The sequence below is a fragment of the Centroberyx gerrardi genome, chromosome 4, assembly GCF_048128805.1.
Source record: "Centroberyx gerrardi isolate f3 chromosome 4, fCenGer3.hap1.cur.20231027, whole genome shotgun sequence".
Classification (NCBI taxonomy): domain Eukaryota; kingdom Metazoa; phylum Chordata; class Actinopteri; order Beryciformes; family Berycidae; genus Centroberyx; species Centroberyx gerrardi.
In genome coordinates, this window is record NC_136000.1 from 28,568,446 (window position 1) to 28,699,978 (window position 131,533).

The 131,533-nt window shown below is 41.4% G+C and overlaps 5 protein-coding genes across 6 annotated transcripts; 2 read left to right on the top strand and 3 right to left on the bottom strand.

The window, feature by feature from the left end:
• The first annotated feature begins 17,884 nt into the window (after nt 1-17,884).
• On the top strand, nt 17,885-23,758 carry LOC139927310 (homeobox protein DBX1-B-like). Its single transcript, XM_071919375.2, has 4 exons — nt 17,885-18,266; nt 19,498-19,581; nt 22,258-22,460; nt 23,453-23,758. The coding sequence occupies exons 1-4, from the start codon at nt 17,885-17,887 to the stop codon at nt 23,756-23,758; spliced, it is 975 nt and encodes a 324-aa protein (XP_071775476.2).
• Nucleotides 23,759-24,509: 751 nt separating this feature from the next.
• ckap5 (cytoskeleton associated protein 5) lies at nt 24,510-61,597 on the bottom strand. 2 transcript variants are annotated; one of them, XM_078282904.1, is made up of 44 exons: nt 61,520-61,597; nt 58,642-58,738; nt 57,081-57,274; nt 55,760-55,966; nt 55,481-55,652; nt 55,239-55,371; nt 54,462-54,562; nt 54,135-54,248; nt 53,460-53,564; nt 52,306-52,395; nt 51,332-51,496; nt 50,707-50,835; nt 50,218-50,376; nt 49,938-50,039; nt 49,125-49,235; nt 48,283-48,375; nt 47,989-48,174; nt 47,666-47,760; nt 46,524-46,707; nt 45,495-45,637; nt 44,605-44,779; nt 44,350-44,463; nt 43,572-43,700; nt 43,133-43,327; nt 42,403-42,529; nt 41,964-42,049; nt 41,451-41,561; nt 39,538-39,660; nt 39,062-39,211; nt 38,660-38,863; nt 38,426-38,561; nt 38,014-38,207; nt 37,051-37,223; nt 32,352-32,525; nt 32,014-32,134; nt 31,691-31,870; nt 31,282-31,469; nt 31,049-31,124; nt 29,880-30,068; nt 29,554-29,691; nt 29,349-29,432; nt 28,437-28,596; nt 28,092-28,216; nt 24,510-27,910 (listed from the first exon to the last, which is right to left on the bottom strand). In XM_078282904.1, the coding sequence occupies exons 2-44, from the start codon at nt 58,696-58,698 to the stop codon at nt 27,644-27,646; spliced, it is 6,159 nt and encodes a 2,052-aa protein (XP_078139030.1). In that variant the 5' UTR covers nt 58,699-58,738; nt 61,520-61,597; the 3' UTR covers nt 24,510-27,643. The 2 variants fall into 2 exon arrangements, with proteins under 2 accessions (XP_078139030.1, XP_071775459.1); XM_071919358.2 differs by lacking the exon at nt 41,451-41,561.
• Nucleotides 61,598-62,909: 1,312 nt separating this feature from the next.
• Nucleotides 62,910-68,977, top strand: cstpp1 (centriolar satellite-associated tubulin polyglutamylase complex regulator 1). Its single transcript, XM_071919370.2, has 9 exons — nt 62,910-63,114; nt 63,640-63,742; nt 64,002-64,132; nt 65,230-65,314; nt 66,262-66,347; nt 66,565-66,772; nt 67,106-67,215; nt 67,806-67,869; nt 68,018-68,977. Exons 1-9 carry the CDS (start codon nt 63,060-63,062, stop codon nt 68,184-68,186), a joined length of 1,011 nt encoding a protein of 336 aa, XP_071775471.1. The 5' UTR covers nt 62,910-63,059; the 3' UTR covers nt 68,187-68,977.
• Nucleotides 68,978-73,490: 4,513 nt separating this feature from the next.
• LOC139927284 (C-Jun-amino-terminal kinase-interacting protein 1-like) lies at nt 73,491-93,582 on the bottom strand. The gene is made up of 12 exons (XM_071919347.2): nt 93,511-93,582; nt 84,115-84,190; nt 81,680-82,291; nt 79,741-80,307; nt 77,301-77,510; nt 76,989-77,064; nt 76,731-76,897; nt 76,513-76,616; nt 75,650-75,760; nt 74,777-74,847; nt 74,104-74,202; nt 73,491-73,563 (listed from the first exon to the last, which is right to left on the bottom strand). Exons 1-12 carry the CDS (start codon nt 93,580-93,582, stop codon nt 73,491-73,493), a joined length of 2,238 nt encoding a protein of 745 aa, XP_071775448.2.
• Nucleotides 93,583-100,792: 7,210 nt separating this feature from the next.
• LOC139927311 (cryptochrome-2-like) lies at nt 100,793-121,280 on the bottom strand. The gene is made up of 13 exons (XM_071919376.2): nt 121,004-121,280; nt 118,180-118,288; nt 114,173-114,315; nt 111,346-111,530; nt 111,067-111,155; nt 110,493-110,633; nt 110,125-110,250; nt 109,036-109,221; nt 108,276-108,427; nt 107,594-107,796; nt 106,026-106,106; nt 105,175-105,812; nt 100,793-104,322 (listed from the first exon to the last, which is right to left on the bottom strand). Exons 1-12 carry the CDS (start codon nt 121,159-121,161, stop codon nt 105,181-105,183), a joined length of 2,205 nt encoding a protein of 734 aa, XP_071775477.2. The 5' UTR covers nt 121,162-121,280; the 3' UTR covers nt 100,793-104,322; nt 105,175-105,180.
• Nucleotides 121,281-131,533: the final 10,253 nt, after the last annotated feature.

Sequence of the window (131,533 nt, forward strand, 5' to 3'; positions counted from 1 at the left end):
TCATTGCTCCACTTTATCCACAGGGATCTAGTTGATATAAGTTGTTTTGGACGTTTTGGTGGTAAATGATATTAGATGCAGGGACTTTGCCATAGTTTAGAGTTTAGGGAACTGACAGACAGATGCAGGAAGGGGGACTTCTACTATTCCACTACTGTACAGTTAAACTCGAGTGGACAAAAACACCTTGCATCTTACCTAAAAAAAAGGCCTATTTAACCAACAAGCATTAGACCATACAACCACCTGGACAGCCAGGCAGGGATTTAAACATTAGCTTTCCTTTCCTTTCTGACGACAGTCCTCCATGAAATCACCCTTTAACTAGCCTTTAGTCAGGGATCACTCACTGTGTGTGAGTGTGTATGTGAGTGTGTGTGTGTGTGTGTGTGTTGTGTGTTCATGGTGGTAATGCCCATGGTAAATTGATACCATTACTGTCTGGTTGTGAAAAAGGCAGAACTAAAGACCATTCCCTGTGTCAAACCAGTCGCTGGTGACTTCCTAACAGCTGTGTGTGTGTGTGTGTGTGTGTGTGTGTGTGTGCGTGTGTGTGTGTGTGTGAGAGAGAGAGAGAGAGAAAGAGAGAGAGTGGCACGTGAATGTACCTCCAAAATAGGACCCCATGTTGATTTAGCACAAAGAGAGGACACACATCTATCTGTTTTATTCTTTCTTTCTTGCTTGCTTTCTTTCTTGCTTGCTTTCCTTCTTCCTCCCTGCCTCCCTCCCTCTCTCTCTTTCTTTCCCTGGGTCTCAGACCTAGCCATGTATGACAGATATGGTCGATTGTGAGTAGATCAGAGCAGATCATTGAGGTGAATGGCTTCAGTGAAACCTCTCATTCAGCACAGAGTCAAAGCTTTCAAAGGAGCTCTGATATGGAAGAAATGGGGATATCCTCCTAGCTGGGCTTTTATTCCGGGGTGTGTGTACGTGTGTGTGTGTGTGTGTGTGTGTGTGTGTGTGTGTGTGTGTGCACACGTGCGGGGTGTTTGCGTGGGCTGCTGACTTTAGTCCATGTGAAATTATCAAACAAAGCTGAAATAGGAAGTTGAATGAATAGCATTCACGCTGAGGGCATGACCATAATCTGGTGTGTGTGCATGTGTGTGTGTGTGTGCGTGCTGTCGTAGAAGAATAGCACAACACAGTTTTCAAACAGGAAATGAAAATGTTTTTTATCTTTTTGTGGAGTTTTGAATTAGTCATTGAGCCTTTTGAATGTTTCCACCATGATAATTGACACGATGCTCTGCTTGTCATATCAAAAGTGTTTTTGTGTTAGACTGTCATGACTGTCACGTTTGTAGTATGAAAAGTATTTGTTTTTCTTGGTTATTAATCGTTTGAGCCATTTGAATATTGCCACTGTGAAAATGCACATTATGCTCTGCCTGTAACAAGACTCTATGGCGGCATATTTTTTTTTCAAGGGTGCTCACGTGCGCCTGAATAAAAAAAACCAATAATGGATACATGAAAATTTCAATCTCTTGATGGATTCTCAAGTTGCACATCAATGGTCACTGCATATCATCTATTTCATCTATTTATGTTAAACGGATGACATGCAGATGATAAAGCTGCACTAACCAAGGTTTCAACCTCCATTTTAAAAACTATGACTGAAAAGGTAGAACTGTTTTGAAGAATAACACAATAGTTCACATCGCAAATACATGATACAGTAGTAAATGATATACAAACATACTAATACATGTCAGTTAGGGATGTCTGTACTCATCTGCTCAGTGACAAAACATATGTATCCATATCTATATTTGGATAAAACAGGTATATGCATGCTCTAAATTAGACGTGACCAGAAATGTATTGCTGCATCTCAACAACAATAACTTTTATGAACTTTTCTTACCATCTTATGCATAGTGTCAATTCTTATTGACTGACTGACTGATAGGGTCCCCCTTACCTTTATGGTTTTGTACCACCATGGTGTATGTTAACAGTTTTTTTCATTGTTGTACATACTTTACATTGTTTTCTGGTTATGCAACTTGTTGACCTACATCGCCCCCCTGGATTTGGAGACAGTAAACAGACAGTTATAAATTGAAATGGTGACAGTTACTGAACTTGAACAATTCAAAGGCTTTGTACACACTTGCATATTTTAAGGCCGCTATTTTGGAAACGTTTTAGTCTGCACACGTTCACAAGGTGTGAAAACCAAAATGCTCATCATCAGACTGAGTACAGTTATGGACATCGGTGACACAAATGTAGCAACGTTGTCAAAGAGGCTGACATGACCCGAGAGTTGCTATAGACATTAATATTTCCTCACTTAATCTTGTTAAAAACTTTGCATTCTTCCCAAATTGTAATAGTGATTGACTCCCGAATGATGTCATTACTTCATTTGTCATCAATGATGTCACCGTCTGCATGATGTCAGAAAAATTATGTTTTGAAAGTGTTTTGTGTGCACTACTGCAACTCAAACTCTTCAGCGGTTTCCAAAAGCAGTTCCAGGGTAGTAAAGTGCTGGCACAATCTCTAGAAGTGTGGATTTGACACATGATGACAGAGTCAAAAGAAATAAGTTATATATTATATATGGAAATATGTATGTGATGGCATAAGTATTTCATAAAGAACTTGTGAATGTCATAATATAAACCAGGTTGTCATCCAAATAGGGAATACACATTTTGTCCCATAAACCACCCAAACTTTTCTTCATGCTGTGTTCAAGAACCAAAGGTCTGTGGGTCAAGCCAAAAGTAATCCTGTTCCATTCATATTGCTCCCATGGGGTTGTGAAGGCTGTGAAGTGCTTGGATTCCTCACTGATGCTACCTTGATGGATAGACATCTCAGTGCACATCATTTCAATTTTACTTAAGTGTTTCTCACAGACAGTCACTTAGCAGGATGAGTTGGAAATATTCACAAGCTGACATTTTATATGAAAACAGAAAATTAAATCAGTGGTTTGGCTTGGAATCAAATTTCTAACAGGGTGATCTGTGAGCAGAACGGGGTATGAGCGCATACCCCGTTTGAATATACAATACAACATACATCAGTTGCATGTTTGTAGGTATCTGCACATTTGCAGTTTGGTTCAAAAACATGTTCCTGCTTTTCCATCCTCCCCAAATGGTGGTTGGATAAATGAGTGCTTAAAATTGGATTCTCTAGAGCGAGGTCTGGTATCTACAATATATGGTACAATCCAAGAAGTAGCGTCTCCCCTCTGGAACACCTTAGGGAGCTGTGGGAAGACTTTGGGTTTGAGCTCTCAGACGCTACTTGGCAATTCGTAATCAAACAAATACATTCAACTTCCATTTGCATTAGACACGGGCTACTTCAATTCAAAGTTTCCATAGACTACATTATTGTAAGAGCAGGCTTGCTTAGTTGTTTCCAGGAACAGACCCAGCTTGTTCTCGCTGCCATCAGACTGAAGCCGTCCTTTACATGTTTTGGTCATGTGCAGCCTTAGCCCCATCCTGGTCTGCCATCTTTGAAAGATTTTTGTACATAAGCAGCATATGAAGATATGAGATCTGCCCTACTGTCAGCTGAGTACTTTTTATCTTCAACAATTAAGAAAATAATCCCTATTTTCAGGGTGAATGTTGTGCATTCTGTGTAACTATTGCAGTGGATTACATGGGCCATGAAACTTGCTCAGCATGTAAAGGAGCATGTAAACCTTCAGTTCAAGAGAAAAGATGACCTTAATTGGAATTTCCATGCAAAACAAGGGGGCCCAAGTTGAATGGTGCGATGGCACTGGGAATTAAAGAGAGAGAGAAAGGTCTTTTCATAGACAGACAGGCAGAAAAATGGACACCCAGTCTAGTTCACATCACCCAGTCTGACTCTTCACCCATGGGTGGGTTTGAAAACAGAAAACTCTCTAATTCAATTTATTGCCTCCGCCAAGGAGGTTGTATTTTAATTTGTTTGTCTGTCTGTCTGTCAGCAGGGTATCTCAAATTAAATTGTTAGATGTTGTTATTAGTTGTTGATGGTGCATTCTGATATTAGACGATTATCATTTTTTAGCCATACTTATGAAACTAACGGAGATAGTGACGTGATTCCAAATCCTAAGAGTCTTTATGAGGTCAAGAAATCAACTTAAACTTTAAGTGACAAGAATGATATCTTTGGGTTTAACAGTAAGTTGGAGAATTGTTCAGCGTTGGTGGAAGTTTGTGCTCTCTGTGAACCTTCTAGTTATTGATTGAAACAAAGCTAATCAATTGGAGAGTGTTAATTCTAACGGCAGCTATTTGTTCTATATTTTCTATTTTAATCCAAATGTCATGATTTCGTAATTTGATTACAGAATGAGAATTAAATTACAGAATGAGAATTTTTAAAAAAAATTAATTGGCCCTGAACATGTTTGCCTAGATAGATAGATAGATAGATAGATAGATAGATGGATAGACAGATTTGATTCGTTTAGATTCCAAACCAATGCTCCTGGCAGTGTGATTATATGAGCAGCAGGTCCCTGACTGAGTTGGATCTGACTGGATTAGCTGTTTCCTGCCCTGACACAATAGAGTCCACCAGGAAACCAGATCAAACCGCACACACACGCACACACACACGTTATGATATGCCCATTCTACATTCTGTGTGTGTGTGTGTGTGTGTGTGTGTGTGTGTGTGTGCCCACAGGCAGGGAGCAGAGAGCCAGGCTAAAGGGCTGAAAGCCAACAAAGAACAAGAAGAGAGAACCAGCAGGAAACTGACTAGTCACTTTATCCCTGCTCTCTCTCTCGCCCTCTCTCTCTCTCTCTCTGCTTGGGCAGACGGAGGGAGAAAGTTGAAGTTAAAATCAAAGGTTGAACCAGGGATTAGTCCTGGGTGGAGGGGGGAGGGCGGGATGGAGGGATAGGTGGAGGGAGGTTCAGGTTTAAAGAGAGCCACAGAGGCCGAGAGGATGGTTTTCAATGCTGACCAGATTAGACTGTCTGTCTGCTTGCCGGTCTGTCTGCCTATGCGCTAAGGAAGTAACAAATTACAATTACTCTTGGTATTGTAATGGAAACCTCAAGATGGCAATCGTCCGCTCAAGTCATTGTTGCGCTCCTTCTTTTCACTGTTAGGTGCTTTACGATCAGACAATACCTGCCTTCTTCTGAATGACTTGGAGGAGCAAACGTAACAAACCGTTTAACTGATATTGAAAATTGTATTGCAGCCCAATAAGCCATGTTTGTTGCTGCATTGACACACTTCCGTGTTTTTTATTGTCAGGTCGGAGATATCAGAGCCTTCAGAGATTTCCCATATTTTCTACTCGGAATTACCACACAGAGGTTGAGATGAACTTTTTTTCCCATTCGGAAGCTATAGTAATTATGGTAATTATCTCCCATATGATGTGAACGCGGCATTAGCTCTAGTCTCTACTCCAAAACACTCTGAGTTGTAGCTTGAGCAGAGTCAGCTCAGGTAACCTGAACTAACTGTTAGATAGCTAACTAACCAGCAGGCTCATTTAGCAAAGCAGCCAATGTAGGCTAAATGTTACCGTTCGACTACTAGCCACTTCTAACACTATCTTCGTTACATACGTTAGCTAGTGTGCAAATCATGTTAACAACAGGAGGGTGATTTTGACAGCTATACCAGATAGTGACAGTTAACCAGATACTATGGTTAGCTAGCTAAAAAGCTGGCATTATTTAAACAAAAAATAAATCAGATGTATCAGTGATGAAATGAACAGTTCTAAATCAAAAGCAGCACAGAAATTAACCAATTCTGTTCTATTCAATTCTGCTGAGATGTCCGGGTCATATGTTTTAGAAACACAATCAGCAATTCACAGTTATTGTTGCCCAAGAGCTGTGCGGGCCTCCAACATGGACGCCAAAGGATGTGTTACGCCACCTGAAAGCCCTCTATTGAACTTCACTATATTTCTAAACACATCCAAGTATAAATTGTGTCAGCTCTCTATTAGCACCACATCAGAAACTGGAAAATTTACATGAAACGAGCGAAGGAAACAAGACAAGGAAGAGTCAGTGATGTCTGTACAGAAACCACCACTAACACTTCTCTAAACTCTAAATTGCTGTGTGGATTCGTGGTTATACACTTTATTTTGTTAAGTTTTTTGTTTTTTTATTAAAATAACTATGAACTATGAACTCTATTCTTACATTGAATGGGAATCCTGTGAAAAATGTTTTTTTAAGTTAGTATCTTTAACTGAATTAGCAACTTTTTACTTTTATTCAAGTAGACTTTAACACCAGTAATTTTACTTACTTGAGTAAGATATTTTACTACTACTACGATTTCTCCACCCCTGCTATCTACTTGCCTCTCTCTCTCTCTCTCTCTCCCTCTCTCTCTCTCTCTCTCTCTCTCTGTCTGTCTGCCTGAGGGATTGGGGTTTAGGGTTTTACCAGCCAGACGCTCCTGACTATGATCTACGACCGACAGAGATTTGACTTATTTTGTTACTCGTTTGATGCTAAGCGGAGAGGTTTTTAGGGTTACACTTTTTTTTAGAGGCTTTGATATGACTCTGTCGGGGATTTGAACCTCCAACCTCTCCCCAACCTAATCCCCCTCCTCCTCCCCTCAATGAAAGTCTATGGACATTGATCCATTAGTCTGTCTGTAAGACAAACTATTTCTGTTGTTAGGTATTACAATTTTTCATTCATTTTCATATTGCATATTTTGTACTTTTTGTATACTTTCAAATTGTACATATTTTTCATTCTTTTTTTTTCTCATTATGTTCTACAGCTGTTGTGACAAGCCTCTTCATATATAAGTTCATATATTTCATACTTTTTATTCGCACATTCCTACTCAGTACATTCTAGTGTTGTAATTGTCAGTTGTGTTTAATACACTTCATTTGCTTTATTCTTATTATGTCTTATTTTTCTTTGCTCTATCCTATTACTATTTGCTGCTGCAATGACCCAATTTTCCCACAGGGATCCATAAAGTTTCATCTTATCTTGTGTATTTGTTTCTTTCCTGATCCCCATTCTAAATTAACGCACTACCAAAATGGAAGTGCTCCATGCATCTGTCAGCTGATGCACTTGGCATTAAAGGCTGTTTGAACTTGCACGGCTGTCGCTAAATTAGCAAACGTAAAAAGGTTGAGTGAATATCACATTTATAACACATTTACTGTATTTATTCAGTTTGGGATAACCACAAAATTTTCAGCTAGTAAAAAACAGTCAAACACAGGTGGTTGGTAAGCAGTTGCAAGTTACAGAGGGACAATCTTGCTGGTCAAAGCATAAATCATATTATTTACAGCAGTTTTAGCAGCAGAATTAACACCATATTTGATTTCTATTATGTGGTATAAGCAAGATAACAGATTCTAAGGTGTGCAGTTATCAAAAAATAATGTGCATCATGTGATTGGTAGAGAAATAGCAGGGATATCATGCAACAAAGGCCATGAATCTGTTGGGTTTCCCACACTGCTATGCTTTGAGATTTTCTCAAATGTAAAGAAAAACGTTAGCAAAAAAGAAAAGTGATATTAGCTTCATTCATCCCGTAATTCACTCCAGTCTGCAAAAAATGTCCATCTTAGTGGTCACGTAATAGCACCGATACAACAAAACGTATGTGAGATTTAAATATATATCACTCTATATTGACATGCCATCACTCAAATGAAGTGTTTGAATCTGTAGATAAACAATGATGTGCATGAGTATACTGCAACAGAATCTCTCTCTCTCTCTCTCTCTTTCTCTCTCTCTCTCTCTCTCTGTTGATCCGTGTGAGAACGCTTGTCCCTGAGCATATGCATATATAAGCCTACTATACACTTTCAATTACAACACTGTTCCTGTTCTCTCTCTCTCTCTCTCTCACACACACACACACACACACAGGGTACACTGAAAAGGCAGAGTCCCTTTTTCCCTGTTATGCAAATAACATCAGTCCTTAAAACGGTTTGAGTGAGAATTAAACGTGAATTAAATGAGGCTTGGCTCTTTTCTCTCCATTCTATCTGAATGAGGCAAGCCCCGTCACCATGGGAGATCCCCACGCCGTTGCCATGCCTGTTATGGGATTGACAAGACGAGAAGTGACATAAATACCGTGGCCGGCGCTCAATCCAATTATGTGGCGTGGCCCGCCTCAATACCTGCTAGCCAAGCAGCGCTGCGCTGGCGTCCTTGTATTCAGCCAGCCCCAGAAATAAGACTGGCCGTATTCAGATCCGGGCCTAGCCCTGGCCTCGGTCTCTACGCCTCAGCTACCTCTCTGTCTCTGCCCTCAACCCCACGCTCAACCCGTCAGCCTGGCTTAATACCGGCCTTTGGACAAGGTGCTTTCCTAGGCCCTCTGAAACTAAAACAAAGCCCCCTCTGAACTACCTAAAGGGCCCAAGCTAGCACTGAATGTAGCTACTGATACAACAATAATGTACACAGTCAGCAGTGACACAGCACTAAGAACGGAAGAGTCTCTCTGACTGAGGTTTACAGAGCGGAGGATCCTCCTCTGTCAGCTGTCTGGGCTGCTGAAGGGTTAACACACACATTCATACAGACTCTCGGTCTGTCTAATCCAGGGGGTCTCAAGCATTTTCATGTCATGGACCCCCTATTAGACCCACATGAGACCCCATTTATTTAGATTTTGTCCCAGGGACCCATATGGGAAGATTTTAGTTGTTGATTTAGTAGTGAACTGGACTGTCTACACTGGACGAGGGGAGATAACAGTGGTGAGAGTGAAACCTAGGATTACGGTTATAGTTTTTATACATTTTCTAAATGGGATAATTTCTTGTGAATTAAATTATAGTTACTGCTCATTTTCCTCTGGACCCCCTGGAACCCCTTCAAGAAGTCCTGGGACCCCACTTTGGGAACCACTGGTCTAAGGAAATACTCAAGACTTTGTTTCTTCAGCAAGGGAAGAACAACGTCAGCACCTCTCTCTCTCTTTCTCTTTCTCTCTCTCTTTTTAAACCCATGCAGTACATTTGTGAGTGAAAGAGTTGCTGAGCTGAGCTGCTTCAGTGTTATTGAATTGAGGTTTTTCTGTGTTATGTAGATAGAACTGGGTTTCCCAAGCTCATCTCAGCTTGATTTGTGAGAACACATGATCTTTTTCAGCATCATCCTGTGCAGTGCAACCATAGTTTTCTACTCTTGGCCCCTGAGCAGCTCAATGGAAGCCATATTAGGGGGTAAATGCCTTGCTCAGGGGCACCTCAACAGTATTTGTTGCTTGGGGGAGAATACACACTATGAATTTACCTCATCAAGACTGATGATGAAGTTGGGTTTACCCTCCTTACATTCGTACGTATCTGCCGAGATGCTGTACTCACAAAAAGCTGCGTCATTTTCAACATATCCATACGTGAGTTCTGCGACAACATACATCTTGTGTCATGGATGTGTAAACAGCAACATGTGACAAGAAATACTGGAGATATTAGCCAATGGGAACCAACCACTGGAGGAACCAGTGCCACATGCTTCATCATTCTTGGCCAAATCACCATAAATCAGTTTAAATGAACAATACTTTTTTAAGCTAAATTTGGATGGTTTAGCCCAAAATTTTGAAACAAGTTGTGGCTGGCTACTCTTGAAATATGTTGTGGTTGAATCATTTAGCATAGGGGTGGCTACATTTGATTATGTTTGTGCAGTGGGTTACCGGCGGTCCAAACCACACACTGGTTTTCTGTGGTTCTGAGGCGACACTCAGTCCAAAGAACCGCCTGAATACCTCAAGAAAAACAGGAATCTACTAAGAATGGCTGAACTGTGAGAGCGAAGGAAGCAACAGGTTGGTGTGAGCGCTGGGTCACTTTCTCTTTCCCCATTCCCCTGACAGACCACAATATAAACTCGACTTGACAACCAGATCGGTTCCCCCTCCTTTTTTCCCCGGCGGTGCTTGGCTTGTGTTTGGGCCCCGGAGCCCATTTTAACCACAGGCATTTACAAGCTCTCCTCTAAACAACCTGCCAGGTGCTTTAAGCCTCCCGCTGAAGGCCCGCAGAACGTTATGAGACTCCAATGAGATTAGAGCAGAATGGCCGGTGAATGGAAGAATGGAAGCGCTTATAATGGGAAAGATTGTTAGCACAGCGATGTGTTGCTCTGAGCTCCCATGACCAATCTACAACTAATGAGCATTCAATGAGCGTGCTCTATGTCACAAGTGTCCTGAGGCTATGATGGGGACACGGAGGCCAGAGATTTCTCATATTTGTCAGCAACACGGGCTAATCGCTTCGGTCAAGTTTTACTTTTATTGTATGAATTCAGTAGGCCGAGGACGTTCTCACACAACCTCTCGCATGGCTTGATGAAAATTCATGGGCTTCCTCATGGGGAACTGAGCACTTTATAGTGAGAGGTTTGCAATTTATTTATGCCAGTTTTACTTCCTGGGACTCTTACTTACTTGTGCTTGCTGAGTTTGTTACCTGGAAATATTTGCAACAAAATGTCCTTCCTGGAAATAAAATTTGAAAAACGTGACATTCTAAAAACAATTTCAAGACCATGCAAACTCACAGTACTGGACACACTGTTTGAATGTTCTCTGTGCTACAAAAACACCACAGCAGTGAGCATTTAGTACCAAAGATGGAGACAAAATAAAAACTTGAACTTGAAGATTACCTCCTTAATTTAAGCAGAAGAAGAAGAAGAAAAAACAGGAGGAGGGGAGGAAGAGAAAAGCTGAAGTACAAGAAGGTAAACCAGACCAGAAGGTAATCTATACTGTAGATGTCCAAACCATTTTCTAACTGCCTATAACAGTGTCTGCCATGCAACATGGTGGCTGTCTTTAGGGCAGTGTGCCATTTGCTTCAATTCAAGAAGCAGGATAGTAGGCATGTTGACCATCAACTTGTTTCCCTACAAGTAGCCTACCAATGAGGAGGAAAAGGCTGGTAACTTTAGGTCCTGGTCATCTCATCTCATTTCCTCTCCTCTCCTCTCCTTTAATCTCCTCTCATCTCTCACCTCCTCTCACCTCATCTCATATCTTCACTAAGCGTGTAACATTTTATACTACAAAAATGCCAGACTTAATGAGTGATGTTATATTTTTCTGATCTTATTTCAAGACATTTGAAGTCATCTTACCTTACTGCACTGGCTGATAAGTTTGCTGGGTTCAAGGAACAACAACCTTAAAACAAGAAATTCAAGTCAATTTATCTTAAATATCTTGAAACAAATCATGTAACAAGTGAAATTCTTGAAACTAACAAAATCTTGTTCCAAAGCAGTAAGATAATTCAACTTAATTTTACCTTACTTCCCCATGGAGATCATTACAATTTCATTTAATCTAATCTAATGTCTTGAAATAACCTTGATAAGTCTGAATGCAAGATAATAAACCAGTGTAATCATGTCTAATGAATCATGTTATTTTGGGATTGGAGGCATTCTTTTTCACTTCGAAGTTTGTTTTACATCTCTAATATCCATAAACATTAGGATATAAAGTTTTGTATTATAGTTGTGCTGGGTTAAGAAAGTTGCAGAAAGCTAATTTTCCTTCTACAAACCAAACTCTAAGCAGCAGAAGATGCAGGCTGATCACCAAGTACAGTGAGTGATGTTTCGACATTCATAGACACTGACAAAAACCACCCATTCCTTCAAAAATTACTTGAATAATCATGGTTTGATTATGTGTCTGAAATGTAATAAAAATAAGAAAAGTAAGTCTTACCATAAACTAGTATTCAAAAGTATTGAAAATGGATGTTTCATTTAAAACTGTAAATCCTACTCAAATTCACTGTATGCACTTTCTGATCGTATGTATTTTTGTACGTTTTTGCTTTTTCAGTGGAAAAAAAAAGTACACTGAGGGAACAGGTGCAAGGGGGCGACACACACACACTCTCTCTCTCTCTCTCTCTAAGGAGCTTTATCCCAGGGCTTGTGTCTCTCTCTCTCCCTCAACAGAGCGAGGTGATGTTTAATGGAAAGTTAATATGGTTTTAATGCTTGTCGCCGCACTTCGACACCCAGGGCCCCGCTAATCCACTCTGTTCCACACTGTCTGAAAACAGATGCTCTGGCCGAGAGACACTGACAGACAGAGAGGGAGAGAAACAGAAAGAGAGAGAGGGAGAGAGAGAGAGAGAGAGAGGGAAACGGAAAGAGAGAGAGAGAGAGAGAGAAAAACAGAGAGAGAAAAGAAATTGTTAATCATGTAGAATAGTATTTTGTGTTTTAAAGTACATTTAAAGGTGCAATAAATACGTTTTTTACTGTCTTATAACAACACACAAAAAGACCATCATATACTTCACCAAGTGCTGAGATTTCTGCCTTTCAAAACTCACTTTCTGGCTGGTACTGTCCATCCATTGGAGTTTCAAGACACTACCTTTAATTGATTGAATATTGAAATAGATTAGCCTTGTTTTGGACCTGTTTTTTCCCCTGTTTTTTACATTTTAATCCTGTATTTGCTAATAATTAGAAAGAAGGGCAAGGTGCATGTTCCCTGTGGAAGACCCCTTCCTAGTAACAGCTTTAAAATAAATGGCGTTTAAATCAATATACGTACAGCTTCCTCTAAACTTCCGTCAACGTAATTTCAGAATAACATATTTTCAGTTTCCTCCAGGTGATTTCATACCCAGTGACTCTATCTCTTCAACCAAAACAAGTTGTGCAACACTACTTATTGTTTGAGGTTATGTATGTAATTTAAAAGTATAAAAGTAAAGTATAAAGTAAATCAGCTCTTGTTTTTGGGGGGTGAAGTTCCCCTTTAATTGGTGTTAAATTTACTATATTGCTTGTTTCCATATTTTACATGTTTTATCACCTCAGCAGGTGAGGATGAGTAAGGTTTATGCTGGATGAGTAAAGACTTAAAGAGGCTAATATCTAGTTTAATTCACCAGTGATATGGTTTCATTTAAATCTATGTTTTGCAGTTTACATGTATGTATTGGTTGGGGAGGGTCCATGTTCGTTAAGAGGTTTAAAATGAGTGTTAACGTGTTTAACTCACCGTAGATGTGGCCTCTGTTTTGGTCCCTATTAACATGTCTTATCAATTCAGGGAGTTAGGTGGGGAGGGTTCATGTTGTAAGACTTCTAGGGGCTAATAGCTTTAAAATGAGTCTTAACTGGTGTTTAATTCACCGACAGCTGTTGTGTTGGTTAAGAATCGAGCAGCAGGCCGGTCTGTCTGTCGGACCAGGAGGAGAAATTAGTTCTGCTGATGCCCATATTCCCTCACAGAGAACCATCTGCTCCACTTCAATACAATAGAGGGATTTTCTGAAGGAATAAAATGCTTTGAACGTAACAATTTCTCTCTCTCGCTCTTTGAGAGGGGTTTTGGTTAAGGTGTCGCATTTCCCGGCAGGGCTGCCGCTCAGCAAGTCTGCGGCAGATTTAATGATCGGTTCCTTTTGTTTGGGGAAGGGATCATTTCTCCGTAGTGCGTTCGTGATGAGTAGTTTAAGATAATGTTGAGGCTACAGTGTGATGCATGTAGATGCAGAGATAGATTTGGGCCAGTAAAAAATAAAAACAGTGGTTCAGTTATCAAGTGAAATTTATCCAAAATGACCACAGTTGCTGCTTATTCAATACTGAGCCAGGCTGGAGGCCTTGAGGTTCATTTTGTTGTTTTTTACATATAGGCTACTAACTCACTGATTACTTGGCCATTCCATATATGGTCCAAAAATGTAAATACTATGCCTATACTTATTGTTATACTATGTTTTACTCATTGCTCTAGCTCAATAAGAGGTACATTTCTTACTTATGTCACTAAATTACATTATATAGGTCCCATAATTTCAATGGTCCAATATGTAGGCTACTTTTTACATGTATTGACAGGTGCTGGAGTGTGGTCATTGAAATATATAGGCTCAATAAAAACTTGCTAAACAAAAGATAAAAATCAGTAAGCTTGATGTTTTTTTTTATTTTAATGTGCTATGATAGTAATGTTTTATAACGTATAGAATGTTAATCTGTTGAGCTGATATGACAGCCTAGCTCCTCTGATAAGGGCTAACCTGTAGCCTAGAGCTTGTAGAAGTGGGCTTGTGACCGAAAAGTCACAGGTTCAAACACTGCTGAGGTGCCCTTGAGCAAGTAAACTGCTCCAGTGGAGCTGCTCAGTGTTCAACAGAAGACTGTGGTTGGATAAATGTATAAATGTGTACTATATGAATGTGAGGCAGTACAGTTGCTGGAAAAGAGCATGGTGCTCAGTCGACTTTACCTGGATAAATAAAGGTAAATAAAAGGTAACCCAGGCTTTGCAGTGGGTTTATCTGTGCGATATTAGCTTATTAAAAAAATATTCTCACATGCCTCTGTTTCTTAGCACTGTTCACTGTTCCCTAAATTTAATTTAACTGATGTCAGAGAGAGAGAAAGAGTGTGAGAGAAATAAGGAGAAGGAAGGGAGAGGGGTGAGAGAGGGAGAGAGAGAGAGAGAGAGAGAGAGAGAGAGAGAGAGAGAGAGAGAGAGAGAGAGAGAGAGAGAGGGAGAGAAAGCGAGCGAGCGCGCGCGTGGTCAAACGCCATTAGTCACAGGTCTTATCGCGCGCCCTCAGGGATTCACCTCTCGCGCCCCTTCGGTCCCAAACCAAATCTTCTTCAAAAACCTCTTTTGTTCCTGTTTTTCTCCTCTATCTTCCTTTAGTCCGTCTATTGGAATTCACCATTGTCTCTTGCGGTCAGAAAGCCACACCGAGAGCCTGTTTTATTTAAACTGACACAATCTCGTGAAACACCGCGCGTAGAAACAGCAAGGGGGTAACCTAGCCCGAATAGGTGCTGTTAAGGCCAAACTCCATGCCAAAAACTAGCAGTTTAATACTGCTTTGCGTATCGGCAAAGGTGCATATCTCGTAGAATGTGACTTTAGATATTTTGAATCATTAGGTTCTTCTGGTAAATTCGGCACATAGACAATCCTCCAAGCAACACTTTGTTTCAATAAAAGCTCAACTTTTAGAATTGCTCCACATCGCTCACTACCGCCAACCGGGGTGTATTTTGGTGGCTATAACAGGTGCACCAAATGTAAAAGTTGAGATTTAAATGATTGCTACTTGGTATATCCAGTGTATGCCGAATTGAAGAGTGGACCCTTACGATTCGTAAAAGGCCATAAGGTATATTCTACCAGGTGTGGGCGTTTGCACATTAGCAAGGCATCATAGACTGCCAGACTTTTGAATGGAATTCCTGATTGTTTCTCCATGCAAGAGAGAGGGGTGACTCTTGACTGTCACTTTCTGTGTTCCCGAACTTACACTCATTCTAGTCAATAGGGGACATTTATAGGATCACCGTGATCAAAGACGATCATAACAAAGCTGACTTTAAGTCTCTCTCTCTTAAATCGTTTTAAGTGGAAAGGCCACCTTATGTCTCCCTAACTTGTAGGCTGTGTAGCCTGAATGAGAAATAATTGGTGACACTTTAACAAGAAGAGGGAATTCCCGGCTAACAAGGTTGGTTAGAATTTAATAATTAATGTGGAAAAACAGACACTGTTACTTTTAGACCTCAACTTGTTTTGAAGAGAAATTAGGCTGAGCGACAATTAAATACCAAAAGGTCTAGGCTATAGGTTCGATTCAAATAGTTTGCTGAAGTGAATTAAAAAAAGCAATGAATAAATAGGTCTAAATTAATGAACAGCCTAAATAAAAATAAAAAATATGCTGTCTGGCCTATTTCCCGCTTCACTTCAATTAGGCCTACACATGAGGGAAAAATTACTGTAGCATGTTGCCAGTTTATAGGCTTCCAGGGCCAGGAATTAGTCAGACACAAATGATAAGCTTTTTCCATTTCAAATGTTTGCGTTACAACTCTGACAATGTGGAAATCTGACAAAAGATCATAATTGATTGATGATTTTGATTGATGATTATAATATTTACAAATATCAAACATAGGCTACCTTTTCTGTTTGCTTCTCATCTGGGTCTGAGAGCCAGATGAGTGCCTATAAAAGCCTACAGCCTACATTTTATTGACAAGTCAATATTCAATACAGCCTTTTATACAAGACAATATGAGCCTTCTATATGCAGGAATACACCTTCATTAAATTCCTTCCAGTGGCCTAAATCCCGACATTAAATTCATCACCACATCCAACAAGTCAAATACTTTCATTATGGACCCGCAGCCCCAAAGCTCCTTTCAACACGGACTGAATGCTGTGATTCTCCGACAGAAAGAAAGGAACGGATGAAAGCACGGACAGCGGGCGCGCGGCCGACGGTCGCTTCATGCTTAACGGGATCAGAAGCGCGGGGCCAAGGTCAGAGCTTAACGAGGAGGGAGGGGGGGCATTTGAACAGGTCCGAATATGAACATTATGATGGTTATTATTATTATTATTATTACTATTGTTCTTATGATAACATCGCCTATACATAAGAAAGTTACAGTGTAGGTAGGCCTGTATATTAATGAAATATAGGCTATGGAAACAATACAGCAAAATGATGGTGTGCAAAACAGCAGTATACTGGGATAAAGAAAAATGCTGGAAAAATATGAAAGATATGAAAATATGAACATATGAAATATAGCCTTGGCCTAGGCTATGCAGTCTGAAATAAGTGCAAAAATATTTTTTAGAAAATATGAAAATATATGCTAGCAGTAACAAATTATATTATAATGTGAAGAAAACCAACATTAGCCTATACAACAAGCCTACGAATTATTATTATTATTATTATAATTAGGCTATTATTATTATTATTATTATTATTAGGCTATTATTATGAGACAATTCAGGATCAAACAATTCTAATATAAATCCTACATGCCCATAATGCTGTATAGGCTACTTGTTAGGGTTGTTGGGTTTGTTTAGTCCTTATCACTGTTATTGAAATTTTGGGGCCAAACAGTGTTTCTGAGAAATTCAAAGTGGATTTTAACAACGAAATTGAACTTTTGTTTGTGTCTTTTCCACATCTATGTTTGATGTAGGCTATCAGAAGCTGTTTTTGACCAGCGGAATGTGGTCAAGATGCAAGTAGATGCAGGTGAATGGCAGCGACCTCTTGAGGTTATTTGGGCTAGGGGTTGATTTGCAATGCTTTCATATAATTTTATTTATGTTGCTGTACAATCTGCTTTTGTTATGAGCTAAATATCTCACACCAGTAAATTTTCTAATCGAAAACCCAAATTCGTTGTAGCTATTTAGATTAGGTCTAAGAAACTATTTATGCACCTTGGGAAATTACACTCATCCCAAAGCTATTGAAAGCTTTTTTTTTGTTTTTTTTATTTGTTTATTTTGTTGTTGTTTTTTGCTCTCTTGTTTCATTGTGTAGCCTACATGCATGTCATTTTCAGCAATAAAAAAGGATGAGATGTCCATTCTGGATAGCCTACATTGTTTCACAAAACAACCAACCAATCAAACAAACAAACAAATAAATTCTTTCTTTCTTTTTTTTTCTCCAAAAAGGTCCACTTCTTCTTGACTTCAATCCAATCAGAAATGAACCAATGAACCATCGGCCAATCCGCTGGCCCTGAACTTTCTGTTCAAACAGCCTCTTGCGGAGAGCTGGGTTGAAGGTTGAACTTGTGTGTGTGTGTGTGTGTGTGTGTGTGTGTGTGTGTGTGTGTGTCTGAAGGAGAGACTCCCATGTATAAAACCTCCCCAAGAGGACAGAGAGACACAGAACAGGGAGTGAGTGAGTGAGTGTGTGAGAGAGAGTGTGTGTGATGAGAAAAAAATCCAATAAGTTGATTTTTCATTTCCAGAGAAAAAAAAAAATCCTCCCATAGAAAAGTAGAAAAGAGACAAGAGTAGGATCTTTACTTCTCCGGTCGGACCAACCATGATGTTTCCCTGCAGCGCCCTGCCGCCTCCTCTCTACCCGGGGCTCCTGCGTCCCCCGGCGGCTCTCTCCTCGCCCTTGCCCCGGTCACTCCCCTCCGGCTTCCTAGTCGAGGACCTCCTCAGAATAAGCCAGCCTGTCAGCTACATACACCGGACTTTCTCCCCCAGAACCCCCGGGGACATCCTCCCGCTCAGCGCAGGAGCCGGCGCCTCTCCCCGGGCCACAGGCTCCGGCCCGGACCGGTCGGTCCTGCAGAGCTCTGTCCCGCAGAGCCGCTCCAGCTCCAGCCCCGGCCCGCTGCACACAGCCTGCCCGGACTCCGGCTGCCTCAAGTTCGGCGTCAGTGCCATACTGGCACCGTCCACACGGAGCGGTGAGTGTCCTGAAAAATATAGTGGTGAATTATTATCATGATGATGATGATGATGCTTGTTATTGTTATTATTTGTAATTAACACTACTAGCCTACTAATAATAATAATAACCGATAATACAAAACTTATACAATAGTTAAAATAAAAAGTACAACAAACAAAACAAAACTGTAGCCTAAAAGCAAATAATCGAAATTCGTTATCCATGGTTCTATTATTTTTAATTGATGATGATGATGATTATTACTATCATTATTATTATTATGAATATGATTATGATTATTATTATTATTAAATAAGCTACTAGACCTACAGCTACTACCTAATAATAAAGTAGGCTAATAGGTAGCCTATAGAAAATAATTGAAATAAAAAGTAAAAAAAAAGTTAAAAGTAAAAGAAATACAATTAAAAACATATATTTATTTATTTTCCAATTATTATATCATTTTCGAATAATAATAATATATAATAAATATTTATTATTATTATTATTAGTAGTAGTAGTAGTAGTAGTAGGCCTAGTTGTATATTGTACTGGTTGTTGTGTATAATGTTTGTGCATAATTTATGTATTTTAAATGTTGTTTATGGTGCCAACTACTTGCTAATATAACTCTTATAACTCTACTATAACTCTTGTAGTATAGTTTAGTTAGTATAGAGCAAGGAACTAATACTGCCAGTGTTAGGGGTTCGATTTCCAATGGGGCCACCCATCCTGAAAATGTAGACTACACATTAATGGCACTGCAAAGCACTTTGAATTAGTTGTCCACAACTTGGCATATAGGCCTATATCTGGATATCATTAAACACCAATTAAAGATTCACATAAAGATGTATATATTTAAGTGGTATGGTAACTGGTCAGACTTACTTGCATCAGCCTTAAAATAATATATTTCACTGTTTTTGAGAGGCACTTAAAATGAAGCTTATGCTGAAAAGTTTGTTTATGTTTATAATCAATGCTTCCTCTCCGGGTACAGTTAATATTATATCTTGTTATAAAAAGATGTAATAATTTATTTATATGTTCATTTTCAAGTTTTATTGCTGGATCCTATCCTGATGTAATAGTATTATTATATAGCCTTAATTAATATTATGATAATACTATTAGGCCTACATATTATGCAATATGGTCTGTTTGTGTTATAATGGAATAAATTCTTTTATTCATGTTATTTCTTATTATATCTGATGTTATTTCAGCCTCCTGCTCTCCTCCAGTCCAGAGTTTGCAGACTAAATCCTTCCCACTGCCTTTCTTTGATGGAACCCTCCATCCTTTCATCAGAGCTTCCTATTTCACAGGTAGGTGGACTTACCAGTTCCATATATTTGCATTTACTTTTTAGGCACTGTATTTCCAGGTAGGACACAACAAAGTCACTTTCAATTATTTTTTAGCTCATTTAGGTGTATTTTAGATAGCTTCCATCCCTTCTTCAGTCTTTCTGCAGTTGGTCTATGTTCATTCACATTTACTTGGTCATTGCATTTACATTCAGGCATCACTTTTTGGTTGGAAGCTGATGATGTAGACATTTAGGGCCTGTCTTATTTACACTTTGGCATTCATATCCACATCGATTTACAATACAACTTACAAACAGTAAATCAGCATCCTTCTGTCACCATAAGAAGCTTGTGCAAGGGAGGTTTGAGGTGAGTTGTACCTCCACTGTAGGCCTATGGATCTAAATAGGATTCAACCATGGGTATCATTTATATTTGAATGCAGGACTCCAAATAGCCTACAGGAACCTATATTGGAGGAGCCTTAAGGAGCTGCTTACCCACCTCAAACTATTTAATTAGTCTGGCTTCAATGGAGAGTTTTAGTGTCCCATGATGGTCTAAATGCTGCTTCAGAGGCTTTTACACAAGACAAGAAATTTCTAAAATTCTGGAGGAAACACTCAAAAGCCAACTTGCCATTTTTTGGAATTGTTTTTGCCATAAAAATAGTCAAGTTTTAAGATAGCCTAATGAATAGGCACTACAGGCACAAAATAGCAGCTAACGGCAGCTTCCATCCAAAAATGGCGGTAAACTATCATCCTTAAAAATCCCATATTTTATTTAAAAACATGTTACCAGGTGATAGCGAACACGAGGTCTCGGTAGGCCGTTTAGAGGCCGTGTTCTCGGCCTTTTAGCCTGGGAACACCCGGGACAGCCTGGAGCAGCTCGGAATCAGTTTCGCCAATTTGAAGGCCTATTTAGCCGACCCACTGACTGCTGACATTAGCACCGGTCGTCCTAATCTACAAATTAGCCCAGTTTGTCACGCTCTAAATATATTAGCGCCGTTTGTCATGCTCTAAATGCGAGGCGGGTATCTTCCCAGCTCGAGACCCCGGTGCCTCTTCACGCGCCGTCGTTTTCCCACCGAGCCCCTCCGCCCAACGACAAAGCTTCCAGCACCGTGACCAATAGGAGCCAAAACCACACACACACACACACACACACACAAGCACGCACGTGCACCCGCGCGCACGCACCTACACGAAGTTTGGCTCGGCCTTGCTGCTCACAGGTCTTTACCAGTCATGCACTAATTCTGCATTAGACCACACTTTGAAAGATATGAGTCTTTGATGCTGATATTTTTTGAATCAGTATCTTTCAATTTGACCATTTTAATGCAAAAAAGTTTTCTTGTCAGGGTGAAAAAGCATCTGAAACGGTATTAAGACCATATGGAACACTAAAACTCTCCACTGAAACCCAGGATAATAATAATAATATAACAATATAATAATCATAATCATAATCCTATTAATTCATACTTGGGTGTATTCTAGTAGAAGTGTCATGTCATTTGTATCAATTCAGGTTAAGGTCTTCCCATAGACAACCAATGTAATATTGATAAATTCTACAATAAATATGTAATCAAGCATATCCATCATACCAGAGGTGGATGAGACTGTCTGATTAAAAATGGCTAATAGCCCCACATATTTTTCTCATCCTAGTTTGAATATTCTCATGACTTCAATGTGTGTTCCCCTTCCTGCCAGAAAGTTTTGTTGCTACAAAATTGCACAATCATATCATTTAATAACATTTTCAGGCATCGTTTTTTGTTGAAGTGAAATCTAAACCCTAGTCATGACCTTTGATCTTTAAAGCACACCACAAGTAGTTACTGCATTTGTAGCGCAGTAACCTTTATATGGTTTATTTTTTGTATTTTTAGGAAAGAAACAACCGCAATGAGACTGCAATTGCATTAGCTAAAGTTGGCTAGTTTTCAACACCAAAAACATCCAAGCAGCCTTCACCTCTGTGCCTCCCCCAAAGCTTCTCACCATGCGTGGAGGTTTCAAAGTGGAGAAGTCTCCACAGACTCTAACAGGACTATAATATAGTTGCCTGTCTTTAATAGGCCTATAATATACTGGCCTGTCTGCGGCCTTTTCCACTCACTTCATTACAACACAATTAGCTTTTTCTATGCAGTTGCAACCTATACAATTCCCCTTCATGCTTCATTAGAGGCAGTGTGAGCGAAGCTTTGGAGAGCCAGGCTCATTACCATAGGCTCTGTTTCCACTGGGAGACAAATGGGCCTTTTTTTTTTCCCCCTACATCAGGCTTCACCCAGAACAAGCAACTATTCTGTGCAGGCCTCAGGGTGCCTTCGCGGCGATGACGTAAACAAGCAGGAGTCGTGTTCCACGACGGAGATTTCCGCCAAATTTAATGTATTGATGATGAAGAAATGTGTTTGGGGCTGCGAGCAAACGTTCTCCCAAAGATCAGGGTTCTTTCGGTTTGCGTATACCAGTGTAAACAGGCTGACACTCTTCACAAACTCTTCATAAAGTTACAGATTTTATTTTCCAGTGTAAAAGCAGCCTGAGATATCCGTGGTTCTAACATGTGTCTATTTAAGGGTCTGTGGCATGGAAATGTTTGAGAACCCCTGATCTACTGGCTATTAAAGTAAACATGCGTTGCTGTGTTGTGTCCCTCCAGCCTCCTCCTCCGTGGTTCCCGTCCCGGGGACGTTTTCGTGGCCCCTGGCCCCCAGAGGGAAGCCCAGGAGGGGCATGCTGCGGCGGGCCGTGTTCTCCGACCTGCAGCGCAAGGCCCTGGAGAGGACCTTCCAGAAGCAGAAATACATCAGCAAGCCAGACAGGAAGAAGCTGGCCAGCAAGCTGGGACTCAAGGACTCCCAGGTAGACACCGAGAAATAATACCCATCACCATCCCTTCATATAATCACCAAATACAAGACATGTCTTGTCTTGGTCAACATATCAATAGCTTATATTATGTAACATGAGAACATATTGGCACTCATAGTAGGACAACAGGATCCAAATACAGTAGCTAGTAACTATACAAATGAGTCTTCATATAGACAGTAGACTATAGACATTCAGCATTCCATCACTATGCCAGCTCAATAACCACTATTGGCCATTTCGAAAACAATATATATATACATATACTGTATATATTTTGGAAAAATCATTACCTGAAGTTCAGCATTCAATATACCCTATAATATAGAGGATCTAGCCTGTAAAAGTCTAGGTATTTTAAGTTAACTACAGCAGTAGTAAAGTAACACATTTTTGCGCAAATTTTCTTCCAAATGGTGGATGTTTGATTTTGGAACAAAGCTTCTTTTGCTGTTGTAAGATACAGTATATTATAGTTTTATCAACTCATGTTAAGTTGGACAAACATTGTTGAACATTGCTCTATTGGCTGGCCATTTGTAAGATTCAGCCCATTTCCTTTACGTAGAATAATGCTGCATAATGAGGGAAATGCAATCGTTTGGCTACAAAACACTTGGATCATGCTGCAGGAGTTGTTTAGAGAAATCTGATGGATATTTTATGCAATAGCCATCTGCTATTGGCTGGTCTTTGTGCCAGGTGATGTCACCACCTGTATAAGGGTGACATTACCTGGCACCAAAGACCAGCCAATAGCAGATGGCCAGTTCAGTACCCTACTTTTCACCAGTAGGTGTCAGGCTTCACCACAGATTTGGATTTGGGGTTTAGTTACTCCTTAACTCTAAAAAAAAACAACGGACCCCATTCGTTTCAACTGTTTAGAAAGCTGAGATGGAACTGTGGCAGGAAACTCTCTGTGTATTTGGTGGTCATACGAACTTCAACTGATCCTCTACTGTCCTCCTCTACCTGTGAAGGTGAAGATCTGGTTCCAGAACCGGAGGATGAAGTGGAGGAACTCCAAGGAGAGGGAGCTCCTGTCGACGGGCGGCTGCCGCCAGCAGACCCTGCCCACCAAGACCAACCCTCACCCGGACCTCACCGACGTCGGGGGCCCCTACTGCCACGCGCTGGACGGGACGGCGCACGACGCTCAGGCCCTGCTGGACGGCGAGGAGTCGCACCTTCACCGCCACCGGCGTCACGATCCGTCCTCTCCCTCGGAGTCCAGCAAACAGTCGGAGCTCTCGGAGTCGGAGGGCGAAGAAATCACAGTTTCGTAAAGTCGTAGATAAGAGGATTTAGAGATTATTATGCGTGTGCCAGTGTGAGCATGAGTGAGATTTGTGTGTGCTTTAATGTCGACGTCCCACAGAAACCTCTGTATCTTCAGTTCGGCTTGTTACACTGAAGCTGACAGTGTTTTAAATGTCCAAAATGTTACATGACCCCGCATGGGACCAATTCAAACTGTAAATAATGCATTTTAAAATGACAAAGATACATGGGTTTTGATAGCAAAATCAACCAGTTTTTGCTGAATTCCTGAAAATTCCTGAATGGTCCAGTATGGCTGAGATACTGTTGGTCATGAAGGATGAAAAGACTAAAAATGAACCTTCAGTTTTTGCCGCTGGTATTTGTCAAATGAACTTTTGAATGGTGACAAGTGCTCCAGTACTTTGCTGTATTTTCTCAGCCTTTTCCCCTCAGTGCCATATCTTTTTGTACAGTGTTGTTTAAATGACATTTTTTTATACCAAGGATATTATACTGAACTGACTACAAGTAGATTGAATATTTTTAATGTAGATTTAAATGTCTAAACTCTTAAATACACTTATTTTGTGCTTTCCATACATATTTGTATTCCTGAGTATATTTTCTCAAATAAATCTTGAAAATGTCTCATTATGTATTGATCTCTAATGTCCTATTGATACAAAACTAACAATAGTGATGCTTTGGAATATAATAGAATGTAATAGAATAGAAAAACCAACACATACAAAAAATAGTCAAGAAGACAGATGATGGATTGTTAAAAAAAACAAGACTTTATTGCCATTTTCCACTATGGATTATACACGGAAAACTGGAGAGCAACAATGTAGGACTACTGGCATTTCAATTAAATACAAAACAATGTTTTTTTTGTTTTTTTTTAAACTCATCAACATTCGGCTACAGCACAGATGACTGACAGGGCCATCATCATCGTCTTAGTCAGAAAAACAATGACTTAATTAAGCAGCTTTTTTTAGTAATGCAAACTTTATTTACATCAAAAAATAAAAACAATTACTTCATGCCATGCTCTTTAACCTTAAGAACAGAATGTAGTGAAATTCCTTCAGTCGGATAAAGAGCCATACATAAATAAGAGTTTGGTCAATGCGGTTGTCAGTGGCGGCCATGTTGGCGCCACAGTCCTGTTCCATGGCTGCTGTTAAATAAATGGTGATGTTATGGAGGGAATTAGTACATATTTACAGCCAAGACTTCCTTGGTTCTAGAGAAGGGTCAGTCCAAAGCACAGCCCATAACACAACATGAAACCTATCTATGGCTCTGCTTGGTCTGAACTTCCCGAACGGATCAAGCTCGGCTCGCCAACAGAGGGGAGACAAGAAACGCACCCTCGCTTCTGATTGGCTGAAATGAGTAAAACCACCAGTGGGCTGTGGTAACTCCTGCCATTTCTTCTCCCCTATTGAATTAAACCAGTGGTTTTCAATAATGAGCCGTGAAGACCAAAGAGTCCACAGGTTTTCATTCCAATCAAACACTACACCAGATGATTTGGAATGAAAACCTGCAGACTTTTACCTCCACAGAACTGGATTGAAAACCACTGGATTAAACCAAGTGCTTCCTGGGAGGCACACAAAATGGCCACCTTCATATTAGACACAAAGTGGAAGGCTAAATGAGACAGATTAGCCAGGTAACTTTGACCAAACACCTGGGTACAACACACAGATTCCTACAGTCAGTGAAACGCCACTTCCTTCATGAACACAGAGCTCTAGCTAGGTGAGCCTGTTCAGTTTAAACCCCGTCAGGGTCGGGCCTTCCACTGCACTGCCATCTACAACAGTACTACATCAGCAGGTACACACTAACAGACAATAGGACTTTCAGCCCCAGACCTGATGTTCTCCTGACTGTCTAAACAAAGAGAAATGACATGGAATCGGGTTTCATTTGGCTTAGACAGTCAGGAGAAGATCAGAAGAGAAGATCATCTGTGCCAGAAATAAAAAGGGCTTCATGTTGTTGTGTAAATGAAGTTCAGTTGTACATCTTTTCTGGCACTCAACAGCAGAAATCTCTAAACCGCTAAATTCCACTGTAATCCGTCTGAATGGAAATCGGTTAAGCCTGACTGAGACACCTTGTTGATTAAAGGTGCAATGACTTTAAGCCCTATTCACATGGGACTAGTATTACATGGGGGGCCTCATGCAATTAAAGATTTTGTGTAATACACTCACACAAGATTCTAGAATTTGCTGAAATCACAGGTGCTGCAGGTACAATTGTGTACAGTCAAGAATTTACAATTTGTCACTTTATGATTTAGTAACGTAAAACTTGATAGTTAGATTAGATTGATGTTAGATTAGAATTATCAATGGCTCTCCGTTTTCACTGAAGTACGGAAGGTAATTCGTGCCAAAATGCTTACTTTCAAACAGGATTAAAATCACCGACGATCTTCGCAATGATTACAAATCACTTGATGTCCCCAGGTAATATTAGTGCGTATAGGGCTTGAGTGAGAAAGCAGCTCACTGGCCTGTCGACACCAGGAGGTCTAAATGCTCTAGACAACGGCGAGCTGTGAAAAGTGTGGATCTAAAAGTGAACGAGGAGCAGAGAAGGTAGTAGAGAGATGTGTCTATGACAGTGTTCAGCCACAAGGGGGGGGGTCAAAGTTAACCCAAGCCCTCTATTGGCAGGGACGACGACCGCAACGGGTTCAATTTGTGATCTCTTCGTCACCTGCAACCGTGTGAGAAGCGCTTTGTTAACGTTAAGTGGTTAGCAACCTCAAGTATATACAAACATATTGTGCCATGATACTAAAACAGAGAAAAAAAAAAAAGGGTAGTCCACTTATTTTATTATTATTATAATACAGTTAGAGACAAGGTTTCTTGTTTTCTTTTACTGAAAGTGTATGCAGGAGTGTTTACAGATGTGTCTGGGAGGAGGGTGGCCACCCTAGAGGGGAAGGCCGGGAGAGGATGGGTGGGTGGGGGTGATGGGAGGCTATGATAGGACCAGCTAACACCATGGCTATCCCAGGGTTTGGGACACACTGCAGATTTGGTTGGTGTTCACCAACATGAAACTGTACAGACACTGGGGAAAATCCATAGAGCTGTGGTTGACTATGTGATCCTGTACACATAACTGACTGTGTCTGACATTAAAATACCAAGTTTTACTCCTAGATTCAGGATTAAACTCTTATTCATCTTATTTTTTTGCTCTACAAAAGTGAATAACTATCTGATAATTGGGTAAGTTACTTCGACACTTCAAAAACAACTTGAAGTCTACATACAACACCATTTTAGAGATGGAGATTTTTTTCAGTTAAAATGAAAACAATCTGCTTGTGGGGTGAGATACTTTCACTCAGTTCAAATCAAAGTAAGTTTGTTTCAAAGTCTGAATACAAGCTAAAGACAATTGTTAGGTTTGACATTTTCTGCAGTGTGTAAAGCCTAAAAATCCCGGGCGTATGTGTGTGTACAAAGGTGCGTTCAGGTGCATTCAGACACAGCATTAGCTTTACAGTTCAATCTGAATATACTGGACTATATGTTTTCTAATAGAGCTGAACCTAACATACAGGCACAGTGGGTGGAGTCAGACTCGGGTTGTGGTTTTAGGGTACGCTTCTTTGATGCTACCTGAAATGTGAATACAGAGGGTGGGGGGCGGGGTTAGGGTGGGGTGGTGAGTGGGGTTAGGATCCCGAGTGCAATTTATTTCAGACTACCGGAACAATGATTACGAACACGGACTAAATAAAACGAGGCTATTAGGTTTTTTCTACTACCGGTTGAAATGACGGAATCCACAGATTAGGGGGGGGAATTCGAAGTGGTCGATTTTGGGGCCGGGGATTTCGGGACGCCCCGCTCCTCCTCTTACTGCCTGTTGCTCTTTATCCGCTCCAGGCGCTTCTTCAGGTCGTCCAGGTTGGCCGACGGCGAGGCCGAGCGGGTGTGCGCGTGCGTCGGCGAGTGCGTGTTATGCTCCTGCTGGTACAGCTCCCGGGACTCCTTGAGCTGCGACAGCTTGCTGTGGAGCATGTCCGTGGACGAGGCCACCGACGGCTTGGACGACAGCAGCGAGGAGATGGGGGCCCGCTGCTGCTGCTGCTCCTCCTCGCCGCCCCCCACGCCCTGCTGCATCTGGAGGGAGGGGATAAGATAGGTTAGTATATGGCGTCTTGTTGATATAAGTAACGATAGAGAAAACGGAGGGGTATTTAAACATAACTGGGGTCTAATTGTACAATTCAACACTCGGAGGATTAACCAGGCTAAACTAACAGTAGTAATAGCAGTAAGCAGTATATATCTGTATACCCACCCTGGAGTTGTTTTCCAGGCCTTGTCTCTGTCGGAGGATCTTGAGTCTCTCGTAGTAAACTGCTGGTTTCAGCTCTTCTCCATTACTGCTGAGAGAACCGGAGTCCACGCCGTGTTGGGGGATCACTACAGAGTCAGACAGAAGAACAAACACTTACATACATCCAACGAGTGTTATTCCACATTCTTGATCAAGACACTCAAGTTTTCCATTTTAAAATGAACTAGAGAAGCTTTTATCCTGATGATGGGAAACCAATAAAAGACATTATTCTGCTTTTTTTCAAACTAGTGCGAGTCATGAAACAGCCTCAGCTTGTTTACGGAGGCGTGGCTCTGGGTGTACCTGCTGAAGTCTGGATGCGTCCTTTGCCCTCCCTCTCGGACTCGATCATGCGAAGGCCTCGCTCCACGTAGCTCTGGAAGAACTGGGAGGTGTTTCTGAGGAAGGGCTCCAGGTCGGCGTCAGAGTACTTCTGTTTGTATTCGTATAACTCTGTCAGACCCTGGGGATGATATAGGATATTCGTACATTAGCACAATGAGACACTGTAATCTATGACTTCTATCAACCTCCATCGGTGACCAATAGAAACTGCAACAACATAGATAGAACTTCTCCTACAGAAGTCTCTTGTACTTTGTAACCTCTGCTATTAGATAAGTGCTATATAAATAAAGATTAGTAATATTACTACTACTGTGTCTACTATTGATAATAATAATGAAAGTTCATTAGATTAGATTCCAGTTCCATTTTATATTTTGCTATATGCACCTACTATCATATAGTAGGTGCATATAGCACCTACTATCATATAGTCAGTCCTTATATACTCAGCTCTCTGTATTGTTACATATTTATACCTATGTATGCTCTGTTTATATCATTCCTGCTCATGTGTAGTTTTTTATTTTTTTTCCTTCCTTGCAGTGTTTAAACACTCAGAAACCAGTGCAATATCCTCTACATATGTATATATTTCTGTTTTTTCTTTCTCTTTTATTCCTGAATTCCATAGCTTCCCCTCAGTGAAGCCAATCATGTGGATACTATATAGAAAAGAGACCTATTTTTTTATACAACTTTTATATTTAATGTGACAATAATGTAATACCTTGTATATGCAAACCGACTTAGCCAATAAAACCAAGTCTGATTTCAGTCTCCAACTCCAAAAAATAGGACATTTGATAAAGCGACTCATGCATTTCTGTTAACTTTATCCAAATATCACCAGACTGGATATGAGCAGACCTCTTTAGTGTTCTCCTTGGAGCCGATCTTCTTGAAGATCTCCGACAGGATGTCACTGACTTTAGCCTTCGACATCCGATCCTCCTGTAACGCAGACAAATTCACTTTACGTGTATCACCACATCTACACAGCAGAACTTAATTTTGTGTGTGTGCGTGTGTGTGTGTGTCTGTGTGTTTTGTGTGTGATGTGTGTGTCGCTCACCGTGCGCAAGCCGCTCTTCTCGTTGCCTCGGTCGGTCTTGAGTCCGGACAGGTTTCCAGAGTGTTTCACCACCCGTCTGAGATGAGCCTCCAACTCTGACTCGTTACGATTCTCTATCATCGACAGGTGGTCCAGGATCTACATATTAATAAATAAATACAATAAAAATAAAACAATAAATACATCAATAACTATGGCCAATAACAGGAAATAAAAGCATTTAACAAATCAAAGGGGTGGTCAAAATATTAATGTAAATATCTGTGAGTGAGTGAGTGTGTGTGTGTGTGTGTGTGTGTGTGTGTGTGTGTATGTGTGTGTATTACCTTAGCCCCGGTCAGCTTGCAGAGTGTGTGCAACAGTGTTTTCAGGGTCCTGTGTGGCACGTCGCTCTTGAGCTGCTTGAGTTTCTCTTTGGGGAAAACCTTCATGAAGTTGTGGACGTCCAGTAAGATCCGATCCAGATTGATGCTGTTAATGGTTTCTGGAAGGAACCTGATCATCCTCCACAGACACTGAACACACACACACACACACACACACACACACACACACACACACACACACACACACACACACACACACACACAGGAGGAGAGAGAGAGAGAGAGGTGGTTGTCACTTGTTGTCTGTAAGCACGTTCATATGATTTTACATGCCAGGGTGAAATATTGTTACACAAAATATACGTTGTTTGTATGACCTGTATTGTTTAATACGCAGTCTAACTGGACAGCTCTGATGCAGCCATTTGTTTGCTGTTCAAATGTGCCAGCAAGATTTGAGCTTTCCATTTAAGTCAGAAACTGACATGAAAATCAATAGGTCGGTAAAGAATGTAAAGAATACACCGGAGATAGGCGATTGGCTGAAACAATCGCTGGAGGAAATTCCCTGCCAATCTTTTGCCGATTTAAATGACCTTTACCTATTTGGTAATTCAAAATGTAGCCTAGTGCAAGACATTCAGGGTTTCTCACTGCGTCTGATAAGCTTAGATATCTGCCTTGACAAAGGAACACCTCGCATTGACTGTAAAACCTTAAAAAAAAACATCCCCAAACTCCAAGTTTATTTTCACTGAGACCAAAGTCATGTTGAACACTGCGACATCTGCTGGACAAAAGCAGCATTGCGATGAATGTGGAGCATATTATTGTGGGAGCGAGCATCAAATGGAGTGAGTGAAGTTAACTAATTGTTACAACTTAAGGTTTTTCTTGAATGGGAGGACTATAATTAAAAACTCTAATTTCAAATGCGATTTAAACGCTACATCTCAATTTTTCTTATGTATATGCACAAGACACTATGACTAGATACAGAGATCTGGCTACTGGAGGCTGGGCCAATATTGTTGACTATACTGTCTTTTTGACGTCTATGTTAAACCGTTTCAATGGATGACAAAGAAGCTGAGAACCACCTGAAGTGAATACTAGTAGGATGTGTGTGTATATGTGTTAATCTTGTCCATAAGTGTTAAAACCCCTACCTTCATGACCAGTTCAGAGAACATGGGAGAACCGGCTGTAGTGATCAAACTGTCCTGGAGCAAAACCAGCAGAGCACTAGAGCGAGGAAGGAAAAGGAGACAGAAAGAGAGAGAGAGATAAATAGGTTAAAACCATCAGTATATCTTATCTACATCATGAATATTCTCTACCAGTCTTGACTCAACTAACTGCTGTCTCTCACACACACACACACACACACACACACACTCACCTGAGTATGTTGGTCTGGTCAGATCTCTCCAGTACTCTGACGACCAGCAGGTTGACCGATCTGATGAGCTGCTGTCCGTCTTCTATGTCCTCCACTCTACCGTCCAGCATCAGGGTTATCAGGCCGTGCATCAGGTCCTTCAGCACGCCCATAGACGCCTCTCTGGCCAGGGACTCCATGGAGAACAACTGGTGACAGAAAGGGAAAGAGGGGAAGAGACACAAGTTAGCCTATTTAGATTCAAAATGACAGCAGTCTAACTTACTGAAACAAGACATTAATGGAAAATATGAAAATAAATAAAATATGAGAATATATTCAGTATGAAATATGAAAATATAGATATATGTAAAGGGGATGACTTGTGAAGATGTGAAGCTGGGTAGACCAGTCAGTAAGAGTGACTTACAGACAGCATGTTTCCGATGATGCAGCTGTACAGTTTGAAGATGTCCTTCTTGTCCAGCCGGTCGTCAGCCATGTGTGTGTTGTAGATGAGCCTCAGCTGCATGAAGGTGGCGATGAGGAACTGGTCTATGTGACCCGACATGACCTCCGCCTTGTCCTCCTGCCGCAACACCTCGTCTATCTGTGGGGACAAACACGCTGATGGCTCAGAAAACTACAGAGAACTACAAACATGGCCTCCGCCTTAACCATCTGATGAAGTCAGTATGTGTGTCTGTTGTCAGTGTGTGTGTGTGTGTGTGTGTGTGTGTGTGTGTGTAATACCTGTGCCAGTGCCTGTATACTGGTGTTAATGTCACCGCTAGCCACCTGGGAGATGACAAAGTTGATGGTGGAGGCTGTGCTGTTGTGGAGCTCATCGAAGTGGGGAGAGACAGAACGCATCCTGGTGAACACACACACACACACACACACACACACACACACACACACACACACACACACACTCCATTAATCACAGAAAATAATTTACAATCTCACTAAAACATTTTGTGCTTTTCTGTGTTTATGTTTAGATGCTTTCATGTCCTTTTATATCTGAACTGTCTGCTTGCTTCAATGCATCTGTTTGTGTGCTTTTGTCTGAGTGCCTCCACACTAACTTGGGTTCGGGGATCATGATGGGCTCCAGCAGTTCGTCCAGTTTGTGCTGGACGAGGTCCGGCAGCTCGCTGACTCGGCTCTGGTCCGTCTCGATCATGTCCAGGTCCAGTTGGAACTCCTTGGGGATGGACGGGTGGGACGACTCGCTGTGCTGCGCGTTCTGACGAGCTTGGCTGGACGGACGGAGGGAGGGATTGAAGGAGAGAGGGGGAAGAGAGTATATTTAGTCCAGTGTTTTATAGATCAGTGCCTGTTAGCTCCAGTCCTGGCTGACACGGGCTCCTGAATATTCTCAGTTTGGGGGTAAACTGGCTTAATGTGGATCTACAGTATTTGGTGGTCCTCAGTAATGTATGTGAATGCATCTGGGGGATCCTGGAATGAAGGAGTGGGAGAAAAGCCTGATCTCGTCTACAATCTCCTTGGACTCTCAGGACTGGAGCTGATCAGCACTGATCTAAAACCAACATCGAGCGTCTGGCTCCTTCGGACAAAAACACTTCAAAGAGCTACCTTGACATTTGGAAATTTGGTCTAATTTTGTTTCCAAGACACTTGACACACTATGTCACTATGTACGTTTCTGGATTTGGCATTTCTCACTGGAAATAATAGCCAACGGTACCGATTGGTTCCAATGAAGAAGAGCCTCATGGTGGAAAAGTAACAATCTAGAATACGAAATATCAAGGTATTTCTTTAATAATAGCACTTAGAAAATGTAGACCAGTGAGTATGCCTGTATTCACATCAACAATACAATCTAACCAGGTATTGGAACACACATAATATACTATACAGTCTGAGTGGTGAACGTGTTGGGATCTCACACATACAGTTTACGCAGTAGACTTGACTGGAGCATACAGTACCGCTCCAGTAACGCTCCATACATCCATAAAGAGAGGCTGAAATTTCAGTGAGGGAAAAGGAAGTCCGGCACCCTCACACCTGCTCAGAAACCCAGCAAAACTTTGTAGACTGTTGGTGCATCTAAACATTGATTTTGAGTTTTTACTGGTGTGTCAGTGTCTCTTTGGTAGGGTGAAACCAGCTGTCACTGCTGAATACAGACAAGAAGAGGCCATAAACTGTTTACATGTATTATCAAGGTTTTTGCCCGTCTCCAGTGGCTAGTTATGACATTCCCCATACCTCGAATACTATTTTCATAGTATAGTATAATTAATCTATCAATCAATAATTTTTTCCATTAATCGACTAATCATTTAGTCTATAAAATGTCCAAAATAATGACAAATGTCCATCATAAGTTACCAGAGCCCAAAGTGACTGTTAAAATGTCTTACTTAGTCTGACCAGCAGCTAAAACAACCCAAAGTATTTATTTTATGATGAAGTATGAAATTAAGAAAAGCAGCAAATCTCAGCATTTGTGTAGCTGTAACATTTTTGGTATTTTTACTTGATAAATGACTAAAACGATTAATTGACTGTTCTGTTGATCAGCTAATTGTTTCAGCACTAGGTTATATCCTTTTCCACTGCAGAAGCTTTGAAAATGAAAGAAATGTAACTTTTGGTTTTGTAACTGTATAAGTATTACCAAGCTGTCACCTGTTTGTAGAACGCTCTTGTAATATTGTTCAGGAAAAAGTGCTTAGAGCTGCCCCAAAGATATTTACATTAGGTCTGTTTTTCCATTTCTGGCTAGGCAATACATATGAGAAAAAGCCGGTCCTTAGTCAGCCTTAACAACGGGATCCACGAGATAGGCCCACACACAATAACACTTAACTCCTCTAACAAACACTGGTAGCATTACTAGCCTCTTCAAAATGTGTCCATTAGTACTCAGCGGTGACAGCCAGTGACAGTATAATCTGCATTGTCTCTGCATTTTAAACCTACTGACAAGCGAACAGAAGATTTTATCAGCTCAGTACAAGGGTGTATCAAACTTCCACCTTTTCCCCCACTTGCCCCACTGTGGATTATGTGGTTGCTGCATGGGGAAGTAGCCAACAGTGGGTATATAAGACTTTCTTATTCCATGTGACTGAGAAGCTTATTTCCAGTGTCCTGCAAACACCTTGTACTCATGTTGTCCTTTTTCAATTGCAACTGACAAAGTGAAGAAAATGTTTTGTGACCCTAGGACCAAGGCAAACCACTGATAATTAATTGTAAAATGTCAAAAATACATGGGCATCAGTGGGAAAAACAAAATCAGAATGTTTTCTCAATTCCCAAAAAGCTGACTTGCTGAAGATACAAAGTGTGTGTAGGCCACTGACAATATTATATTTGTTGTAGCTGGTAGGATTGCGTAGGACTATGCATTGGACATGTCCATCTAGTGTTTATGTATAGACTATATAAATATATATATGTATAAGGAAGACGAAGGGGGTGGTGGAGACAACAAGAATGAACTACATTCAAAAGTGACAGCAGCACATTTTGAACATTAGTCTGCTGCTTTACCTCACCAGGTAATTGTCCCATAGTGGGGAAAAGGTTTTACAGTGACTGCTAATGTAAACCAAAATAGAACCTTTTTCCCAGCAATGCGAAGTAGCACGACTAAAATTCAAACGTCACAACAACCTTTCAAGTTCATTAGATTACGAGCGATGAGTATTAGATTGCATTCAGGACAGAGTTCTTCCAATGGAGAAAAGAGGGAGGGAAGAGGTACTCACATCCTATATGTGCGATACATTATTCTGATCCGGAAAGGAAGGCAGGCAGAGTAGAGAGAGAGGAAATCACACGGGAAGAGAGATGAAGGGTTAAGAGACAGGCAGGCAGACAGAAAGACAGGCGGCCGGCCGACTAGCCGGCCAGAAAGACATACAGACGTAGAGGTTGGTTTCACAGACCGGATTTCACAGGATTTTATATCTCCAAATGGGATTTTCCTTTGAAGGCTTAAAGTTAAAGTCTGTATTCAGGTCTGTGAAAGCAACCCGACATGCAATGACTCAGTAAAATAGAACAGGAGAGGACGACAGATTAGTTGTGAGCAGAAAACAGACACAAAGTCCAAAAAGTCGATGGTGTGAATCTCACTGCCGTCAACTCACAACAGTTAATCCACAGCGTGTAGAAATCTGTTATGGCTCTGACAGTCAGATTAAAGAGGCGGTTGGTTGACAGAATGGCAAACATGCTTATGAATAGTAGTAGTTGGGAATGTTGGGGTCTTTTTGTACTGTAGGGAAAAACCTGATTTCATTGCACTGCACAAACCCGGGGCTGAGGCATGTTAGTAGAAGAATTAGCCGTTTCACATCTGGCTTGCAGGACAGTTTGCTTCGACTGTCGCTCTCTGTTGAGTCAGATGTGAAAGGACGCATCCAAAACAGTTTAGAACAGGGGTGGTACAATGCTAATGTGAGTTGTGTTTATTATATCGCCTACATTCCTGTCTCTAAGATCGGTTTTGTGCACCCCTCTCATTCCCTACCTGTCCAATTTACCACTACCCTTCTCCTGTTTGTAAAATCTCATCATCACCTGGTTGAAATACATTATACTGTAGGTTCATTTCCCTGTTTGTAACCTCGTTTACTCTTCCTGTTTATAATATCTGCTATATTTACCCTATCCAACCCTGTTTGTAACATCTATTACCTTTAACCCACAATATCCTGTTTATTCTTGCTGTGAACAGTTAATTCTGGCTTCAAATCTAGCTTCTACCTGTTAACGATACAAAAATGAGAAAACACAAAGCAAAACAAAGAGTGAAGTCAGTAAGGAGTCTGTCTTTAGTCTTTCAGGTTTGCTCACTCTCTCCTGAGGCAATTATCAATACCAAGTCAATACTTGTATCCTTGGGGAGAACAAACTCGAGAACTTGAGAACAAACAAAGAACTCTCTGAAGTTTGAAATGGATGAAGTACTTGAAGTCGCGGGATTGGACAATTACGGTTGATACTTACTACTATTGGCTGCTTAAGTCTACTGTAAATGCCTAAGTATAAATGTTTCATGGTACTTCAGTAGCCTATATTGATTTATTTTTACATTTGCAAGGAGGTAAATGTTAACTTTTCTTGCATTAAAACACTGGCACAACATTGACACAAAACATTAGGACTTGTGCATTAGTCATCCCAACTCCTACAAAGCTCAAGTGAAGGGAGCAGCTAACTGGACTGGAGCATACAAATCAGAGGGTTGTTAGCTCTCCTTCATTAGCTACGAAATCTGACGTTAACATAGGCTAATCGATTGACATTAACTTGTGAGGTGATTCATTGTTTGGAAAAGTAACCACGGTATTCTTTTTTATTGTTAGGATGTTTTAAACGATTTAGCCACTTGAAATGTAGCTGAATGTGTTGATAGAAAACATATCTTTTGTTATGTTTTATATGTATGTAATATATCTTCTCAGTAATTTGGTAGTCAGTGAGTATTTATCCACTATGCTTTCAAAACAACCTTTTGGCGCGAATGTTTCGTTCATGCAATGAATCTTTGTTTTCATCAGGCAAAATTCAGTGCATCTTCGATCTTTTGTGCTTGCCGATCTTTTGCTTCCAGGACCTTCATCAGTTGAACGGTCACATGAACGGTCAAAAACGCAGATTGAGAAAGACTTATGTACAATTCCAGTAGGTCCTAAAGTGTGGTACAGCTTGCTTTCTACAGGCATCACTACTGTTTCCTATTCATCTAAGGTTATCTTTCCCCCCACTAGCCCTGAGCCACAGGTGACCTACTTGAGTTTGTTGGGGTCCTCCTGGGCAGGCTTGCGGAGGAAGGTGGCGTTGGGGTTAGTCGGATGTTCCCTCTGGGACCTCTCTGGGGCACTCTGCTTAGCCGGGGCGGCGGGAGTCTTCTTGGCTGAACGCTTGATCCTCTCCTCCAGCATGCTCATGTCTTTCTCTGATAACTGGAGAGTTCAAAAAGAGAAGGAAGAGAGGGGGGAGGCAAAGACAGGAAATTAACTTTTTGACTAATCAGCATTGCTAGACCATTTCATGTATGTTAGGCTGAATTAACCAATGCAGCCTCGTGGTTTAGTAGTCCAAACACAGGGTAAGTTTGCTTGAGTAGCCTTCATAAAAGCCTACAAAATAAGTTCTGGTTTGAGAGAAGAACTATGAAGTTTGGTCCCCAAAACCACTAATATATAAACTAACTGATAATGTGAGGAACTTACATTTCCTTCGCACTTCTGTGTGCATCCCAATTCACATAAGGTATCACAGCAATATATGATGCTAGTTTACTGCTTTTAGGTTTTGTACAAGGTTGTACAACTTATATTTCATATACTTCATGTATTACGTTATACATATGACCATTTCTTCCTATGAACTGGCATCTGACATCTTGTATTCTTCTATTTTTAATCTCTACTTGCTTTAAAATCCAGTGTTTATGTTACCAAATCACACGACTGGTTAGTTATAGACTCCACACATAAAATTTGTTTTCTGGTAGTATGCAGCTTACAAATGGACTTTGAAAGCACTTTGAAATTAGGAGCAATGACATCACACATTATGATGTTTGCAATGGCTATGTATATATTTGTTTTATTCTCCGGTCTCTCTTGATAAAGGAGATCTCGATCTCAATGAGACTACCTGATTAAATAATTGAAAATGGAAAAAAAAAAACCACACTGATTTAACTTAAGATAGCGTACAGTACTACGATAATGGCATCAATCTTACGTTTCCTATAAGTTTGTAAACTTGCTCCCCGCAGACGTTGTAGACGGCCACCACGGTGTTGAGGGCAGCGTTGCGCACGGACGTGTCTCTGTCTCCGATGTGAACGGCGATCTCCTTCAGACACTTGGCGGGAGTCGGCTGGCATACATTCATCCCATAGCCCTCTATCAAGCAGCCTAACTCCTCAAGACATTCTGGGGAGAGGGGGAGGGAAGAAGAGATACAGAGACAGAGAGAGAGACAAAGAGGAAGATAGAAACCATCAATAAGCTCTGGATGACCAGTGTTAAAAAAAAACAAAGGAGAAAAATTATATCCTCTGTCCCAATGTTATGTAGCCTACTTTCTTTGTTGGTCAGTGCAAGCCAATACTAGGTGGCATTACAACAGTTTGGTGTCTACTGAGACTTACCAGCTCTTTGTTTGGAGTTCTTGGACTTTGTTCCATCCATGAGGAAAGGAAAGATCTTGGACGCCGGGTAGACTTTACACAGCATGGTCAGTATAGCCCGCACGTCTTTACGAACCACATCCTTGGACTCCCCGACCTGGAGAAGAGAGGAGCAGCGAAACATTTTGAGCACAAAATAGCATGAGGACAGCTTGGTTTATCGTTTTTGCGTGTGTTTGAAGGCCATTTGCTAACCTTGAGGATGAGGTAGGGGACGAAGGAGTTGGCCTCGTACTCGCTGAGGTGGTAGCCCTCTCTGCTCAGCATGGCGAACAGCAGCTTCAGATACTCCAGAACCTTCATGAGCACTGTGGTGTTGGTGTCGAAGAACCTCAGGGTGAACCACTTCAGCACCAGGTCCAGGCAGCTGATGGTGGCGTCGCTCTCGCCCTCCAACCTCTGTCAAACACACACACAGAGTGGATTACTTTACTAATCGAATTCTAACTCTAAACTAGCGCTTTGTAGAAGCGAGGACCGGCCAACCTCACTTTCCATCATCTGTTTCTATCCATGTGAGGACATTTGGACCTCATAAGAGACACAAGCACAAGAACACACACACACACACACGTACACACACACAGTAGTCCTTACCTCTATCATGACTCCTATAGCCTTGACGTGTCTCTGGAAGTCGAAGTGGAAGAGCTCGTCCAGAAGCCACTTGGCAAAACAGGTGGTCATCTGGGTCTTAAGCTGCTCCACATACTCATCACGCGGAGTGAGGAAATTCCACTTCAAGATCTAGACAAGGCACATTGGACAGAGAGAGGACAATTGATTTGTAGTCAACAGTATTTCCGGTCAGTTTTGGAATGTGGACAACTGGTCCTGGTTCTGCTCCACATACTCGCAGGAACCTCAGGAAATTCACTTTCACTATTTCAAAAGGATAATACCAGTTTTATTTTTTAAGTTTGTGCCAATCGTCTATGTTGCCCCTCTCCTTTACATTCTCCCTGCTGGTGTCTGCACACAGTCGGCATAGTTGGAGATATCAGGGCTTGTTTTCCTCCCTTCAGAAGACGCCATTTGCTGCAATGACCCAGTTTCTTCAGCCAGTCCAGTACCTTTAGTTGCTTCTCCTCTTTGATCCTCTGCTCCTTGGCGTTGGGGATGAGGACGAAGATGGGTCCAGACCTGTCCTCTTCATCCTTGGCGCCTTTGGCCGGGGGTTTCTTACCTGCGGCACCCTGGGAGGGGAGGCAATACCGCAATTACTAGATATAGAGAATGTGTGTGTGCGTGTGTGTTGATGTGATGTTTTTCTGTGGTTGCTGTGCGTGTGTACTTATGTTTTCTCATGGGCTTTTATGTTTGTGTGAATATGTGTGTTTTTTATATCACATGTGCATTGTGTGAGTGTTTGCGTACATTAATAGTAAAAGCATGTGTCTGTGATGGTATACAAAGGTCTGTAAGGGTGACGGACAGCGACGGTAGAAACAGGAGACATGGAGCTGTTATGACAAAGAGGCCTTGGTGCAAGTTAACATGTAAAAACAGAGTGCAGAAACGTTGATGTGATGTTGTTCCAAAACATGCGACACACACATTTAGAGACACAATCATGCAGTGATGTGATCTCCCCTGGTTTCTGCGTGCTTTTTGTAGGCGTGCATGTACTGCGCTCTCATATCAGTGTGTTGTCATCGTCACAGTAATGCTGCAAAGTGGATATAGATGTGTGGCTCTACCTTCGCATCTCCCTCGCATTTAGGTTTATTTTCTTCTGTGCATTCTGTGCACACATGTTAAAAGCTTAAAACGGATGTCTAAGTATGTCGATTTCATTTAATCCAACAGCTGTGTGACAATATGGATTTGAATGATTCCGTGGTATATTGGTCCCCGGTGCCAGTATTAGTGATTAGATAGACACAGGGTTAGACCCGGCCGAGGCGAGGCCGAGTCAAGCTGGAAAGAAGCCAGGAAGGGGTTAACGAGTGTCGGGCCAACAAGTGTCCGCTGTGAAACTCTGTCCAGGTCTGGTGCTCCTCTCCTCAACGGCTCACAGTGGTTTACAGTGGGTTTAAAGGCACATAGCAGCGTGTAGGTGAAGTGTGAAGACCTTTGTGATGCTCTGTTATTTACTCTTGTATCGGGGAGTGGGGATGTGACAGTACAAAAAGTAGGAATACTCCATTTGCGGTTTACCACGATGTCATGGTGAAGAGCCAAATTCAGGTCAGTCAGGGTGAGGCGCTTCACCCAGACTTCACCATGGTGGGATTTTCCACAAATCATGTCTCATCTCATCATTAATAAAAAGAAGTAAAAGTTGAATCAATGTGAACATTTTAACCATTCAACTATTGATATTCATATTGTAGGTGTGATTTTGCACATAAATCCCATAATCCTCTATTGTTATGTAAATCAATTTAGATGACGTTTCACAACGGGGGAATCTATTTCTGGGTTCTTTGTCTATTAGTTTGCATGGACTGCTGCCATACAATGAAGTCTATTTTACCATGTAAACAAAACACTGCATGTCATTACCAGCAGAATGGAGCGTCTGACATTGACTTTTTTTTTTTTTTTTTTTTTTTTAATCAGCACAAAATGCATTCATTTCTGATTAATCTAATTTTGTGTTTAGATTTCATCTTGTTAGCTAGCTATACTACTATCTGGTCAACAAAGTATTACTGTCTTGTTTATTTGTTTTGCACAATAGCTCATGTTATGTAGCTAGCAGCAAGTAGTGGCTAGTATTAACATTAACATTAACATGAATTGCTTTGCTACAAGAGCTTGCTGGCGTCTGTCCTGGTACAAAACGACCTAGCCAACTCTCCAATTAGTCCTGCAAGATGGTGCCAGCTGTGGTTGCTGGGAGATTTGTGAGTGTTGTGTCAAAACACAACAACACAAAAAAAATTCTAGGTATGGGACATGGAAATCAGCTGTTCAGAGCTAGTAATTTAGAGCATACCCAAACAGAGTTTCACCATGAAGACACTTGTTACACATCTACCTGCTGACCGCCAGCAGCAGCCTTCCCTTTGCCGGGGGGCTTTTTACTAGCATTACTGTCCTTGTCCACGAAGGGAGGGGGAGGGGCAGGTTCCTCGGAAGGGGAGGGGAGCTGGGCGAGTAGAAAGAACCACATCACATTGACACTTCATGGTAATGAAATGATTGATAAAAACAAAATGGTGTATACAGAAATTAAAAAAACTGTCACATTTATGTCTGATATGCACAACAATAAATAAAGGAGGACTAGGACTGACAGCAACTGAAATACAAATGGTGTACGTATAGATATTTACACAGGGACAGATCTTCTACACAGGGAAAACTAAATCAAATCTGATTCCACTCAATGTAGACAGCCATGAAACAGATTTGATCAATCTATCTTCCCTTATAAAGGGTTAGAAAAATATCTGTTCCTGTGTGCACATAGCAAATGTCACAAAGTCAAATAGTGCACTAAAATGAACTAAAAAGTGAAGCTGAAGGGTGTTCGTCCAGACAGACGTACCTTCTTAGCAGCCGCTCCTCCTCGGACCTTCTTGGTTTCAGGTTTGGAATCTACAAAGTCCTCACTGGCTGGCTGAGACCTGGAGCCTGGAGAGGACAGTCAGTGGTGCAATTTCAGCTTGCTGGGCAATAAAAATATTCTCAGATTTGTTCTTCCTATCTTCTTAACTCTAATTGGCTAGTTCTAGTCTCCAGATTTCAGTGGTTGCCCAGCCCGGCCCCAGACGTCAAGATTTGTCCAGATTTGAGACGTAAAAATCAAACATATTTGAAATAATATCTTGACTGGATCGGGAGGCAAGAGATTAAAATCCTGAAACCCTCACACACGACAAGATTATCTGTACAACCCCCACAAGCTAGCACTGACTCGCTCAGTCAGAATGACAAATCTTGGTTATAATCGGCCTAAAAGTTGTATAGTGTGTCCTCAGACTGACCTGCTGCAGCCTTGCCTGTCCCTGCAGAGCTCTTTCCTCCCCCGGCCTTGGCAGGGGCGGCGGGTTTAGCGGGCATCACCGCCCGGGCCTTGTCCAACATGACTACCACTTGGTCCTTAGAGGCAGGCTGGAGGGAGACAAGGAGAGGCAGACACAGAGAGGCAGACATCAATTGTAGCAGACAGGACAGCAATGCATCACTGTTAATCATTTTCATGTTTATATAAAACACCTAAAAAAGTAGTTTCAACTGCACATTAATGAAATGTCATGTGAGATGAATGATAACTTGAAATATAGTTAAAATGGTCAGAATTAGGGTTTGACCAGTATGGGGTTTTGATGGGCAAGACCAATATTTTTGGGATTGAAGCTGACAATATCTGATAGATATTCAACATCTTTAAATTTGACCATTTTCATAGCCGAAAAGTATTGTGTCCATAAACTTTCCACTGAAACCCAGGAAGATAATAATAATGAAATACAACAAGCATTAGAATTAATTAAGGATAAGAACTTCCCACTTCCCAAATCAAACAAACTGCATCGAATTCATCATATCAGAGATGGACAACATTGATTGGCTGATAGCTGATTTTTAATATATAACCAATATTGGCCAAATAAATCAGCAAAACGATAAATCAATCTAGCCCTACTGAGAATGTCTTGTAGTATATTTCTTGTGTTAAATTGTAATTCACAGTCCCAACGATCAGTTCAGTACCTTGAGTTTTCCGGTGGCCTTGTTCATCTTGTCGAAGCCCAGGTGCATCATGAAGGTGGGCAGGGCGTCTTGGGCCTTCTTCCTCACGTCTCCGTTTCTGTCCTCCAGACAGCCGTAGAGCTGGGGGATGCACAACATCAGATCCCCCGGGACCGTCCTCAGAGTGGGCAGCTTCTCTGCTAACCAGCCTAGCAACTGGGGAGGTGAGGGGAGGAGAGCTATGTTATCAATCAATGCCTGAAATGATCACATTATGAGGTCTCATAGCTATAAAAAATACCCGAGTCATATCAGATATGCGAGAAAAAAAAGAAAATCAAATTTGAGCAGCCTGCCTGAACACTAGATAGCTGAATACTGAATTCTGTTCCTCCTTCACACTGCTTGAGAAGTGTGTGTGTGTGTGTGTGTGTGTGTGTGTGTGTGTGTGTGTGCGTACCTCCTGTCGTAGGAAGGGGTTCTCTCTCTTCAGCTCGTCGGCCAGGTCTTCTCCCTCCAGCCACTCCTTCATCCCAGTCTGCTCCACCCAGGCCTGCAGTGTGGCCAAGGCAGCCGCTCTGACGTTGGCCTACAACACAACATCAGATCTATTATCAGACAATATTATTTGCCTTAACTTTTGTAACAGCCTAACATCAGCATTGGTTCATGTCCACATACTATATATGCCAATATCCCCACGAAGACCATTAAAGACCGTGTCTGTTCCTCTTATCATTCTGTATTTATGCTATAAATTCACATTTTTTCATATTCTCATTTGGTTTATGGATATTTTCATTTATTTTCATGCAACATATAATGTATTTTTCAGACTGAATGCTTTTTTCCCCCATATATTCTTTTTGTCTTAGTATGTCCTACTGCGGTCATTTTGCACATTTTGCATATATCCTGTGAATTCATATATTTTTTCTTTCATATACTTTTTACTTAAAGTGTTCCAGCATCGAAATTGTTGGTTGTTACATTTAGTAGCCACTCCCTTATTTGCTTTATTGCTATTGAAATCCTATTTATCTAATATAACCTAAAGCTGAATCCATGAAGCTAAGTATTAATGGTGACATAATAGTTTGTGTTCAGATAGAAAGAAATGAGCCATTACACATATAAGGTCAGCGATACTTGGCCACTGCAGTTGAATGCATACAGGCGAAACACTGGTGTGTATGCTTCTGGTGTGTTTGAGAATGTGAGTGTGTGAGTGTGTGTACCTTGCTGTCTCCCAGTACAGTGATAATAGGGATTCCCAGTGATTTGATATGCTGTTTGAGTCCAGGTCCCATGGCTGTAGCTAGCTGCTGCAGGATGGACAGGGTCTGCTGGACCTGGGAGAGGACACATGCACAGCACTGACGACCAACAGTAAACGGAGGAACCCATCGTCTATCACAGTGTTAAACAGCACATTGCAAAGAGTGATAGCTCTCCTGTATTAGCCTTTAGCTTAGTTCAGCCGTCTTACTGACCAGAATCTTATTGGAGTCAGTGAGCCGTCCTTTCAGCGCCAGAGGCAGCTCTCCTATATTAGCTGTGATGAACTTGGCCTCTGAGATGATGGCTGTAACCTCGTCCAAACCCTCCTTCCGGATCTTCCAGTTCTTGTCCTCGATTTTAGACACCAGGTCTGATGTGATCTTATCACTGAGAGAGAGGACAGGGGGATAAAAAAACAGAGAGAGAGAGAGGGAGAAGAGAGAGTTAAAGGAATCATTGGCGTTCAGTGTGAGAGTGGGACATACTGTATACCTTTTCTGCTCTCAATCATTTTTGATTCAAGGATTTACAATATGCAACAGCTAAAGATGATTTTTCTTTCATATTTCTTGAGAATAGTAAGTAAGCTTGTTTACATTTGTAATCTGGAGCAAAACAGAATTACATTTCAAGTTAAAGCACTAAAAATACCAAAAAGCTTGTTTTCCATCTACAGTCAAACTCTTATGAACACAATAACACACCTAAAATGTAGATGGACAAATACATTTTTAGGTATACTATTATGGAAACATTTATTTTAGTGTGGAAAAAGACTGGGCAGGTGGTTGAAAATTCTCACAGAGCACATGTGGTGATAATAACAATAATATTTACTTTATCATCATTGTTATTATTATATTGGCAATATAACAAGCAGGGCTATAAAAAGTTGATTTTACTTTAAGAACTTACAGCTATACAGTCTACTGACAGGGATTTTTCATAGGGAATTGAGCCTGACAACTAACAACAAAGTGGACCAAATGAAAGCACAATACAGACTATCGTAGCTGTTGTTTGTAATGGTAACAGCAGATTTTAGTATACACAGCATGTTGAATCGAATTGCTATGTCCTAGACAGTGTTAGGTTAGGTTACCTGATGTCCGATCTAGGCAGGAGATCCATGATGTCCTGTCCTCCTCCCCCGTCTTCATCCTGCTCCTCCTCCTCATCGCCCTCCTCCGCCATCCCCGCCTTCTTGGAGCCTCTGATCGAGGCAGGTGGAGACTGGCCCTGCATCTATGGAGGAGACACACATATATAATCACACCTATCTCAACTATAGGGTGTCCAAAAGTCTGGAACCGTACGTCTAAGTAACACCATTTATTTTTTCTTATTGCACTTGATTTCCCCACATACACTTGCTGTCAGGATCTAGTCTAAGGCACTACAGTTTCTGGACTCTGAATAGAGGCGTGTGTTCGAATCTCACTTCTGTCAAGCAGTTCTGATACTCGTTTAGCTAGAGTTTTCAGACACTCTGTAGATTCATCTAGTGCCTGCTGTGAACAGAGCAGCTGAAAACTAAGGAAAGACCATGAGACACCATGGAAACAAAGCTGACAGGAGGGAATAGACCCTTGGGCCCATGGCAGCAGTGTCCAAGGCTGGATCAGCATGTTGGTTACACCCACTTAATCTATGAAAAGACGTAGCAGGAGAACATCCTTTGAGTCTGTGCAATCAGGGGTGGGAGATGACTCATGCAACAGACTTTGGAATGGACACAACCACAGACTCGCAGGTTATCAGTAAGAGGGTAGATACTAGCACTGAAAAGCAGGGGCTAGGGCCGAGGAAGAAAAAGATCAGTGGGATTAAACCTTGAGTTAAAGGTCCCGGGGCTAGTGAAAGAAGGGGATGGGAATATGTTAACATTGATTTGACAACAGGTCTAGACAGGCTGAAAGGATAAGTCAAGAATGAATTAGATAAAATGGAGGTTATTATCCATGACTACGATGTAGAAAGGTTAGAAGTCTGTGCAAAAAGAGAGAAGGCAGTCACAGAACCTGATAATGTTTTTTTTCTGTTTTCTATAGCAACCTACCTTTCGATTGGAAAAATTACAGTGCATAAAAAAAAAAATACTACATGCTGAACACATCCAGAATGCCCCTACCTTCTCAAACTCGGCGTCTATCTGTGCAAGGAGGGCAGGTTTCTCGTCTTCGAAGAACATGCGCAGCGGAGCTCCCATGTAGAGGTACATGACACCCAGGAGGGTGATGGCCGCCGTCCGCACAGCAGGGTTAGTTGCTCCCAGAGCCGTCTTCACGTTGTTAATGAAACCTTTCACATTGATACTGGGGAAGGGAGAAGACAAGAAGTCAACAGAGGGCTTTCAGGTGATGACAGCATTGAGCCACACTGGAGGGCCTCAGCTCTTGGCAACAACGGCTGAAAATAGTTGATTGCATTTCTGTAGCAGTCTTAACAATGTGAAATAGACATGGTTAACGTTTGCTCTGTTTTTGACTGGGAACTGGTCATTTCATCACTAATGCATCTAATTTTGTGTTTGGATAATGTCAGCTTATTAGCTAGCTAACCATAGTATCCAGTCAGCTAACTATCACACCGTCTTTGGTGTTAACATCTGATTTGTACAATAGCTCACCTAGTTGCTAGTAGTGGCTAGTAGCTGCATATTAACATCAACATGAGTTGCCTTGCTAACGTAGCCTGCTGGCTAGTTAACTAGCTAACAAAGCCAAAAAACAACTACATGTTCAGGTTAAGAGAGCTGACTCTCCTCAAACTACAACTCAGAGTGTTTTGGAGTAGAGACTAGAGCTAAAGACAAGACAGTTTACTGTGTCACACTAACCTACATTTGAAAACAAATCTACCTTAGCAGCCTATTCACTTTTACTGAGAACATTACTGAATGGACCTACACCCACACCACAACAATCCTTTTCAGCTTTCTCTCTTTTTCTAGCCTGGTTGTTATATATTTAAACATTACTTGTGCACAGACAATTTTCCAATGGACCTTCAAGATGGTACTAAACATGGTTGCTAGGAGATTTCTGACTTAACTGCAAAGCCTCTACATAGCAATAGGACAGCAAGAATGAATAATACAATTAATAATTTCACTGAGAATATTTGCACTGACAGTGCAGAGGATTGGAGAGGAGAATACAGAATATAGGCCTAGATTAATCCATATATAAACAGTTCAAAATGTCAACAGTAACTGCTATTCACTGTATATACACTGTAATTATGATAAAAAAAACCACAGCTGTGAGTTACCCAGTGAAGCCAAACTCTTTCATAGCATTGGCCAGCCAGTTGAGAGTCTCTGCCTGGTTCTTAGGGTTCTTCTGGGAGAAGGCCATTGACACAACCTGACAAAACATACACAGTGTTAATACATTTATCATTAATTATCAGTTGTCTACTGACCTGCTGACCTGTCTATGGTACAGAACAGCAGTCAGCATCTTCTTGGTATTCCCTCCCTAACCATAACAAAGTGGATAATAAATACTTAGGGGCTAAGACTATTTTTGTGGGTTACTCAGCAGGGCAATTGAACAAAATTAACAAAATTAACAAATAAACCAACTAAAAACCTGTTCTGCAGTCCATGGCAGTGAGCAGGCCTCTCCTATAGCAGTCAGCCCCTCTTTGGCGTTTCCTCCACATTTGACGTCTCCCACCTTGTCCACCAAGCCGTCCAAAACCACCGTGGCCGAAGTCTTAGAGAACTGTCCTCTCTGGGCTATTAGAGCCACAATATGCAGTTTCATCTGCATCACCTACACAGGGAGAGATGGCATGAATACAAACAGAATACAAACAGATGCAGCCACATTACTGCAGGCAACTGCGACTACAACAGCAGCTGTTGTGATAGTGACAGTTACCTGGAAGTTGGTCTCCTTCCAGCCTGGTTTCTTGGCCAGCATCCTGACTAAAGCTTGGCAGGGCATCGCCGCCTTATCCATAGTCTCAACAGCCTGGAAGACAATATGAAACCACAGATGAACACACTAGAAATTATAATGACAGGTGGTGACATGCCAGCCTTATCCCCGGTCTCCACAGCCTTCAACAAAATACAACAATACAGAATAACACTACTGTGACAATATATCAATACACTTGAACAGGTGGAAGATATTAGCTTTATCCACTGCCTGAAACAAAATGCACAACAAAAATCAGATATCAGCCACTCAGTGTTCTCCACATCTGACATGATGGACATAAAGCAGTTTGACTGATTACGTATATTTATTGTAGAATACTACTACAATACTACACTGATTGTCTTAACCTGAATTGATTCTAATGCAACAATTCCACACAAATATGCATGAATATGTATTATTATTATTCATAGGGGTATCATCATCATGGGTTTGACTGCACAGTTTAAAAGGTCCCATGGTCTAAATACTTTTCCAGACTTTTCCACCCTGACAATAAAAGTTTGGGGGAAACAGTGACTACCTGGAATTTTTTGGCATGCAAACAATTTTAAAGAATGCAATATTGGCCATCAAAAACCCATATTAGTCGAATCGCAATGATAGTAGTTATTCCAGCAGTAGTTATATAAGTAGAGTGGACTTGTCTTGCGTACTTGATTGCTGGAGCGTGAGATGCAAGACAAATGTTTGTGCAAAGAGATAAAAGTTTTATCTTTTGCCGTGATTAATAATTCATCTAATCTGGCATAAAGGAACAGAAAAGAAGATGTTACCCTCTGGAACTCCTCCATGCTGGCCAGCCTCTCCTTCCAGTTGGCCGAGTCCAGCTGCTGCAGACAGGTAGCCGGAAGTACCGCCGCTGCCCTGTCCTCACACACCTCAAGCTGACATGCAGATGCATAGAGAAATAAGAGATTAGTTACACTATGTTCAGACAACAGGCAAAGCTGATTTGTTTTTCAAGTTGGAATGTGTGTTTCGACAGTACAATAATTTGCTGTCACTGCAACATTGGTTGTCGCAGGCGTGTGCATGTTTCTCGTGGCTTATTGTGACAGTTTTTGTGATGCCGTTTTGTAATCACGGTGCTGTAGTCACAACAAAACATCAGTGAGGGAGGAGGCTGGCATCTGCCATGCTGCTGACAAGTGCATTTGTTCAGGCACAGTATTCTCTTGCTAGCTCTCCTCCGTGTTTGTTGTTCTCTGCTCCCTGTTGCAACGTGTGATGTCAAATGCATGTGTCACATGGGAAGTGACGGAAAAAACACTTGAAATCCGATCCGAGTGGTCAGACTGAGCTGGATTGCACAGATGCCACTTGCATCGCATTTCAAACCTAAGCCTAAGAATGTGGTTCAAGTCTGATCTGAAAAGGTGGGATTCCATGTTTTTTGCTATTCAGACTTAAAATATTGTCTCAGATATGCAAAAAAATTGAATTTCAGCTGCCTGTCTGAGAGTAATTGCAAGCAGGAAAGATCACTGCTGGCCTCTGCCCTGTCTTTCCTCTCTGTCTCTCTCTACTGTGACTATATAATAAAGCAAAATGCCACTGAAAGGTACAGTATATCTTATGTGACTTACCGCCAGTTCAGTTTCTGTGGTCTCTTTACTGTCAGATGACTTCTTGGCTTTTCCACTGGGGGCAGCAGCTGGTTTGCCTTTCTTAGACGGACCTGCTGATGGCTACAGATGACAAAGGCAACAAAAAGCTCAACCTCAAGCGCAACAAGTGGGTCAACAAGTAAACAAAAAAACATGGTGTTATTTATCCCTATGATTCCTGACTTATGAGACATCCCTGTTCAACATGTTGGTTGTGTTTTGTCAGCTGAGCTCTATGTATGTATGGCTCTAGGTTTACCTTGGCAGCAGCGGGGGTCCTCTTCGCAGGGGCAGAGGATCTGGCTGGAGCTTCAGCAGAGGGCGGAGCTTTAGCTGCCGCCTTCTTCTCTCCTCCTCCTCCTCCTCCTGCTCCTCTCTTCCCTCCAGGGAGCTCCACTTTATCAGCACACTCCTTTATCTGTTACCATTTGAAACAAAGGACAGTGGTTAGACGCCCGGCACAAGCTCTCATACTGGGCAAGATTTTTATATAACAAGTAAACACTAAGCACTTTCATCCTCTCTCGTCCCGTTGGCATCATTTGGTATGAAGCATCACAGCATCACATGACTTCTGAGTATTTAAGCTCAAATTGTTCAAACGGTTTCCTTTTTCTGCCCCTTGGACCCGCAAAGGTGCGAAGCTGCCTAGTGCAACATTAAAGACGCATTCCCTCCTCCATCTTTACCTTATTATCCAATTTCAGTTTATCAGCCTCATTCGGTACGTTCTCACATTTATCCTTACCTTGTCCAGTTTGATTTTATCCAGATCAGATAGGAAAGGGTTCACAGCCTTCTCCCCCACCACCTTCATGGCCGTGCCCAAAGCTTCGAAGGCGGCGTCGCGCACCTCTGGCGCGGAGTCGTTCACTTGCTGAGCGGGTGAAAGAGAAAGGCAGAGACAGACAGAATGGGGAAAAAAAAGGAGAGAACAACCATTAATCACAGACTTTTTATCACAACATTTGAAAACTGGAACATAAAATCTTTCCTCATTCTTTCAATCCTTTCATGAACCCGTGAAATCATCTGACACCTCCCTGTGGTATCCTGAGCCCCAGTTTGAGAAGCCTTGCGGCAGTGGAGAGCAATGTTGGGCTCATTACTCAAGAAAGTGTAGTGAGTAGTAATTAGTTACACTACTTGGTGCATTACTTTCCGTTACACCGGCAATTGTGTCCTCTCTTACCTGCACTGCTGTCCAGTATTCATTCTTGTGCTCAAATCAAAGTAGTGGGAATACTTCCACCCACAGACAGTTTTCTGCAGTTTCTCATCTAAGCTAGCTGTGTGTGAGAGGTCAGTGGCTAATTATGAGGAAAACAAACCAGCGAGTGGACAACCCAACACTTGTGGAGTGTGTACCGTACCTTGAGGAAGGCGGCGCAGAAGGGCTTGAGGATGCTTTTGGGCAGCGTGGCCTGGGTACAGTGCCTGAAGGACCGGGCCAGGAACAGAGAGGCCTGCTGCTTAATGGACGGGTTCTTATTGTCCATCACTCCCAGGATGTCCTCCGAAAGGTTCTGGAGAGTGGTCTGGAAAAACCCCCACGATATTAACAATCCACCCATCTATCTCACTCAGGGTGTTCCCTTGAACATCCTGCTGGGTGGAGAGTTTTTGTTCCAAAACAGAGTACAGGCCGGAAATGTTATGGTCATTTTGTGCTATGGGACAGTGAAAACCTTACTTGTTGTCAGCATATCCTGACTAAAACATTGGTAGTCTGCTATATTTGGAGTTCAACTTGTCAAACACAATACAGCACATACACCATTAGATTTGATGTTTTGTTACAATGTATTATATGCTAACAAGGGGGGATATTAAACTGTAAAACATAAGGAGTCCATGGGCTCTTGCAAATCGGATCAACCTGAGGTTTACAATTTATTGGATTACATTAGATGAAATTAAAATGATCCATGGGGAGAAATTGGGCCAGCGCAGCTACGAAGAATAGGATATAGCTCAAAGTAAGACAAATAGACTGTACTAATACAGCAAGTAATTACAACAACTGAACACATTGAAAATAACAGTGCAAATAAATAAAGATACAGCATCTTCACAGACTCACAGGTTGAAGTGGATGTGCAAGTACACAGAAATATGTTCAAGTGTGCAAATATGTATTCTGTATCTGCTATTCAGATTTATGTGCATTTTTAGCTATTGGGGATGGGCATAAGTACTTGAATACTCAATTACTGGAAATGAACATTGAATAGTTCCTTTATTCCATATGTTCAGATTGCAAGTTCAATTTTAATTTGAGGAATTGTGAAGATGTAGTCGGGACTACAGTAGATGTGTAATCAATGTATTTCTACTCTATACTCACAGTGAGGAAGACGGCGTCGATGGCCTCCTGCAGGGCCTGCACAACCTGCGGCTTCTTCTCCTTGAACTTTTCCAGAATGGTTGGTACCACCTGGGAACACACACACACACACACAAAGCTCTAACTTAGTCACACTCAATGATTATGAATTCACGGGGCGTTAGTGCCTTCCATTTCTTGTTCAGCTCCTCATGGCCCCCCCATCCCTTAATGACACCCATCTGCTCCTCCCACCTCGCCTCTTATACTGCGTTCACGTCATATGGGAATAACCATCAGAACAACTTGATGATTAAAAGCAGCAACGTGGAAGTGTTCACATGTTTGAACTCGTTTGAAGCAGTCAAGAAGTCCCGATTGAATTCTTCTGTAGACTTCAGTTGCTCCTGATCAGCTTTTTCTATACTTAACACACATGTACATGGTGAATGATACATTTGAGCTCATGTTTTACAGCAAATCAAACATTACAATGTCAACCACAAATGAAAAATCCTGCCATGGCATTTCAATCATAAAATGACTTATATGGTAAAAAATGATGAAAATCATTAATTTTGTTCATTTTATTTAAAAATAATACATCATTCCCTACACTTGACTACTGGTGGTTTGTTGTTGGTAATTGACTGAATTCAGGAAGTTGGAGAAATTGCAGTCTATTACTAAATTATTTCCCAAGCAGTATTTACCACCTGTAAGGTGATTTTATGTTAAGTATGAAGCTCATATCTACCATCATTCCATTTTAGTTTTCCATTTTTAATACATTTGTCACTTGTCAGAAATGACTAGTCTTTTGTTTTTACCCTGATTTTGCATACTATACTTACTATATCCAAATGAAAGTGAAAAAGTCAGAATTAATGGGTTTCCATTTCAAGCCTCAGGGCAATGAAAACTTGAAAGGCTTTTGAAGAGTTTTGATGTCCACTGTATCTTTTTAACATGAATAAGCCAATGCTACTGAGCTACTGTGTGCCCATGGTACCCAATGGCTTCAAAGAACAGCACTAAGAACAATGGCTACAATGCAAACAAGCCCTTTCATTTACATGCCGATACAAAAATCTTTCCCAGAAACATTGAAACAAGTTCTTGAATAAGACAAATAGCAAGCTCACTCTCAAAATGTTAAGATCCCTGTAACTTACATGGCATGCGTACGTTCCAAACTTCTTCCTGAGGCCGGCAGCCAGTCCAGCCAGACATTTAGCTGCCAGCGTCACCAGCATCACGTTGGCATCTTTCCCCACAACCTGGGACATTAAAGCAGTCAGTTTACTCTGCAGAGACTGTCACATTCACACTCACGTCAACTGATGCCCCTGTCAAACTAAATCTTAAGGCCATTTAGCTGTTCAATATTGCCTGGTTAATTTCCTCCAACCATCATTTAACATGATACATGGTGACAAGAATAAAGTAATGTAAAATTCTTGTTTTCTTAACATTTATCCCAGCTGTCTATCCATATGAACAACTGTATGCTACTTGTTTAATTACCCGCTTAATATATAGTCATATATTACAAGGGGTTTTGAGATTTTCATAATTATGTTTTCCTCATCCGTGGCTTAGCTTCCTTGCGATAAGACACCCTGATTAAAAACATCTTATCGTTGTTCCTTAGGCTAATAGTAAATGCAATTCCAGAAACCTCACAAAAAACGACATTTTGTTCCTCTGCTGATGCTGCAAAATCAAGCCAAGTTCAGAGCATAGATATTAAGGTGGTTTTGGTTCTAGTGAGCGTTGGGCCATTGACAAATAATTGCCGTTTCACAACTTTATGAGTAGTAGTATGATTATTTTCCATCAGTCTGTACCTTCTTCAGTGCTCTAACCAGGTCTCCATAGTCTCCATTCTCTAGTTTGGGGTTCTTGGCCAGAGTCTCTACAGCCTCCAGAGCTTCCTTCCTCTCCTGCCACTTTTTAGCTTCCTGTAGAAACACACAGTAAGGTCAGGTTGAGTAACATTTAGGGTTTGATCACATTGTAAAGCTGAAATACCTGTAGAAGTCTTTAGGAAATTGATATACATTTAGGCTACTTTTTACCAATAAAAGTTTGTTTTGTTCAAACTAAATCAACTAAGTAAATCACTATTTTCTCATGGAAATCTTTGGGTAGTTTACATAATTAGACAGACTTACTATTTTCTCATAGAAGTCCTTAGGTAGCTTGGAGAGAACCTCCACAGCCTCCAGCAGCTCATAAGGATCCACTGCTGCTGCTGTTTCCTCCTCATCCTCTCCTGGGAGAGAGAGAGAGAGCGGAGAAGAAGAAGTGCTGTTAGACTGTGACACAGCCACTAACGCCTCATCATTGTCGCCATCTAAGGCTTGATCCAAAGTGATACTAAAAAGTCACAATTTGCATAGTACAACTGAAACAGAGACAATGTCACAAAGACATAATATATGCAGGGACAGATATTTGTGGAGAATATTACAATTCCTAAAGAAATGAGGCACATTTTGCTGAGGTGTACAAATGCAACACCAGCACAAATCTCATGATATATCTCATTTTTCAACCCTGGGCAGATAGAAAAACTACATTTACAGTATATATTATAATATAGTAATATATTGGGTTCGACAGATATGGGTTGTTGGAGGCTGATGGCCAATATTTTGTGCCGATATTCATCTGTAAATTCATAATTTTTCATACCAAAAAAGAATTGTATTCTTGCCAAGGTGGAAAAGCCTCTGACAGAGCATTTAGGCCATGGGACACTAAAACTCTCCACCGAAACCCAAATTAACCCAGATATTCATGCATACTTGTGTGGAATCCAATTAAAATATCTCATTAGAATCAGTTCAGGTTAAGGGCTTCCCGTACACAACCAGTTTAGTATTGATCAATTCTACAATAAATATGTAAACTGCATCCTATGCAATATGCTAACTAGTTAAACCTACCATCAGACTGGTCCCCTCCTTGGGCCTGTTGCTGTTCAAACTTGGCCTTCAGGTCCTGCTGGGAGCGGAGGAACCTGGACTGTTTGGGAGGAGAGGAAGGCAGCTTCACCCACTCCTCCTCCAGCTCCTTCAACTGCAGGGACAGAAGACACACAACACACCGTTTAGTTTCATGTAAAAGCACAAACCAGCTTTTAGTTTAATTTTAAGTGTGTGTGTGTGTGTAGATGAGTGTCTCCTACCTGTACAGAGTTAATATGCTGCAGTGGAGGTCTCAGTGCATCTCTGATCCATTTGTAGATCTCTACAGCCAGCAGCTTGGCTTCGTCTCTCACCGCCTTCTCTCTGGACTCGAACTGCTTGGGCAGAACCTTCACCACCGGCTTCAGCGTCACTATCTTAGATCCAAACTCACTGGGGGAAGACGACAATGGGCAGAAGGTAGACAGGTGGTTAGAGTAATAGAGGTGCACTGATGTGAGGAATATGTTCCCGAATGTGTTAAATGCAGTGGCACTGACCTGAGCCCCTTCCTCAGCGTGTCGATGCAGGCCACCACTATCTTGGGGTTCTTGTTGTCCAGTCCTTTGAGCAGCTCGTCCTGAACCACCTCGGCTCTCTCTATCTCGATGTACATCAGACAGATGTCGGCGCCCAGCTCCTTCGCCCGGGCCTTGGGCTGGTTGAACACCTTGGTCACCACGCCCGACACCACCTCGCCCGTCGTCCTGCAGCAGAGGGCAGAGACGCAAAACTCTCAGAACACACTAGACATACGGAAGGAGACACTCATATTATGGGCTAGGGTTTGACCGATATGGATTTTTGATGGATGATATAGATGCAGATATTTTTGGCTTGAAGCTGCTGATAGCTGATATTTTGTGCTGATATTAAATACATTTAAATGTGCCCATTTTCACGCCAAAAATTTCAAGTATTCCGTGTTTCCCCAAGACTTTTATCCTTGTCAGGGTGGAAAAGCCCTTGAAACAGCATTTAGACCACTGGACACAATCAATTGCACATAAAAAATACGCCATCAAACTGTATCATATCCATCATATTGGTGGACTGGCCAATATCCAATGTTTAATATTGGAAAACCATTATATCAGTCTAAGTCATAACTCTATTTGCAAAGTACATCTGGCACCAAACTGTATTAGTCAAAATATAAAGTTCAGTTTGATTGGTACAGACTTCCACACAAAGGCTTATAACTAAAAGTCACTTGGTATAATATATGCAAAGACCACCATCTGAAAAAAAAACCCATTTCATTCTTTAGTTGGAAGGCCTTCAATTTTGCAGTCCACCTTGCTTAACCTTACAGCCTCTTGGCTTACTGCCTGTTTCTATTTCTTGATTAATTTATTCGGTGAGCAGGCCGCTTCTCCGAGCTCAGTCTGTTGACCCCAAAAACAAATGTGTGCCTGTCCCGCATGCCTGTCTCGCTGGCACAATAGACTTTAACTGGAGCTGACGCATACATTATTAGCGGGCTCCAATACCGGGCCTCTCACCATAAATAACAATCAGCCGGGCGTCAAGTTACTCAGCCGGTACACTGAGGAGGGAGACTTCTACCGTGCGTTAATCAAATCTGAGCTCATAGGAATGTACTAGCAACCCAAAAAAAGAGTGGTGAAATTTTTATGAGATGCAAATTCAGGTAGTGCAGCACAAAGAAACATGGCATTACATGATGAAAACAGTAAGACCACGACTAACTGTATCTGACATTTTAATTCCTTTAATTTAGATAAAGACTTTTTAAAAGACCAGCGGATATCCTGGGTTCATGTATAGTTTATCATTGTGATTAGTGCTGTTACTTACTTGCCAGCTACGTGCGCGTTCTCTATGAAAGCCAGCGCGGCCTCCAGGCCTTTTAGCTGAGCCACGGCGTTCGAGTCCGTGACAAACTTCTTCATCAGTCCCAGGTACTTCCCCCATTCCGGACTCTTCTCGTCCTCTATCCTCTGGAACAGCTTCAGCGCTTCTTCGTAGCCGTTCAGACGGGCTTTCCACACCTGTGTAGGGAGGGAGGGGGGAGAGAGATAGATAGAGAGAGAGAGAGAGAAAGTTAGATAAACAGCCTCGGGGCTTCATTATAACCATCCGGGCAGGCTTCCCAGACAGAGAGAGAAATAGAAACTGGATATACATATACACACAGATACATACAAATTTAAAGAGTCTTTCCAGTTTCTAGTCCGGAAGGTGGAGAGATGTTCGGAAGAAAAGACTGGGGGATGTGACCTACATTCATAATGGAACCTCATCTCTTGCATATCTCATACTCCACTCTGACTGCCCTCTGATCTTACAGTAGGCTAATTGTTTGCTGAAGAGATATTGTTGGGTTTGCCTTTCATGATCATTTGTGAGCTTAAGGCGAGGGCTTGTCTGGGCTCATAAAGCCTTAAAAGAGCCGGACTGCCTTGTTCGGATCCACTGTTGTCAGTCGGCGGCCGTAAAGTGGAAGACAGCTGCCTCTGCCTCCCCTCTGATGCTTCCACCCCCGTTAAAAGTTCAAGGGGAGTGTGAGTAAGTTCCAGCTAGTTCTGGTTAATGGCATGCGGGCAGAAAGTCAGAGATAGGTTTCAATGGAGTTACATATACTTTAAATACATTCCTCAATTAACGTCTGGCTAGTTAAGCATCCAGGCAGAAGTTTAGACGCTACCGCTTTGTGTAGAGCAATGTAACAGGCAGCCAATCAGGAGCCTGTTTGATACAGAGCCATTGTTTTGTTTTGTTTTGATTGGCTTAGACCCTGTTGGGATACTATTATACATTACATTACATTACATTACATTAACACAGACACTGTGCTTCTTTGGTTTGCAGGGGGTCAGTAAAACTACGTAATAGACTATATTCAAGTCTCAATTAATGTGTTTTGTGGATGGGGGTCTGAATCAACAATAAACAATGTAGCAAGTGTGTAAGAAATATTAACGGGAAGCATTTTTACATGTGCTTGCACTTGCTTGGTTTACAGGGGGTCAGTAAAACTAACGGATGCGTATCATTTTATTATGCCGTATAATGGGGGGACATTTCCAGCAAAGGGGAAACACTTCAAAGATAAGCCACATACCAGCCGATGAGGCAGGAACCCATTAGCTAGGCCAGAGATTTATATGCTGGCCCACTAAACCAATCAGACCTCAAAAGGAAATGCAATCTATAATTCAGTTGCCCATGAGAGAGCACTCAGTCTCAGGTTTTGCTTTGGACGAGACGGAGTACTTGACCGTTCTCTGGATCAGTTCTTCTTAAGTCAAAAGTTTTTCATTTGACTATGGAAGAAAATCTACTTTCTGAACGGACTGAATGCCCGGCGTGAAGGGAATGCCGTTCAGGACAAAACACTTGTCAGTGAGTCAGTCACCTTGTGTTCACATTTCTGGTCGATGGGAAGCTTCATCCACTCGCTATCGTCCCCCATGGTGGCCACTCTGGGGGTGGGCTTCCCCAAAGGTTCTCAACTGGAAAACAACAGCAGCATTATCAACAAAAAAAACCTGTTGAATCCAATGCACTCCATTTGCAGTTAAACAATAATTCCCCCTAATGCTAATCATAATAGCAGGTTTGGAATTGCACCCAGAGGATTTTAGCACCATGGTCCCCTTTTCCTCCAAAGAGCAGCAACCAAATCCACAAGTTTAACACTGTAAGATAAGAAAAGCTGCAGCAACTGAAACAGCATTTTATTCATGTACAATGTGACACTGACAGTTATAAATCTTTAACCACTGAATATAAATATAGCAATGTCATCCTAGACACTTGAAAAAATGTCAACCAAGAATTGATTCAAACTCTATGTGGACTGTCACGGCTCTGGCTGCGTCTCGGTCTGTCTGCATGCACTGACGGCTTTTAAGGAGCCGTCTTCATTGACCTCACTTTCCAGTCAACAACTCTCAATTCTGGAAGGTTATCAAATGTCTAACATGGCATACATTTAGGACAACAACAACAACAACAAATCAGGAGGAAATTTCAGTGGAAATGCTGGAAAACAGAAAACCCCATTAGTAATTAATGAGGGGCTTGTGTCCAAAAAAATTGAAATCCTGGACAAACAAACAAGTGAACGCTGCAATATCAACGCAGAAATGTTGGCCTCAGTGGAGCAGTGTTGTGAGAATCTATTAAAATCCAAATTTCATCAGACAAATATGATGTTCAACTGCAGCGGTCTTTCAGCAACACCACTGCCGGACAGTGACAGTCAACAACACTGCACAGGAGCAAATCACATGCAAATTATTACGACGGCTTTGTTTGGATGAAACACTGCTGTACACCCGAGACTGCAAAATGAACCACCAAAAATATAAAAATGGCACTATTACATATACAGCAAATTCCAACTTGCAAGAGGGTGCAATTTCTTCTCAGAGTGAAAAGCGTTTCAGATGACCTTCCACACAAGGTATTCTGCCGTTATGCACGATCAAAAAAGAAAATCTTTTAACTATATTCAAATTGAGCAAATTATTCTGTGCTGAAAAAGAAACTGTCTTGTTCACTCATTCTAAGTCCTGTATGACAGCTTCAGCTAAAATGACTGAATTGCAATTTCTGTCAACACAGGCAACTCCCTGTGAATTCATTTATTCAGTCACACCCTCTCTCTCACACACACACACACACACACACACACACACACACACACACACACACACAAGCGCACACACACACACCTCCTCTTGAAAGCATACGCATGTGACTGTCTAATGCACTTTCAGGGAGGGGCTACGGATTCAGATTTCATATTGATCTGTCACAGTCTAGTAAACAGGTTGAAGACATCCTTATCCACATCCCAGCAAAATACAGTTGACTTAGAGCAGGGGTGGGGGGAGGGGATCTTCAACATTTACAGCCCAGCAACCATACTTGGTAAACTTAATTCTTGGTAAACTTAATCCATGCTTATTAAAACCCATCAGCATGCTTGTGGAGACCCCCTTAACAAAGCCATAATCCGTGTGGGTCCCATACTATGGTTTAGAAAAAACAGGCTTTTCCTTAGCCAAGTTCATCAATTCATAAATAAGTGTAAACTTGCCACAAATGTGTTGCAATCAAAACAAAACATCAGACAACGTTTAGGGCGGTAGACGTTTAGTGGCGCCAAACTCAACTCAAAAATCGACCAGTTTACTGTGGTCTTGCTTACCGGTAAAGGTACATACCTGGTAGAACATGACTTGATAGCTTTTAAGAATCATCAGGCTGCACTGGTAAATTCCCCATGCATCTGATCAACCAAGCAGCACTTTATTTCGATAAAATCTCAACTTTCAGAACTGGCTGTCACTGCTCGCTGCCACCCACCACAGTGTTTCTTGGTAGATGGAGATTGTGGGAGTAGCAAGCGAAGCAAGTAAGGCTGAGATTTGATTTAATTGAGTGATTCTTGGTGTATTGGATGTATCCCGAATTCAACTGTCAGAATTTACTGTCGGATTTCTAGAGAGTTTGGCACGTCATTCTCTCCATACCAGAAAGAACATCAGGTCTTGACGGAGCCCAGATCCCAGATTCAGACCTAATATTCAAAAATGCGACTCCACATAGACAGCAATGCACAACTAACAGTGTGCACAGAAATTTGACTGCACCTTCGGCCATCACACTAGTGTATCATAATCAAATTTTAGGTTAGCGTTTGCAAGCTATGTTATTATCTAACCATCTCACTGCTTGCCAACAATGCCATTTCCATTTCCATTTTAGTCAAACTGGGAGTGGGGTATATCGTCTGGCTTGACTGGCTGACGTTAGTTACTAGTTAGATGACAATCTTTTGACGTGAACATACCAGTGTAGCGACATTAACTAGCAACAACAGTAACAGTAGCTAAGTTAGTAACCTAGTTAGCGTTAGCAACCCGAACCCTTACCTCCCCATACTGGTTAAACCCGCCTGAATACAAAGTACAATCCTTTTTTAGCTAACATTGGTGACCATTATGCGCCTTATATATAGTGTAGAGAGGAATACGCATCCAGCAAATGCATAAAATGAGACCATATTGTTTGCAACAGACGGTAGCTACCGTTAGCTAGACAGTGTTAGCTACTTAGAAACAAGGCTATCTAAGCTAACCTTCCATCCGCAACAACACAGCCAGGCCTGACAACGCAGCTCACAACGACAGCTACAGAAACACAACAATCTAGCATGCTAGCTCAGAGTCAAATAAGAATGTTAGCTAAAATAAGGAGATTATTTTACATTGTTTGGTTACCTGTTCGCGTATCTAGGAGGAGACAATATGATGCTGGCTGTCTAGTTAGATGGAGGTGATAATGGGATCACTACGGAGGAGCCCAACCGAGCTTTGGAAAGCTAGCGTCAAGCCAACCAGAATACAAGATCAAACTTCCGGTTACAATTTTCAAAATAAAACAATCATTTACGATCTATGCTGAAGCATTTTATGTTTACTACAAAGTATCAAAGTGAGAAAACATAAATTGTGTTTGAGGAGGTAAATTAAGTAAATTAATATTCTTAAATACAGATGTATGTATTTTTGTATCTATTTTTATGAAAGTGACAAATGTCATGCTCTTATTTTAAATACAAAATAACGCCCTTTTCCGGTCTTATCCTAGGCGTTGGTGTATAGCTTGATGCAGCTCTTTGAAACGCCTCCAAGGGCGGAGAGACAGAGGGAGGGCCGGCGGAGAGGGGCACCACCCTGAAACTACATCACTCTCTTAAACTGGGCTTTGGTGTTATGGCGATGAATAATAAAATAAAATAAAATAAAATAATTGGAGGAAAAAACTGAAAAAAATAGTATACATAGCCTACATATATATGCTTTTGTGTTCAGGTTCCTGTGGCAGTCCATCACCATTGTAAAAGGAATATGTATATTCAATATTCTGAATATGCATGAATTCTCCTTCTTAACATCTCTTACGCACTTCTTATAGGCCTATTGTTTATTGTATTACAACGGAATGTACTTTTCAGCCATGTATAATCCTTTCATTTATTCTCTTAGTATTAAATAAATTAAAATATAACAAAATAGAGTTTGATAGTTAATAAATGTTATATCTTTGTTACAGGTATGTAGATGCCTGTGACGTAGGCTAATAACTACCTATAAAAAAATCAATAATGTATTAAAATCTTAAAATGATAACGTACTAGTATTTTAAGCTAAAACTTATTGACTCTTCTTGTTCCATCCAATTTTTTACACTCTGTTGCCATTCGGGATTTAAATTGTCTCATCCAGTCTCTTAAATCTGTAAGTCTTTAATCAATCAACACTGCAACTATTTCCATCCCTGAAAAAATCAAGTAGTAGGCCTATTATTGTGATAATCCAATTGATTATCACAATGTACAAAGACACCTGAAATACGATTATTACGTTATTGACTTGACTTGCTTTCATTGCTTTTGCTGTCAATCTTATGGGTTTTTTTGCCACTTTTGTGAAGTGCTTAAATAATATATAACTATTATTATGATTGTTAAAGTTGTTATGATTATTATTATGATTTTTATATCATCTCCGTATAGAACATAGCGTAGGAACCTTTCAGCTGAACATGTTGTTCGGGGGGACTTCATTAATGTAACGCACAACAACCCGCTGTTTCTATGGAAGCCCACCATCTCAAGACAGGCAGTGCTACGGCAGCTAGCGAAACCACTATAGAAATGAAATTATTAACGCGTGTATGTAGCTAGACAATTAGCAGTTTACATCAACATACATCAGACATAGCCTACTAGCTGTTAAATGAACGCTAGCTCCTGCAATGACGACCAAAATGAACCGTTTTAATTCGACCGTCCCCGTTGACGAATACCTCGGTATGTTAGCTAAGTAACGTTACTCCAGCATCATTGTGTTGCTAGCTAACGGTAGCCAACGCCGTTAGCTTGCCTTGTACTCAAAATATACTGTTTTGCTTGTATTGGTCATATTCATGGGTGTCAGTTGGGTATAGCAATGTGTGACACTCTCCATACATCAGCCGGAGTGAGTCCAAATTTTATATAGTTTTTTTTAATCATATAATATGGGAGAGCAATATCAAGCAAAATTGCCATAAACTAATTTGGAAGGCATAAGAAAACTCACACTCGCACTTGACCAAATAATAATATCTTGTGAGTCATTTGTCACTGTGTTCATCCCATCAGTCCATCCTTTCATTGGTCTTCCCTTCCATACCTCCATTCATCATTCATCAGCTATCCATCCATCCATCCCTCTGTGTCCCATTGAAAATCAATATGCTGGCAAGATATTATCAGAACAATCAACTAATTGTTCTCCTCATCCCCTCTGTCTCTTTCTTTCTGTGTGTGTGCGTGTGTGTGTTTCTCTTCTAGCGGAGACTAATGTGTTGTTCTACCTGAGCGATGCAGTGACTCAGCTGTTGGAACATAAAGAGGAGTACACACAGTTTGGAGTGATCCGCTACTTTGCTGAATAGTACGTTACACTGCACTGCACCCATTCATATCCATAACAATATACAAGATACATATCAATTGCTTCGGTATTGGCAGGGTTCCTTTGTAGGTCCTTGAAAACATTGGTGGTTGTGAATGTGACCTAACTGTATCTTTTACATAACATGCTGCTGACACATAGTTATATATTGCTAATCACACTAGCTTTGAGGTTGGGAGGAAAGTGCATTTCACGTCTTTTTTGTCATTTTTGTGTGTGTTTGTGTATGTGTTTGCAGTTTCAGCAGTGTGAAGAACAGTAACCACGTCCTCTTTAGAGAGTACAACTACATCAGGGCCACTCCTCATAACAGAGCCTCCTTCATCAGAGTCTTCTGGAGGTGCTACAGGCAGATCGGCAAGAGTGGAGGTAGGAGAGAGAGAGAGAGAGAGAGAAAGAAAGAAAGAAAGAATTAAGAAGAAATTGTTGTTTATGTATTCTTAGGTCCTGTAATTTGTCGGCTTAAAGCTCTGCACTGTTCCCTGCACCAGTTGTGAATGTATATGTTGTCATTGTAATCTGTAATACTATATATTAAGCTATACTTATGATAGTTTATAGTGTTATTATCTATGTGTTGTAGACACAGCTCACTGCTTCAGCTGTTGTGTCCTCTGTGTTACTGAATATTAGTTTTCTTCTCTGTTATGTTGTTATCTGTGTTGATACGGCCCATACTACATTACATGACAGGATTACAGGAGCTATGAGGAAATTTGGATAACACTTTGAAGAGCATTATGATGCATTGCAAACAGATTATAAACCCATTAGAGGCAGAGATAAACTTTTCTGACAACATAATCATCAGCCAAAAATCAGAAAATTACATTCACTTTTATATCATGTAATTAAACATACAGTTGCTTCATAAAGTATTCAACACCCTACATTTTTTCCACATTGTGTTTATTATATCATGTTGCCTCATCATCACATTATAACAAATAATATCATAACAACTCTCATAAACTCACAATGTGCTTCTGATGCCTTATGAGCACCAATTAAAGTATAATGTTTCCTAAATGTATTCCTAAATTCGAAAAGGCCTTACTAGAGGCATAGTAGATATTAATTAGAATGTGACCACGACTAATTAGTAGTATAATTAGTAGTTAAAACAGATACTTGGCATTTCAGTCAGCTCGATTGCCATTAAGTGATGAAATGTGTTCTTGATTTTTGAGTTGCAAAATGGCATAGAATTACTGAAAAAATATGCTGTTTGCAGAAAAATAGCTGTTAGTGATTACAATTCCGTGACTTTGTATCATTTACAGCTGCATAATGGCTTGTGTAGCCATTAAGTTGTGACTATGGGTTACTTTCAAATTAATTTATGTCATCAAACTTCTTTTTTTATATACAGTATATAATAATGCATAAATCAGGATTTAGTAGCCACCTTGCAAATCGCCTATATGATGCATCTTATATCAGCATTATTTCTTGTGGTATTTCAGACTTACTGTCCATGCTGGAGTACAGGTCTCTGCTGCAGTTACTGTGTCCCGACTTCCCAGTGGAGATGGTGCAGAGTGCAGCCAGGTCAGTACACTCACACACTGTAGACACTGGTCAATAGTATTTTACTTCACTACATTTTACTGTTTTAAAGAACTGCATTGACCAGGATTTCTTAAACTATGGATCACAACCCAAATAGGTCACAGGTTTGTTACTTTACCATACCATGCCACAACTTTACCACGCTATGACGAGCTCAATCTTTTCCTATAGAAAATCTGTGGATTGACCTAAAGAGGAGTTGCATAGGAAAGTCCCCTTGCAAGTTGAATGAGTTTGGACTCCTCTGCAAACAAAAATGGGAGAAAACTCCTAAATCCACATGTGATAAGTTTGTAGAAACTTATCCAAACAGACTGACTGCTGTTATCAAAGCAGGAGATGCTTCTACTAAGTATTAATTGAATGGTGTGCACACTGAAGATGTGTTAGTTTTTCATTTTTATTACTTGCCATTTGTTTGAACCTTGATTTTGCTGTTGCTATAGGTAGATGAGAGTGAAAAAAGCTGATCTAATGGGTTATTTTTAGTATTTTCATGTCATACATGTTATTCTTTTAGTTTTTTCTTTGTCAGAGTATACTGCTGATATTTTGCACACCCTGCATACATGCTGTAATTCCTGCAATTTCATTCCTTCATTCTTATATTTCTACTTAATATGGTATGGCATTGTAATTATCAATTGCAGTATGTTTAATGCCCCCATTTGTTCTATTCCTGTTTAAATTCTATTTTTCTTGGCTGTATCCTATTACTTTTCACTGCTGCAACGACTCAATTTCCCCACAGGGATCATTAAAGTTTCATCTTATCTCACCTTAAATCAATAGCATGGTGGTGTCCCAGTATAGCCACCAACCCTCAGTGGTATAGCACCTCCTGAATTACCACTACACCACTGGAAAGAACTGGTTGAGAGCAGACTGGTGTAAACTGGAAGTGTTAACTGTTTGTCGTCTTGTAGAATTGTTCTGATGGACGACGCCACTGACTGCCTGATGTCTTTCTCCGACTTCCTCTACGCCTTCCAGCTGCAGTTCTACTACCAAGGTACTGATGACAAAACAGTTAGTGTCTATATGTGTCAGGACTGGGATTAGTGTACATTTGATTCAATCAGTTCAGCCCTAACCATAACCCTAATTGTCATTCATTTGCTAATGATAGAGCATTTGTTTTTAATTATTTCTTAATAGATTATAAACTCAAGTAAACCAATTTTAACCCCATCTGTCCCAACCACCTACCAACCCATGTGTCTCTGTAGAGTTCCTGGACAGTGTGCTGGTGATCTACCAGGATCTGTTATCAGGGAAGAGTCCCAACACAGTGATCGTCCCTACCTCCACCGCCATAGAGCAGCTCCCCCCTCTGGCCACAGAGGATAATGACAAGGAGGGGCAGCAGCAGGGCGGGGTGGACCCGTCCACACTGGCACAGTGTATAGATGCACTCTGTGACAGGTTTAAACATAGGTAAAACACACACACACACACACACACACACACACACACACACACACACACACACACACACACACACACACACACACATATAAATTCCTCACTACTGGTACCAGACACCCGTTGCCAAATCCAGACTCTTTTACTGTTTACGTTCTGATTGATAACTTATCTGACGCTCTCTGAATTGTCCCGGTGTTGTAGAGTATTCCTCCCATCAGCAGGTTAACACAAATGGCATTAATGATTCTCAGCTCTTGTGGTACCAGGTTTGGTGTGTGTTGTACTAGCTGTTTTTTCTGTGTGTGTGTGTGTGTGTGTGTGTGTGTGTGTGTGTGTGTGCAGTCGTCCTCCCAGGTCCTGTATGAGAGAAATATTGGAACAGACTGATAAAGTCTCTTACTACAGCTTCCTAATGAGCCTGGCTAAACATGATACCATCAACCACAACATAGGTAAGTTACATGTTACTGCAACTGCTACTGCTACTACTGCTATTACTGCTATTACTACTACTAGTACTACTACTACTTCTACTACAACTACTGTTACTACTACTGTTACTACTACTAATGCTTCTAATGTTACCACTACTATTACTGCTACTATTACTACTGCTACTGCTACTAGTACTACTACTGCTACTACTAACACTACTACTACTACTACTACTACTACTACTACTACTACTGCTACTACTGTTACTGCTAGTAGTGCTACTACTAGTACTGTTACTACTACTGCTACTGCTGCTACTACTACAACTGCTACAACTACTACTAGCACTACTACCACTACTACTACTGTTACTACTACTACTACTACTACTACTACTACTACCACTACTAGCACTGTTACTACTACTGCTACTGCTACTACTGCTGACACCATCAACCCGTACACTGGTGCCTTATTATCATAATTATAGATTAAATAGTCTGATAAAGAGTTAATAGAGCTACATATCAAATCTATGTAATTTGGAGATCACAGGACCTTTTACATTTTTAAATCCTCTCTTTTTTCCTCTTCTTTCTCTCTGCAGGAGCGTTGCCCAACAAGACAGAGTTGCTGATTGACCCAGAGATGGACCAGGAGCTGGACAAACTGTGAGATCACACACAAACACACACACACACACACACACAGAGGACTGTAGGTTGTGGCATATAAATGCACAACAAGATCACACATTTTAACCTACTTTTCCTTTCCTTTCCTCTCCCCTCCTTTTCTTTTCCTCTCCTCTCTGTCCAGCATTTCCCAGATCTCGGTCAGTCCAGGCAGCAACAGCAGCGGCAGTGCGGTGGGGGGGTTGAAGGAGGTGCAGAGGAAGGCCTCTCCCAGGAGGAACATCCACCACAGGAGGAAGATGGAGGTGGAGAGCGACGGCTCCACGGAGGAGACCGACTCCTCCGAGAACTGACCTTTGAACCCTTAACCTCTGACCTTTCACCTCTCTGTGACCCTTCATCTGCCATCTTACTGTAAATACTCTCAATTAAATGTTTATGTTGCCATCGCTGTTGGATGGTAGTAATATTACTTTTCCATTAATGAGTAGCGTAACAAATTGCTGTTTCAATTTCAGTAATAATACTCCAGTTACAACTAGGGTTTGACCAATGTGGGTTTTTGAAGGCTGATAATACTGATGTTAATATTTTTGTTTTGAAGCTGCTGATAGCTGATATTTAGTATCTTGACCTTCCACAAGAATCCACAAAAATTAAGTATTCAGTGTTTCCCCCAGAATTGTATTGTTGTCACAATGGAAAAGCCCCTGAAACTACTTTGCTGAGAAATGGTAGAAAGGTTGACTTTCTCTGAGTGTTCAGACTTATCTGACTTTTCCAGTAAAAGGACGACAACAACATTGGAAATCAATGCTGTTTGGAAACTCACTTATCCTCATTTTAGAAGGGAACAAAGTGATGCAATCATCGGTTTTGAGAGTGTAACGGGAAAGTAATATATATATATAGTCATTTTTGTTGTTTCTGAAACTGTTATAGGCAACTTCATCTTTTCCAACCTTCACCCTAAAACATGAACAGACACTGAACACAAGCAGGAGAATTTTGGAGGAATGATCCTCTCTCTGCCTCCTCATCACCACACTGTTAACCTGCAAGTGCTTACAGCTCAAGCATGAGCTCTATTTATAATGCATATTTATTTAATACGGATTTATTGATGGAAAGAACAGTGTGATATATGATACTGTATGTATGTATGATGATCATTACTAACATCACAAATAATAAAGATGTAACTGTGATGTCTGATATGGAAAATTTCAGTTGGACATCACAGGCTTAAGTGACTGCTAACTGATTTATGACTCTGTGAGATATTTCATATTGGTGTTGAATCAAACAAGGGGACAAAGTTGTGTCCATAGAGATCAGAGCAAAGCATTTCTATGGTAGTCACAAAAAACAACAAATATTATAAATGCCTACTGACTGGTTCATTGGTTGAATGCACAGCATATGAAATAGCCACATTATCCCAAAAACATACTATTTGTTTTCATCACATCTGAATGATTGTTGTGGGTCCAAGTTTGATTCCTCAATTGGCTGAAGTAGTTCTGTATATTTTCTAGCAAATGCACATCACTGCTGTATATTCTGAAATATTATGGTGTAAAACTGGAGTAAAACTAACTTCTAACTCCTGCTAGGACTCCATAGTTTCTCCATATTGATTCTTACATCCCAGCACAGAGTGGGTGGCTCTAGTTAAAGTAGCCCACTGCAAATCAAGTCTTAACAATCATTAATACAAACATAGGAAACTTCATGTTTTATATTGTCAAAAAACTCTTGAGGATCCTTTGGCTCTTAGAGAACCACACGTATTCCATTTATAATTTGTAAGTCTGTAGCAGAGAGCAGTTGTAAACGTGATTTATTGACAAGAATAACTATCATCACCATCATCATCATCTTGTGTGTCTTGTCTACATCTTTACAACATTGATATCATGCGGTGATACACCCAGGTTTTGGTCAAACCAACAGCATACAATAATAACTCCTATACAAACATCATACATATCTATACAGGATATATCTATATTGATGAGTTATATACAGTAGATCCCAATGGCGTTAGAATCACAGAACTGCAACAGATAGAAAGGACACTTTCTGGTGGAGCAGAACAACCTCCTTTGGTGCACCTAGGATGGCTGGTACAGGATTTGAATCTGTCATGGAAATGAGCATGTAGTGGACCGAACATGAAGACTCAGAAAGTTGAGATGTTTGGCCATTGGAATGACCACTGAAATCATGTTTTAACTAGAAGTAATTATGGGTTTTTGGAGGCAGATACCGATATTTTTTTATTTTTGAAGCTGCCGATAGCTGATATTTTACACAGATATTCAGTATAGTTAAACTTAACCATGTTCATGCCAAAAAACGTACAAATATTCAGTATTTCCCCAAGAATGTTATTCTTGTCAGGGTGGAAAAGCCTCTGAAACAGCATTTAGACCATCATGGGACACTAGAACTCTCCACTGAAACCCAGGATGATGGTAAGAGTAAGAATTATTATGCATACTGTAGGTATATAATCCGATTAAAATGTCACATTAGTCGATATTCTGTGCCAATATTCAATATCTTTAGATTTCACTATTTTTACACTGAAAGGTATTCATCGTTTCCTCCGGAATCTTTAAAGTTGACCATTTTGATGGCAAAAAAATCCTAAAAGTTTTATTACAAGCATTATTTACTTGAGAATTTAGTTCTTGTCTGGCTAGAAAAGCCTCTGAAACAGCATTTAAACAGCATTCAGAGGTGGATGACACTGACTGGACCGTATCCCATTTTTGATAAAAAGCACAATATCGGCTCCATATATCAGTCTCACCCTAGTCATAACCATGGTAATATATCAGCTTTCTGAGTCTGAATTATTAAACACTCAATGGCAGCCATCTTAGGTGTACCAAGCCATATGCAGATACAGATTTGAATGGCTGTCGTATCTATTTAGATTCTGTGATCGGAGCCATCTGAAGTCAACAGTTAATACCGAGTACAGTCATCATCACTACACATAAAAAATAGGCACTGTTTTTAGAATACACAGCGGACCAGGCTTCATTTCCATTGGCTTTACCTGCTCAAATCTGATGTTGTCTTTTTACTAGACCGGTTATACACATGTCTTCTCCCTGGCTGGATTTACAAGGGACCAAAAGCTCAGATATTTAAATTTTTGTGGTTAGGATCTGATCCTCTCATGACTGTCAAAAGTTAGGAGAAACCACAAAGAGACTAAATTCTCCTTGTTTAGACATCCAAGTCTGTGCTACACATGGGATTTAAAATCCGATTTTCTGTTCTGGTGTAAATCTACTGCCAGCACCACTTTAAATCACACAGTCTGATTCCTTTATTGTAAGATTTTGAGAAGTTTGTACGATCGTGTGAGCCGAGAAGTGATCGTGGATCAGTATTCAAAGCTGAGCTGGGTTCAATTCACTTGTTAGTGCAGTCGGTTCGTCAAGCAGACTTCCTCAAAAAGTGACGTTTAAGGGTTGGTTTTTCCAACCGATTGAGAAAAACGGAAAATGAACGCAGCTGCAGATTGTATTTCCATTTTTGAACTGAGGGGAATGTTGCGTGAACTGACCCCGGCTTTGACTTTGGTCCCAGATTTGAGCAGGCAACGTAAAAAAAAAAGAAGTCTGAGATGAGAAAGACGTGGACAGCGATGGACATGACTGCACAGTGATCCCACATCCCACCCGGCCGTTTCTGTTGCACGCCTCTTAAAATTGCACAGCGTCATTTGGGCCTTGCTGTTTTTTATCAAGTTAAAGGAGAAGTGCCGCGACCCGGAAGACCCCGGGCAACGGATTCGTATTTAGAGCCTCATTTGGATTTCCTCGACAGATTTGGAAGAAAAAGGAACATCAAGCAGCAAAGAAGAAGAAATTAGGCACTCGACCTTAACGTCATCCGCGAGTTTCGCAGAGAAACTCCAAAGGTCTTTAACAGTAGATTGTCAAGTTTGCGGGGGGTGAGAAGAAATAGGCCGATTCCACACAAGGGGAATTCGGAAAAGGTATAGAATTATACTAATAACATCTCATTCTCAACTCATTAACACCAGTCTATCTTCATCTGTGCAAACACACAAGCAGGTCCATTTGTTTATCGTACATCCCTTCAAAGCACTGTGTTTTAAACTATTTGGGGTTGTTGAGGTTCTGGCTGTGCCCCAACTGATTAACAATAGTAGTATTTTTAATGAGTTTGGGTCCCAAGGAAAAAAATGACTCTCGTCTCTCTCTTGTTTTGCAGGAAGCTCGTCTTCACTGTATGGGATCCAGGATGGAGCTAATTTAATGACAGAAGATTTCTATTTGTGTAATTTCGTGAACTTGCAACTTTGCTTTGTACTCAGATTTTAGGTACCGTGGTTGTGCAAAAGTTTTGTGCGCTTGCAATGAAAACATCTGTAATTCCAGTTCGCATACTCGTGAATGTATTTTGCATGCTTGTAACTTAAAGCTGCGCTAGGCAACTTCGCACATTGGCGGCTCCTAGTGGCAGCAAGAGGTAACTGTTTGAAAAATTTGAACTTCAACACCCAGAAATCCCGTAAGGTGAGGTCAGTGAACTGCACACAACTCGCTCATGTTTACCAACCCTGCTGGTCTGTGATGCTTTTAAACCAAAGATACCAAAGGGATCTAATGTTGGTGAGTCCAGCTTTCTCTGGACGGAGTGCTGCTCACTGCTGTTTAGGAGACACTTTGGATTTCTGAAGTTTAGATTCATCACTTCCTGCGTGGAGAAGTGACCATGCCTGACATCTATCTACAGCGCCTCAATTAAACCTTGCAAAAATCTTGAAAATCCTAAGCCTATAGAACAGCTTTAATATTGTGATAGCTTCATTTATATTTGAGCATAATTTAATTCCAACACATGTAAGGCTATCATAACTTTTTCCTCAAAGTCAACACTCTACTCGCACTTGTAAATAAATTCACAAATTTGCAAGTCTGTGAATTTCTCAACTATATGTGACCTTAAACACAACTACAAACCATTTGCTGCAAGTTTATACAATGGAGCTATTAGTCCAAAACTTAGTATGCAAACTGGAATTAAAGCTACAGATTTTTTCATTACAAATGTGTGAAACTTGCACACAGCCACAGAACCTGTAATGTGTGTACAAAGCAAAGCTGTAAGTTCACAAAATGAAGATATAGTATAAGCATTCTGGCATTAAATTAGCTCCATAGACCTGAAGGCTTCAACATACCAGATGCACATAAGGGTCTACATCCAGTATCTGTGTGTTCAGTTACACAGTGACACCACTATGAAAAGTGTAGGGGCTAAACGTCATCGTAGCATGTAGTGGACAGTCACTTGGCCTATATAACACACCAATATTTGATATTTGTGTTTGAGTTTTGGTTGGTTTATGTTACAGATTTTTTAAATTTTTTTTACTGCATGGAACATCACAGTCACTGCGATACCGTCCATCCATAGAGGTATTTATATGTGACATGACCAAAAAAAAAAAAAAACTTGCTGTACCATTGGATGCTGCCAACGAAAGAAATCCACCATGCAAGTAGTTTGAAGAGGATATAGCAGAAGTCCAGATTGCGGCGTAAGACCAGGCTTACATGCACATAGTGAGTATTCAGTACAGTCTGGATGGACGAGAGATCTTATTCAATGAAGATGTCTTCAGTGGGACAGGAGTAGCCGACATGTTCCTTATAATACTGCTGGAAGGCCCTCCTACGGGAGACGAGAGGAGAATAGGAAAGAGTCTATTATATTTCTATTATTATCTTCCAGTCTCTATTATAGTTTACATAACAGCAGTGACAGAAAATATTTAGATATCCTAACATCACGACCGGCTAACAAAAAATACAAAATTGATATTTAGATTTGATTTATCAATAATCTAAAAAAATATATAAGAGGTTTATATGGGAACTTATCAGTGTGTACCACGTTATTTCCCATTTTGTATTTCTCAATTCTCTGAGTTTATCTACCAATTATTTCCAATGATTTTCATTTCAAATGAATCCATGTGCAATATGCTGCATGATGATGAAAAAGCTTATTAAAAAACAAACTATTTTACCATTTTTATAAGCAGAACATTGTAGCTTAATTATTGCTACTTTTACAACAGATAAGTTGAAAGTGCCTGAGTGGGGCAGTTGCATGCTCTAGTATATAGAATAGAATAGACACTCTCGGGCAGAGGAGGAGAAAGGAGGCAGAGGAAGAAGAAGAGGAAGAAGAAGAGGAGGGAGGTCTCACCCTACAGACTCGGCCAGAGGAAGTGATGTCGTCTCTGACATCATCACATGGCAGGCAAAGCGCTGCTGGTCGGGGTGTTTGGTGATGAAACCAAAATACCTGCAGTGCAATCATCAGCATCAGAAACTGTACTCAGGCAACTTGGAGATTAGAGTTTTGGTTCTACAAACATTTCTGGGAGGCAGAGCTGCTCTGGAGGCAGAAATAATCTGATTGGTTGAGTTAAACCTCAGTGGGCGGAGCCAAAGAACCACAGTTTTTCTAGCTAAGTAATTTTAGAGTGAAGCCCAGTGAAAAGGCACAAGGTAAGAGAGGAGGAAGCTAATATTATGAAGCCTAGCACTCTTGATACTAACTGAAAACATGCCATTCTAAGTTATCTAGGTTAGCTAGTTAGCCTAGCTGACCTTCCAAGTTCAAACTAGCCATACTAGCCTATAGCGATCTAGGCAGTTAGATATCCTGGTCATGACTCAATAAAAAAAGAAGCCATTTATATTTTGACCAGAGTTCCTTCTTTGTCATTCAGGTTTGCCAGTTAGCTATCTTGCGCTCTGAAAAACTGTGGTTCTTCATAATACAGAATATATATATATATATTTTAAAATATTGTTACATTTTTTTCCATGCAAGTGTAGGAAGGGATTAACTGTATCAAAGCGGTTTAACTCACTTGCTGTGTTTTGGATGACAGCCACAGAATGAGATGTTCTTCAACTGGAAGAAATGGAAACACTGGTCCCCCTGAGAGAGAGAGGGAGAGACAGAGAGAGAGAGAGAGAGTGAGTTATTTGAATTATTCAAGCCCAAAATTTGCCATCCTACCTCCATTTTCTAGTTCTTGGTGGGTGGGAAAAGCTCTGAGAGAAAAATACAACATGAGCTTGTCTAGATGTGCGTGAAACAGCTTAAGTAGGGCTAAACCTTCACAAATCCTTCTGGTATTTATCCATACTTGCAGAGGAGCCAGAATCACCATTACGTCTTTTATAAAGGGTCCAATAAATGTGACAAGAGAGGTGGAGGAGGAGAGAAAAAAGAGGAAATAGGGAGAAGGAAGGATGTGGAAGAAGGAGGAGAAGGTAGCAAGGTGGCAGAAAGGAGGGGGGTGCTGGTCATTATACACCATATTGGTTTTGTCACTGACTGACCACTGGTCCAGTTGCAGTTACTCCTGATTGCCACTGGAGAGCGTTGTTAACCCAACTACAAGGCTCTCCTTATTTCCAGCACCATGATCTTCTGCTGCAGGAATCCATGGGCATCAGCTGGGTTTGGCAAGGTGTGGCCCTCTCCATAACTTGTAGGTTTTAGTGGAGAGTTTTAGTGTCCCATGATGGTCTAATCGCTGCTTCAGAGACTTTTCCACCCTGATGAGAATCAAATTCTAGGGGAAACACGCTGGTCTTCAGTCCCTTCAGACTGGCATCCAGGACACAGAGGGGGAGGAGAGAAGGAGGAGAGAGAGGAATAGGAGGCAAGATAGAGGATAGGGAAGAGATGAGATAGATAGATAGATAGATAGATAGATAGATAGAGTACCTACCCTGACAGCAGAGTGACACTGGTCCTGGACGCTGATCTTCAGACCCTTCACACTGACCTCCAGCACACAGGCTGAAGGAGGCTGCATCGCCAACCGCCTGTTACATGCTACCTATAAACATATCAATCAATCAATCAATTGACCTGCCTGCTCATATTGCCAACCAACACAGTGTACTTAACGTGTTTAAATTGTCACCAGCATGTTTATATGACTCTTTATTGCTTTATTATTATATTATATTTCGGTTGTTTTTCCCTGCTGAATCCTATCCTACTTTTGATGCTGCAGTAACCTGATTTCCCCGCAGGGATCAATAAAGTTTCATCTTATCTTATCTTACAATGTCGGGTGACCCTGCTGAAAAATAAAATGGAAAATACAAAAGACCTATAGCAAGTGTCCCTTGAACAAACTAAAGCCTAAACCTAAGGCAGCCGGCTCTACGCACCAAATGTTCTTAATAAGGATTTGGACACAGTAGGGGCTTTCTGAGGAAACACGACGATTACAGCTGGGACAAGTACAGCTCTCACGTTACATAACACACTGGATTTGAGTCAGATACTCACTCCTCTGGTAGAAATTCTACCCTTCAACTCATTTAAGAGCTAGTGAAATTACCTTGGTCAGTAGTGTGGCTTGGGTTTGAAACCAGAGAGTCATTGAGAGGAAGCTACAGTTCTTGCTAGCATGTACTACCTGCAATATCTACCAGCCACAGACAGAGTTTTGTCATAATGTGACTGCCTCTTTTCTTCACATGAGAATTGTTGGCTGGAATTGCAGTGCCTAAAGTCTCTTAATCAGCAGTTCTGGCTTTCATTGTGTAGTTCTGTTCTTCAGTGTCTATGGTTGTGTACCTTCTGCATCGCAGCACACAGCACATCATTGCCTTTGTGGAAGGGAACCTGAACTGAACCCAGGAATCGCACCAAGAACTGCTCTATCCAACCATCTTTCTGGACTGAGAGGAGAGATGAGAACAGAGAAACATCTTAGGTTTGCCAGCCGAAGTACGATTCAAGAATGTCGTTGAGGATGGCGATGTCCTCTCTATGCATTGGAATTTGAGACGTACCTTTGCTGGTGTCTTTGTCCACCCTGACAGCATAGTAGGCAGGGAAGATGCCAGTAGATCCTGTCCTCATGTTGTAACCCTGGCACCACAGGTCCTCAGACTGGGCCAGCATTAACACTGGGTCGTCCGTCTCCAGGTACAGCTCATCGGCATGGCGAGGGACAAACCTAAAAAGAACGTAGGCAAAGAACAGCTTTAAGATAATGCGGTTATTTGGATATAGGGACAATGGTTGTGTGTGAGTTGATGTGTATTAACCTGTAGACAGCTCTGTGGCTCTGCTGTCTCTCCACTCCGTCCAGAACACAGGAGAACATACCGAACGACCCAGCGCCTGAACGATACAGGATGGATGTTATAGTCACAATCAATAGTCTGTGCTTTTGTCTCATTTTCATCTTTTGATAAGAAGCCACAGAGTCAATTCACTAAACCCTAAGCTATGGCAAAGTCCCTGAATCGATAATTTGCTACCAAAACAGTCCCAATACTTTATCCAGTGACTGTACATAAATGTATTTAGTGATTGAACTGATCGAGTTTACCTAAGCATTAAAACAGGAAACTAACCAGTGGAGTTGTAATTGCTGCTGCCATTGACAAACAGGTTGAGGAACTTCCTGGTTCTGGGAGCTCCGGCCCTTCCTCCATTAGACTCCTCTTCCTCCGAGGTCGTGGTTGACGTCACCTTGGAATGCTTGCTGATGTTCACCACCTCCTCTCTCCTCCTCTTCACCTCATCCTGCTCCTTTCTTCTCTTCTCCTCCTCTTTCCTCCTCTCTTGGAGCAGAAAACAAGGAAGGGTCAGACAGGTAGGAGAAAGACACTAGGACCAATGCGAACAAACAACTTGATTTCAACTTATTTTGCCTTATTCCATGCTTCCCATGCATAATTCTTATGAACATATAAGATATAAGATAACTGACCATTATCTGGTAAATGGTGTTCCACAGGGTTTGTTATCGGGCCCGCTACTCTTTTCTCTTTCTGCGCTCCCCCTTTATGACATGATACACAAGCATAATATCAGTATCCACTGTTATGCAGATGACACACAGCTCTACATATCAGCAAAACCTGGTAAGACCCCTTGGACTTGATTCTTCAAGGCCTGTCTCAATTTTTGATGACTTTATGCCAATATGAGAGATATTGATTCTAGGATCAAAAACAATCAAATCTAATTTTACTAATCTGAACATGATGGTTAAATAGTTAAAGGATATGGCTGGTGTTTAATGCATTTCTTACTGTCAACAAATCCTATGAAAAAAACAAAATCAGCAATGAATATGTTTTGCTAACAAGTCCTGTCCATGTAGCCGGTGCCCAATGAAGCCATGTCCCAGCAGCCATAGAACTCCATTGTATTAAAAAAATGATTAAAACATGTTAAAGAGCCATGCTGTTATATAGCATATTTCATCATTGCGATGCACCGGGCAGTTGGACCTTAGAATTTAGACATAAAACAGTGTTCTGATTTTAAAGTCCTTAACTTTGGCTAGTTGTATCCTACATAGTAGACCGACAAAAAACCATATGTACCAACCCGTGCTCCAACAATGGCAAAAACTTGTTCCCTAATGCAAAAACTTGTTCCCTAATGTTTTGGAGATGGTGGGAGATTAGACTCCCACCATCTCCAAAACATTAGGGAACAAGTTTTTGCTTTTTGACCTCCAACAAACACAAAGACCAATATCTCTGCTTAGATTCAGTTTATCATTCTCATAACTCCCAAACATCTTCAATTATTTACTGATTGCTTTCATTGTAAATATCGCCACTATATTTTTTAAAACTCTGTACAATAATTAGTTGAAAATATATCTTCTCTTAAGTCAAGGCATACAGAATGATTTGACAGGTTGAAATAACAAACAGCTATATATTGGACTCATATTTACTCATTTCCACTTCCCCGTCTCCCCCAAACCTACACCTGATATGGGACATGGTATGAGAATGTAGGATAGCCATTGAGAAATCAGCTATAAAGATGCCACACATTTAGCAGCATAAATAAACTGAAGATGAGGTTATTAGAGTTTTATTTTAGGAAAAAGTCATGTTTCTCTTTTGGCGCTAGAAGAGACTGGTCTGTGCCATTTTGTGCCATGGTAACCATGGCAACATATCATATTTACATGGATCTTCCAAATCTGTATGCTGTTGACGTTTGACGTATATCATGGAGCACTGAGGTGTATTACTCACTATAAAGCGCTCAGTTGTCATTTTATCTTGTATACTCAGGTTGATTGGCCTGCCCTGTCCATTCATAAAATTACTACTAGAATTAATTGGTTCAGAAAACCTTCTTCTTCTAGGCCTCTTCTAGTCATGAGGAAAAAGAGATCCAAAGCACTTCAAAATAGGTTAAAAAGCCTTTATTCTTTTGGCTATTCATTATGAAAAGTTAAAATCAGTGCCCACTCGTGGACATTTTTATCTACAAAGCCATTCTGGCTCTGCCTCATTATTTGTGCTCTTATTGCTCTAGAGAACTTGGTGGAAAATACTGTCTACAGACGCAGGAATTATTTTTGCTATCTATAGCTAAGGTCCAAACTGAATTAGGCAAAAGTGCTTTCATGTACTCGAGCTGCTCCTCCTGCAGGGAACTCGCTGCAAAATGATGAGTTTAACCTGATAACTGTGGCAGATTCAGTAAGGAGCTGTCTATGCTTTGTTTAGTCAAGATTTAAATAGATTTGGCCCATGAGCCTGCTGTTTTGATACTGGGCTACTGTCTTTTTCTTTGCTCTCTCTTTTATGTGATTTTGATTGGATTTTTCTTTGTTGTTGTATGCTGTTTGTCTTTATGGTGTTTTGTTTACAATGTAAAAGCTCATCGTGATAAAGTTTTTTGGTCTGCTCTCAACTCAAGTGTGGCTGCCTGGTTAAATAAAGGTGAAATTAAAATGTGTTTCCCCCAACCAGATACACAGATTTGCTGACAAAAATGTATCCATCCATGTTAAGAATGCATCATCCTCATTACCTTGCCTCTCCTCTTCTTTCCTCTTCCTCTCCTCCTCATACTCTGGGTCTTCCTCCTCATTGGCTGACTGGTAGACGGTCTCTGCATCGCTGTCGTCGTTGCGTTCGCTGTAGCTGTGGAAACAGTCCTTGAGGCTGACCAGCTCCAGCTGAGCATGCTCATCCACCACCAGAGTGTATTTCACAGAGTCGTAATTCAACCCCGCTGTAGCTTCACGGTTTGGTCCGGTCCGACCGGCCACAGAACCTCCCTTGGCAGGGACAGAGTTGGAAGCGTCCACCTCAGCTTTACTACCCACCTCTCGGCCTCCTGACTTGGTACAGTCCTTCTCTCTTTTCTCATTAACTCCGAGGCAGCGGGTCGGACCGCTGTTCACAGAGGGGGTCGGATCCCCCTCCCCCTCTTCCTCGCTGATGACGGGATTGGTTCGGTCAGGCAGGGTAGGATGGAGGGGCCCGGGCGGGGGGCCCTCGGTGTCTGAGCTGAGGGACATTCTGTTGGACCCCCCCTCGCTGCTGGAGCGGGACAGGACAGGTGGGCAGTCCTGGGTCCTGTCATGGTTTTGGCCTATAGGAACACAAAGAAGGAGAGGGGGGCCAGTGTTACAGAGAGGGACACTGGAAATCAGTTGGAGAATAAAGTGTCAAGGTGGATAGAGAGAAATACTTCAAATAAGTTAATAACAGCAAAATAATTACACTTCTTATCAGCCAACTAGCTAGCTGATATTCATTAGATTAGATGAGATGAAACATTTATGATCCCTGTGGGGAAATTGAATATATATATATATATAAGAAATATAGGATTTAATTAAGAGTAAGTGCAAATGGGATATATGAAGAATATATGAATGAAATTTAAAAAAACATATATGCATTTACAGTATGTAGGTGGGAAATGATAGCAGTCATAAATTCCAAGGATTACGATTTACGATATGTCATGCTATATGTATATTAAGTTGTAAGTTAAAGGGTTATAATGGCACAAGCATAACAAAATTTCGATATACCACTAATCATACACATTGTATACCATAACAAAGCATTAGAATGACCAGATAAAGACTATGTGCATGACATATACTGTAGGATACAAAGTACTTTAAAAGCCACTCAGTTCACATTCCTCAACTGGCTGAAAATCAGTGTAGGGGCAGTGAACGAGACACACTACTCTCTCTCAACAATGTCCATCACTTTGCCCTTGAGCAATGCACTTAACGCCGCCAACCGCTCCAGCAGAGCTGCTCCGCTGCCAGCAGCAGAAGACTGCGGTTGTACTTAGGCTTCAGCAGATATGGATTTCTGAAGGCTGATACCGACACCAATATTTTTAGGATTGAAGCTACTGATAGCTGATATTTTGTGCCGATATTCAATGTCTCTAAATTTGACCATTTTCATGTAAAGAAAAATCCAAAACAATTACAAGCATTCAGTGTTTCCGCTGGAATTTTATTCTTGTCAGAGTGGAGTCATGAGACCAAGATGTCGCATTAGAATCAATTCAAGTTAAGAGCTTCCCATAGACACCCAGTGTAGCACTGATCAATTCTACAATAAATATGTAATCAATCAAACTGCATCATATCCATCATATCAGAGGTGGACCACACTGACTGGATGATATTTATAAAGAGGCCAATATTGGCTTCATATATTGGGTTATCTGTTATTGTAGTATTGATAATATTATTGTGATGCTTTATTGATCCTATAGGGAAATCCTCTCTTCTCTTGCCCCCCTCCACAGGGAGGTCAGAGGTCAGAGTCAGCTACAGAGCAGCACTACTGAAGCTGGTAGGGATTCAGTGTCTTGCTCAAGGACACTTCAGCAGGGTGGAGGCTTGCCAACATGGGGGCTGAAGCCCTGGTCCTCTGGTTAAAGGGTTAAAGGGAAATCTCTCTTCTAACTAACTGAAAGACTTATTTACCTGGGTCTTGGGTCCTGTCCTGATTTCGGGGCACTACAGGCGTGCGTGGGACCACCATGGCTGTCAGGTAAATCTCTTGGGTGGGAAGGAGGTTGCTGGCCTTGACTCCCCCTCCTCTGCTGCCCCCTCTGGGACCCGCTTTCCCTCTCCCCTCACCCCCCCGCGCCTTCAGTCCGTTCGCTTCCCTGACGGCCTTCTGATGCCCGTTCCTCTCTTTCTCCTTCCCCTTCGACTCCTCGCACAGTCGCCCCCCTCTCCTGTCCTCCTTCACTCCCATCCCTCCGTCCCTCCCTCTGATCTCCCCCAGGTTTCTCTCTCTCATGGCTGCTGCTCCTCTTCCTCCTCCTCCGCTTCCTCTACCTCTTCCTCCTCCGCCTCCTCCTCCTCTGCGCTGGTTTCTCGGCCCGCCGGCGGAGTGTGTGTGCGCGGCGCCGGTCGGCTGTCTTTCCCGAGAGCGAGAGTGTGCGTCCCCGGCGGTGGAGGCAGCCTGAGTGTGGGATTTGGTTCTGCTGTCCGCTCCATTGGTGGTGGGAGGTTTGGGGGCGGGGCGTCGAGAGTTGTTTCGGACCTTGTCCTCGGCTTTCGGCTGGGTATCTGGTGGGGTTAGATCCCCTTAACACACACACACACACACACACACACACACACACACACACACACACACACACACACAGACACAAAAGCAGCAGCAGCAGATTATTTATTAGGCAACCAGTGGTAACAGAAGGATTATGAAAGTACAGTAAGCAATTGATTCTGGATAGGAGTTGAGTTACATGAGTCTTAAAGGGAAAATCCACACATGATAAAGAGATTTAAAAGGCTTTTTCCCTTTGGCAGAACATTTCAACTTAAGTGTCCAAAACTACAGGTGACTATGGAATCTCAGAGTGGCCAACATTGGTCGTTAACCATTTAGGAAAACAAAAAAAATACCCTACTAACGTTAAGTATTGCTTTAAGACTTGTATTTCTTGGATCTTCTATTTCTCCCATGTTGCTGTTTGTTGAAAGTTAAATGTGTGCTGAAATGAAGTCCACATTTTTCACTTTTAAAAGTAAAAAAACCAAACAAAAAAACAACTCTATGTCTATCAATGTCATCATCTTCCTATGATGCAAGAGTGGTGTTTTTGGCCTTTGAAGCGCACCTCATCTACTCTACACTGAATCCAAACAAGTGAGACAAAGTGAATCTTAAATGACGCCAAGATTTCAGCTCATTGGCAGCAGCCAGAGAGCTTGTCTGAATAATGCTGCATTCATTTCATATGGGAATAACTGTCGGAACGACTTGATGGGGAAAAGCAAAGATTCGGAAGTGTTCATGTGTTCCAACTCGTTTGAAGCCGTCAAGACGTCCTGACTGAAGCTTTCTGTAGACTTTATTTGCTGCTGATCAGTTTTTCACACTTTCACACCTATTTAGATTTCAATTCATGTTTTATAGCAAACCAAAGATCCAGTAAGGCAAGGCAAGGCAAGTTTATTTATATAGCACATTTCAGCAACAAGGCAATTCAAAGTGCTTTACATAAAACATTAAAAGCATCAAGACAAAGTGAAAAAGATAAAATTCATATAATAGAGCAAGCAAAATGCATTGCAAGAATCAAATCAAGTAAAATAGAAAGATATTTTTACCCCCCTAAAGGAAACACAGAATCAAGTGGCGTTACTTCTCGGTATTGAGTAGTCACTCTCACACTGGTGACACTGTCAACCAGTATACGATTAAGTGTGCCTTACCTCTTCAAAGATAATCACAACTTAAAAGACCTCTTGTCGGCCTCACCTGACAAAAATATGTATAGCACTATAACTTTTCGGAGAGTGAACTCCCTCAGTTCTTCCTTTCAAAAGGAAATCAATTTTTATGAGATCATGAAGGATTCTTAGAAGGAGCATAGATTCTTTCCGGTGGTCTTACCCCGCCGCATAGGCAGGCCCCACAGCCCTTATAGGACTTTTCAAATGTTCCTTTAGAACAATACACAGATCAGCTAAGCAATTACAATTATAAACTTCAAGCAATCCTTCAATTCTCAATATAGGTTTGTGGATCCCATCAGAGCGGAGAAACTACTCACCGGAGTTCCTCTCAACTCCTGTTGGGATCCTGTTTGTGATGCCAATTGACGAATCATTTTGTAAGTAGTTGTGTCCTAAGAGTTGTGATCATAAAATGACTTATGTGAACAGTATTTTCTAGTAGTATTCACCATCTGAAAGCTGAGTGAACAGTATTTTCTAGTAGTATTTCCCATCTGAATGCTCAATATTTTCTAGTTGGAAGCTCATATTTACCATCTTTCCAATATGACACGAATGCAGCATCAATCTAGACCTTTTCATTGTAGCCTACTGACTTAGAACTAAGCTTAACATTCTGCCTTGTTTTTTTCCTGAATCTCAGAAACACACAATGTGCTCACCTGTAATGTGTGGGGAGGAGGAGTGGGACTCCTTCCAACTGTCCTTCTTGCCTAAAGAGTTATTGTTGATGGTGTCCTGGGTAGAGTTGATAACACAGAGCATCAGTTTCAGAGCAACAAGCAACACATGATTGGGTTATCCGACACAGACGCACACACACACACACACACACACACACACACACACACACACACAGAGGAGGTCTTGTTTAGAGTTTAGCCCGAGGTGGTGGCAGACAGCTGAACCATTACATCTGCTCTTCTTACTGTAGTGTGTAGCTCATAGAAGTAGGATGGATAGAACAGATACACATGAAGAGGCAAGGCTTCCCTGTTAACAGACTCCCATCCAAACCACATGTTCTCAGATCCAGGGGTGTCAATTTTACTAAATCCTAAAATATGTCAAAGTCCCTGCATCTAATGTAATTTACCACCAAAATATCCAAATCTGCTTATACTATACTAATTGCTACAGCTGTCTCTATTCTCTATTATGGCAACCTTGTACCTAGTACCTATTTGATATTATCACTTCACTAAAAGTCCCTGCATTTAATATCATTTGACACTGTAAAAAACACATAGGGGCAACATTTCTGTAGACAAAGTGGAGAAATGACTGATGACTGACCAGATATTATTATTTGGTCAATGTGGTGAATTATTAGATGTAGGTCACCAAACTATCAGCTTAGAGGGACCAAGAAGAGACAGCACATTACCCCCATTTAAGCTTCACTTCACTGACTGCCAGTGAAATTTAGGATTGGTTTTGAAAAATCATCTTTACAGTTTATTTTGGACTTAAGTGCCTGGCTATATCTCTTTTAAAGCACTTTAAAACGTGCACTTCAGGTGTGCTTTTACTTGAGCTATAGTCTGTATTCTGCTTTTATTCCTGTTTCATTTATTTGGTGCATTTGCCCTTTTATTTTATCCTTTACTCTTCTCATGTTTTTATTTACTGCTTATGTTTTTCATGATTTATCTTGTAAAGCACTTTGTAACTCATCATCATTATTATTAAATTTCTACATGCGGACAGGGGACTGCTTTTTGTTACTGTCTTTTTGTTACTGTATCTATCTCTCTCTTTCTCCCTCTCTCTTCCTCTGTGTTCATCTATCTCTCTCTCTCTCTCTACCTCTGTTCATCTATGTCTCTCTATCTCTCTGTCTCGCTCTCTCTCTCTCTCTCTCTCTGCCCCCCTCATTTCTCTCTCCCTCTCTTTCGGTCTGTCTGATGACTTCATTGCCAGGAAGAGGAAGGAACACTGAGCAGGAAGTGACGGCCCGGCCGCAACGTCATCATGGCAGCAACGCAGAGCGCTGACTCACTCACTGGCATCCCATCATGCATCTGTGTTCCCCATCGCACACCCTGCTCTGTTACTATGGTTACTGAGAGCGAGAGAGAGAGAGAAAGAGAGAGAGAGAGAGGGACAGAGAAAGAGAGAGAATGAAAGAGAAAGCGTGAGAGCGAAAGCGAGTAAGAGAGAGAGAGAGAGAGAGAAAGAAAGAATGAGAGATAGACAGAGAGAGAGAGAGAGAGAGAGAGAGAGAGAGAGAGAGAGAGAGAGAGAGTATGTGTAATCTACATCCTTCCCTCTGAATCCCCTCACTTCTCTGATGACATATTTGCTTCTCTTGAGTCTGATATCTGTTATTTCCAAGGGCAGGGTAACATAATAATCGGTGGTGAGTTCAATATGCAGAGTGGTACACAACCTGATGTAACCAGTTTTATGTCTAATAACACTCCTAATGATCATTTGTATCTGTCACCAAGAAATCACTATGATAATGTCGGGATGTCCCGAGTTTTGGGGGGATTTTTGGGGGACCTGTTAAAGCTACTGTAGGCAAGGATTCGTCTTATCATGAGATGGTGCTGCAACAGTGAAAAGCATCTCATCCCTAATAATGCTGCTGTAGATTTGCCCTATTTTCCCAGATGATATTCTGGTGTCAGGTATGGGTCACTGGCATGGGCAAATTCATTCTCGGTGTGATTCCTTCAAAGTATGAGGAGTTGATAATACATGATGGAGAAATTTGGACTGAACATTTTCAGACACTATTCGGACCAACACCATTAGCTACTGACTCAGACACAGAACAAATACAAACATTGTAACAAATGGGACTGGTAATCAAAGACATCCACACACCTCTAGAATTCCAGCATCCTAAATGAAATGCTATGAGACAGTGCAGAAAAATTCAAATCCGCTATCCTCAAATTATTCAACCAAATCCTGAGCGTAGGTTATTTTCCTGAGAATCGGAATACGACACAACTCTATTCAAAAGTGGTGACAAATTTGACCCCCAAATATGGATATGTGCTACCAAAGTGCTTTGCAGTATTATCAACTCCCAAACTTGTGAAATTCCTAATTGACTACAACAATCAGATTGGACTCATGCCCAACGCACACTGATCATATCTTTAATCTAGTTGCCCTAATTAACACCCCTTTGTTTATGCTCTGTAGATTTCAAAGAAGCTTTTGACTGAGGCTTTTCTACAAGAGTGGCAAAGGTGGTAAAACATATGATTTAATTAAAAGAATGTACACTTAAAAACAATAGAACTAGCCACCTCAGATAGTGCTGTGGAGTGAGGCAGGGATGCAGTATGAGCCCAACTCAATGAATTCATCCTACAATTTCAAAACTCCACAGCCCCAGGTGTTTCTCTGCAGGACGCAGAGGTCAGTCGTCTGATGTTTGTCGATGACTTTGTTCTTCTTTCTCCCTCCCAAGAGGGTTTACAACAGAGCTTGTACACACTTTTCAATTTTAGTAAGGAAAAGAGTGGAAAAGAAAGAAAAGATAAAAAGAAAAGACAAAAAGGAATTTTTCACTATCAAACAAAAAAAAATCCGATTGATACTCTGATTAGGATCCAGCTCAAAACTCGACTCAGTCATACATCCAACTGAATTATATCATAGTGAAGTGTGGGGTCCAAAGACTTCTCAAAATTGGAAACCATCCACTAGAAGTCCTGTATGTTGAAGTTCTGTCCTGTATGTAGAGTTGTGCAAAAAATATACATAAATATGTAAGACTCCAAATGAACACAGGCAATAACGTATGCAGGTCAGAACTTGATCAATATCCACTTACAGTATTACCAAAATACAAAAGACAGCCATCAAATATTACAAACACTCTTCATTCAGTGACACGCCTATCACTACAAAGCCCTGCAATGCCAACAGTCAAAGATCACAGTCCTCTCTACCAGCTGGTTCTGAAGGTTCAGAAGCTCTACCAGTCCCTCTACCAGCTGGTTCTGAAGCTCTACCAGTCCCTCTACCAGCTGATTCTGAAGCTCTACCAGTTCCTCTACCAGCTGGTTCTGAAGGTTCTGAAGCTCTACTAGTCCCTCTACCAGCTGATTCTGAAGCTCTACCAGTTCCTCTACCAGCTGGTTCTGAAGGTTCTGAAGCTCTACTAGTCCCTCTACCAGCTGGTTCTGAAGGTTCTGAAGCTCTACTAGTCCCTCTACCAGCTGATTCTGAAGCTCTACCAGTTCCTCTACCAGCTGGTTCTGAAGGTTCTGAAGCTCTACTAGTCCCTCTACCAGCTGGTTCTGAAGGTTCTGAAGCTCTACCAGTCCCTCTACCAGCTGGTTCTGAAGGTTCTGAAGCTCTACTAGTCCCTCTACCAGCTGGTTCTGAAGGTTCTGAAGCTCTACCAGTCCCTCTACCAGCTGGTTCTGAAGCTCTACCAGCTGGTTCTGAAGCTCTACCAGTCCCTCTACCAGCTAGTTCTGAAGCTCTATTAGTCTCTCTACCAGCTGGTTCTGAAGCTCTACCAGTTCCTCTACCAGCTGGTTCTGAAGGTTCTGAAGCTCTACTAGTCCCTCTACCAGCTGGTTCTGAAGCTCTACCAGTCCCTCTACCAGCTGGCTCTGAAGCTCTACCAGTCCCTCTACCAGCTGGTTCTGAAGGTTCTGAAGCTCTACCAGTCCCTCTACCAGCTGGTTCTGAAGGTTCTGAAGCTCTACTAGTCCCTCTACCAGCTGGTTCTGAAGCTCTACCAGTTCCTCTACCAGCTGGTTCTGAAGGTTCTGAAGCTCTACTAGTCCCTCTACCAGCTGGTTCTGAAGGTTCTGAAGGTTCTGAAGCTCTACCAGTCCCTCTACCAGCTGGCTCTGAAGCTCTATCAGTCCCTCTGCCAGCTGGTTCTGAAGCTCTGGCCACAAATATCAGAGCTTCAGGACAGGATAGGACAAACCAAACTAGATCCTAAACAAAAATCTGGAAACAAACCAAAAGGCAAACCTGGCAATCAAGGAAGGCCAGGTTATGTTCATTTTGTCATCTGGAGAAAATTGAGACAACTACACTGTAAGAGATATGAAGATAGTGACGTACTTTGACAGAATGACTCAAGTATATCCTGAGCTCAACTATCTCCCCAGTCTCCAAACAGTTTTACTGCAACTTTACTGCAGAATGTGTTGATTGTTTTCGCACATTAAGCAAAATGAGCAGATACTGGATTAAGAATAACACTGTGGATGGCTAATCTGTTCTTATTCGATTGGCTCTGTAGTGAATTAGATTCATTTTGTCACTTTCTACTTTGGCAATATATGGGATCACTGTGTCATGCCAATAAAGCAGCCATTGAATTGAATTAAACTGAAAGAGAAAGAGAGAGAGAGAGAGAGAGCGAGAGAGAGAGAGATGATAATGAGACAAGACGATAAGAAGCCTTTTAAAGGAAACAAAGAGCTTAGAGAGATTTCCAGGGTCTAGAGAAGATGGAGGAATAGAGAAAGAGAGATAGGCAGAGAGGAAAACCGAGACAGATAGATAGACACACTGAGATGGATACAAACTGTTTGATGTTAAGAGGCACGATAAAAAGATTTCACTGCTATAAGCCGTCAAGATCCTGCGCCGTACATCATGTTCTGTAATGTCTAACACATCATTCCATCAGAAAACAGATGGGTTTTTGGGTTGGTTTGGAACGTGAACTCTCCCTCTCTCTCTCTCCTTTTACTTACTCTTTTGCCCTCAATCCTTTTTTAAAGCCCATCTTATCTTCTCTCTTCTTTTCCCAGTAGCGAGTAGTGTAATGAATCACTACTTCAGTCAGAAAAATATGGTCCTTACTTTTGTTATCAGCCCTATAAATATCAGATTGAATAATAATCAAATTGAATAATCTAAAAACTACATCCCACCTCTATCCACTGATTCATTTTCCGCATAATTAGTTGTCATCCTCTCACACTCAGCTAACTTTGATGAGAAATGGTAGAAAAGCTGACTTTCTCTGGGTGGAAGTATTCCCACTACCACTAAGGCTTTCTGATCATTCACAGGAGAGGGAGCGAGGAGAGGAGTTATTCTGATTTTTTTTAAGGTAGCAGAGGTCATTCATTGCCAATTTTAGAGGTGGAACAGAAAGTAATGTAATGAGTAGTGTAATGAATTACTGCTCCAAGGGAATAATAAGCAAATTCAATTTGCAATTTCAAATGAGTAATGAGTATTGAGTGATGTGCTACTTTTTTTGAGTAACAAGCCCAACATTGGACATGATGCAGACACAAATACACACAGACACACACACACACACACACACGTTCAGATCAGGATGTGTGTGTAATCCGGTGGTGCCAGGGACCATATGGTCGACATACTGTTTTTCTTCATCAGTCCATCTTTACTGTAGATTTTAAATGGATAATGAATACATAGGGTCCCATTTGGAGCAGTTATGACAGCATCCAGACAATTCCAATAATGGTGATAATCCAATTAATAAACAAATGACAACTGAAGAATGTTGATTTGAACACCAATATCCTGTCTATTCATTTTAGTACTACTGTCTTTATCTATTTGCTTATAGCTGTACATCTTCATAATAGGCACGCTCAGCATCAAACAACGCACATACAGACAGACACACACACTACTTTTGGAACCTATAGACAGCTAACTTAATTTTACCTAAGAGAGAATGCATACACACACACACACACACACACACACACACATACACATACACACACAGGGGTCGGGGCTTACAGTCCATTCATGTTAAGTGGTAGTGAGTGTTATCAGTCTAATCCACTGCCTGTGGTGAGTCCAGCTGGCCAGCAGGTGAAGTTACCGAGGACACAGTTTACAGCAGATTACACTGTACTCATTAACATACAGCAGGGCTAGACTGATAGATGCAGGTTGTTTGATTACATATTTATTGTAGAATCGATCAATACTACACTGGTTGTCTAGAGGAAGCCCTTAACCTGAATTGATTCTAATGATTCCGACATTTTGATGGGATTCCACACAAATATCCATTAATATGGTATTATTATTATCATTATTATTATTATCCTAGGTTTCAATGGAGAGTTTTAGTGTCCCATGATGGTCTAAATACTATTTCAGAGGCTTTTCCACCCTGACAAGAATATAATTCTGGGAGAGACAGAGATATTATATCAATATAACACTAATATTTTGCCCAGTCAGTTTTCTCCTCAGGTTTTCTAAAGCTTATTTTTGTGGTATTTGTCCTATGTGACATGTGACAAACGTCAGGAACCCTTCCAAACAGCATATGGTGAATACCTGGTACCGTATGTGCCTTAATCCACTGATCCACCTGAAACCCAATCCTTAGCTCTCTTTAATGCTGCTGTATTAAATCCATGTCAGCAGTTCATAGAGGTATGAAACTGAAGACAAACAGAGGCTCCGTCAGTCCAGGACAGCAAACTCCCTCATCTTCCTATCAGCACCTACAGACCCACTTTCATCTCTGGCTTGTGTCTAGACATGATTTAGCTGGATTACATTAATACCTGACATTAAAATGTGTTTCAAGTATGCACACTGAAATCAAAATTTGATTTCAGTGTGCATTCTGGAAACACATGGGAAACACGTCACTTCCTCTGTGTTTACACCCCTTAATTGACAGTAAACACGTTATCTTGCTTGTTCCCCATGCACCAGTATCCTGACAATCCATTTTTTGACAAGTATGTTATTATCTGAACCACCTGCTTCTTGTTTGATTTGAGTTATTTCTGCTTTTGTAGTTGCTATAAGTGGATGGGAGATGCATTGCATTTGGTTTGGATGATTGGATCGTCAGTGTTTCTTGAGTGTGTTTACACCTGGATTGCTCTTGCTCCATCTGATTGCAGTCTGGACAAATGTTAATGTCAAGTGGGAAGGGGGTCATAGACAAGATATAGCCACTACTGAAGCAACATAATAGACCAGGATAGTTCAAAAGCTTTTTTAAAGTTGGAAAAAGCTGTCTCAAGTCTCTGCAGCATGAGGTAGATTGGATAAAACACTGTAGATTACTATCCTAGAAGAGGGTCAATTCTGTTAGATAAGCCTTAAAGACAGACAGAGACAGCACAAGGTAAAGGGCTGTCAGCACTATATGGGTTAGGAAGGATCTATCATTTTCTCCTCACGTTTATCATCATGTCTCTAGTTAACAAGGGTGAAGTGTTAAATCTTTAATGGACATATGGCTTTGATGTCAAGGCTTGACTTCTACGGATTGTGATAGAAAATGAAATTACAGAGTCAATCAATTTTAAACATGACAGGAAATTCCATTTCCATATAAAAACAATCTTCTTTCAGTTATTGTAATTACTTACAGGCTGCGGATAGAGACAAAATTGATTCTTTACAATGTTTTATTGACATGAAATTTATTATCTGGTAAAGTTCATGAAGCTGATTTATAAGAAATGATTTTGCCTTTGACAATGGGAATTTTATCAGGAATTAATGCAACTAGCATAGTAGTCACTTTGGCCTCTTTTAGTTCTCTTCAAATTCAGTCAGTTTCACATTATACATTGAAACTACAATTGTCTTATTCATAATAGTGCAATCATTCTCAATCATTTCTTTATAGAGTCTTTTATTGCAAAATAGTCAAAATCTTTACATTTCCTGAATAGATTGAACTGAAAGTGAATTGAACTCAACTCTGGCTTACAATGTAGCCTTGACTCGTCCAGTTCCCCTAAAAACACTTAAGTAAAATCATTATGTCTGTCCCTTTGACCTGGCTGCAACAGACAGCTCTAGCTGGAACACCGATGCATACACATTGCAGGAAATCTGAGTCACTGTCCATGAACCATGGGAGAGTTACATGCACATTAATACTCTGAATATGAGCTTCATGAGCCATTTCTTTCATACACCTCTATACATGGAGATTCCCTAACGTTCTATAGTTTTAGTGGCGTGTTATTTTGATGCAGTGATGATTTTAGCCTATTGCATTCTTAATAGGCGAAGGGAGTCACAACAACAACAGCAGTCAAAGAAGTGATGATGTGGCTCTTGATGCTCTCTGTGTTGAGTGATTTTTACATGTTGATGCTGAAGGGAAATCCAGCTTTAGGCTCTTGGTCTGATCTGTGCTGACACAGTAAACAGGATACAACCTATTTAAAGGGACACACCAGGGTACTACTACTGCTGCTGCCGGCTCAAAGCAGAAGTCATTTACTGAGCACCGCTTTTAATCGTGTTCGTTATTCTTACTGCTAGACACTTACAATTATACAAGTATTTGATGAGGTGACAGCAGCCTGGAAGCTATTTAGACCCGTCCTGTCTCGAGAAAGTCTGGGGTTCAATCCCCACACCAGCCAGTGTGTCCTGTTAAAGTGTCCTTGAGCAAGACACTGAGGCCCTATCTGCTAACTCATTGTATTCTAAGTCACTCTGGATAAAAGCATTGGACTAAATGATGTCCATTTACTGAATATTACCGTTCTAAATGCAGCATTTTGCCGGAATATTGCCAGCAAACCTTACAATAAACAGAGCAGAGACCTATTTCCCGACACACTGCAAGATACTGCTACAGCTGAGCTACAGCTTATAAGGCTGACCCAGTGCCAGCACACACACACACACACACACACACACACACACACAGACGTTCACACACATACATACATACACACCCAAAAGCACACACACAGTAAACAGAATATAACCCATTTACTGATACACAGCTAGCTAGTGCTACAGCTGCCTCAATCTGAAGATAGGATCCTCCCAGCAGGCGCGCGCACACACACACACACACACACACACACACACACACACACTCACACATACAGAGAACAGACTGTAACCCATTTACACAGCTAGCTGCTCTAAAGGCAGGATCCTCCCAGGAGCACACACACACACACACACACACACACACACACACACATACATACATACAGACAAACATGCCAAACACACAGTCCAACACACACACATACACACACACACTAGACACACTGTAACCTATTTCCACAGCTCATTCTAAAGCAGTGGAGCCTCCCAGACACCCAGAGCCCTACCTGGGTGCCGGGTTGGGGCAGCTGTGGGAACAGAGCCAGGGTGGTGGGTCTCTTGGGTCGATATGTATCCATGACGACAGAGGATGATCCCCCTCCGACGGACGACAGAGCAGCCTTCCTCCTACCCTCCTCCTCCTCCTCCTCCTCCTCCTCCTCTCCTCTGTTGTTAAGCCGCTGTAGGCGCTCCTCCGCTCGGACAAGGCCTCCTTCGCCCTCCTCTGCCTCCCTCTCGTCCCCTTCCTCTCCCTCGGTCTCCTCAGCATCGATCAGCTCCAAGTCGAGGCTGTGGACACGCCCCCGGCCCTCCCTCCCCGCCGCGCGATTGGCCGGCCGCGATGCCACATCATCATTGTCATCGACGTCGTCATCTTCCTGGCAGGAACGGAGCAGAGCAGAAGGAAGAGGGAGAGAGACAGAGCGAGAGGAAGGTGGAGAGAGAGAGAGGTGGGAGGTGTTGAACAGAGATGGGGTGAACGAGGATTGACAGAGGGAATGAGGCAGGGAGGAGAGAGAGAGAGAGAGAGAGAGAGAGAGAGAGAGAAAGAGGAGGAGGAGGGGAGGGGGAGGAGGAGGAAGTCAGGGTTAACCAATCACAGTGAGGCATGACATCATCAGCTCATCTGCCTGTGGCATTTTCTGTGAGTAAGGCTAATAAACACTATGCCTGTGTATGTGTGCATGTGTGTGTGTGTGTGTGTGTGCGCGCGTGTGTCTGTGTGTGTGTTTGTGTGTGTGTGTCACAGACTAATGTGATTGTAGCACGTAACAGTAAACCCAGCCAGGGAGAGACAAAAGCGACAGGCCAGTCAACCCTCATCACTGAGGCCAGTCAGTAAGTCAGTCATTCAGTCAGCCAGCAAACCAGTCAGTCAGTCAGTCAGCCAACCAACAAACAATCATTCAGTCAGCCAGCCAGCCAACAAACCAGTCAGTCAGTCAGTCAGCCAACCAACAAACAATCATTCAGTCAGCCAGCCAGCCAACAAACCAGTCAGTCAGTCAGTCAGTCAGTCATTCAGCCAGCCAACCAACAAACAATCAGTCAGCCAGCCAACATAGCCAACAAACCAGTCAGTCATTGAGTCATTCAGCCAGCCAACCAACAAACCAGTCAGTCAGTCATTCAGTTAACCAACAAATCAGTCAGTCAGCCAACAAAACAATAGGTCAGTCAATCAGTCAGTCAGTCGGTCACCCAGCCAGCCATCCACCCAGTAAGTCAATAAAGTGTAGTGTAGTCCTTTAACCAGCAGTGAAAACATCAGATCTGAATCACAGGGTTAAACAAAAATTTTCGGTTCCTGTGTAAATGCAGACTGCGTTCAGTCTGATGCACCTATTGCTCTATTCCTCTCTTTCTCCCTTCATCCTTCATTCTGTCCTACCTGGTCATGGTATCGGTCTGTGATCTCAGTGAGGTCAGACAGATCTTCATCTTCAAACTCATTCAGACTGAAGTCATCAGTCAACCTGAGAAGCATGCACACAGAAACATGACATTCAACCATGGCGCATCAATGTGTTTATGGTTATAATATTAAAATAAGCATCACATTGTATTAACAGCATCATTTCCAACTTTTTTCTTAAACAGCACAGAACAATAAACCTGTCCGCTGAAAACAGCACCAATGAAATCCAATGAAACAGCTTTTAAACCATGGGACAATACAATTTTTCAATGAAACCCACATTAAGTCTCAATTCTTTTATTGAGACAGTGTCTGTCCTTTGTATTCGTGCTATCTAGCTAAACAACCTGATCGATAATAAAATATGTGTGGAGAGTAGATCCTACTTGAATTTTTGTGTCCTTTTATTCATAAGATCACTCATCTAAGTCTTGTCTCGATGCCTTGATGAACTGAGTTCCACACATCACAGTCTACATTGCCTAAAAAAAACCATATCTGACCATTTTCTGGTCACGTTTTTTCTCAATGTGACATACTTTGTCAGTTTCATTACAAATACCACTATAGTCAGCTAACATTTGTAAATGCTCTCCCTAGCTCTCTTTGCTGCCTTGTACTTTTGATAATAGATGCATAAATTGCTTAAGAGATGTGCTTCACTCTATACTCAACCTCGTTACCCCTCTTGAAATTAAATGCATGGTGGTACACAGAGTCAATATGGACACTTAGCTAAGCTAGGAGTTCATCAATTAGCCTGGAAGGACATCCTTATTTGCTAAAAACTTTAGTTGTGACCGGGTCAACCTACATCTCTACTTTGGAGACATTTAAGTTAAGACATTTAAGAGATGTTCAAGTCCTACTCCAAGTTAGAGTCATCAATATTGAAGTCTGAGTTGATTCAAGAGTCAGGCAGGATGGGGGAAAGGTTGATGTCTGTCACTGTGGATTTATGACGTACAACAAAGGAACATGGCTACATGGTTTCAGAAGGTCTCTGACACCTAACATAGTGGACTGTTACTGACGATTGGTCTGCCTATGTTTTGCTGCCAACCTACAATAAAACCAGTTGCTGCAGTGAATTGCATTTGCATTGCATCCCACAAAAGAGTACAAGATGTATTGTTAAAGATAGGGTTCAACTGATATGGTTTTTGAAAGCTGACACGGATACCAATATTCTTGGATTGAAACTACTGATAGAGGATATTTTGTTCCGATATTCAAGATCTTTAAATTTGACCACTTTCATACCAAAATTATTTTTTAAATTGCAAGTATTTAATTTTTGCAATGTCACCACTTTAGAGGAAAGTCAGCATACCATTTCTCCCACTGGTCTTCCATCCAGCTTTCCCCATCCTCAGCGCGGTCCATCCCCAGGAACAGCAGCATGGACTGAGCAGGAAGGATGGGTGCACCTGCCTCTCTCGGTAGAGCTAGATTTGGAGATCTCTCTGGGTCCTATATGTCCTGGGTGTATTGGAGTTGGTGCAAAGTCTACTGGAGCTGGCCCTGGGTCTACTGGAGCCAGGGCCCTGCGTCCTGGGTGGACTGGAGCCAGTCCTGTGTCTACTGGAGCTAATCCTGGGTCTACTGTAGGCGGTCCTGAGTCTACTGAAACCAGTCCTGGCTGTACTGGAGCTGGTCCTAGGTATACTTGAGACAGGGTCCTGGGTCTACTGGATCTGGGGTACTGGGTCTACCAGAGCTGCTCCTGGGCCTACTGGAGCTGGGTCCTTGGGTCTACTGCAGCTGTTTCTGGGTCTATTGGGGCCGGTCGGTCCACTGGAGCTATTTCTAGGTCTACTGGATCTGGGGTCCTGGGTCTACCAGAGCTGCTCCTGGCCTACTGGAGCTGGGTCCTTAGGTCTACTGGAGCTGTTTCTGGGTCTATTGGGTCAGGTCCAAGGTCTACTAGAGCTAGTTCTTGGTCTACTTGAACTGGAGTCCTGGGTCTACTGGAGCTGGTACTAGGTCTGCTGGAGCAAGTCTTGGGTCTAGTGGAGCCAATCTTGGGTCTACTGGAGCTGGAGTCCTGGGTCTACTGTACCTGGTCCTAAGTCAACTGGAGCCAGTCCTAGGTCTACTGTAGCTTATCCTGGGTCTATCAGAGCTGGTCCTGGGTCTACGGGAACTGATCCGAAGTCCACTGGAGCCAATCTTGAGTCTGCTGGAACTGGTCCTGGGTCAATTAGAGCTGGTCGTGTGTGGAGTGGAGCTGAGCACTGGTCCACTGGAGCCAATCTTGATTCTGCTGGAACTGGTCCTGGGTCTACTGGAGCTGGTCCTCCTTCTATTGGAGCAAGTGTCCTGGGACTACTAGAGCAGGGGTCCTGGGTCTACTGGAGTTGATACTAGGTCCAGTAGAGCTAGTGCTCTCTGCTAGTGGAGCAGGGAGGGACAGCAGACACTCATGGCAGAATAAACCCAAGAACAATCTCTTTTGGGCTCTTGGTAAACCCGGAAAAACTCTTTCTCTCTCTATTTGTCTTGTTGGTCTCACCAGAGTGAGGCAGAAGCATGCTTCTCTTTCAGGGAAAGCCAGTAAATGGCCTCTCTGTCTTTCTCTCTCCCTCTCCCCTGGATAGGGACAGCAGCTCCTCTGATCGATCAAACAGCCATTAACAGCCACTTCCTCTCCTCTCAACACTACACTCCACATCTCTCTCTCTCTCTCTCCCTCTCTCTGCCTCCCTCTGTCTCTGTTGGTCTCTTTTTTTCTGTTTCTCTCTCTCCAACTGTGCTCCTTTTAGCACCATGACTCTCATCAATTACTACACTCCTAACAAAAACAATATTATATAGTACCTGTAAATGTCTATTTAGGTGCAGTGACTATGTCAGTATTGAAACTGAGAAAAACTGAGCTATTCAGCTCTTATCACAACGGTATTGGTACAGCAGGCAGGTACAGAGGTGGCATGTGTATCATTTAATAACTTTTATGGGCAGAATTTTGTTGATATTAAATCCTAGGCATGACCTTTTACTTTGACACACAAAAAAGTAATTACTGCTGTTTGCCTTTTTAAAAGTTCTCTATATGGTTCCACATAGGTTTGTTATGGTGCTATAAAGAATCATTTAAGAAAGGATGAAATGTTCCAAACCAACAGTATTATATGACCTTTTTAAGAATCTCGCTGCATTATTTATTATGATTTTCCAGTTTATTTCAACAAATCAGAGGGTTGTTTGAGTCATTAAGGCTTTATATAGAACCACTACCCTTACTCTTTATAGATTTCTTCTCTCCACATCTGTCTCCTTCCTCTTTCTATCCTTCTCCCTTATATTTCTGTCCATCCAGAGGCCAAACAAAAGCAGGTCTCTGAGATGGAGGTAGTCCCTCCTCTCTCTCTCTGGTCCATTAGGACTGCTGGAGTTTGATGATGGAGGAGTGGAGGGAGAGATGGATTGAAGACGGACTGGGGGAGGTGCAGGCTAGAGGAGAGGGAGAGTGATCATTCAGCTCTGACCTGAGCTGAACACAGAGGCAAACAACACATTTCCAATACCTGATTTCTCTTCTACTTCAAATATGTGGTGGAACCATATTCAAATGTATTTATTAGAAATATATTAGTGCTAGGGCTCAGATGTTTTTCACGTTCAGGTTGGTGCAGTCTCAATTTTTCAGAACCAAGTCGAGATCTATTTCTGGCTTTTGGTCTGTCCATAAATATGGTCCCCAGCATCCAATAACACCAGATCAGATCAGATTGCAGAGTCCTGATATCCATTGCAGAACGAGAGAATGATGGACCCACAAATTCCTGATGGACACTGGAATATATCCTGGATGGATGGATGGATGAATGGCTGGAAGGAAGGAGAAAACAAATCAGCAGCACTGTACTTGAAGTACACTGTGATGCTTTACAAGCAGATTATAAGACTATCAGTTATAACATCATGATACAATCAGCTACAGCCAACCTGAGATAGACTGCTAGAGAGAGGCAGACACACATAACTAACAAAGGAGTATTCCAGAAAGAAAAATAAAAAAAAATAAAAAACTAAAGAAAGGAGGAAAAACAGGACAGATGGAATATAAAAAAAAAGCAGTCAAGCAGCCAAGCGAGCAAGCAAACAAAGATAGCAAACAGGAAACAAGACAAAAGGAAGCAGCCAAATCACCAAACAATGAATACGGATGAGGGAATAATGGAAGCCTTAAGGTGTTTGGATCTTGTTGATTTCAGCTGAATTAGAGGCAATTAAACAGTCAATAAGAGAGAAGCAGAAACAGAGAGATAAAGAAAGACACACAAATGCTGTTCAGACAAACTGATATGAACATTCCTACAAACCCAAACCTTCTTGGTTTGGGCTTTGTCTTGGGCCCTACTGTAGCAAGTGGTTTTAAAGTGAGGGATTCCTACCTGTCTGGATGTAGAGGTGATAAAGCCATGCTGCTCTGCTGTATCCTGCACTGTCTTCTGCCTTTTCAGCCAGTCTTTACTTCTATTTTTCATTTATCCTTTATCAAAGCAGGTAGTCTCATTCAAATTGAGAACAAAAAAGCATTCAAAAACATGACAAAGAAAATACACAATTCAATTCAGTCACTCGTTCCAGCAGTCAGTCAGCTACATACACGGACATACATTCTACAAAGCATTTGCGAAAATCATTGCAAATGTGAGATATCATTGCTTTAAATTATTGAGGGGGACAAGAAACTCAAATTTCAAAGTGCTTTGCAGTCTCTTCCATTTATAAGATGCATTGCACCAGAGACCTGTCTTGCTAAGTTCAGCATTTAAAACTGAGCAGTCCTGTAATATGGTATCATAACTACTGGATTTGAAAGTAAGTAAAGATGTGAGGTACAGATACAGGGGTTGCTTCAAAAGTAGAGCCTTCCTTTTCCACTGCATTATAAACTCTTCACTGAGCCTGCAAAATGCAGGACTTCAGCTTGTTCTGAATGTACAAAGCATTGCTGCTCAGGCTTCATGGTAGCGTGGTCGGCCCAGCCACCTGCAGAGGAGGCAGAGTGTGATCTTCCTCTTATCGACAACAGACAGCAGGACAAGTACGGGCCGCAGGATCCATGGGTGGTGTGAGATGTCATGTTGCTAAATCCAGGCCTTGAACTTGTCTGACAGCTCTGACTGTGAGACCTGACCAGAGATCACTACTGCTATAGGGTTTGACCAGTCATGCCAAACAAATAAAAAATATTTAGAATTTAGAACAGTAGTAATTTTATTCTTGTCAGGGTGGAAATGCCTCTGAAATAGTATTTAAATATGTAATCAAACCATCATATCAGGTGGATGACACTGACCATATCCAATTTTTAATAAAAGGACAATATATACAGCATATGCTGTTGGTCTAACCCAACTCTCCTATTCTGAGATTCTTTCATAAATACAGTATGAGCCCAGAAAACAGTATGTTGGATAACTCTAAGCCTAACCTACTGAGTAAATAAACAATGAAGATACTATCACATATTTCCAGAATCTCATTAACTGTTTGAAAATAAAAACTGGAATTCTGACACCCAAGGCTTATGCAGATCGCCATGAGATCAGATCTGTCAAAGGGTTAAAACAGACTTTTTTCTGTTCCTGTGATAATTTAGAGTGATGAATGTCTCCCTCTGACAGTGAACTTCAGTTTAGCCTGTATGCAGAAACACACAAGTCTAACAAATCCACTTGTCAACTTACCGACAGTTTCCTTGCATCTGTCAGAAACCTTCTACCTCTAACGTTAACTTTCCAGAAAATGAGGACAAACTGGTGGATTTTTCCATTCATTTTTTGACATGTTCTAAATGTCTTAGTCAACAATGGAGATATCGGTACACAAAAAAGAAAGCACACGATAAACTCGCATTCCAATCACAATTCCATCAGCGATTTTAATGAAAATAAACTCTTTTTGTACAATACAAAACAAATAAATAGCCATGTAGCCCACGGTTTTCAGGCAGACCGTCATTCTGTTGTTAATTGGAATGTACAGCAAAAAAAAAGCATCTGATCTGGACTTGGTGCGTTCAGGCCAACTGGGAACTGTGAGGTTTCTGACCTGAGGAGAGGCCAGTTGAGCCATGAGAGGCTGAACTGAGGAGTAAAACGCGCTTAGTGGCCATTTTCTACACCCCGGTTCAGACGCTGGTGACTAGCTGGTCCTTCTACCTTGGAGGATTGAAACTTCACAGTTCCCACTTGTCTTGAACACGAGTCAATAGGACATTTACATGGGCTGTAAGGGTTGCCTTCTTTTAAAAATCAACTATCCCTCTTTTGGAGAACACTAATCCAAGCAGGCAACACTGAGGGGGTTTCACAAAGTCTGTTAAAACTACAACCAAGCTAGCTTATTCTGTCCCAGATGGCTAGTTCAAATTGGAATAAGAAGACATTTGCACACATAAAGTCATATTTCGGGTTTAAAAAAATGTTGCACTGTCCTTCCTTGGCATCCGTTTTTTGGTTTATCAAAAGCAGTCCTTCAGAATAGAAGCGACTCAAAAGGTAGTAGCAAGCAAGAGCAGTCTGTAGGAGTTCCTTTTGAATGCTTTTCCCTTTCTCTTTTATTTCATGATAATGAAAATTGGCCAGACTGTGACTGACTGACTGACCAGGGGCTTTCCATGTATTGGGTCAATTGGCAGAATTAGAGCTGACAAAGCAAATATGGCAAAACTAGACAATACTTTCAAAAACTTTCTGATCAAAATAATAGGATCAGAAAATCCCCTCGAACAAAAGTGTGTGGTTGCTTCAGTTCTAGAGTTCTAGAGTTCTAGAGTTCTTCAGTTCTAGAGTTCTAGATAAAAGGCGCTGGTTTGGGAAACCCTACACAGTCAAATAGTGGGTTGATTTGATTCCATGTCTTTGGAGCAGAGGGGAAAGCCCAGTATGCATGGTCCCGTTTTGTAAATGCCCAAATTTGATATTACCCATGCTTTGTTGGGTTCCAATTACGTCCCAATGTTTCCTAATAGAATTCTCAATAAGCTAACGTTGCCAGGAAATAAATACCATTCCAGCCAAATTACAGTTTTGTCTAATCTTGCCCATCAGCAAAAATTTAGTCCCATGAAGTAAAAACTTAATCCGTAAAATTGTTCCAGACCACTAACTGTAGCATCTTGAACATGGACAGGACTTTCCCAGATTTAGTTCCCAAAGCATCCAGGCTCCTGTGCATCTCCATTCATTAATAAGACAAGAAAATAAATAATAGTGCAATGACGCTTTTGGGAGCCATGTGTCAAATTAAGAACATCGAAGGGTGAAGTGCACAGGTATAGATTTACAAGAGACGTACAAAAGTTCATCAACTTTGTGCAGAATCTACAATATCTAGTTCTGTCTCTAGTAGACGCTGTTGGGAAACCTCAGCTTGGCAAAGACAAGATAGGCCTTTGTGAAACCCCCTCAAACAGACAGTCAGGAAAACAGACAGAGGTTATGGTTTTACATATTATATATACAAAAACTGATAAATATATGGGGAGAACACGCCAGGTTTTCCTCTACATTCGTCCCACACAAGCAGCAGTTTCCATTGCCAGAGAAGAATGTGGCAAATACAAAAGCTCAATCTCTACAATTTACCATCTTCGTTATTCCCTGTGCCATATCTACCATATCTGACGTTCTTTCTCTCTCATATACAGATATTGTTCCGTTCATAAACAGGATGACTGTCCTGCTTTGGTATACATTGTTTTAAGTTTTGCTGTGCCTCTACGTGTGCGTGATGCGTCCAAATCAGAAATGGATTTAGTGATTTCGGGAGGTGGATTATCAAAACGTTTTATTCTGTTTCGCTAATTCACATAATCTCTGCCGCTGGTAAAAATATCACCGATATTTTCCAAAACAATCACAACAGTCATTTACATATTAACAGAGTTCTTTATGACGCTTTCTGTCAGTTTTAATGTGGCAAAACCAGGAAAACATCTAACAAAAACATCGGCGTCACAGGGGGGGGGACAAAAAAAAAACTCCATTTCATTGGAGGCAGAAGTGATTTTTATAAGTTATGAGGAGTAATATACAGAATAGGTGTGGTGGTGCCCATGGGAGGAACTTGTAGAGAGAGCAGGGAAAGGCAGACATCATACAAAAGTTGAACACTTCATTATCCGACACAGTAGAGTCACTGCGTGTTCCCAGCTGAATTAAAAACGAATGCCTCCTAAGGTAGGCACGAAATGTCCACAACAGTACATATAGGGGAGCTACGACATAAAGTGAGGATTAATTAATTTAAATGAAGTTAAATAAATCTCCTTTCTGAACTTGTTGCAGTGTGCCTGACTGCCTGTACATCAGGGTTATAGCCATTGGCCTGGCCAGGACCCAAATTTAGTCCATCGCTCTGGGACTCTGGCTTTTATTGCCATCGTTGTCATGAAGTACCGTAACCGTAGTTACAGAAACCATTACTGTAAAGTGTCATAATAAATTGCCCGTCCACATGATTTTCTGAAGAGTCGACTTAGTTGTTCTTCTTTCCCCAGAACAGACAGATCCATAGAGAGAACAGACTCTGGTAGAGAAACACAACAATCTGCTCTAGGAGAATACAGGTAACATTCAGGGTCCTGCTGACCGCTCAATATCTTATTTCTATGGAGAAGACATTCTTAGAAGCAAGAGGACAAGCAGAAGCACTAGTGCTGACTCCCCCACTATTTTCTATGGTTTCAAAACAGATATGTTGGTGTAAGAGTTGCGGTATATAATGCGCAACCGAGTCAAATCCAGTTCAACATCAGCGTGCCACTGGTTTTCTGGCGGTAGTATTGCGGTAGTTGTTTGCTAGCTAGTGCTTCAGGATGGTGCTCCTTACTGTTAGCTTGTTATTAGCAGCCATGCTGTGTTTGCTGCACTTCTGGATTAGTTATGGTTTACTCTTTTAAACAGTGTGTGTCTATGTATGTGTATGTGTGCCAGAGGTGGAATCTTACTAGATGCGATTACTCTAGTTACTGTACTTGAGTGAATTTACTTGCTCAAATAAGAATTATTTTGAGACATCAGAGTAGCGTTAGCAGAGTTTTTTTTTTTAGTAAGAAGGTCATTTCTGGACTGTTCCTGCTGTAACTGAAATGAACCATCCCCAAACCTAAAGTTCAATTATTTGCATGGATAATGTCAAAATGAGTAATTTTGGATCATACATAAAATCTAAATGATTTTCACTCAAAAGTAATTAAATACTTTTACTTGAAAATGTTTCTAGATAAGTACTCCTTCCACTTTTGGTGTATATACTGTATGTGTATGTGTGTGTGTGTGTGTGTGTTATCGACACTTCCAAAACACTGTTCCTTCTATGCGTCTGTGTGTAGTCCAGTCATCCGGGTGGGAGGTTTGAAGACCGCTTTCTCAAACTCCTCCTGAAATATAAAAACACACCAGAAAACTGTTTTAGCCACTGGAAAGGGGAAAGACACTGCGATTATCCTTCAATATCGACACACAGGTGGTGGGAATCCCAGAGCTCATGCAAACTTAGGCAAAAAGGTGTTTCACATATGTACATATTGGCTTTCTGAAGAGATGTTCATGTGAATACAACATACAATTTGCACATTCTACTCTAAATTCATATTTTTTCTTCATATTCTCCCATTTTCTCATATGTTCTAAATTGCATATATCTACATAGTTTTTCCATATTGCGTACATTTTTCATTAATGTTCTCTGTTATGTTCGATATGCTCCATTTCTGTTCCTATTAATCCTCTTTTTTCTTAGTTGGACCCTCCTATTTGCTGCTGCAATGACCCAGTTTCCCCACAGGGATCATTGATATTTCATCAAAACTAATTTATTTAGTAGCCTGGGAATGTGACTAAAAAGTGACACTTCAACTTGGGGGGTACTGTCATATTAGGTTGCACTTATTAATGCGCTCCACTCCTAACACAGAACATGCACAGACATTATCAATCTCAGTATCAATCTCACACCAAGTCAAGTCTCATGTCTTTGAGCTCAAGTCCAAGTCAAGTCACAAGTTCAATCATTTTATACAATGCCATTCTTTTACAGATGCTCATTGTTCACCTTATCTAGTCACTTGTCTAGAGTCGGAGTCAAGTCTGAAGTCATTTGAGGACAAGTCCAAGCAGCAAAGCCGAGTCACCATCCCCATCTCACACACACACACACACACACACACACACACACACACACACACACACACACACACACACACACACACACACACACACACACTTCTTACTTCATATCACTGCTGATTGTCTGCTCGCTCCCCGGACGTCTCCTCTTCCATCCTCTCCTCCTCCTCCTCCTCCTCTTCAACCTCCTCCTCCATCTTCTCCTCCCCTCCTCTCTCCTTCTCCTCCTCCTCCTCCTCAGCTCTCCTCTCTCCCTCCCTGGCTGTCGTAGTGCAGATCTGTCGGCCTCGGTGCCTCTGGCTGCGGCGGAGCTTGCGGGGGACGCCTTTCCTCCTCGGGACTAGAGAGGAGGCCTGCTGGACCAGGGCTGCGCTTGGAGCTGGGCAGGGGAAGGACGGGGTGGGACATGGAGACAGGGAGGAGGAGGGGCAGGGGCAGGGTTTCGAGAAAGGGCTCTGGGCTGGAGCTGGGGCTGGGAAGAGAGGAGGAGGAGGAGATGTTGTGGCCTGGTTTGGGGATGTGGCTGGCGGACGGCCTGTAGAGGTTGAGGTGGAGGTTATGGCTGGTGCAGATGGGGCTGTGTGTGGGCCCGAGGAGGTGCAGGGTGTCTGGAATGAGTCACCGGCTGCTGCCTCATCCAGGTCTGGATGTGAGCCGATGGCTGTAGAGGATGTACAGACTGTGGACGAGTCAGGAGCCGTAGAGCAGCCGGCTGCTTCGCTGTCATCTCTAAGAGGAGAGTCTAGGAAAACACACAATAAAGCAATCAACCTACAAAGTAGAGATAGTGTACAGCTATCAGTATGTAAAAGAAGGTAGCAGTGGGAGATTGGGCCTTTAAACATAAGAACAGCTAGGCTGTCTAAAATCAGAAAGACAACAAGCAAACACAACTCAGCTAAAAAATAATGGCTGGAAATATGATCAATTCGTTCGAGTGTGTGTTTCTTCCTACCAGGGCCGCTGCTGGTCTGGGAGTCGTCAGTCATTGGTGGCTCTGCCTCCTCCTGGATAGTTGGCACTGATGCCAGTAGACCTGACACACACACACACACACACACACACACACACACACACACAGAGAGTCATGTTGTGCAGTGATGTAATTCTTCTAGTCACCATTAGGTGTCTCCTGACCAGGGAACCAGGCTAGAGTCTAGCAGCGTTGTTCAATATCTGGGTTCCCTGCCTCTTTATTTTTGGTGTTGCTTATACATTATTTTTAATTCCTTTATTACTTTAAATTCATTGATGTATTAATCAATTTATGTATTTTCCTGCTATATATTTATTTTTTTGTTATTCTGTGTTATAGGTTCTTCTGTAAAGCACAAAGTAACATTTGTTTTAGAAAAATGCTACAGATGCAAATGCTAATACAGTTACTTTTAGAGGTGCGCCAACAGTATCTGTAGTGTCAGAATCAGTGGCAACCCAGCTCCCAATTACTCGTACTCTGAACAGCAAATGAAGCTGTCCCAGTAGAGATCTTTTAATAGCCAGTGCCTTATAAAAATACTTAAATAAAATACTTTTCCGGTGGTAGGAAGTGAAGTAGGAAGGTAGGTAGGAAGTGTTGGCAGTGAGGCAGTTCAAACTGCAAGCTATGCCAAGCTGAGGAGTCTCTGGCTGTTGAGTGGAGGATAGGGTCGGGTGATTGGATGAATAAATTGGGGGTGGAAATTTCCTTGCTGAATTTTTTGCTTGATATTTGGTAAGTTAAAATGTAGCCTAGTGCGAGACACTGAGGTTTTCCTGTAGTGCTTGACAAGCATAAACAGCTGCCTTGACAAAAGAACACCCTGCCCCAAATGTAATACCCTAAAAAAAATCTGCAACATCTGCTGCCCAAAAGCAACACTGCGACCAACAAGGAGCAGATGGGTTTGGGAGGGAGCATCACATTGTGCGGGTGAAGTTAACCGTTACAACTTAAAGGCTCATTCCATTGAAAAACGCAACAGAGGCATTTGGGTTGTAAACTGGCATGAATGAATATTTAAAATCAGGGTCTGAGATATCCCAGCATGGACAAATACGTCAGGGATCGGTGATATATGTGAAGATGATCGGTTGATAGGATGTTACATTATCGCCCAACCTTAGTTGGCTGCCACAGATAGACAGAATAATATGAGAAGTGAGAAGATTCTGCCTTCAAAATCAAAGCATAACATTTGTTACTTTTGGGGGGCGGGGGGGAAATTGAACTAAGTAATGCTATACATATAGGCTGTGAACAGGGCTTTTTGGAAAAACAGGACAACTGCCACCCATGAAAAACATGTATATGGGCCCAGTGTTAGGGATTACCACCTTTAGTATCAAGTGACGAGTATCTAAACAACTTTGGTCTGTTTCACCTGTTTCACTCTCGCTATGGTTAGTCCTCTTCCTTCAGCATGGTTGATCTCGGGTTTACTAGGTTTAGCTCACAGTTCCTTAGGCTTTAGTTTGACTTGTGCAGTCCAGTGCAGTTTAGCCAGGTAAGGGTAAGCCTTGTTACGACAGCAGTTTACTTACTGAGTCCTCTGTAATGTGAGAGTTGCTGGTAGACTTGTTTCATCCTCTCTATGTTGAGCCTGCTGCCCTCTGCGTGGTTGATCATGGGTTTGGGGTAATCCACCCCGATCACACAGTTGGCTGCCTTCTGGACCGACTCGGGGGCGTTCCACGGCTCGTAGATGTAGCGATTAGGGTAGTCCTTCAGGATGGGGATGTAACGCCTGGAGGAAAGCAAAATTAATATGTGCATAAATTCACACAGTAGACAGTAGACAGTAGACACTAAAGTCAGGATGACGAATAACCTCAAGTTTAACAAGGGGAAACCACATGTCTAGAGCTATGGAAACAGATTTGTATAAGCAGTCAAAAAAAAAAATCTCTCACAGAAACAAATCTACTGAAACTTGTCTTTAGCCACGAATTGTGTTTAGGTTACATATATTTTTCACAGAGCAGTCAAGTCAGCTTCATCTTAAATGTATTCTGAATCTGAGTCATATTTCCTAGCGATCATTTTCTGACCAATTAACACTGGTTTTGAGGTGAAATCTCTTTTAAAAGTTTTCTTCCCCTCTACATGATATAGCTGTAATACAGCTTTGCCCTTCCTACTACCACGGTCAGAAAAAAACACATATATAGGGGAAATACTGGTATGTAGTACAGCAGGCTATAGGAGTACAAGTATATACTCTACCTGATGTAGTCTCCTGATGGATCGGTACGCCTTCCAAAGCCGACGGGACAGTAGCAGTGGAAGAACTGTTGGAAGAAGGCACTGCAGGACAGCCACATCCAGCTGCCAGCGTTCACACTCCAATCTGCATCCAGCAGTAACTCCTCAAATACCTGGATCAACACAGAGACACACAACGCTGGTTATGGGTTTGCTCATGATACTGTAAGACACTTTAGGCAAAAGTGTCAACTAAGTGGCAAATGCTTCATTCATCAGTGTCTAACAACTGCTCCACAAAGACCTTAAAAACATACATGAACAGCTAATCTTCTCTCCTATCCATCCCTCCATCTCCCCTACCTTCAAACCACTGTCCCAGCTGACAGAAAAAGCCTGAAGCCCTCCTCCTTTCCTTTATCTATCCTTCCTTTTCATCCTAACTCATTGCCCCGTTCCCTTTTTCTACTCCTTTTTCTGTTCCTCCATCTATCTATTGATCTCTCGTTCCCTGTCAGACTCAGGCCACTTAAATCAAAAATAGAAAACGGAAAATTGAGAGCAATAACGAGTTTCCTCCACCTCTCCGATTACAGTAATTCACACTTGTGTAATTAATTATGAGCGAGTGGTAGGTGGCGGCAGAGGGGGTTGGGCCCCACAGGCCAATGAGAAGCCGGTGTTCGAGAAGAGATTTTAGAATATAAAGAGATGAGATGTTAGAATATAAAAGGAGGCTACAGTGTGTTTGCAAATCCATTTCTTTATCCATCCCTCCTACCTTCATGCCACTCTCCCAGCTGATCCAGAGGTCCCCCCTGGTGAGGAAGCAGGCCACGGCATGTCGGGCCAGGTGGTGGATCCAGCCCTCCTGTCTCAACTGGGTCATGATGGCGTCTATCCAGGGGAAGCCGGTCCGACCCTCAGCCCACTTAGCCAGCGCCTCGGGGTTCTGGTCCCATGGGATCTGGAGGGAAAAACGCAAGATACAGAAGAGTGATGAACTACTCTCTCTTCTAGCTCTCTGGGGGAAAAAAAAGATAAAAATCCCTTACTTTCAAAACACTTCAGTCTTAATCCAAAAGTATTGGATGATGATAATAAGTATTGTCATCTCAGTAGCAATAGTATTAATAAGAACAACAGTAGTGGTAATTTTGTCTGGCATGGGAAAGTGGGCAATGCTTTTTTCCACTTCGGGAGCTTGGAATCAGAAGGTTCTATGTGGGCGGAATGCAGTTCTGAGATACTGAGCATCAAAGATGTGACAAACCAGCTGGCAGGGAAACCAGCTGTTATGTACTTTCCATCTTTTTAAATATTTAACCCCAAAAGGATTTTGGGTAAAAACAGCACCACACGGCATAAAGTAACATTCAAAGATCAAGAATATCTGGATAACTCTGTTTTGATAAAAAAATAGAACCTTACAATTCCAAGCCAACAGGTGCTATTCTTGTATAAAATGTTTTCTATTTTCACCTGTGACTCACAAACCCCCTGATTTAAGACAGATGTTGACTTCTTTTTTTTTTTTTCAAATTTCTTTTTATTGAAACACTGATAAAATGACTTATTGCTGTAATTATATTGTCTTTTACATTTTTTTTTTTTTTCAAATGAGAACAATAGAAGACCAATTTCTATGTATACTGTATCCATTTACATCTGTATTAACATATCTCCATATAATCTTATATATATTTACTTATATAACCTATATTTCTATAGACGTCAAGATGTTGACTTCTTATCCACAGACACTGTTGAAGACCAGAGTGCAGACAACCTTTTTGTCATAAAATGAATATTATTTTGTCGCTGTGGAGTACGACCCCATTCTTTTGAATAGAGCGGTGCGCTCGCCCACCTGGACACAGATGGGGTTTCCCTCCATGTGGTCGAAGTTTGGGTTGTTGGTGGCGGCTGTGTAGAAGAACTCCCTCCATAACAACTGGCCGAACAGGGACAGCGGAGGACTGCAACGCTTGCGAAGCTAACGGGGAGAGCGATGGAGGGAGAAAGACAGGGAGGATAGAGAGAAGGAGGGAGGGGAAGGGGAAGTTGTGATTTCAACTGTTAGGGTGAAACAGAGCAACAAAGCACTCAACCTATGCGAATACTCATCTATGTGTGTGTGTATAGCCTAAATGCATAGCTCTAAATACAACACTCTATATGACAGATATCCACAGCAGAAGTGTGTGTGTTTTGTATGTGTGTGTGCAGCCCACCTACCTTCATGTAAAGCTCTCTGAGGTTGTAGTAGAAAACCCTACAGGACAGACAGCCAAAGCGAAGGTAGGGGCTGAGGCCAGTAGGACTGGCGAACAGAGAACACATGTTGACCCGAGGGTGCTCAAAGTTGGCCACCCACACCTACACAGACAGACACACACAGACACAGAGAAAACAATCAGTGCATTGAAGTAATAATCCATGATACTCTATGGCTGATTGATAACATGTGTGATTCCACCTATACCCAGTTTTACATTTGCTGTTCTAACCTTGGGAAAATCCCTCAGGAAATGATGCATTTTATTTTTCAAGCAGCAGCAACAGCGGTTTGTTTGGAATAAGCAGAAGAAGAAGTGGGTAGACATGAGCAGTGAGAGCCACTGTGGCTGAACAGACAAAGAAGAGAGAAACTCAAACTGCATCAACAGAAAATCCAAGGAAAGAGAAACACAGTCACAGTACTGGACACACTGTTTGAAGTCCAGTGCAAAAACATTGCACAGTGCAAAAAATGTCATTGTGAGGGTCAAAAAGAGACAGTAATGAGGCTTTCACATCACTTTCTGGTTACCTTTCTGTCCAGATGTTTGTTGAGTCTGTCCAAGGCCTCTGACTCTCCTCCATGCCACACAGCAGGAGGCAAACCCGCTGTCCTGAAACCTAGTAAGACAGATACATACAGACAGGGTCAGATATACAGTAGGTATCACCTAATGACCCAACCATAGCCTTGATACTTACCGTTCTCTATTGTACGGAGAAAACGTCATGCCACCAACCATATATGACTCATCCTACAGCTATACGAGTCCTACATCTATCATAAACTAGAGTCTAAAACCATGCGTACCTAGTTCCTCCAGTGACGGTATACTGTAGTGCTGGTCATGGTTGTCAGCTATCTGAGTCCTACATCTATCCATCTGCTGCTGGGTGATGGGAGGCAGAGGTCTCCTGGGCAGCTCCAGTCTGTTCACAATGGTCTGAAAGCGCTTAAAGGTCAGAGGAGGGCTGTTGTTGTTCATCTCTATTATCCTGTGAACAAGGGAAAAAAAGATAGAAATGTAGAGCAGTATAAAGTGTGAACATATATAGTAGGTCTTCTGGGTGGCAATGTTCTGTTCACTATGGCCTGGAAAAGCTCGAATGTCTGAGGTTTGATAGCGGAGAGAAAATACATATTGGAAGACATTTATGAATGCCAAAGGAGTGCTGCCGTTGTTGCCGTTTAATCCTAGAGAGACATATACAGACATATATACAGATATATAGGGGTGGCAAGTAGGGTTAGACCGATATACTGGCTTGTCAATATTTGCCTTTTATTAAAAGTTGGATATTGGCCAGACAGTATTCTCCACCTCCGATATGATAAATATGATGCAGTTGGATTTCTTACATATTTATTGTAGACTTGATCAATATTACACTGGTTGTCTATGGGATGCCCCTTAACGTGAACTGATTATAAAGAGATATTTTTATCAGATTTGAAAAAGTATGGGTTAAAATTCTAGCAGAAACACTGAACATTTTCAAATTGTCAAATTTACTGAATGTTGGCACAAAATGTCGGCTATCGGCAGCTTCAATCCAAAAAATATTGGTATCAGTCTTCAAAAACCCATATTGGTCAAACCCTACTAGATAGTATACTGAGCCGCATTTAAGCACAGCTGAAAATGCATCCAAGAGTTGCAGGAAAGTAGTTTTCCTAAATCACCGCCAGAAGTCGTACGGATCAGTTTCCAAACGAAAACAAAGTAATAATTCCACCTGGGAGACACTGTGCATACTGGATATTGTGCATCTATACTAGTATTTTAAAACTAGGTAATGAAAGGGGTCTATTTCTGTGTCTTTTTATTCAGGATAATTTGCTAGTATCGCTGACACTGAGGCTCTGTATTTAGCTTCTATCTTATACAACAAGTCTATATCTGTAAGGCTATTCTGGATCCCTGTTGGGTGGATCTGAGGCCGGGACCGTTTCCTACTGGTCAGTTTACTGTGGCTACTGTGAATAAGTTCAGTAAGCTGGCCACATGTCTCTCACTGAGCATGTCTGCATCCACATGACCACAAACACCAATACACACCCACACCCACACACACACACACACACACACACACACACACACACACACACACACAACTAAGCTCCCTCCCTCTCTCTCTCTGTCTCTCATAGCATCATAATCTCTCACATAAGGGCCAGATATATTCCAATATAACATGGCGCTGAACTTTGACCCCGAGCAGAGTAGAATTTGACCTGTGGGGTCGACTTTCGCGGGTGGATGCCTTTCAGCCTGTTTAGTTCCCCATGTGAAAGGGCTATTGGTCTCTCTCATTCACACACATCCCGCCATCCGGTCTGGGCACATGGCCAGGGGTGTGACCTGCAGTAGCACGTAACGGCCACTGGATGTCACTGCTGGCTGTGATGATGCTGACACGCTGATTTCCTGAGATTAATGAACCGCACCTTGACTTGTTCAAATATTTGTCAGCATTCTCTTGGACGCCTTACCTGTCAAGTTCTGTTGATTTACTAAAATAACAGCTGACATTATGCTGACATCAGTGTGCAGGAAATGTTGGACTATCAATAGTACCAACATGCATTTGTTAATGCATTGCAAAATGTCAAAAATACATGGATGTCAACAGAAAGGAGAGAGAGACAGAGAGAACTCAGTTGCACCTATATCTTAACATGCATATTTCCTATGTACATAAAAACCTAACTGGCCAACCCATCTTGTCGGAAAGACAGACTCACAGTCATGTATTTTGATTTTACAATGTGTTAGCAATGGGTTTCAGGGGTCCAAGGGTGTCAGGTCAGAGATCTTTCTCAGCACATAAAGGACCATGGAAAAATCATCAAGGCCATAATATGAGCGAGGCGTTTTCAGCAGGCAATAGGGAGTCGTCCCTGGTAGCCTGAGGGCATTTCCTTGGCCTTTTGACATGCTTCGGTGCTAATGTCAATGGCACGTCACCAGCGGGCAGGGCTAGCAAGGGTATGGGAAATTACATATTTAGATAAACATAATGCAAGACAAGACAGGAAGCCATTTGAAAGCCTTACGAGAGGAGCACAGCCATCCATGACATTGTGCAAGGTGGTCAGAAAAAAATATTCTAATACCCCTGTGACTGCTATTCATTTACAATTAGTGATGTCTACATTTTGTTGATGTTTGTGCGCCGACAGAGAGCAGAGAGCCAAACTGTGCATTCCAGAGTCATCTGGTTCTTAAGACTAATCTGAACCATCTGAACATCACATGTTGCCGATAACTTAGCTTAAATTCCTAGATGATCACCAACATTACGAGCAACCAATAGTAAGGATTGTGAGGGTCAGAACCATACTGCACTGACTAAATATTCCTCTGACCCTAGAATGATCAGATGCGAAGAGAAATGCTGTGCTAAGAAATGAAATAACAGCTAGGGAGAGAGGTAGAAATGATTTCTGAACAGGAATTATCCTTTAAAAAAACTGTGACAAAGTCCAAATAATATGCCAATTGGGGAACACCTTTATCCAAAGTGTCTTACAGTACCATCTTTCTAAGGTAAATAACTCTGTGTGTGTGTGTGTAGATCTCTTGTACAGACCTATCCATATTGCAGAATTAATAAGGAGTGTGTATGCTACTAACCTATCCAGGTTGTAGAGAGTGTGTGAGTTTCTGACGATGGTCTCCACTCCAAACTCATTGGCCATCTTAATGATGGCCCCATCCCTCTCCTTCCCATAAGGCTCCGAGTCGTATTCAAACGTCAGCCTGGTCACTTTCCACTCCTGGAGAGAGACGCCGAGACGGAGAAAGACAGAGACAGAAACCGAAGGCAAGAAAGAGGGAGAGAGAAAGAGAGAGAAATTGTTAGTGAGAGAACAAGAGAAGTGCAGGCATCGAGGCTGATGTTCTGGAGATGTTGAGGTTTCTTTGAACATCCAGGAACTTCATCCATTCTGTCCTCAGTGTTCTTTTGTTTTGGACTTCAGCTGATAGGCTTTACAGTAAATATGGCATGGGAGGACACAAGAACACACAAGAAACTACACTGATCAAGGCGACAGTAACAATATTGTACGCCAGAAATGGTGCAGTCCGCCTCTGGGTCATGAGTAACAAATAGGTCACGTTGTTTTGACCTATGATTGTAGCGCCCCCCTTGGGCCAGTCAGTGTAATTTGAAAATTCCAGAACAGAGCGGTGAGATGCATCATTCCCCTGAGTTCCGTCAAAATCCAATCAGCAGTGTCTTAGATATCATGTGGCAAACAAACAAACAAATGAATGATCCACAATCCCTCGATTTCACTGTGGGAGACATTAGCACCAACTGTGCTAATGCTATGTCAACACTAAAGTCCATGTATATTCAACAACTATTACAACTATAAATAATAATTCATGAATATACTTCTCTTGTGCCCCAAAAAGAATTGGGGCATCCGTTTTATCTCGCTCATTTCATTTACCCAAAGAGATTAAATATTAACTCGATCTTACTTGGCGAAGTAGCTAGCATTGTAGCTAAAGTAGATGCAAATTTGTTCTACTCGAAGTGCCATTTCCGAGGGGTTGTGCGAGAATCCCATTTCAACTCTATTTCAACGCTGCCTTTGGCTCAACATCTTGTTATCCCACAATTTATGACAACACAGGCCTCAGGTTCAGCCATGCAAGAGACAAGTAACTTGCCCCTCAGAGAACCATGTGAAAGGAAACAGCCGTGATGCGGATCTTTTATAATGTGATTCTTTTGGCATCTTGTTGGCCTACTGGGATAAGGCGCATACCATGCTTACATCGTCATGGATTTGAATCTGATTCACAGTTTCTGCCATCCTCCCTCTCTATCCTATCTTTCCTGTCCACTGTATAACATCTAATAAAGGAGAAAAGCCATAAAAATAACATGCACATACATTAACAGATTTTAAACCCACAACATCACAGGCACATGGTATAAGCCTGGTAACTTTATGAGACAGTAAGATTTGAATGCCTCAGTTATATACAGTATTTGCCTGTTGTGAAATTTTGTCCTTGCTGACCACCGTGCACTCTCTCTGGCCTTGAGCCAATCAAATCAAAGCATACAATGGCTCTGTATCAAACAGGCTCCTGATATAACCTTATATTAGTTGATGATTAATATCAAACACACAGAATCTTCTATACACAAAACAGCACTGACAACGGGTAGGGTCCATTAAAAATCTATATTAAATTATTTCTGACTGTAAAAATTGTTCGTGGCAGGCGTAATCTTGTCATTTTACCAGCCCTTGGCAGCTGAGCCAAACATTTTGGACACTGATGAGATCGCTGATCTTAAGCACTACTTCTTTCTTAGCAGTAGCCTTACTCATCCCTTCAGTTTAAACACTTTTCCCCTTTCAAAACATGGTCTAATGCCCACTCTGTAATAGCAGGTCCCCATCCCAATTATTATGAAGCCACATACAGCCAACACCTAATAATATAAATACAAACATAAGATTCCAGTGCTGAATTAGAGCAATTACCATGGCTGTTTTGGCTCTAATCTCAAATACATTTTGCTTTTTGATTTTAGCAATAGCAGAGAGAATCTGTATGTCCCGCCTTCCTGATATGAACGCTTCCATGATGACGCATCGGCAAGCCTCCCTGCCCCTTACCTAGAGTGCAGCTCAGACCACTCATCACGTGTTGACAGCTTAGCTTCAGCATGGGCAGGCAGCATAGAGCAACACTCCTGCCACACCCACTGCTAGGCATGATCTCACACTAGTGAGTCAATATACTGGCTGAGAGAGCTACAGAGGCCCAAACTATTATATTCTGATGAACCAGTAACACAAGCTGGGAGGGGAGTTATATTCTTTTCTGCTTCGTCTTATTCGGCCATTATTTGGGGTGAGAGGGCTGCAGATTAGGGGAGAAGCAGGAGATTAGGTTGCAGTGGGAGGGCTGGAAACCAATCCTGGCCAAGGCTGCCAGAATACTTGTACCACATAAAACCAATTTAGCCATGACACCCAACACATTCCACCCATTCACTGGGGAAGCAGCCTCACCCCAAAAACTCAATAGGGCTGCCAAATCGAAAGCATACATACACACTACATTTAAAAACAAAAACAAAACTACCCTATCTGGTTTGCTTTTGATTGATTTTGATATTCTGACCTGAAATAGACCACCTTACATAAGGTTAGAGTTAGTCTAAAGGGCTTTTATGGCTAGTTGTAAGCCATGCCAAGACATCGCTTAGACCAGTAGTCCTCATTTATTTATGGATAGGAACCACTTTGGCCACATTCAATCATTGTGGGAGCCGGACGTAATTGTCCACCCAGTCCTAGAGGATGACATTTCCCCATTGTTTCTCATATCCTCTATTTCTGCCCTCTCATGCTCCCACCCCTACACATCATTAGAGGTTGTCCAATGACTACAGAATAACAAGTGCAAAATAGCAACCCAGGGTTGCTACTGTGTAAAACATAAATATAGTCTGTAAGCAGTACTAGCCTGGGGAAGGCATTTGTAGGCTGTCCTCTGAAGACCTGGAGTTATTTTCAGTCTAGTTTAGGTGTATATAGGGCAATAGTTGGGGTATATTGCCATTTCATATAGTCTTTAGATTATAGTACATAAACAGCAAGAGGACGACATCAGTCAGTTGCCAATAGTCTAGTTCTGTGGTTTTCAACCATGTGTGCAACTCTCAACACAGGCTTCAACCCCATCCCCGCTTCAGCTTACTTCCAAACACAGTTATGTACAGCTCTGTTTTGATTGTGGGTCATTTGTATGCAACTTCTCTTTGTACAGTTGTGCAGCTTGTGTTCTTTATATCCACGTATGTCCAGTTCTGGACATCATAATTCTGGATGAAACAGAAAATGAACTGCACAAGAAAAGCACGAATAACAACAACAATGCTCAATCGCGTAGATTGTATATCAACAAGATTCCCAACTCGACTTGCTCCATTCTTGATACACTGTTATACAATGTTATGTGGAGGAATAAATCTCATATAAAATAGTATAAAATGAGTGTGCCTGGATCAGTCCACATAAGTATGCAACTACAAATTAAGTGAAAGAAGTCCTCAACGTTATTCTTGTAAAGGTGTCATTTCAAAATACATTTGTAATGTAAATGTAAACTGTAACTTCTGTACCATGGAGCAAGAAACAATTAAACAGATATATTGTAATTGTATTTGCCTCCTGACCAGACGGCAAGCGTTTAGTCTGAACTGCCCTAGTCAGGCAAGACTGGAACAGTCATGAAGTCTGTCTTAGGCTTTCCAGACAGTGAGGAAACAGATGTTTAGTGTTACCGCTTTGTGTAGAGCAGCGTAACAGGCAGCCAATCAGGAGCCTTTTTGATACAGAGCCATTGTTTTGCTTTGATTTGATTGGCTTATGGTCAGAGGGTGTACGGTGGTGAGCCGGGAATACGTTTGAGAACAGGCAAAGACCAAAGACTGTATATAACCAAGGCATCAAATGATTTGTCTCAAAAGGTGACCAGCTAGTGTGGCACGTGACCCCTATCGACTATTAATTTCACCGGCATTTGATGCTTTGTGGTGGTCATTTTGGACCGTGATAGAGAGGTATTGAAGATTGTTAGTAGGTAATGGTAATACAGACCTTAAAGAGCCTTGGGAAGACATCAGTTGGCTGCCCTCTGACTACAAACAATCTGGAGTTGAGCTTCCTCAGACTGCTGTCCAAGTCCTCCAGAGACTCCAGCAGAAACCTGAAGGTAGACACAAGCAAAAAGGGTAATATACAGTTAATCATTGAATTAACCTGCAAGGAGACAGATCAGTAAGAAATATTACCGATAGGGATGAGACAATGTGGCTATCTCATGATATGATTTGATACATGATACAGGGTTCACGATTCGATACAACCACGATACGATGTAATAAATAAAAGTTCAATGACAACAAAGTCTGACTGCAGAATTATGTTTATTTCTGAGCCACAGATCTTTCTAGCAATGCTAGAATGTAAACAACAATTTTAAAATGTCATTACAAAGTGCAAATAATATATTTGGATGGAGAGCTTGTGAAATTGTGATGGTCAAGCGTCTCATTTGTGATCACTACAGCAGAATAAAATGGAGCCAATATCACCACTCATTTTTCTGTCCCAAGATAGCCTACAAATTGTCATTTTTGTATTGCAATGTACTGAATTTTGATATATTTTGTCCCAACCACAATTATCAATCTACTAGGCAGCAGGGTGATCAGAAAGTCCTTCACATGGAGGATCCAGGTTCAGTTCGTCATTTTAACCTGCACTCCTTGACTTCTCGTTAGGGGGGAATTCTCGCCACCATATTAAGTGCCATTCCATTACTCTCATAACTCAAGTCAACTTTCTGAAATCGACCCTTCAAGTACTGAGTCAACAATGATCTAGACTTCAAGAGCGTATCTCACCCAGAATTCACTGTGATTGTTCATAATTTCCTGTGCGCAACCCACCATGGCAGAACAAGTGATATATAAGTGTAAGTAAACAAACAACATTTAGAGGATTTAGACTTAGTTATGAAATTAACCCATGATCTGCAATATTTTATTACTCCTTGTTCTGTGTCATTTCATCTGCTCCCCCCTCGGACCACGCTCTGCAAGTGGCCACTTGTGTATTATAGAGGGGAAGTAAAGGAGGGCCTGTTAAATGACTAATGAAATGCAGCGCCTGTGTCTGCGAGCCTTGCTGAAGTGTCCTTGAGCCAGACCCTATAACTGACCCTGACCTCCCTGGAGGAGGGCAAGAGAGAAGACAATTATCATATTATTATTGCTCTTACAAAATAAACAAGGTCAAACGTTGGTGCCATTGTTTCTCTCTGATTCCTGTATAAACTAGTACAACCCACAAAAAGATCTGACCACATGAATCCAAATGCAGAAAAATCGAATAGTTTGCGAATACTTTGACACACCACTGCAAGAAGGGAGTGTCCCAGTTTTTTATAGAGAGAACTGGATGAGTCACTGAGTCAGACATACAGTAACTAGATTGGATAAAGATGCTCATCCAATTTGGAGTGATAAGGTTATATTGTAAATCTATGGAGTTCTTGTAAACGAACCTGTACCTTCACTGATTTAAACTAGATGATGGGTAGTCTACTGTGCTTAACATTAAGGTTCACATTATTTACTAAATCAATTCCTGTTGGTTGATACAGATGGAGAAACTGTTTCAGCAGAACAACTTCTCTAAAGAAATGTAAAAATAAATAGAAAGATCTGTCAAACCAAAACCTGATATAAATGTACAAAATTCTCTAGTCATACCTCAATCCTGCCACATGTATTACTGTTGTACTGTTTATGTACTGTACAGGCCGTCATGTTTTACTGAAACTGACTGTTGTCTGGCTCTCTGGTTTGTTTTCATTTTCATTAAATTGCGTTATTAATTCTGGTGTATTTTGCCTTTTCTCTTCTTTTGTTGCATTGTTATATGAAAACTCTACAAACTGAAAATGAACGATTGAAAAAGATTTGCTAGCTAGTTAAGTTTGCTAACTAGCTTAGTGACATTAACTATGAGGTAGGTAGCTGGCTGTGTCATTAGCTAAAGTTACTGCACATGTTTACCCCAAGAGGCGTAACGTTATTTCAAGAAAATGTTTTCATCACTACCATGTGTTGGCAATTACTTTAATAGTGAATGCAATTAAATGTTTGTCAACGCTATGTAAGGTTACTTAATGCACATTAGGCTAATTTATGCACCAGTTAGCCTGGGTACGTGCCGTTTTTTCTTGTTTACAAAGAACATCACAGCAAGCTGCATTCAATAATCTGGCAATATAATGTCGCCTTGCTTTTCGGCAAAGAGACATGCCGCATAGAATAAGATTCAAGATCTTTTCTGAATTGCTAGGGTTCATCCTTCAATTCGGCATGCATATAATCCACCAAGCAGCACTTGTTTCAATAAAATCTGGATTTATATAAGTGATTTGCATGTTACTCCCACGACCTTCTTCCACCAAAATACACCGTGATTCGCGATAGTGAACGGTGTGAACCAGTTCTTAAAGTTTACATTTTATTACATTTAAGGGCTACTTGGTGGATCACTTGTATGCCTAATGTATAAGCGAACAGTATCAATTCGTAAAGATCCGTAAAGATCGTACGTACTGTTCTACGAGGTGTGTATCGTTTGCCGATAAGTAAAACAACATTAAATTGCTCGATTTGTGTACAGCGCTTGGTGTGACGTTCTCTCCATTAGCGAGAATAGCAGGCTAAGCTAACGTTAGCTAACTGACGTGGAGTGGAGGCCCAAGCGTTAACTCCAAGCGCTGCAGATTTAGAAAGCAATAAATCATACAAATGACCTTAAACACTATGTTTACATAATGAGTAACATATAGCTAACCACTAACCAAACGCAAATGGTTCACATAAATACTTATGTTACAGACCTCCATCGGTTGACTCCCACGTTAGCGGAGCCAGCAAACCAGGGGTCTAGGATATAAACACAGCGCACAGTGTCCGCTCCATTCAGGGCCTCCTGCAACGCCGGATTATCATGCAACCGCAGACCTTTGCGAAACCAGTGCACGGAATTCACCACCATGATTACTTCTTAGTCCATCATTAGATAAAAAATCCAGAGAGACGAGTCGAAATAAAGGCTAAAATGCACAAATCCAAAGGCTAAAACAGTCACACTTTTGGAGACTCCCAAGAAACTTTGCTGGCTGTCAACCGAGAACCAACAGCGGAGTGGGCGTGGTCAGTATACACGTAACAGTTTCCCCCGTGTCTTTCCGCTGATTGGTCAAACAGTGAAACGTCATCAGGTATTATGACGAGGCAGGTCGTTGATTGGTTGATTGGCACATGTTGGTAAAGAGCTGTCACGTTTCCGATGGGGACCATCATTTTCATGTTGCATTCAGGTCTTATGGGAAAGACGGTCGATACGAGCCTCCCACTGGTAAACACTGTTCACATCAGCTTTCAACTCAATAAACCCTATTAAAAAATACTTGTCACCTCAACTTTCAGCTGGTAAATACTACCAGAAAATATCATTCATGTCCTCAGCTTTTAAGTGGTACACACTAGTAGAAAATAGGCCTACAGGTCACTTAAAATGCCATGGCAGGACAGGACTACTTTCATTTTTCACTGCAGTGTTTGGTTTGCTGAAAAAACAAAAACTCAATTTATCACTCATTAAGTGCATGTGTGTTAAGTGTGAAAAAGCCAATCAGGAGCAATAGTAGACCATAGTCTACAGAAAATCACTTTATCTTGACGGCTTCAAACGATTTTGAACACTTGAACACTTCCAAGTCATTGCTTTTAACCGTCAAGTCGTCCCAACGTTTATTCCCACGGGACATGAATGCAGCATTATTACACACTGTACTCATATGACCCCTAAACCATTTGTTTGCAGTATCAACATCACTGACAAGAAGTGTGGCAACAAACAATTGAGATGTTATTCAAACGAAATAATAGAATAATCTCCACAGATCAGATTATATGGTGTGAAATGTTTTAAGTAACTGTTACATTACTGTAATTGAATAAAGCAAGAGAAGTTCCTTTTAGAATACTTCATAACATATAACTCATTAACAGTAATGTATTTGTATGACAAAAAATGCATAATTTATTTTGAATATGAAATTGTCAATTGTCTTGTAGTTAAATTAGTTATACGTGGCTAAATGTTTTTCTTCTCAAGTCCAAAAAGTGAAAACAATAATCCATCATCATAATCAGGCTGTATCAAGACTAGGAATACACTTGCCTCAAGGCGAAAAGTTACATAAAGTTGCTTAAGCCCTCTTACAATGAAGTCCAATATACAATATGCAAAACCTTGGTATAAATACCATAAACAAATGACACCATGGTGGAGACGATTGGTAGCTTCTATCTCACACCAGTAGTATTGTTAGTGCGAGTGTTTCTCAAATGTAAGACTACATTTCCCATAAACCCCGTTGCTTTCTGGCCTTTCACTCCTTCCACTATCTGCTGCCAGAAACTCTGAAAGCTTTAGCTCCGTTTGCTCTGGAAGAACAGCGCCCTCTTCATGTTTTGTGCCATAAAACAATCTAGCAGATTTCCCCAATAACCCAACCTGGTGGCACACAATGTAAAATGTGGTGTAGAGGCCAGTGAAGGCTGTCAAGCACCTTTAAAGAAGGTCATGAGAAACTGACGGTCAAATTTTAAAGAGGTTATGTTTCTCCCCAGTGGTCATGATGACCCTGAGTACACAGATGTTATGAAGAGTGGGTACACTTAGAAAATACGGAGATGAAACTCAGAAAGACATGTCAGACACCCCATGTTTAAAACACATTGCAGAAATAAATGAAGAGCAATTTGCCTACCATTTGAAACAAGAGGCACACAAGCTGCCTCATGTTCCGTCATAATCACTGTGACATATTAAACATAACCAGTTATGCTAATGAAGTCATGAAGCTAATGCATTAGTTATCAAATATTTCCATGTCAACATAGCACATGGGTGGTATTAACATGAACTCTGTATCGTAAAGCATAAAGGAATTATTAGGAGCTTCAAGAAAATCAACTGGATACAGCTGGTGTTTTTAAATATATTTCGTACCGTCAACAAATCCTATGAAAATAACAAAATCAACAATGTGTTTGCTCTACTCCCGTTACTTTCCGACTTCCCACGTACCGTTTTTAGCCTTCAAACCGAAAGTCATTGGCTCCAATTGTAAGCTAAAAACCTTGAAATACAGCTCACAAAGACATAGTTTCAATTTCAAAAATCGTTAACTGTTACCACGAAAAGTCAGGCTGTTGTAGTTATTACCAAATCAAATTCAAATGGGACCAAGTTCTTCATTACGCCGGGGACTATTTTCTGTGCTACGGAACTACTTTCCTGAGATCGCAAACGTGTTTACAGCCGGCTTATTAAGTTGTTTGAGGAAAAAGTCGGCTGGCCCGGTGCATCGTGATGATGAAATATGTTGCCCAGAGCAACGGCATGGCTCTTTGACGTGTTTTTAATAGTTTTTTTAATACAATGGAGTTCTATGGCTGCTGGGACATGAGGCTGCATTGGACACCGGCTACATGGACGAGACTTGTTAGCAAAACAAATTCATTGCTGATTTTGTTATTTTCATAGGATTTGTTGACGGTAAGAAATGCATTAAAAAACACCAGCCTTATCCTTTAACTGTGGATTAAATGGAGGTTACTCATTCTCCTTTCATCTCAGCCAGAGGTGTAACCAAGGCACCTAACCCTAACCCGTTGAACTAAACAGCCTGTGAACCTCCATCTCCAATTTAATAAGGTGATTGATAACATATCTTGCCTCCATCTGTAAATCTGATAATATGAATATCTTATAGTGCATATTTGCCTGTCTGGACACATTTGTGAATATATGTCTCCCATCTGGTACACACAATAACAGGAATAGCCAGTGATACACACTTACACACTCTGCTTCAGTCTGTACATAGAACCTTTCATTCTCTGGTGTGGAGAGAACATCATGTCGAACTCCATTCAAAAATCTGTCAGCTTAACGTTGCCTTGGCTCTCAACAAATGTAACTTCCATAACTCATAGATCAAGACTCAAGTCATTTTTGTTAGTGTCTCCTGGTAAATTTGTCTGTGATCATGTATTTGCACTATTTGACCATATATTAAATATTGCCACGAATAGTGAACTGAACAGTGAAACTTAATTGCTTTGCCATGTGACAACTTGCCATGTGACAACCACAAAGGTCAGAGGTCAAAGGTCAGATGTCAGAGGTCAGGCTCAGCTACAAACCAGTACACTGAAGCTGGTAGGGATTCAGTGTCTTGCTCAAGGACACTTCAGCAGGGTGGAGGCTCACTGTTATGGGGGCTTGAACTCTTGTTTTATAACACAAAGCTAACAAAGTGTCACACAAACTGAAAAAAATCTTAGAAATTATTAGAATAACAACAGTACCACTCCTGTTAGATGCAAAGAGAAATTAATTTAATTTATTAATATTACAAATGCCAGTCTATGCCAAGGTGGACAGGGGGGGCCTGGGCTAAAACTAGGCCTATTCTGACTGTTAAACAGATCCCCTGGTCCCGCCGGCGGGCTCATCAGTGGCGGGGAGCAGCAGGGCGTCGAGAGGCGCGGCGTACTCGGCCACGTTGGGCAGTCCGTGCGCCACGGAGTTTGTGACGCCGTTGGAGCCTCCGACCACGAACGTGTTGCTGGCTCACGTGTTGCTGGCTCACGCTGAGATCGTCCCGCAGGATGATATCCGCCATGTTCGCCACCTGCTGCGGAGGGAGCGTCAGGAGCTCTGCTCCGACTTCCTCAAAGTGGTCCAGGATGTACAGGAAGGCCTTGAGCCTCAGGTCGGGACAGTAGTAGTCGTCCACAAACTTCCAGATGCCGACGCAGTTCTGCGGGCAGAGCTGCTCCTCCAGGAACTGGCAGCAGGCGCGTACGACGCCCGTGAAGAAGAGCTGGTCCGCTGCTGCCAACAGCTCCTCCACATTCTCCACGGTCACGGGAACAGAGCCGGTGTAGGCAAACTCAATGAGGAGCCGCATCATGTTGGCCGACACGCCGGGGATGTCGTACAACCACTGCTGTGGGGACGACCAGCTGTGGGTGAAGAGAGCGCTGTGGGATCAGGATGGAGAGGAAAGCAGAGGATTAATTAAATTAATCTTCTGCTTTCAATGAAATAAGGAGAAAACAGAAAGTTTGGCTTCATGTTTCCTGTGATGGACTCTCGCTCTGTGGAAGTTGTTTTTCATACTGGACAAGAATGAATAGCAGCAAACAGCTTCTTCTGAAGGGAGGAAAACTAATCTGCTGACTGTGTGCAGTGAAACTTAAAAAGTGTCCTTAAAAAAGTGCGAGTACTATTTGTGATGTGTTTGCTCTCTCTTGTGTTCATCTGTTTTTTAGCTCCTTTGTTGTTTGTAAAGCACTATGTGACAAACCTGTTTTTGTATCATTTTGGAAGCAGGCTTTTGTTTTCCTCCTAATTTAAAGAATAGAACTTCACCGACATCTCCTCGCCGAGATAACCAACTCACCGGAAGTATGGACTGCAGCTGCAGAGGATGATCTTGTGGACGTTGAATGCAGCGCCATCGACTCTGATCACCGCGTCACACAGTTTATCCTCCAGACGCAGCTCATTAAACACCGGGTTGTTTAACAGTTCGTCTTGTTCGTTCATTTTGTTTTAGCGATCAGTGCAATATAATTTACTCTACTCTTTAGGTTGATTTTGTCCTTCTTGATAGGTTTCACCAGCTTGTCTGCATGTGAGAATCATGAACCTTCAAGCATCTCTTGGTCAGATTCTAGAATGGCTCTTTATTGCATCACAAAGCCTCAAACTAAACAGAAACTAAAGCAGTGGATATTATAGTAACACAGAAATATGACTAAAAACACAATTTCATTATTTTCATTATTTATTTTATAGTGTGACACCTTTTTAACTCACTTTACTTTACTCTAATTATGTAATTAAGGCCATGTTCATCATATTCACGTGCAGCTCAATGAACTAATCTTGCATTTTTGCTCCAAAGTGTGTGTGCATATATATATATATATATGTATATGCTGACATTGCCGTGCTCACTAGACATGTGTTAAGTGTATACAACTTATTTCTTTGTTATATCAGTTTAAGATGCATTTTGCTGGTAGTCTGCTATCTTTCCATATATTGATTAACCAAACCCATTCAAATATATTTGTCATTTATATAACATCTATGGTTAGTGGCTTCAACTTGGAAAATGTTTCAGGTTGTCTGAACCTTACAGTTAACCTTAAGCAGTGATCACCATGAGGGAAACAAAAATGAAGACAATTACATTTTCAGAAAATGTATGTCTTGTGGTTACGATTCTATTTTAATGTAATTTACATCAGTCTGATACTAGGTTGATGAGTGCTTACCACAGTGGCTCCTTGAGTCGAGAGTTAATGGGAGTCCACAGCATTATGAGATGATTTTACAAATAGTTTTTCAATATTGCACAATGAAAGAATTATAAATGTGGCCATATTTTGTGTAGCTGCCAATTTACACATATGTAGACACATATGCAATTCTTAATCACATCGAACCATAAAATTAGCATTAAAACGTAAGAGACCTACTGACTACTACTGTATGTATATTATGAATTTATTTGTCAAATTTGGCATAAGCTATTTCACAGAATAGAAATGTCTGAGCATTTAGTAGGTTTTCCCTCCACTTAAGTCCTGTATTTCCTCTGCCAGTGGCTCCCAATGTGGGATCCCAGCAAGGTGAGGAATAGCTTAAGTTCACTATTAATTTATTTAAGAATCGGGCAGTGAGAAGATGTTACAGGAATGTCTTTTCACTCTCCCCACTGTTAGCTCCATGCATACAGCCCAGTTCTGTACCAATCGTATGTATCAAAAAACAAATCTTATCAGATAGGGGTCTCTCAGTCAAAAACATATGAAATGGGGGTCCATGGCCTAATGCTGTGGTTTTCGGAGACTGGTTTGGAAGTTAAAAGGTCTCCAAGTTGGAATTAAAACTTCCTGCCTCTGTTATGTTTCCAAAACCTTCCTGAGTCTCAAAAGCAAGACTGGATAAATTACATCTGGCAAGAAAGTCAGTGTCTTAAAAATAAATGTAGGCAAATTTTGTTAGATTAGTGCATGGGATTATGTACAAAATCACACTTTGGATCATGAGAGACCTTCATTTTGCAGAGGTGGATCCCCAGAGACAAAGTTTGAGTACAGCTGGCCTATGTGGATCTATTTGGGGGGGGACCTGGACTGTGCAGGAACTGGGATGTGGATTTGGGGTAATTTAGTTGTAAATACTTTTCTGTGCATGCAATTAGCAGAAACATCGCTTATTTGTGACAATTGTTTATAGTTCAGTGTGTGTGAATTTGCTGGCTGATCAGCAAGGACGAGTCTACCATACAGTATCACAAAGCAACCATAAATAAAAGAAAACCGGAATTTAAAAAAGAGACGTTTCCACATGTAATATTCCATGTTTTTTTATTTATGTCCCCTTGGCTTCAAAAGCTCTCCATGTGAGCTGTGATCTTACCTATATTTGCTTTAATCCCCAAATGACTTACAAATCCCCCTCAATAAGACAAAAACACAAGCCCCTGGACATACTTTTCTAGTCTGTACACTCCATCTTCCAGAGAACTCATTCCTCACATGTTCAGTGAACTATACTACAAAGCTAGGTTTATGGGGCATGCAAAAGCAGAGCCCTCACATTACCTCACTAACAGTAGTACACCACTCTGGTAACAGAGAAACAAGTGGTCCATAAGCAGCCTTTGAAGGAAAAAGTCAGGGATAACGGAAGCAGGGGGAGGCAGGATGTCAAGCTGGGTAAGGGAGGAGCTTCAACTGCTGTGTTTTCTGTAAAGGGCTGGGGCAGATGGTTCTTCTGGACTCCAAGACAGCCCAGTTTCCCTCAGTCAGCTTCCTGACTGGGAGCGCAAGTCTATGCTGTGGAGAGAGGACCACAGACTAGATCTCAATAGGATCAGCATACATAACTACTGCTTCTGTACAAGATCCTGGTTATATAAACATTTATTGTGACCAAGAAAAAATAACATTTATGAAGATTACAGAAAGTTCGAAAGGAAATCAATTCTCAAGACAAAATGAAGAGCAATCATCAATCAGAGTAGAATGACCAATTGAAATCTAACATTTATGACTGAACCTTTGCTGGGTGCTGATTCCCGTGGCAATTCTCAATATTTGCTACTGAAACTGTAACCCTAACCCCACATAGTTTTCTGAAGCTGATATGCAAGTGAGCAACAGGGAAAATTACAGCCCTGACTAAAGTCTTCCGCTCATAAACAAGAGCGAGAAAGCAGTGACCGCCATGTAACAGCTTGTCATCTCACGCATATCTCAAAAGGGTCAATTGGTCTAAGATGTATTGGGAGTTTCGGAGTGTGGAATGTTCCCCTGAGTGATATCATTAGGAGGATACTAAACACTTGTGTTCATTACAGCAGAATGAAAGGGTTAGGGTTGCAGAAGATGGAAAAGTAATTATTGCCCAAAACGTTACTGAGAGATACAGCTTGAAAATATGATTTCCAAGTTAGTAATAGACAGTAGATCTGAGAATGCCTTGAAGGCATTAATGGACGATGTGTGCCTAACATATTTAAGTATGTAGGTCTTGCGTTTTTGGAAGCAAACCACACTTTACCTGAAGTTCAGGTATCTGTGGACGCACTTAAGCCAACGCTCATTTGGGATGATGTCTGAGACAGCTTTGTGATTGACAGAGTTTTCTTGGATGAACTGCTTCTGGCTAAAGTCCTCAAGAAGGCCATGATCCAACTCCAACTGCCCAACTGTGACTGGCACACACATGGTGTATGATCCAAAGATCCAAAGATCCTTCAAATACCAGCAAAGAGGGAGCGAGGGAAGGAGAGAGGTAGATGGTAATGATATGGTTCAACGTCAACTCAAGAACAGTGAGATGAAATATTGCAAATAACGTTTAAGAGTTCTTACAAAGAACTTCAATTTATCCACTGTATGGATGAAAGCCTTTCTCTCCGTGATGACCGAATTTCGTCCGGTCTGCCTCTTGTCCACAGTTTCCACATGGATTATCGCTTGTGTGGCATTCTCCGATGTGCTGTAAGTGCGGTATTGGGTGTTGGGTGAGTCATTCATGCCGTCTGCTATATGTCAAAAAGAAAAAAACAACACAAATGACGCAGGTACCTCTTGTGCCTACACAGTGCCAAATTCGTCATCCCTCCAAGTTTGGTTAAAGCTGGACCAGTGATGTCTGAGATATCATGTTTAAGATTTTGACCTTTACATAAAGAGCCCTCATCAGACCAATCCATATAATGTTTTTAAACGGTAGAACACAGTGCAAAGATGCGTCATCTTTCATTAAAATCATAGACATGGTGTCTGAGATATGACCTGAAATAAAACGTTTGATGGATGGACAGACAATGCCCCGGTCCAAAGTCCCCCACTCCCCTTCTTTCATTGCACGGGGGACAATATGTCGTTAAACATCACTGGCTACATTTACATGCACTGAGCAACCCGGCTATTGGCCATACTCCAGCTTAGCTGTTTACATGAACCTTTCATACCCTGCGATTGAGTCTCCCTGTTGCCATGAACACATCAAATAATTAACATTCTTGTCCTGTGTTGTGCCTCACTCACAGAGAGAAAGGTTCGCCTACAAAATGAAAGTATGAAACGAGAATGAAAAGTGAGAGAGGGTGGTTAGTGTATACTTGAGTTTACAGAATGGAAAAAGAACTTTGCATGTTATCTCATTTGTCAGAGTGTGAAGCATCTCCCCAAATGAGAGGATTTACTGCTTGGCGCCATTTTTTAAAAATATATTAAAATGCACCATTAACCATGTGCGAGACAGTGTGAACAGACGGTAAAAACCAAACAGTCAAACTGTGTAACATGCTACAGAAACCCATCTAATGTCAGAGTGCACCAGGTTTTTCATACATGATGATGAGCTTACCTTGGTTATTGTAACTCTGTTTTTATATTTACACGCATCGATCCCGAGCAGGCTTGGGCCGATATTCAATAATATCGATACTGATTCGATAATATCGATATCGCGGAAATATCGCGATATTCATGAAATGTCGCAATATTTTCCACGATTTAGAATTCTGGGAAAAAAATGCTATCATATTTAGTATACTAAATGTTCTAGTGAAGGCTAAAAAGGGATGAGAAGAGAACATCCAATTTTCCTTATTATAATGGGCTTTTTCTGTTGTCACTCCACGATATTGAACAACAGCAAATGAAAGACACACAACATCAGAGGGAAAATGGGGAGGAATGCTAGCATCAACCTGCATTCAATCTCTGCAGCCTCCATGGTATTTTCATCAAAACGTTTGACATAACATTCCTGTTTGCTCCTCACTGCAGAAAAAAACATACACACACACACACACACACACAGAAAGATCAGATTATACTCTACAGTTTCTTGTGTCATGACATAACACTCAGGCACATGTTCCTGAAAGAGTAAGGCATCCATAGTCAAGACATATGACAGGCTGCGTCACAGACTGCGATGTGTTTGAAAGCCGTAGAGGTGAAATCCTCCTAGGAATTGATTTATGACTGTTAGATGGAATACATGCAATGTGTGGAATATCAGTCGTTTTACAGCAACCGTTTTGTGCAAGCTGCCTTACCCAATCCCTCCACACCCATCCATAAGTGACTGGAATCTATAGGAAACACAGAATGCACAATAATCTGTCAGAACATTTTTGGTATGGTGCCGATCCAATGCTTGAAAGAGCAGGAGCTGTTGGGAGATGACTGCACCTTCTGTTGCTCTGAGGTGATGTGTATGGGCCTTTTTCATAGCTGATTAGACATGCATTAAAAAGGACTATTTCAATGAGAACAGACAAAATTTAGCTATACAGGTTTAACAATATAATCATTGATGTTCAGCCATCCTAAGAGCCAACATAATTTGGTGATAGTGAATGGACTACTGTACTAAAATCACACACAATTCTTAACATCATTGCATACCACCTGACACTGTTTAGCTGGCAGCATTATATGGCTGTAGAATGTGTATTAAGACACCCATAATGCAAGGAAAGTGCATATGCAATTTTTATGACCTTTTTTATAACATGTTTGGGAGACACCCATCATTACTGGCATTGTTCGATTGTTCGACTACTTGTCAAAATGTCAAAATGTCCGCTCAGGTTACTTTTGTACAGCGTTTCCCATAAGAAAAACGTGAGTCGTGAGTGCGAGACAGTGTGAGGGCTTGAAATAGGATACGTGCTTCATGAAATGTTGCCTTGGATAAACTGATGCTACTGTCTCATGGGAAAGCCCACATGAAAACAGAT

Coding starts and splice junctions, on each gene's coding strand:
- LOC139927310 (XM_071919375.2), top strand. CDS start 17,885: ATGATGTTTCCCTGCAGCGCCCTGCCGCCTCCTCTCTACCCGGGGCTC. Junction 18,267..19,497: donor GTCCACACGGAGCGGTGAGT/GTCCTGAAAAAT, acceptor GCTCTCCTCCAG/TCCAGAGTTTGCAGACTAAA. Junction 19,582..22,257: donor CAGAGCTTCCTATTTCACAG/GTAGGTGGACTT, acceptor GTGTCCCTCCAG/CCTCCTCCTCCGTGGTTCCC.
- ckap5 (XM_078282904.1), bottom strand. CDS start 58,698: ATGGGGGACGATAGCGAGTGGATGAAGCTTCCCATCGACCAGAAATGT. Junction 48,376..49,124: donor GCATGGAGGAGTTCCAGAGG/GTAACATCTTCT, acceptor ATTGTCTTCCAG/GCTGTTGAGACTATGGATAA. Junction 47,761..47,988: donor TGCCATGGACTGCAGAACAG/GTTTTTAGTTGG, acceptor ATGTTTTGTCAG/GTTGTGTCAATGGCCTTCTC.
- cstpp1 (XM_071919370.2), top strand. CDS start 63,060: ATGACGACCAAAATGAACCGTTTTAATTCGACCGTCCCCGTTGACGAA. Junction 63,115..63,639: donor CCCCGTTGACGAATACCTCG/GTATGTTAGCTA, acceptor TTTCTCTTCTAG/CGGAGACTAATGTGTTGTTC. Junction 67,870..68,017: donor GACCAGGAGCTGGACAAACT/GTGAGATCACAC, acceptor CTCTCTGTCCAG/CATTTCCCAGATCTCGGTCA.
- LOC139927284 (XM_071919347.2), bottom strand. CDS start 93,582: ATGGATACATATCGACCCAAGAGACCCACCACCCTGGCTCTGTTCCCA. Junction 84,191..93,510: donor TGCCCCAACCCGGCACCCAG/GTAGGGCTCTGG, acceptor AACTCTACCCAG/GACACCATCAACAATAACTC. Junction 77,065..77,300: donor CAGCAATTACAACTCCACTG/GTTAGTTTCCTG, acceptor TGTATCGTTCAG/GCGCTGGGTCGTTCGGTATG.
- LOC139927311 (XM_071919376.2), bottom strand. CDS start 121,161: ATGGTGGTGAATTCCGTGCACTGGTTTCGCAAAGGTCTGCGGTTGCAT. Junction 114,316..118,179: donor TCTTCCCAAGGCTCTTTAAG/GTCTGTATTACC, acceptor GTCTCTCTCCAG/GAGTGGAAAGTGACCAGGCT. Junction 110,634..111,066: donor ACAAACATCTGGACAGAAAG/GTAACCAGAAAG, acceptor CTGTCTGTGTAG/GTGTGGGTGGCCAACTTTGA.